Consider the following 122,510-nt stretch of genomic DNA (forward strand, 5'->3'; position numbering starts at 1 on the left):
ACAACGAAGAGATAATGTAGTCTATGAAGTACGGCTCATAGTAACAAATGTGAAAATGTTACCGTCGCTACAACGAAAAGATAATATGATCTATACGCACATGGTGAGATATATAATTAATGACATGAATTTTAAGTTAAGAATTTTGATTATGATTATAAGTACTTGTATGAATAAGAATATGACATTATGATAGAGTCGTGATAGTATTCTAGGTTGAGATTATGAGATCCCTGTAAAAAAAAACTTTGAAATACATGCCTGTAAAAAAAAAAAATGTTTGAAAAAGGTCCCTAGCCCTACTTCATGTCTGACTTGACATGTTATCCGCCACGTGGTAGTTGCTGACTGTGCAACTTTTGCCACGTGGCAGTTCACGTAATTAAAAAAATAAAATACAATTCTGAAAATTATTTTTTTTAATTTAAAAAACCTGAAAATAAATTTAAAAATCATAAAATATTTCCGAAAAAAAAACTTTGAAAATTAAAATTTTCGAAAACTTGATTTTTTTTACATAAAAACTATTAAAATTAAAAAATTTGAAAAAAATGTGAAAATTAAATTTTTGAAAAATAGATTTTTTTTTTTAATTTGAAAATTATATATTACAATTTTTTTCGAAAATAATGCAATTATATTTTAAAAAGTTATAAATTTAAATTTTTTGAAAATAAATTATAATTTAAAAAAAAATCTAATTTCTTGTTCTTTTACGAAAATTTTAATTTTAAAAAATAAATTATCTATTTTTTCAGAAATTTCTGAATATATATCATTTTGAAAATTATACAAAAAAATAAATCAGAAAATTATTTTAATATTTAAAAAAAATCAGATTTTTTAAATTTATTTTATTATTTTTTAATTTTAAAAACAATTTTCAGAATTATTTTTTAAAAAAAAAATTAATATTATGTGGCACGTCACGTGGCCAAAACCATGTCAAATCAGCTGAATAGTGGGGCCGGAGACCTTTTTCAAACAATTTTTTTTACAGGGATGTATTTCAAAGTTTTTTTTTTTACATTTATTGAATAATTTTTTTGGGGTGGGAGTGAGAATTGTAGAAAAATTACTTGGATAGGTTGGGATACATTGTGTTCTAAAACGGAGCATGGAGGTTTGGGGGTTAGGAGATTGAAGGAGTTTAATATTGCTTTACTAGGTAAATGGTGTTGGGTGATGTTAGTTGATAGAGAAGGGTTGTGGTATCAGGTTTTAGTCACCCGTTATGGCAAAGTAGGTGGGAGGTTGGAGGTGGGGGGCCGGAGTGTTTCTTTGTGGTGGCGGGAGGTAGGCAGGATCCGTGATGGTGCTGGTGACTTAGGTGGCGGGTGGTTCGGTGATAGTGTTAGACGGAGGGTGGGTGATGGTACTGCGACGTTGTTCTGGTCGCATAGGTGGATTGGAGGTTCTCCGCTTTGTGTGCGATTTCCCCGCTTGTTTGACTTAGCAGAGAACAAAACCATTACGGTAGCCTCTTTGTTCTCTTTGGGTACGGAGCAGGAGGGGGAGGGGTGGAGATGGAGGTGTAGACTTTGGGCGTGAGAGGAGCTTTTACTAGAGGAGTGTAGGGCGTTACTATTTGATATCTCTTTGGTTCCTAATGTTTCAGATACTTGGGAGTGGCTTCCGGATACTGCAGAGGGATATTCTGTGAGAGGTGCCTATGATTTGTTGACGATAGGGGAGGATTCTCATATGGGATTACCTTTTGAGTTGGTGTGGCATCCTCAGGTTCCTTTGAAGTTTTCAGCTTTTGCGTGGCGGCTTATTCGAGATCGATTACCAACGAAAGCTAACCTGGCGACTCGTGGTGTTATTTCCGCAAATGATATCTTTTGTGTGTCTGGTTGCGGTTATGTGGAGACAGCTGATCATTTATTTTTATCTTGTAATACGTTTGCATCTTTGTGGCAGCAGGTGCGTGATTGGATTGGTATTTTAGGAGTGGACCCTATTATCATTACAAATCATCTGGTGCAGTTTACTCATTTGGCAGGTGTTGGTAAAACTAAAAGATCGTTCTTACAACTTATTTGGCTTTTGTGTTCTTGGGTTTTGTGGAGTGAACGTAACAACCGTCTTTTCAATAATTCCGTTAATCTTGTCCCTCAATTGTTAAATAAGGTTAAATTGTTATCTTTTGGGTGGCTGAAAGCTAAAAATGTTGTGTTTGTTTATGGTACGCAGAGATGGTGGTCATACCATTTTGCTTGTTTAGGCTTGGCTAGCTAGTGTTATCTCTGGTTGTTGTATTCTTTAAACTCTTGTAACTTTTAGTGGTTTCCTAGGCACACCTTGTGCTTGGGAACTGCTGTTTGGTGTGTTATTTAATTCCATTTTGATTTCTTCAACAAAACAAAAAAATTACAGGGACGAAAATCAAAATTGAACCAAATTATAGAGATGATTATCATATTTAAGCCAATATAAAATGACAAAAATACATTAATGCTTTTAGTGTAATATAAAATAAAGGTAAATTTTGAAATGGTAAAAACTATAAAAAATAAAAATATAAAATAAAATAAAATAAAAAAAGCTTTAAGTTTAAACGTTAATTTAATTAGCATCTAGAGAAAAGCTATAAGCTATTAAACGAATTAGTTAGCTTAAACTTATAGCTTTTTTATGTTAGTGAGAAAAGCTTGTTTGTGATACCAACCATAGCTTTAGTGTGTATATCTAGTTTTGATACACTTTTTTTTTTTGGTTAATATGTCTTTACCCCCCTGTAATTTGGGCGAGTTTCGGTTTTTCCCCTGTAAAAAAATAAGTTTAGATTATGTTCCTGAAATATGAAGATTCCTTCGAAAACCTCCCTGATTTTGTCCCCTTCCTCTCTTTTTTCTCCTTTTTTCAAAGCATTTTCCTTACACACAGTCCTTACCCTATAACTCTCATTTTTTTCAAAGCTAATTTCATACCCATTAAGTACATTCCACTCTATCATTGCATCCTTGAACTCTCTTAATGAATTAAATTACATGCCTAACCTAAACTAATAGTTCTTGTTTAATTGCTCCCTTCTAAACTTTTCATACCTAATTCCTCCCTCATGGTCAGACTCCTCTGGATCTGAGCTATCTAACTCCTCACTTAAGTATTCCTCAAATGGTTCCACCATAACAGCCTTTCCCTTTTCCTTACATAAGTTTTGCTTCTTGTCTGCTTCAACCAAAGGAGTCTTGCCCTTTCCCTTATTTAAGTTTTTTTTTTTCTTTTTGTCTGCTTCAACCAAAGGAGCCTTGCCCTGTCCCTTTGACTTACTTCTAGTGCAGAGACTACTACCTGACTTCTTCATATTGCCTATTAACAACTTCTCTGTAGGGACTTCTTCATTTTCAACAACATCAAACCCATCATCTAGTGCAGTAGCTCTCTCATTTTCACTGTCATCTAGTTCCACATCATCACTGTTATAACCACTATCCTCCACATCAGAGTTACACTTCATATCAAAACAAACAGGTTCCCTGAATTCCAAGTCTCTTTCCAAGGCATGTTGTTGATTATGCTCTAAGTATAAATGTCCATCAACTTCATTTCCAATAGCCCTTATAGCAACTTCTGCAGCAAGATGATCAACATAAATTTGAAAAAACTTACCATTTTTATCTTCAACTGCACCCCAAATCCTGTAATGTTGTTTATCATAGCCCCAACCAGTTACAATCTCATCAATTGCATCCATACCCCAAGTCTGCAAGTCTATATCACTTACTATTGTTTGCTTTCCACCTCTATAGAACAAGACATCATCTCTAACAAATTCACCACCGTGATGAAAGATACAATTGAACAACATTTTTTCCTGCAAAAAAATTTGACCAATCAAAGTTAGACACGTGTAAGTGTGGGCCCCACACACAAACCCCCCACAGTCAGCAAAGCAAATTCCTCTCTTAGGAATAAAAAACCGTAAACGACAACACCCTACAAGACAAAAATCTATGCAAAGATATGATTTTTAAATCCATTAATAGGATCACGGCAGCTAAAAACAACCCACTTTGTTTAAATCCATGCAAACATATGTTTATTAAAGCCTTCAAACAATGAAGAAGGATAAAGAGAAAGAAAGAAACTTACTGAAGCTTTTCCACTATCTTTGTTCATTTTCGCATCCGCTACGACCCTCTTTCCTCCGTCTTCTATGCTTATCTTCTTCTTCGCATCGTTCCCGTTCTTCCGATTTTTCTTTTCCGTAACGACCTTCTTCTTCTTCGCGTTCTTCGAGTTCGTCATCTTCTTCTGGGTTTCGATTTCGATTCGATTCTAACTTAGGGTTTCGTTTTTTGGTGAGAGATTTCAGAGATTGAGTATGGGTTTAGAAAATGGGAGATGAAAGTGTGAAGTGTTTGTGTTTTGTTAGGGTTGAAAACGAAAAAAAGGAAGTGACTTTCTATTTTTTCTGATTTTTTTTTAAAAAGTTTTAAAATTTTTAATGTTTTTTTTAATTATTAAAATTATTTTAATTACAAAAAACGAAATAGTGATGTGGTTGTCAAATACACACGTGTCAGGCAAAAAAAAATTAAAACAATAAATAAATACACAGTGGCGTGCCACGTCATCAGCTAGAGTGTGTCAAATGGGATCAGGGGGTTTTCGAAGGAATCTTCATATTTCAGGGACAGAATCTAAACTTATTTTTTTACAGGGGGGAAAACCGGAACTCGCCCAAATTACAGGAAGGTAAAGACATATTAACCCTTTTTTTTTTTTAACGTAGCCTACGAGGTATTACTCTAACATCCCGTCTTTTATCATACATTATTTATAATTAATTGCATAAACCATATCTAATCTAATCAATTAAAAAGTTTGTATTTTAATCAAATTAAACAAGATGAGTTTAAAAACACTCTTTTCATTTTCCAACCTTTTCTTCAATGTAGGTACCCTTATAAATTTTGAAAGGGTTCAACTTTAAATTAGCCGATGATTCGGCTAATAACTCTCAATCGTGATTCCTTTTTTGCTTTAAACAAATAAAGAAGGAATTTTGACTCTCGGTTATGGGTTTCTTAACTTCTCCAAAGAGTGTTGAGTAATATAGTTTGTTATTTTTTATGAGCTACTAAACTAATGAAAACTTAAGTAAATGTAAAACAGAAAGATAAATAATATATTGCGAGAAAATGACAAGTTTGATTAATGTGTGTCGAAAATAAAATGTACAGTGTGTATTTATAGGCAAAATTAATCCTAATGGTCAAAACAGTGTGGCCTAATAACAAATTTAGTTCTGAGTCACCTTAATCGACTATTTTCGTGAGTGGTGCGTGTTTCTGTCCATTACTCAAAATATGTGGCGCCTCATGTTTGACCTGACTTCCTATCTCATGGCATTACCATTCCTCTTATCTACACGTGTGTTACCACCTCTGATCATGCTCCATGAAATAAATAGTCGTTTCGATATGTGGCATTAAAAATATGAAACACAAATCATATTGTTGAAATGTTAAGTCCCCTCGACCTTTGACCAATTTGAGCAAACCAAACAACCTTCGTGAATCTTAATAGATTTAAGAAAGATTCATATAATTTGTATTTGGTTGTTATTAACTCAACTAATCTTCATTCAGTTACTTGACCATCAGTTAAACCTAATTTGGCCGATGGCCGCTCAAATTATTTTCATGTGTAAACAGAAAGTAAGATAAATATTTGTAAGAGAAATTCTAGTAATAGTTTTTTTTACTTGTTGGTTAATTTTTCATTGTTTTGAAAAGTCAGAACATTTTCATTTCTTAAAGAAGTTGATATAAGCATAGGTGATTAAAGGAGTTGAGGAGTCAAAGTTCAAGGTTCAAGTACGGACAATGAAAAAAATAATAACATAACATTTAACGTACTAACATTTGTTATTAACAAAAAAATTATATAAACATGAGTGATCAATCTATGAATCGAGCGTGTAAACTAATTTTTAAAAAATTAGATCATGAACTAAAGAATATATATTGAAGAGCTGGTGTGTAAAAAAAAATGTGTTGTTCTCTCAAAAAAAAAAAATTGTTGTTATTATTTTTATCTTCTAAATTATTACTTAATTTTACTGACACAAATTAAACAAGGAAAAGGTAAGTGTAAGTGCAAATAGAAAGCAAATGATCCATAGAATTCGCATCTTCATGACATGTACGATGTAAACTCTAGCTCACTCAAATGTACTAATGACTCGGGTTTTTGCTATTTTTAGCCATGTCTATTTTTTCACATTAATAGCATCAAGTGTGTCTTATAAATACAAACCAAAAAGAAAACAAAAAACAACACAACACAAAGAAGTTAAAGGGTTTGCTTATACAAATGACTTTTTCAAAAGCATGTTGCAGTTTTCTCTGGCTCTACCTAATTATAGTGTCATTTGTAGCATTTCAATGTAATGCTAATGGTAGCCAAATTTCATCTCTAGTTGTAAATGCTGCTCAGGGAAGGCCAATGCCTAACACCCTTTTTGGAATATTTTATGAGGTAGGGAATTATCTTCAAAATTAAATATAACAAAGCTTTTAAATTAAGGTCATGCAAAATTTAATACTTATGAAACATTTTAATTAAATATCAACATTTTGGGCATTTTTATTTTACAGGAGATCAACCATGCTGGATCTGGAGGAATATGGGCTCAACTTGTGAACAACTCAGGTAACCAATGAGTTACATTAATTGCACCAAATTGATGATTTTCATTATATATAGTATTCAAATATAAGTTTTGTGTTTCAGGGTTTGAAGCTGCAGGAACACGTACGCCATCAAATATTTTCCCTTGGACCATAATTGGAACAGAATCATCTGTTAAGCTACAGACTGAGCTTAGTTCTTGCTTTGAACGCAATAAGGTTGCATTAAGAATGGATGTGTTATGTGACAAGTGCCCTCCTGATGGTGTTGGAGTCTCTAACCCAGGTTTTTGGGGCATGGTGAGAATTAACAAAAAAAAAATTATGCAAACTCCTACTTGCAATAATTAACGTTATATCACATTTGGGACATCATTGTTATTTTTAGTCGGGGCTTGAACCCTCAACTTTTTAACTTATTAATTTCTTTGACACTTGAATCAAACTAGTTGAGGTAACAATTCGTCACATTTGGGACATTGATATTGTGAAAAACTATGCTTAATTATGACATGTTAAGTATTGGCACATCAACAAACATTGTAAATATCAAGAATAGTTTGAACAAATAAAAATGATTGAATGTAACAACACATGTCGGTGTCATGTTTGTGTTGGACACCAATTGTGATATTAGATTTTCAATCATTATTTATTGATGCACTTGGTTTTCAAAATCTAAATGAAAAAGAGAACCTTAATAACAAAGTTTAAAGGGCTTTATCTAGTGTGCACAAATAAAATCAAATTGGCTTCTAGTCATATCATCAAGTGAGCACTATATTCTACCGACACAATTTGGATTGATTTATTTGAGTTTATCTATTAACATAATTTGCACTCTAATTAGCGATGAAATGTTATTTCAGAATATCGTGCAAGGGAAGAAATACAAGGTAGTGTTCTTTTATCGGTCGTTAGGATCACTAGATATGAGAGTAGCATTCAGAGATGCCATTAGTGGAAGAATATTGGCTTCTAGTCATATCATCAGGTGAGCACTATATTCTACTAACATAGTTTGGATTGATTTATTTGAGTTTATCTATTGACATAAATTTTACAAGACTTTTTGGGAGGACTTATGAAAACAGCTTATGACAATTTTCACAAGCTTTTTTTTTGTTTTGTTATTTTTATAAGTTCTTCAATATAGCTTATAACATATACAAAAACAAATTAACTTTAATTTATCTTTTTTTATAAAAATAACTTGTGTAAGCATATGATAAGTGCTTATCATGATAAGGGTTTATGCTATAGGCTGCAAACATGTTGTTTATCCAAAAAGGCCTTATATTCTCAATAATAGCTTATGATAAAGGCCTCTTTTGTTTTAGAGAATATATAATTATAGAAATGATAATTGATTTTGCAGACATAAGGCTTCAAAAAAAAAGGGTTCAAAGTGGCAAAGGGTTCAGACCATATTAGAAGCCAGAGCATCAAGTTCAAATTCAAACCTTACCTTAACAACAACTAAAGAGGGAACAGTATGGTTGGACCAAGTATCTGCTATGCCTACCGACACATTTAAGGTCTATCCTTCTTCAATTAACTGTTACATTTTTCTAACTACTACTATACTCTTTAATTATGTGTAAATTGAATTAATATAAAAAAACTATTGGCAATGCAATGCTCATTTTTGTTTCAAATTTGTAATAGGGACATGGTTTCCGGAAGGACTTGGTTGAGATGTTGATTCAGTTGAAACCAGCCTTTCTTAGATTTCCAGGTATGCATAACATTTTAGGCTTCTCATGTTATAGTAATCCAAGTGAAAACATATTTTTATTAATGCAATATATTTATTTATTTTGTTGCAAAAGGTGGTTGTTTTGTTGAAGGAGTACAATTAAGGAATGCATTTCGGTGGAAAGATAGTGTTGGACCATGGGAACAAAGACCTGGTCACTTGAATGATATTTGGAATTATTGGACAGATGATGGACTTGGTTTTTTTGAGGGTCTTCAAGTACGTCCATCTATTCGCACTTATTTTCTCTGGTCACATTTATAAACAAAAATCAACTTTTTAGGTTCATTATATAACTAATGTATTTGGTTATATATTGGACGAAATACATTAGCAATTCAATATTGAAACACTATTTTTCTTGTGCAGTTAGCTGAGGACATTGGTGCATTGCCAATATGGGTCTTCAACAATGGTATATTTTCATATTTATTGCCATATAATACTACTATGTTTGGTTTTTTTTACCACAAGCTTAAAATAAAGTGATTTTGCTATACAGGCATCAGCCATAGTGATGAAGTTGATACAAGTGTTATCTCACCTTTTGTGAAAGTATATTTTCCTACTCTTGTTTGTTTCACATTCCATGCTTTCTATTCTTTCTTTTATTTATTTTTTAAAATAAAAATGGTACATTCAATTTTTGCATACCTGAATTTTTAGGAAGCACTTGAAGGTATTGAGTTTGCTAGAGGTTCATCCACTTCAAAATGGGGCTCTGTTAGAGCATCTATGGGACACCCAAAACCTTTTAACCTAAAATATGTTGCTATTGGTAACGAAGATTGTTACAAGAAAAATTACTATGGTATTCTTTCTCTTTTCCTCATATCTACACACTATGTCATTTTATTTATTTTTTCCCGATATTTGTTAAGTGATAAATAAATGTCGAAAATTTAATCTAACCTTTTTTTATTTCTTTATTGATTAGGAAATTACATGGCCTTCTACAAAGCAATAAAGAAATTTTATCCAGATATTCAAATTATTTCAAATTGTCCTGCTTTTAAGACACCGTTAAATCACCCGGCGGATCTCTATGATTATCATGTAAATATCATATCCCTTTTATCCTCATAAAACATTATAACCTTGATAATTTCATTTTATCCAGATATTCAAATTTTACATAAATTTTTCTCATACTCTAAATTTCTAACCAGACTTATCCTATTGATGCTCGAGCTATGTTTAATGCTTATCATGATTTTGATAAGTCACCACGCAATGGACCAAAGGTATTGTATTCATTCTCATGTAGCTCTCTTATTTTTGTATCAAAGTATTTTTTTTTATGTTGTGTAAGAATTTAGTAGTTGAGTTAATGCTTGGAAAATTGGAATGTCTTATATATATATATATATATATATATATATATATATATATATATATATATATATAGGCTTTTGTGAGTGAGTATGCTCTAATAGGAGCTCTACAAGCTAAGTATGGAACCCTTTTGGGAGCTGTGTCTGAAGCTGGATTCCTTATTGGATTAGAAAGAAATAGGTCAGTGTACTTTTTTATTGATCTTGCTTTAAAATTTCGAAATTGAGGAAATTTTGAAGCCCAAATTATGATGAAGGGTTGGATGAAAAATAATTTTATAAATTAGTTAAGAAATTTGAATTATATACTCACCATTATATTTTGTCCATTTTTAATGCAGTGATCATGTTGCAATGGCTTCTTATGCACCACTTTTGGTAAATGCAAATGACAGAAAGTATGTCTTTCTATTTCCTTTCAATTAAGTGTCATTTTTATGAATTAAGTAAAATTGTTATTGCATGATGACAACATGAGATGTGCATTTTTTTTGTAGTTGGAATCCAGATGCAATTGTTTTTAACAGCTATCAAGCTTATGGGACTCCTAGCTATTGGGTGACATATATGTTTAAAGAGTCAAATGGAGCAACATTTCTCAACTCACAACTTCAAACACCTGATCCTGGCTCACTGATTGCATCTGCAATTCTTTGCCAAAGTCCTCAAAATAATAGTACTTACTTGAAAATAAAGGTAACAAATACATATTATTTGTTGTCCTAAAGAGTTATGTTATTATATATATATATATATATACTAGCATTCAAATAGGCACGAAGTATCGTCTGTCCACTCTTTTTATGCAATATTGTCTGATGATGTTGCAATGCAATTGACTCTTCAGATTGCAAACATAGGAAGCATCCCAGTGAATCTCAAGATTTCTCTTCAAGGATATGTGAGCAAAAACCTAGCTGGGTCAACGAAGACCGTTCTCACGTCTGGAAATATACTTGATGAGAATACCTTCGCAGCACCAAAAAAGGTTAATATATATATTTCCTTTGTTATAAATTTGTTACATAAATAGAAAGACTGGTGCATGGATCTAATATCAAGTTATGTTTGTTTATGTATGCAGATAGCACCACAAACAAGTCCACTTCAGAATCCTGGCAATGAGATGAATGTCATGATCCCTCCAGTTTCATTAACAGTATTAGATATGTTTAGATAATAGCATTCATAAATTGTGTGAGAAATAATAATAATACTGAGCAGTGCTATTCTTCACGAGAGAAATCCTCCCGAGAGCATCGCGAAAACAAGCACAGCCAATGAAAATGTAGTGCCTAACGGAAAACATGTCAGGATGGCGGAAAACACGGAATCCAAAACCACTAAAACATGCCAAGTGTCTCATGAACTCCTTCGCTGTCCTTTTCTTCGCGAGACATAGCATTATTGATAATAATACCCTTAGATAGAATTCAACAAGGGAAAAGGGTTGAATCTATTAGGAGTATTATTTTCATAGTTTTTAATTGTAGGCTGATGTGTAGTTCCCTTGGTTATTCTTGTTTGGGTTTTGGTATAGTCCCCCCAAATGTCTTTGTACCTTTCTTTTTTTATTTAATAATATTTCTTAAGTGTTGGTGGCTAAGGGGTGTCAACATAGTTGAAATGTTTTAGTTCATTGTCTTTGCACACTCTTTTTTGATTAAAAAAATTGCAAACCCTAATCAAACATGTTTATTGCGACAAACTGTAGATTTTCTCTCAACATTTGTATCTACGTATTAACGTACTCCGAACTTTCATCAATGAATGAATTGAATCATTTACATTAATGGTATCAACCTTCTAATTCGTTTAATCGCATATCAATCTCGCGACTTCCTCAAACTCTGACTATCTCACATGGTACAAGCAGTTTAACTCTTTTCTCATTGCAAGAGATCTGGAACGATATATTAGTGGTGACAAACTTTGCTCATCTCCAAGTATTCCAGATGGTGGCTCCTTAGTTATGAACCCTTCATATTCATTTTGGATTCGTCAAGATAAACCGTTGTATATTGCACTTCTTGGATTGTGTGATGTTAAAGCCAGTGTTGTCATGGCTACAACAGACACCTCTTGTGATGCATGACTTGTACTACAAGTTGTGGCGGAGCCAGGAAATTTATGGAGCCCGGGCAAAAAATTAATCCTAAATTCACATGTGATATAATATATAAACAGTCATAAATTGAAATAAAAGAGGTTTATCATTTTGTCAACAAAAGTACAATTTAAAATAGGGTTATTAATTGAAATTGATCACGTAATATACGTGAAGTCTGAAAATTGACCTTGTAATTAAATAACATGTATTCTGATCATGTAATTCGAGATTTTTATTATTTATAACATGTAATATACGCGAAGTCCAAAAAAGCAACCGATAGATTGAATTTTTTCATGATTTCCTAGAGGCGAGTTAAGAACGTTAAAATATGGCTTTAACAAAAAAATTATAAATTTTCGACAAATAACAAATTAATTATGAATTTTTAAAGTGTCAAAAGCTCAAAAAAACAAAACAATGAAAAGACTTAATACTCTGAAGGAAAGACTTAATACTTCTGTAAGATTAATTAATACTCTGAAGGAAAGACTTAATACTTCTTCCTTACACTCATCCTTGGTCACTACCTATCTTTAATCTATTCGCTAAATTGAAGATGATCTTGTCTTGATTTGTCATCAAATTAATGATCTTGATCTAGTCATTTAGAACTTGAATGGTCTAGGTCCAAATTTGAAGGAGTTCATAACTTCAATTAGAACCGGTGACCCTCCCATCAAATTTCATGAGTTATATAACAACCAACTGTGTTATGTGTCACAATTCTCGTGACAAAAGTAATAGTTTAAAGTCTTCAAAATCATCCAATAATCCCATGAATCAGTTTTTTTTTTACTTGTCAATAGGGGTGTATATGGCAACCCAACCTGTTCAACTTTCAACGGGTAAGGGTCGTCACTCAAACTGCAATTTCACTACCAAAATCGAACTAAACCAACCCGATTGTGAACGGACTGGGGATCAGGATGGATTTGCGAGTTATGTGTCTAAAATAAAAATAAATAACTTTGATAGAAAAAATATTTTTTAATTCTAAAAAAAATGTGATTTCGAATGAGAATCTATTGTAAATGAAATTAGGATTAGGTTGAGTTCATAATTGTTTTTTTTAGAAATTGAGCTCAGATAAAAAAAATTGAAGACTTTGAACTATTATAAGAAGAAGAAAAATTGAAAGTCTTTTTTTGAACATATTATAATAAAATGATTCACGGGATTATAAGAAAATGATTCAAGTAAAAAAAAAAATTTAGTTCAAAGTACACCTAAAAAGACTTTGAACTATAACACTTTGAAAAAATTTCAAATTTACTCCCTACGGTCCTTATTATAAGAAAATTTACTCCAATAATATTATAAGAAAATTTTCAAAAAAAAATTCTTATAATTTTCTTATTTTCTTATAATAAGGACTGTAGGGAGTAAATTTTTTTAAAGTCTTTTTTTTAACATATAAGAAAATGATTCATGGGATTATAAGAAAATGATTCAAGTAAAAAAAAATTCTTATAGTTGAAAGTACACCTAAAAAGACTTTGAACTATTGGATGAATTTTTTTTCTACTTGATAATAGTTCAAAGTCTTTTTCTTATAGTTCAAATTTGTGATAATTTATTATAGTTCAAAGTTTTTTTAGGTGTACTTATATCATTTTGAAGACTTTTAACTACTATAAGAAAGTCTTTTTTTTTAATATATACTCCGGTCCTTATTATAAAAAAAAATTTAATCTTTTTTTGTCATATTTACCTTTTAAGTTGTACTTTTCCCTAAACAAAAAAACAAAACAAAAAAGATGTACTTATTACTTAAAAGAATTTTTTATCCCTCGTTTAATGCTTCTCTTTTTAATATTAGTGAGTGTATTTAATATTTCACAATTTTGTAAGTGTTTATATTTGTAAAAATATTCAAAAAGTTTAATTAATTAATGATTGTATTGATTTTGATATTTTTATTTTATTTCTTATAATAAGGACCATATAGAGTATTTCTTAAGTTTTTTTTACTTTAAATAATAATAATATAATAAATTAATATTATAGGGTCGATCACACAGGTTCAAAAACTTAAACCTAATACCCAAATCAAACTTTGTGGATTATCACAGCTTGGGTCGGATTAGACCTGTAAATGTTCGGGTTTAGGTAATAAGCGGGTTGAATCAAATTGGGTCATCGAATTCGCGGTTAACCTAAATCATAAACACCCTTACTTGCCAAAACTGTTACAATAGAGGTCACAATGATATGCAATGTTACAAGCTCAAAAAGAATCTATGTAACTACGATTGATGCCCAAACCAGTACTCATTTGGAATGGCTCTTCAATTCGGGAGCATCTGACCATATTACCCTTCCTCCTACCCTCTTTCACTATGTTCCTAACACCTTATACCACAAATTGCTCTCATCTACATGCATCCTCCAACTTCATTTGCCTAACAAAGCTAAATTAAACTTTTGAATCCTCTGTATCCTCGAATCTTCCATCTCCTTATCCAAAAAAAATATCCCACTTAATCCAATTTATTTTTCAATAACACCAACATTATAACATGATAAGTGTTGTCAATACACTCTCTAATACACACTCTTTAATTTGGTAAAATTCATGTGAATTTCACACGTTAAAAATGGACCCACAAAAAAACTCACGAGCTGAGCTATATTATGCATTTGTCCATACCAGCTGAGCTAAACTCACGAGTACTATGATTAGCTTGGTTTGTTTTTTTTAGAGGTATTAGCTTGGTTTGTTATAACTTGAAAGCAACAAACATTTACATTTTAGTTTTAATCTAAATCAAAATTTCATAAAAAAAACACCATTAATAATTTTCAAACGTTAGTGAAATAAAAAGAGCGACAAACACGTGAGTGCCCGTCTTTTCGCTGGTATAAAATAGAAATAATGAAAAATCCATGTGTTAAATGTTTTTAGTCCCTACAAAATCACAAGCTTTTAAGTTTAGTCCCTATAAAATTTTAATGGTAATTTTAGTCCTCCAAAATATTGTAGTTTGTAATAATAGACCTTATTTTGATTTTTTTTTTTTACAAAAAATGTATACCTTTAGTCCTTCAAAATAGTCTCTATAAAATGCAAATAGGGACTAAAAGTGAATACATTTTTTGTAGAGATTAAACTTTAAAGCTTATAATTTTGTAAGGACTAGAAACATATTTAACCCAAAATTCATCCCAAAATCCCCGGTATAAATATGTTTTTAAAGGTCTCTGTATAGATACATATGAAGCCCCGATACTCCAAAATAGAGATGTACTGGTATCGGATGCGTATCAGATACCGATACTCACGGAATACTCCACAGATACTCACGAATATGTACCCACGAAGTATCAGAATTAATTATTTTAATTTTAAAAAAATATTTTATCTGATACTTATAGGATACTTCATAGATACACAAGAATACTTATAAGATACTTCACATATACGTATCCTAGGAAATATGAAGTGTAAAAAAGTGACACAATGTTGTAGAAATTCAGTAGAGATGTATATAATTCAATTTTAGATATGCATCTCTAGAACTGTTTCTTGATGAGCCACTTAAATGAAGGTAATAATGATACATAAGTGATTCAATTAATCAACATTTGATAAAATTTGCGTTGAATGCTTCTCTCGATATCCCAACAAATTAAAATATAATATGATTTACAAGAAAACTTTACGTACACATAACAATGAAAGGTAATCAATGCCTATTTTCCTCCTCAAGTATTTTACATTCATGTAAGTTGTGTATCCATGTACCAATATCGTACTCGTATCCGTCTTCGTATTCAGGCTTCATAGATACATAGATATTGTGGCTTTTTATTTCTTTTATTTTTTATTGTTTTATAACGGATGGCTTATTCCGAAAGAAAAGAATAGTTTTTTTTTTTAATATAAAATAAGAATAAGAAAGCTGAGTTTTTATCATTTTTGTTTGCAAACACAAATCACATTGAAAAAATTAGGGTTTATAATTTACAGTATCATTCTCTTCTCCGTGTTATTGCGATCTAACAAACTATGTCGATTTTCGAGTACAACGGAAGTGCCCTAGTAGCCATGGTTGGCAAGAATTGCTTCGCCATTGCCAGCGATCGAAGACTCGGTGTTCAGCTTCAAACCATAGCTACCGATTTTCAAAGAATTTCCAAAATTCATGATAAACTCTTCATCGGTCTTTCTGGACTCGCCACCGATTCTCAAACACTGTAACTAACTTTCTCACCTTTTGTTTTTGTTTTCTGAATCGTTTTTTTGTTTTGGGATTTTCTGATTTTTTTTTTTTTTTTTTTTTTGTGATTGAAGGTATCAGCGTCTTGTGTTTCGGCACAAACTGTATCAGCTTCGTGAAGAACGTGATATGAAGCCGGAGACTTTTGCTAGTTTGGTGTCTTCTATGCAATACGAGAAACGGTATTGTCATTTTCTGATTTAGATCTGGATTTTGTTTTGTGATGTGAATTGAATGATTTGGTTGAATTAGGGAAATTTATGTGATGATTTGTGAATATTTTAGATGTACTAAGATTAGGTTAAATTTAAGAGTGTGATAATCATAATCTGTTAAAAAAAGTGGCTTTATTTGTATTTTGACTTTTTAATGTGACACAGCCCTAACAAGACTTGGTGTGATGCCGATGATAATTTTCATTGTATATTGGTGGTGGAAGTAAAGGGATTGGGTCGTTAGTTAGGTTGCAAAGTGCATGGTTGCAACCACAATATAAAGGTTTTGGAAGCCTCTGCAACCAAGTTGCAATTTTAATTGCGGCTGTATCTGCAATTTTACACAATATTAAGAATCGCTACGTAACTGAGAGTAACCTCTGTTCTTAAATCTTGGAAAAGTGTATCAGGGTGTAGTGTCTTGTAGACTGGCAAAGCTTGTATGTTTGATTCATATTAAGAGTAAAAGAGAACTAGACATAGGGCTGAAAAATAGTACATTTTGGTTCATTTAAGGTGGAATGGAAGAGAGAGTAGAACAAGCTTTCTAGACTGTTCCTTATTTTGTCTTGTTTTCTGCGAAATGGCTTTTTTTTTTTTTTTTTTAAAAGGTTTTCTGCGAAATGCTATGTAAATCTCAACAACTGTGTGGAGTATATATGCATTGGAGTTTGAGGACTAGGGAGACAGTCATTTTAATTGATCATAACATATTTTCTATGTTTTGCTGATGCTCATAGACCAATAACTTGTTGAAATTTAAACCCTCTGAAATTCTATGTTTCTTCCTTTTGGTTGTTTACATACCTGATTACATTACATCATAACAATTTCCAATAAACTATAAAATTGTATACTTTTTAGTTATGTTTACAAATCACGGTGTTGAAACTTTAAAAACAAAATATGCTTTCTTTTTCTTTTTAGGTTCGGTCCATACTTTTGCCAGCCTGTAATTGCTGGGTTAGGGGATGATGACAAGCCATTCATTTGCACAATGGATGCGATTGGAGCAAAGTAAGTTAAATTGTTCTACTGTTCATATATTATCTTAGAGTGGGAGGTTTGCTTGCCTTAAAGTTATAAATGTTTGCATTGCGTAGTTTAAATTTATATTGCTAATTGCTATCTTAGTAAAAAGCATGCTTCTTATACATATGGCTGGGGTCTGTGGCAATTATCATCTGCATATCTGAACAATTTTGCTGATACTAGTTCCAGACTTCCAGCTATTCCAGTTACTTGAAAATTAGATGTGGTGTGTTTCAGCAATGTTTTGTTCTTGAATTTTAATAGTGTAGAAGTTGGAGATTTCTATTATGTGATAGAAAGCAAATAAGTAAATTGAACGGATAACAAATAAAATGTTAGAGCCTGTTAGAGCGACAGAAACAACTTAGATTTCTTTTATAACCCATTTAAGCACTGGACCATATTCATAATTTGTGAAACTGGAAGCTAATGAGTTTTATATGTGTATGTTGGTGAATTTTGTTGGAGCAGAAACTCTGATATGATTAAAAAAAAAATCTTTGCCACAGCACTTGATTTGATATAAGATTAGTCATATTACTTGTATTTTTGTGTATTGCGCGTTGCCTTTATACTAGGTTTCATTGACAGACACAATAAGACTCTTTGAATCGAGCTAATTTATATTATTCCAATCCAACATTTTATTTGTTACAAAAAAAAAACTTTTTGATTTACCTGTAAAAATGGATTGAGCTAATGAGGGTAGCACTCTTGTTTTCCAACCCCACTATTACTGTACTTCGAAAAGTTGTCAAGTCATTTCTCACTTCAATCGCCTAAGTAAAGAGGTTTACTTAAGAATATCCCCTAAACTAAATAGGAAGAGGTCTACTTCACAAAAAGGGGGAAATGACTTTCCTCCTGGCCATGATATCCCTCATGACACTTTATTGGAGCTTTGTTACCAGTGGCGCTTTTAGAGCCTTTTCCCAATACGCAGAGCCCCAACGATGAAGGGCAGCTTTGCTTCATTGATTTTCTTCATTATCTTTGTTTTTCTTCTTTTTCTTAGGAGATGGGTGATTTGTTATACTCCCTTCTTTGCATAAATTTTTCGGTTTGATTTATAATTTTGTTCTTTTATTAAAAAAAGAAATAATGGTATTATACATAGAAATCACATGCTGTTTGAGATGCATAGTTTATAAAAATCTGCTTGTCATTCTTGATCGGGCAAACATTGACATCCGAACTGTTATTAAGATAGCACTCACGCTGAAATACACTCCTAGGATAAGCTCTGAAAAATAATGCTTTTAACAATTTACGCTATATATTTTTTTGGTTTTTTTAAGATGCTATATTTAGCTTTTGATAAAGCTCTGAAACAATTTTTTTGAGAAGTTACTACAATAATGTGTAAATATGCTTTGTGCATCATTATCCAATAATAACCAAGGAAAATAAAATTGACCCGCCCTGTCCACCACACACACATTTATACCTCATGGTAATTCTTTGATCTGAAAATATTTGGGATTGTATGTCGTTTTGAAAGTTCCTTTTATGCAAAATATCATTCCCCTCATTTTTTAGAATAATCTTAATCAGTGTTATTGATGGCGGACAGCCAAAAATATGTAATTTCAAGCCACCGTAAAACTCCGTGATGCCGGCATCCTTTACAAATTGGACGTGGTGGTTGTCAATCTGCCATGGCGCCGATATATGAAAACACTAATCTGAATGTTATATTTTATATACAGAAGCTGCATTTATGAGATTCTAACTTTATTTTTATTTTTGTATATACAGGGAACTTGCAAAAGACTTTGTTGTTGCTGGAACTGCGTCCGAGTCTCTGTATGGTGCTTGTGAATCAATGTTTAAGCCTGACATGGTTTGTCCCAAAGTTTAACTTCTTTTGTCTTTTACTTCAACTTTTCAGCAATTTTTTTGCGTATTAGTGCAGTCATGTCTGTTTTTCACTTGTTTTGGTAGTGTTTTAATAACAAAAAAGCATATATCTAAACAGACATGCCTTTTGACACTAAATGCTTCTTAAATTAGATTGAACATCATCCACGTATTACAAATCTGTCTACACCCTTTGGTATCTGTCGGTGAAGGCATCCCTTCATCATGAGGTGGTTTCCAAGAAATAGGGGATTCAGGATTGTATCTTCATTTTATGGTTTTGATGGAGCATACGTCGGTCCAGGGCATATCTCAGTGGGTAACTAGTAACTACAAAGCTCAACCACTAAGGATCAGCAAGTGCTGAGTACTACCCTATTTCATTCGAGCAGTTTAAGATAGAGTTTGAGCTACATTCTAGGGCCAGATTCAAGTTGTATAGGAAGATTGATGATTGTACTGCTGGGCAAAAGCAACGAGCAGAAAAGATCAGGGTTAATTTAAAAGTTATCGGGTTACAAAAATGTAACAATAGTGTGCAATGTCCGACTTCAGAGTGGAAGTGAGACGTTCTTTAGTGTATAGGGAATCTGAGATTCAAATAGAGGAGGCCATTAGCCTCTCGACAATTTTGAGATTGTTTCTTCTGCAAAATTGTTTCTCCATGTTTGCCAAAAGGGAAGCTTATGATTTTTGTGCTTGGTTTCTTAATACAGGAAGCTGAGGAATTGTTCGAGACCATCTCCCAAGCACTGTTATCATCTGTAGACCGTGACTGTCTTAGTGGCTGGGGTGGACATGTCTATGTTGTGTAAGTTTATAAATTCTCTTCTTCTTTAGTTGTTTGTTATTGGGAATTCTATTTATTGAATTGTCATAAGTTTTTCTTATGACAAAAATAAGTTTTTCTTTTCATCCACTAGTCAATGTGTTCACTTTTTATGCACCAGTTCATCTTTACAAGCCACTAGGTTGGGCAAACGACTTTTGCCTTAGCATGTGGAAAATCATTTTAACAAAACTTCATGATGAAAACAAATTTTGTATATACTCATGTATTTTTCATAAAAATTGTTAGATAAAAAATATTAATGTGTATGGCATCTTTTAAAGTTCAAATGATTTTTTTAAAATAATAATAATAATGCAAACAAAAACTGAATTAAATAATCATAATATTATTTTTATTAATTAGGAAAGTTCAATCTTATAATTTTAAATATAAATAATTTATTTATTTTAATATAAAATCATAATTTTTATCTCTTAAGGCAAGTTTTAAAAATTAAATTGGAAATTACTGATTTGCCTTGATTAATAATAATGTAAATTATGTATTGTAAAATGTTAAACCTAAACTTTTATCATAGTGGCTTATTGGTCCTCAAATTTTGTTTGCTGCAGCACTCCAACAGAAGTAAAGGAAAGGATTTTGAAGGGAAGAATGGATTAAGTTTTAAGCCAGCTGGTCAACTACTCAAGTTCACTATGTTTTCTGTTTAATTCTGAGCTGAATGGCGAACATGTACCGTCTGTTGTTAATGGGTACCTTTGTTATTGTGAACTTAAATTAAATGTACCTAGAAAATTATTTACAAACGAGTTCAGCTGTTCTATATAGAATTTTCAGTGAAAGTAGACTCTGGAATCGGGTATGCTGTGGAATTAAATTATGAGTATATGTATTGGAATGTTTTTAGGATAGACTGGCATTGCAAGACACATATTGTTCACCGAAATTGTTTGTCCCTGAATCCAATTCATCGTTTTTCCCCGTAAGATGTTGATGTTAGTCACATGTGAGTAATTAAGTGACTTTGTTGATTGATTGAGTGAGGAATATAGGGTTTGGAGCAACAAGAAGGTTGTTATTTCAATTTGGCTTAAATGCAATTTTATATCAACATCAACGGTGTATCTATGCAATAATTCTAGGCTAACAAGCATTCCATGACAGCATAGTAAAAAAAATTAACTTATTTGTTGTTCATCAATCATTCCTAAAAAAACACATTACTGTATTTAACAAGCTACCGTATAAAATAAGAACGCATTAAGCTTTGATGAAATATGAATGAGAAGTTGTTGATGAAAATTGAATGAGGATGTTGAAAAAGAAAAGTGAATGGTGAAAGTCAACAAGTGTAGTGTAGTTAGTGAGTCTCTGACGCCGCACTAGCTAGTAGTGAGCTGACCAGTCTTAATTCGATTCATTACACCAAATCATTACCTCTCACTCACTCTTATTTTTACCGTCCAGTTCCTTGTCATTGCTGTACTCCATCTTACATGAAATAATGCATCAAGTGTCATGCTAAAGAAATCGTTTAAGAAATCCACAAAAATATTACTCCCTCCGTCCCTCAATAAATGACCTAGTTGACAATATACATTATTGATTTAACATACTTTGACCATATTTTTCTACTAATTCACAAAGATAAATAATACTATCATGTAAGATGTTGTTGAAATCGTCTCGATGAATATTTTTAAAATATTAAGTTTTCATAATTTTTTTTAGTAGAGAATTGAAGATATCAAAGATAAAACATATGCATTGGTACGTGTGTCGAAGTCAACTAGGTTATTTAATATGGGACGGAGGGAGTAGTATAAGCAAATGACAACTTTTTAGATTCATAATATAGACCAAATACATCATTTAGTAAATGAATCTAAAAAATTAATTTTTGCTTATAATAGTGACCGGATAGAGTAGTGTTTTAAACCAACATTTTTGATTAGTTGAAAAAAAGCATTTTTCATTTCATCTAAATGTTTTTGGGTATTATTTACTTATTGGTTTTATTATTAGTTTTTTAAGAGATGCTTAAGAATATATAAAATAATTAAAGTATTTTGATAAGAGACGATTAGTAGAGTTGAAAATTTGAAAGAGGTGTTGTAGAAAAGATAAAAACAAAATAACAAAATTTATGTGCATTTTTTTACGTGGTTTTTACTTTCATAAGTGTAGTTTAGTTGGTAGAAAAGATAAAAACAAAAGAACAAAATTTATATATAAGAATTGAAATATGTGTGAAATGAGCAAATTGTTTCATTAATATGGGACGGAGGGAGTATATATTATGTGAAAAATTATACAAAATACATCTAAGATTTGTCCAAAATAAAAACTATTATGAGTATTATATTGAAAAACAAAGATAGTAGTATATGCATAAGCATAACATACTACTAGTATTGATTATTAGTCAAAAATCATTAATAAACTACTACTGACATAAGTTAATTTTCTCACTTTACCTTATTTTCTTTTGACTAAATCTATTTTGGGTTATTTATTATAGAAAAAAGAAAAACAACTATATTTTGGGTAAGCCAATCCTATTAGTATACCTCCACTCCACCAATATCACCCTACCACCATCCCCTTCTATCGCCACCACTTCCTATTACTATTTTATTCTAATTTTATGTTTTTATCTATATATTATTTTTAAAACACCAAAAACCAAAACCTCGTTTCTGTCTTAATTCTCTCTCTCTCTCTCTCTCTAAACAAAAAAACATCAGAGCATGGAAGAAAGACAACAAGAACAACAACGCCAGGTCATCACTGTCGGAACTCTCAACTCTCTCCTCCGATCGGAGAACGATGACGACGACGGAGCATGCGTCTATTCAAGGGCGGTGCTGGTGGTCGACATGGTCTGGAACCTCGCTTTTGTGGTGGTTGCCGCCGCCGTCATCCTCTCCACTTTCAACGAGCGTCCTTCCACTCCTCTCAGACTTTGGCTCTGTGGCTATGCCTTTGAGTGTCTTCTTCATGTTGCTTTTGTTTTCTCTGAATTTCGTGTCACTACTCGTGATTCCTTCTCTCACACTCCTTACAGGTCTTTCTCTCTCTTCTTTCTTTTTCTTCATTTCTTAATTGGGTTTGTTTAATTTACTCTATTTTTTTATTTTTTTTTATTTTAAAAAGATTAAGGGATGTTTTTGGTGATTAGACATTTGATTGTTGAAATGATGGTTCAATTATGAGATTAGGGATATACTAGATTTTAATGAATTGTAATAATTATTATACATTATTGATTAATAATTAGTAATAGAAAAATAATAGTATTTCTATTTCTATTTCAATTTTTCATTATTGGACACAATTATTTGTTAGAAGGTTGAGTTGAGCTATGAAATAGTGACACAGACACAATCGCTGGACACGACACTATTGATATGAATAATAATCAAGAAAGAATAATGGTGGCAACAGACTCTCTTCTATCGGTTGAAATTCATGTGGCTCCATGTAAATTTGGCGGGACTCATGAATTTCAACGAATAGGAAAGAGTGTATTGGAATGTGTCTCGCTTTGCTAGTATTCCTCTTTAAGAAAATATATCAGTGATTTAATGTAAGTGATGGATTGGTGAACTGAGTGTTTTATGAGGTAGAGAAATGCGGAGACACTTGACACCTTCACATTTGTTTTTTGTTCTTTTCATGTGTTGAGGTTTGAGTGATTTATGTTCAGGGTGTCGTGCTTATATGAGATGAATGGTGGTTTTCTAGTGTATGGCCGTAGTTTTGTTGATAGAATTCTATATTGGCGGATTATTGAGCCGTGGTTTCACTATAGTCTTTAACTGTTTTCAGCATTGCGAAAAAGTTAGAGCCTATGAACACATTGGCATCATCTGTTTGGTGGGTTTTTGGATTTTATTGGATTGTTGTCGGTGGCCAACCACTTCTTGAAGATTCTCCTCGTCTCTACTGGTAAGATAAGAACCTTAGTTTGGATATGTATGTATTTTTTTCTTTTCATTTCTTTGGGGAATAGTTGGGTGGATAATAAATGTTGTCATGAATGCCAATAAAGACTAGTCAAAGTAGTATAGATTTATGGCACTGATCAACCTTCTTTGTTTTGATGTAAGACAACTGCTTAAAGAAGACGCGAATTTTAACTACTCCAGAGAGTATATTATACTTAAAACGTTAAAATACAGATAATTGTAGAATGTTATGCCATTGTTTCCTTCATATATCGAAGGAGAATGGAAATGAAGTGAAAACTAGTCGTTGTTGATGTGTTACTTTGACAAGCTCTGATTCAGGTTTGACCCTTCCCCAAATATTGCCTTTATGGAAGCTTAAGAGCACTGTGATGTCCTTTTTTTTGTTTCATTACGAAGGATAACTTAATAACTAGAATGCTCTTAGTTTCTGTTTTGTCCTTAATCTCTTTCAATTGTTTTGCCGGAATTGAGAGGAAGGAAGTTGTGCAAGTTCCTCTTTTTCTTCAAGAAATTGTAATTATTTCTCACAAGATGAACACATAATCTACATCTGTTTTGCTTTTAAATAGTTTCCAATAAGACCTGTCCAAATACTTAAGCTTGGCTTGATTTCATATGAATTTGACCACTTGTTGAATGTTGAGCCTGGTTATTCAGAGTCTGAATTTCAGACTAAGGCTCTGTCAAAAGACTGTGCTCGCCTTAACCCAGAATAGATATTATTATTTGTTAGTATTTCACTAATTCATTACTCGTTTACGTCACCCTCTAGCATAAAATGCTCTAATTTAACATAATTATTCACTCTTATGTTATCTATAGCATTTATTGGATGCATCAAACTCTTAATGATGTTTTTATCACATTCTTGCAGGTTAACAGTCGTCTTTCTAGCATTTGACGTATTTTTTATTATCTTTTGTATTGGGATGGCATGTATAGTTTTCTTCGCTCTCTTCTGCATCATCCCAATAATAGCGTTAGCTTATGCTTTAAGAATCAGAGAAGGTGCTTCGGAAGATGATATCAGCTCACTTCCTATGTATAGGTTTAGTCAGTCAAATGTAATGGTTATGGTTGATGACAACAAGAAGCAACATGTTAAAGCAAAAATCGGTTCATACAATCCAAGCCATATCAGTGAACTATCTCTTCATCCAGATGATTCTGTAAGTACAAACTGTGTCTTCTCTTCGCTCTCATTCCATCGTTCTTTAGTTTTAATATCATTGTGTGTCATAACTTGTAAATAACTGTATGTTTGGAAGAGGGTTGAATGCGAACTTGCTACGGCCTGAAAAAATTGCTTGTTGTGATTCTTTGATGATTATCATAGAGTTGAGTTACATTGTGAAGCTACTGAAAGAGAGACTAACTACTTCTGATTATGCTGCAGGAATGTTGTATCTGCCTGTGTCCATATGTTGATGGAACAGAACTGTATCGCCTTCCATGTACCCACCATTTTCATTGTGCATGCATCAGCCGTTGGCTTCGGACAAAAGCAACTTGTCCGCTCTGCAAATATAATATCCGAAGAGCCGATACATTGGTCTAATATTTTGTTGATAAAGACTAGATGGCACTCAAATGAAGTGTATCACTTGAAAGGGACATGAGAATAGAGAACCAAAACATTTGGTAATCTGCTGACTAGTGTTGATATAAGTAGAAAAGAAAAAGGAAATGTCCCACTCTTTCATCCTTGGATTTTAGTTTCTATAAAAGGTAATTTAACTTTTGAATATTCTAAAGTTAGTTTATGATGATGGGGTATATGTATATATTGTAGGCCAGTCGTGAGGGCCTCCCCCTTAATTTGTATTATAAGGCAATTAAAGAAAATTTTCTGTACAGTAATGTTTTTTTCTTTTCTTGAGTATATTCTCCACCTCCACTCAAAGACCGGAAAATAGGGGATTGCCATGGGAAAAATCCAAATTCTTTATTGAAAAGTGTTAAGATTTGAAAAAAGTTGATATCTCTCATTTTACAAGTCAATTTTGTAAAAAAAAACAAGTTAGGTTGAATTCAAAATTTAAGATGGTATCGTAGTGTTGGACTTGAAGAAGTGTATAGTGAAAAACAAAAATATCACATTGAAAAGAAATAAGAGCCAAGACTTCAAAGTAGCTTACAAATTCAATAAAAAATAGCTTGCAAAAGGAAAGAATATTAGATCTTATTTACAAATCAATTTTGTAATAGTATGTTAGACTCATTGTGCGAGACCTAAGATATCTAATATTACAAACATTTGAAGAAATGTTTGATAGAATTTATTTATAAAAATAGTATGATATGTTAGCTTATGTTAATAAGCTCTCCATAATATTGTGTTTATGAGAAGTTTAATTTCAACGTCAATTTATTTTTATTTTTGAGGGAAATTTCAACGTCAATTTGATGAGCAATGCTATATATCAAGAAAGATTTTATTAAGAAAATTTTAAGAATGACATGGCAGAATAATCACCCTTAGATTTTATCAAGAAATAGTCCTGAAATTAATGTTAGCCAATAAAATCTCAGTCTGGCCGGAAATCATGGGTGGTGGGTGTTATGTATTTTTTTTATTTTTATGAAAGATTAATAAATGAGATTGAAATCTAAAGGTGATTATTGTGCCATGTCATTCTTGAATCTTTCTTATAAAATCATTCTTGATATCTAACATTTTCCCAATTTGATTATAGAAATAGTTTATAAACGCCTAATTATTTTTTATTTATTTTATAAACGCTTATATAATAAGCACTTTTGCAGTAAATGCTTAATTGAAATGTTTACTCTAATGCAATCTAATTAGGAATGGTTGTAAATTACTCCCTCCGATCTTGAATGTAAGAAGAAAAAAAAAAATCACACATATTAAGAAAGTGGATTGAGTCATTGTAAAAAATACTATTTTTCCTGTTATGCCCTTGTCTTGGAAACATGACTTTTGAACTCCACCAATGAAAAATCATTGAAATGCGTTAAACATGGGAATGTGAAACAAATTGGATAAAGTAAATGAGGTTAAAATTGGAATAGTAACATTTAATAGAATGACTTTTGTATACTTTTGCTTACATTTGAGACCAACAATTTTTTTATTTTGTTTCTTACATTCGAGACTGGAGGGAGTATATAACTAGCATTTGAACTTTGGGTTTGACAATGCACTCAACCTTTCATTGTAATTTGTGAACCAAAACATAAACAAAATATGCCTTATGCTCATTGTTTTTGGATGCATAGTCTATGCTTTTTACTCTACCAATTCGCAATTGTAAAACTATAATTCCTGATTTCTGATAGGATCCTTTAGGGTAAAGAGAATATTGACTCAACTGGTTTATTCTAGAAGAGATCTTTTATGCATACTCTATTAGTTTCTTTAACAAACACAAAACTGCTACAGATCTTATTGAGATTGACTCTGATACATGGTGTTATCAAAAGCAATCCTAGATATGGTGATTAGAGGAATATGAAATTTTGATACTCATCTATTTTACATAATAGATGCTTTATCTGATTAGATTTTTTTTGAGACATGTGCAGCCTTATGCTTCCTTGGCATGTTACACTTTGTTTTGTTGCTATAGGATAGCCTTAGGCTTCCTTTCTCTCTTTTGTAAATAGGTTCAGACCTTAATTCTGGTTTGCATTTTATTTTTATTGTTTTGAACACAAAAAAATAATAGCGGTTTTATTGTATGGTTTGGTTTATGTAGCTCTCTTACTGTGAGTATGCAATAGCTTGTATAAGCGTTGTATTGTTTCATGATTGGAATAGATGAAAAATATAATCTCATTTATTCTAGTTCTTGCTTTTTCCTTTAAAATTTAAATTATGATGTGTGCTTCTACACAACTTAGGTCGTATTAGATAACAAAATGCAATCCCTTAAAATTGGAATTAGAATTACTCTCACTCCCTTACCACAAGACTTTTATCTTTTTTGTCCGTAAATGGAATGATAAATACCATATGAAACTCTTACACACAAATTAAAGATTTCAGGTTCAAACTTGTGACACCACGAATATTCAAACTAACAATTACGGCATTTTTAAGTTAAACTAGAACTTACGAATATGAGACTTTTTTTTATCTAATATGAACCTTGACTAGATGCCAGAACACAGTAATGGTAATGACAAATGCAAGTTGTGCTGCCAACAATCACAAAATCTTACTAAAACTCATGTTTGTAATATTATATGTTTTACCGGTCACTTGGCCATTAACAACACTACTACCAGAGATAAATTTCAGTGAAATAATCACCAACAGAAAGGTGATTTTGCTTCCAATTGCGTAAATCTCGCTGAAGATCTGAAATGTGAATGCAATCTGCATGAGTGAATTTAGATCTGTCCAAGACTTCGAAGCAAGATTTGTATGCAATGGAAGGTTGACAGGGTTCAAGATCCAAACATGATCTAAGTTATTACAGAGCTCCCATGCTTCATAGCTGAGATTAAATCGATGGCTTCAGCACACTTCCATCAAGGAATCAAATCTTACTCTTCAAATCACGTTCTTCATAGATCTCACCCGAGAATGGTAATTCTTGTCATTGAGCAGTGGATTCACCGCCCAGATTCTAGCATTTCATTTGGATGAATGTAATAGGGATTTTGCGATAGATTGGTAGGGTCAGGAACTGCTGAAATCTGAACAGGAATTTGATTGTTGTGAGGCATGATAAGTAACGCAACTATAAGGATTCAATACCAGAGCAATGATACCATATCAGAGATGAATTTCAGGACAGTGAAGATAGAAATCCATAGGAGAAAAGATGAAAAATCTGAGAAAACTCGGAGAAAGATTTGATTGTTCTTGTTTGATGAATTAGAAATGTACTAGGAAGAGACATTTACAGTTGACACGACACAAATAATTTGAAAAAATGAATAATTGAATATAACCATATGTATCGGACACGGACACACGTGTTGAACACCGGACACACCTATAATGAGAAGTGTCGGTGCTAAACTATATAGATTCCAAATTAAACTCCTATTTCAATGAGAAACACTCATGGTTACGAGCAATGCACCGACGATAACCAACGAAAAGTGTTGACCAGCTAATTCACCCAAATACAGAGTTATATTTGCTCCACTCTTTGCACCTATTCATTTGTTGGTTTTCGTCGCTAAGCTCATCGTACCAAATAACACTCATCTTTCAATATTAACCAAAATGGGACTAAGTAAAAATATCCAAACACATGAATCATATCATTGATTCCAAATCAAACCATATTTAAATATTAACCAAATGTAAGGCATCTACATATAAACTAAAACCCTTGATTGAAAATGAACAAAAATTGTCAAAATACATACATGATACATTGTAGAATGATTAAGAAAATAACAAAAAATAAAAAACTAAATTGTTGAGAATAAGGGAAAGAATCAGAGGTACAATAAGAAGAAATCAGGATTAAACCTGCAAACAGATATAATCTTCAAACACTCTTCAATTTCTTCATCTTGGAAGGTGGCCAATTACCCTTCTTCCTCAACTTCCTCTTTTGAACAAGTCTCTTTCTCCTCAACCTTATCTTCTTATCAAGCTTCATCTTCAACCTCTTCTCCTCCCTCTCCTTCAATTTTGATTCCAAAGGAAGCTTATCTACAGAAACAGCATCACTCTCTTTCTTGCTTTCACTTTCAGACCCATCTGCAACATTGGATTCAGCAGTTGCAGATACAATAGAAATTGCATTTTTCCTTGGTTTCACGACAAAGGGTGTCGAGATTTGAAGCCCCTTCAATGAGTTTGTGGGTAAACCAACGTGCACTCTTGAAACTGATAAACAAAAACATAGTTCGAGAAAACTAAGATAAAAGAAACAACAAGAATAATAAAAACATGAGAATGTATTTTGGAGAAATTAAGGAAGAAGAAGTGATGGTACTTACTTGGGGTTGTGGTGGGAATTGGGAAAATGGAGGAAGAAGAAAGAGGTGTCAGCGTGAAGAGATTGGAGCATAGAAGTGCCATGGTGTTGTGTTTTTTTTTTTTGTTCAATTGAAGAATTTGAGAAAGATGAGAATTGATTTATGGATAAGAAGGCACAACATGTGTGACACACCACTTTTTGAGTTTATTAACTTTTTTGTTACCACTTTATATCACGGTTAAATATTAGGGGTTTTGTTTTTGAATGATAAAATATGGGTTTGAACATGACGAGTAAATAGTCAATTATCTTTCTGAAATTGTAAGTTTCGTCAATTATCCCCTTAAAATTAATAAAATATCAATTACCCTCCTGAAATTGCACAACGTTAATCAATTTACCCCCTCCGTCAAATTCTTCTGTCAGTGAACATAAAATTTTGCACATAAGTGTAAAACTCCAGGGGAGTATTTGCAAAACGTCATGTTTACTAACGAAAAAATTTGACGAAGAGGGTAAATTGATTAACGTTGTGCAATTTCAGGGGGGTAATTGACATTTTGTTAATTTTAGGGGGATAATTGATGAAACTTACAATTTCAGGGGGTAATTGACTATTTACTTGAACATTGATAGATTATCAACAATCAACATGTTTTTGGAAGAGTTTTTTACCCGAGCATTGCTATGCACTACGGGATAATTATTCACTGGATTTGACGAAACTCAAAAAACACTAACTATTCAAGGGTAAGGGTAAAGTGGTCATATAGAAATGGATTGAGGATAAAAATGTAAGGCTTAAATATGAAAATGGTTCCTGCAAATATCTGCCGTTTTGGTTTTAGCTCTTATAAAAATATTTTTTTGGTTTTAGTCTCTGCAAATATAGAATATTTGGTTTTTGTCTTTGGTATTTTGTTTTAATCGTTGTAAAATCATTTCATATTGAAATTGGTCTCTATAATATTCATTTTAGTCCTCATTTTGAGGGACTAAAATCAAATATTCTACATATTACAATGACCAAATCCAATATGAATCAATTTTACAAGGACTAAAACAAAATACCAAGGACCGAAACCAAATTTTTTATATTTGGAGGGACTAAAATCAAAAAAAATATTTTTATAGGGACTAAAACCAAAATATTTTTACAGGAACTAAAACCAAAATGTAATAACAAATTCACAGTAAGTGCATTCGTTGTTTTCCGTTTAACTGATTTCGTACTATTAAGCATTTCCGTTTTTACCCTCCTACAAGAAAATGAATCATTTCGAGAGTTGTTTATTTAAAAAATAGTTCTACATCCGATTTGATGATTAGTCTTATACTTCTATTAATACTAAAGGGTATAAATCTTTGTTGAATTTGGTGGAGAATATCAGGTGCATTCATTTGTGTGCGAGTTTCAATTGTTATTTTTTCACTTTGTTCTACTAAAAACATGTATTTATTTGACAATATTTGATTGATTTCACATGTAAGAAAAAATTACGTCGTGGGTATCTCAAAACTAAATTCTTCAATTTAAGTAAATACTCTTTACAATGTGAATGTGTATAAACTAAATCTTTATTTTTTTTTCGATAAAAACAATCTTGATACGTATCAATGTATGTTTTTGTTAACCAACTACAAGTAGAATATTTGATCTTCATGTCACGACTTAATCTCACGTCATGATCAACATATAGATTAACACTAATTCGTTATATACTTAACCTTATAAGCCTAATAATACACTATATAACACATGCACATTTTGAAAATACAGAGCTACTAAAGTTTGTATAAATCAAAGAAAAGAACAAATCCTATTCCTATGGTTGAATCATACTAAAACCCCAAAATAGAGGTCTACCATGCAAAAAAGAAAAAAACAATTGGAAAAAACTCACCTCCGACTCTCCCTATCTCGTGTTTCCTCTCTTTAGTAGCTCAATATGAGTGGCAAACTTTAACCTCGAACTCTAATTCTAAAAGCTTCCAAATTTTAATAGTCAAACTCCATCACACTACACTCTTCAAACTCTTCGCCAACGCTTCCAAATCACCACAAAGTTCCACAACTTCAAATCCTCTGTTATGAGCAATTTTTAGACCTTCAAACACCCTTGTAATTCTGCAGCAAACGCATTATATGCACCAACGAGTTTCGCAAATCCACAAATTCAGTTACCATCACTATCTCGAATCAAACCACCACAACCTAACCTTAAAACACAAGTAAATCATGAGATAAAACTAACTTTTATAAACTAAAAGAATATGTTCTCTCTTAAAACTCAAATGTAAACTTAAAAATATTATGAAATCAAACACACAAATTACGCGAGTCTCTCACCTCACAATTCTTATAGCTCTAAATACGCTTCTTCATAATAAATCTCAAATCTAGTACATTTTTTTAGTAGAACAAAATGAAAAAAATAACAATACACACAAATGAATGCACTTGAGTTTGAAATCTGACCACATTTGAGTTAAGACTTAGGATTTGTAACTAATCAACTAAATACTTCTTAAGATATCTTAAATTAAAAACTAGTCAGAAAAGGTATCAAATGTGTGTGTAAAAAAGTTTTACACGTTAAATTCTAGTACGTGCATAAACCCCTTCTTCTGTTATCCCACCGCGCCCTTCTCCTTTTCGCACCCCTCTAATCGATCTTCCTTTCATTCTCGTCTCTCTCTATCACAAACCTTTCCCTTCTAAACCTGCAACACATCAATGACATGAATCCATTATCAACCTTCAGATACAGAATCTTCCAAGCAACCACCACAATCTCATCATTCTCACCTTTTTTCCTCTTCAACCAAAAACGATGGAAAAAACCCACCATTTCAGCACAAACCCGTTTAGAAGACCGAATAAGAGACACCCACTTTGACAAATTAACAACCCACTTCAAAAAACTCAGCCTTGTTCTCAAAACCCGCAACCTCATATCAAATCGAAAACGTGGTTCTTTTGTCTCTCTTCAACTCATGTCACGCTGGAAAAACATTACAGGACTTAATGTCACTGTTACTTCCTTTCTTCAAAAATACCCTCATGTTTTTTATCTGTTTGTTCATCCTTTTAGGAGAAACATGTGCTGTAGAATGACGAAAAAGATGAAAGAGTTGATCTTGTTGGAAGAGGTTGTTGTGAGACAACATGAGGTTGAGGTTGTTAAAAGGGTGAAGAAGTTGCTTATGATGTCTGTGAATGGTACTCTTCATTTGCATGCTTTGAGGTTAATTAGAAGAGAATTGGGTCTTCCTTGTGATTTTAGAGAATCCATTCTTGGGAGATATAGTGATGAGTTTAGGTTGGTTGATTTGGAGATTGTGGCATTGGTTGGTTGGGACGATGAATTGGGAATGGCGCGTGTTGAGGAATGGAGGGAAAGAGAGTATAGAGAGAAATGGTTGAGTGAATTTGAGACCAAGTTTGCTTTTCCTATTAATTTTCCAACCGGGTTTAAGATTGAGAGAGGGTTTAGGGAAAAGTTGAAGGGTTGGCAAAGGCTATCATATACGAAGCCTTATGAGAGAAAAAATGTTAAGTGCGGTGGGGTTCAGAGGTATGAGAAGAGGGCTGTTGCTGTTCTTCATGAGCTGTTGAGCTTGACTGTGGAGAAAATGGTTGAGGTTGATCAATTGGCTCATTTTCGAAGGGATTTTGATATCGAAGTTAATGTGCGCGAGCTACTGTTAAGGCATCCGGGGATATTTTACATATCTACAAAGGGAAATGCTCAAACTGTTTTTCTTAGGGAGGCCTATGAGAAAGGCGGGTTGATTGAGCCTAATCCGGTGTATGAAGTTCGTAGGAATATGTTGGAGCTTGTGTTATTAGGACGCAGAAAAACCAAACAATTGTTAGCTTCTTGTGATGAATCCAAGGAAGAGAGCAATGCTGTAGTCTATGAAGTGGATGGGGAAATTAAAAGAGAAGGTGATTGGGTGATTCCATTCTTGGAGGCTAATGAGAAGAATTGATCCTCGTGATATTGTGAAGGTAGCAGAAAAAACATATTTGGAGAGTTTGCTAATTGGTGTTTCAGTTAACATAACGAGTACTCAGCAGCTGGTTCCCATCTCTATAAAATGCATGCTCAGGGGAAATAGTCAAGTGAGAATACAAGCAGGTAGTTTCATACTTTTGTTTTTCAGCTAATTCAACAATTTGCAGTTACATTTGACTGGTTTGTTGATTGTATCTAAATATAATCCTCATGGCACAAAATAATTACTATCATCAATATTTGTTAATGTGCATATGATATGACTCCAAATAGTACGTCATACCTTCCTGCGAACATGAATTTCCAATACAAGCTGGACTTGTCATTAGGTAAAACTAGATTCTTGTGATTGATTGAAATACAAAAGATGTTTATGTAACTGCCAATAATAAAAATCTGTATTTCAGTAGTTTCAAGGTTCTTCATTTTGAATCCTTGACTGGACTCCTACGCATATTTGAAGTGAACTAGTGGTTGCTTTGTGGTATTAAGAACTAGTGAATTATAAAAAAGAGGTGCAGTGTAGTAATGATTTCCTATTGATTGGTTCAAGGTGTAGCCTTATGATGTTGAAAGATTAAAGAATATGTGTTTGAAATTTACAGGTTCTAGATTACCCCCTTTTTTAAAATTAAGCTTGCTTACCTTGTTGTCTCAATTTGCTTGTAGCTATCAGAAAAAGTGTGTTCACTGTTTGTGTAATTGGATCTTCTTATTCTATATGTTAAATGCTCGTATTTCTTAGCCGAGATAAATTTTGGCGAAGCAGGATCTGGTGGATTTGTGGTTACTGTGACTATCTTAAACAGGACCTGTCCAATTGCTTAAGCTTGGCTTGATTTTATTGGAATTTGACCACTTGTTGAGCCTAGTGGTTCAGAATCTGGTTTTCAGATTAAGGCTCTCTAAAAAAGCTGTGGTCAACCCAGAATAGATAATATGATTTGTTAGTACTAATTCATTACTTGTTTACTTCATCCTCTAGCATAAAAAGAAATTGTTTGCCGTAACTATTGACTCTTATGTTATGTAACATTTTTTATGTATAAAAGACTTGATTGTGAATGGGATTTTGTAGATATTGAAGGCCTTAGAGCATGCAAATAATTGTGAACGGGACTTTGTAGATATGGAACCCAAAGTACATAGATGTCGACACATACATTTTTTCGTTGCCTGGTTTGATGTACTTGGTGTATGCTTAGATGAAGAGGTTGTTGTTGTCTTGATGCTTTAATCTGTTGCAAGGAACTTCTGCTTTTCTAGAGCGCGCCATGGTGCTGACTTATACAGAGGCATTGTAAATGCCCATTCTGGAAGCTCTGATCAATGTTATCAATGAGTGAAGGAGACAGTATGTTGTTGTATTTGTTGGAGTTGGAAAATGTGCTAATCTAGCTAAGGTTACTTACTGAATTTGCTAACACAACCTTTAAATCGTGATAGGCTGATAGCTGCTGGTGGGGCATTTTAGTCAGGAGTTATTAAGCAATTGCAGACACATTCATGTAGTCTTCCGTTGGTTATATTAGAGAAGGGCTGTGTGAGAGATCCTTCTGTGGTGACTGGAGACAAATGAAGTCCTGATACTTTGCATTAAGAATGCTTATACTGCAGTGCCGATAGGGGGCAGTTTGAAAAAGAAAATGAAAATGGCATTAGTATTGTATCTGCTCTTCAGTTAGAGATCTCTCTAATGTAAGACCATTACATTGTGGTGTTGTGGTGCTGGGAATTGCAAAAGATACAACATTTGATACTTTTAGCGCTTCAAATGTGCTTGTTCTTTTCTTAGCTCGAGTTGTGATAGATGACGCATTAGTTCCTCTGCATGTAGAAAAAAGTAACGGCGACCTGCCACTCAAATGGAGTAGAGTTGAAATTGTGAGGAAGGTTCAAATGTTTTAAATGGTTCACAACAATGGGATCTTAGGGGCAAAAGCTTGATTTTCAACTACTACTGGACAGGGGGAGTTCTTGGGAGATTTCGTGGTTGGACACTAGAGGTTTTAAACCTTTTGGGGTTTTTATTGCAATGGTGTTCTGACTTGGTCCTTGTTGCTTCCCTACTGTTTGTTGTAGCAGCGGTTGTTTTAATGAAATTTACCTTCAAAATTTTGTGGGTGGAATGTCAAGGCTACTCCAATATCTATTCTAGGAATGATAAAATGTACTCAAGTCAGTTTCCTTATCAGCCTTAGGAACAGGGCTGTTTTCTAGCGGCAGGTAGTGTTAGGATACTGGATTTGCGCCTTAACTTAACAGATGGGCCGAGGTTCCCAGTTAGTTAGAATAGGAAACATGGTTAAAGGCAGGGGGAAGGGCAATCAGTATGGGATTATTGCATATTTTCTGTTAGAACCTTAGAGGTTGGGCAGAGAGAGAACAATATCTATCTGAGGAGCATTAACTCAGGGATTATAGGAAAATTTGCTTCTGTAATACAGTTACTCTTTTCAATAAATAATAGTATTTCTATTTCACTGAAATTTGGGTTCTATCATGAACCGAGTGTTTTATGAAAATGTGAAGTTACTCAACACTTTCATACTTGTTTTTTCTCTTCATGTATTGTGGACTGAGTTATTATGTTTAAGGCGAGTGTTTTATGAAAATGTGAAGTTACTCAACACTTTCATACTTGTTTTTTCTCTTCATGTATTGTGGACCGAGTTATTAATGTTTAACGTGTTATATGAGATGGATGGTGGTTTTCTAATGTCTGGTTGTGGTTTCGTTGCTAGAACTCTATGTTGGAGGATTATTGAGCTTTCGTTTCACTCTAGTCTTTATTGTTTTCAGCATTGTGAAGAAGTTAGAGCCTACGAACACTCTAACATCATATGTTTGGTGGGTTTTTGAGTTTAATTGGATTGTTGTCGAGTGGCCAAGCGCTTCTGGAAGATCCCCTCGTCTCTACTGGTAAGAACCTCAGTTTGGATATATGTGTTTTCCTTTTTTTCTTTTCTTCCTGTCTTTGGGGACAGTTGGGCAGATAATAAACGTTATCATCAATGCCATGAAAGAGTAGTCAAAGTAGTATAGATTTATTATATTGAGTAACCTTCTTTTTCTTAAAGTAAGTAAGACAAAAGTTTAATAAAGAAGAGAATTTTAACTGCTTCAGAGTTCCTTCTCTGAGCAATGCAAACAGAGAGTAGATTATACTTAAAAAGTTAAAAAGGGATTATTACAGAATCGTCTGCCTTTGTTTTGTTCTTATATATCTAATATATACAAGGAGAATGGAAATGAAGAGAAAATATAATGACTAAAAGGTCCACCCATAATTAGCCATTGTTGATGTGTTTATTTAAGGTCTATTTCAGGTTTGACCCTTTCCTGGACAATGCCACAATGGAAGTTTAATAGCACCGTGCTGTCCTTTTTTTGATTCATTAGGAAGGATAAATTAGTAGCTAGAATAGTCAGTTTCTGTTCTGTCCCTAATTTCTTTCAATTGTTCTGCCGGAATTCAGGTGGAGTTGTTCAAGTTTCCTTTTTTCTTCAAGAGATTGTACTCATTTATCGATTCTCACAAGTAGGCTAGATAATTTACATCTGTCTTGCTGTCCTTAGTTTTTGTGCTTATAGGTTATAAGCAGTAATGCTATCAAATGAAAACAAGTGTGGTATTCATCAAACAAAAAAAACGTGGTAGTTATATCAAAATGAAATCTTTTATTTTTTAGATATCAAAATGAAATCTTATTAACCTCTTTAGAAATGTATGCATATTCTCAGTCCAAAATATAGTTCGATTATAAATATCATACTTAAATAAATACATTGGTTGAGTTTTGTTATGACAATATCATTTGGTTTTAGTCATATGAGATGGCTAAAAGATCAGCTAATCCTTGCAATGAGGGTGCATGGAAGATTATTTTGGATGGTAGTTAATTCATTATAGAGGTTCAGATTGGATGTATGTTGGGTTTGCCAATATGTTTAATTCATTATATGCTATTGCTTTATCGTTGCAGTTTTGAGCAATCACTGTCAAAGTTCCTGAAAAAACTTTAATGTAACACGGGCAAGGATCGATGTTGCGGAAGAGCAAAACTTTTGAATCGGCTTAGGCTGTGATTGGGTGAGAATTGGGATGAGTGCAACTAACTATATTATGATAGGAACAAGGCGTTGGGTCAACTTGGTCTTTGCAAAGTAGTTTAGCACAAATTGCACAAATGAAATTGTTAAGAGGATGAAAAGTTTAGCACAAATTGCACAAATGAAATTGTTAGGAGGATGAAAGAAAAATGTATTCAAATATGTTGTTGCACAAGTTTTAAGTTTTTTTCTTCTTCTTGATCATCATTTTAAGATAACCTTCTTACCAATGTGCAGGGTGAATGTGCATGATTTGGTCACTTGTAATCGAAAAGATTCATTGGATTATAGATTTAGAATAATTTCAGGAGTTTTCGTCCTTTGGTTACAAAGGTTTGTCATAGTATTGATTAGCATACATAGTGATAGTACGATGTAAAAATTGGTGATTCTAAAATGACATTTTATAGTAAGTAATTTTTATTTTTTTTTACCAAGTTTAATAATATCTTAATAGCCTTTTTTTCCAGTATGTTTTTAAACTGCATAGTATCTATTGACTTTGCCAAATAACTAATCTTTGTTGAAGAATCACCATTTGATGGATCTTTCCTCCTAACCATATTTTTTATTCATTAACAATGCTCAAACATAAAATCTTTCTTTTAGGGATACAAATCTAATTTCACTCCAAACAACATGTTTGGTATAGCGTTTGATTACCTCCAAATGATTAACTCGTGAAGTTTGGATTAAACACATGAATAATGCTATATATAATACGTGTATTTTATAAAGAAACATAACATATCACGATGAGATACAATTATTAATAGTGTATAATAATAATTAAACTACCCTAAAAAAAAATTAAACTCATTACATATAATTGTATATATTTATAAAAAAGAACAAAAACATTTCAAAAACAAATATTCTGAAAATACCAATGTTAATATAACAACTGCAGAATAATAATAACAATAGGACATTTGATTTACTTAAATTAATTTTATATCTTATTGGTAGAATTATATTTAAACAAATAATAGTGTTAAAAATACTTTTTTTAGTAAAGTGTTTAAAAAGCTTATCAAGTAAATAAAATAAGAAAAATAATAATAATAATTGTGGTTTCCAGTCAAGTAATGAAGAGGGTGTTTCATTTTTTTAATCACGCATGACCTTTTTTTTTAATCGGCTTACTTGTCCTGGTTTCCAAACAAATACATCAATACAAGGCCAAAATTTAAATACACATAAGATAAATCAATTTTACCCCAAAAAATAATTTCAAAACAAGCAACTCATGCTAACATCATCAAAGTTAGCTAGCACCAAATTGTGCCCAACCAGCAAAAATCCGCAGATATTCTCCTTACGGAAGCATATGAGAACGGAATAAGAGTGGGTAAGTGCAACAAAATCCACTGCTCCAACACTGTAGAATAAAAAGAAAGTATATATGAAAAGCTTCAAAATTTGTGTAATAAGAACAGATAACAAGATGGAGCCCCTAAGTTATGTTAGTCGAAACCAGGATTATCAGTGAAAATTCTTCACTAGACCGGTAAATTTTTCTACGTAAAATAAGGATGCTATCACAAGCATACTCACCTATCCACCTCAGGTATTACATATAACTTGTTAAGGGAAAAAAAAATCAGAAATAAAGAAAGCAGAACAAGTGAAACTCATGAGGGACTTACAACAGAGAGTAATGGTCCTTGCTTAAACTTCCCGTGAAATGAAAATGAGATTGGCTTTGGACTGTCTCCAGGCCCTCTTATAAATCCACTAAAACATTGAAAAATAAACCAATGCAAATGACTAGCATGTTCAACAGTAATTGGCAAAGCAAAGAATATTTAAGACAAATAACTTTGAAAATTTAATAATTGAAAAAGAAATGATAGAAACACCAGTGATTGGACAATTTTTAATCAAGAACTCACATTAATGAAGTAGATATCAGAGGAGTCCTTCTTGTATCATATACAGCGATCAGACCACCATATACATCATCTCCACCTTTAAAAGACACAGCCAATCGCTCTCCTGAACTATCCCATGCTATTTTTTCAATTCCCTGACTGAATAAAATGATATTAGATAACAAATAACTCTGTAGTTTCTAACAGAAACATGATAACCTTATGATTTGGGAAAAGGAAGATAAATAACTTAGACACCTAACACAAAAGACACCTTAAATTGCAGAAACAAAATTTTAACCACATCTAGGTGACTACAGAGCATGTGTAAAGTATAGTCAGTCCATCACATGAACATCCAAGAATTTCTATGTAGGATTGAGGGATGTAAAATTATCAGGGCAGGGGCATTCCATAATTGAAATTTGAAACTATACTTGGCAAATCAGTTTGGTTTCAGTCAAAGAGCTTAGCACAAGGTCAATCAAGATAAAGAATCTAGATGTCAATCTATAAGAACAGATAGTATGAAAGAAAAGAAAATGGACTGTCTTGTTTTCACAAAATTAGTATATTTTATTTTATAAAACACTACTATGACCGATTTTTTTTTCTTTCAATTAATTTAGAATATTGTTATCACATTTAAACTTGTCATATCCTGTTTCTGATATTTAGAGAAGATGTGATAATATTTTTAAAATAAAATAGTTGGCACTGCATTTGAACTTCCCGTGTACTGTTTCTGAAATTTAGAGAAGGAAATGATGAAAAAATTGCCATCTTCAGACTTGGCCATGTTTTGCAAAGTAAAAATAAAAAAAAATGATTAGCATCCAACCAAACACACTTTCATTCCTGTTTAGTAAAAATGAGCACATAAAAACATCCCAAAAACAGTTTCATTTTTCATGATCAATATCTTACAAATTAAAATCCAAATATATCAGTAACCCGATTTAATCCAAGTAAAAAAATATATATTATGATAGAACAGGAGAAAGGGCTACAAATCAAAATAGCTGATGATGAAAATTGCAATAATCAGTTATCAGTCTTCCATTCCAGTCCTACGAATTGGTTAATACGGAATTTGTAAAATGATAAGACCTTAGCACCAACTCACAGACATTAAAAAAATTAATGAACCCAAGAACATAAATTCATTCATCTCTACCTGCCTGTCAATGATAATATCTCTGGCAAGTCAACAGGTAACAGATGTGCATCTGGAAAAACCAACAATGAGTAATTATAAATGTATCACATACTTATATTAAAGAAATTAGACGAGACAAACATGAATTGAGGCTAGAACATGAACTACAAACACACAAGAATAACTACTATCGATAAAATCATTGTGCTTCAGTTCAGCTAGCACGACATAAGTATATGCAATAACACAAACTCCTGAATTGGGCCCTTTTAAGAGGTCGACCATGAGCCATTTCAAAAATTCCTGCTCACAAGAAGGGTAGCACTCAACGGTGATATTTTTACCATGTTTTCAATCCTAATACTAGACACCAACAGCCATACAAATTTTATTGTGAATCCACATCTAATATCAACCATCTACTCATTCAATTCGATTAACAAATGGTTTCTGTTGAGAAATATGCATGTGACTGGGAAAGGCCTCTTTAGTAAAGAGATTAAGTTGTAACTGTAGTTCACTCAAAGTAGAGGGCATGTGTTTCTTCAAAGACATTTTTTTGTATGGTTGTCAGTGTTTTATATGACAGTCATTCACTTTATTAGAGAAATATATTTCACCTTGTTCTGTCTCTTTTCCCTTTCCATTCAAATTACAAAATTTACACCATCTGACATGATTACTGTTGTCAGCCTTTTCAGAGTCATTGTTTACAGAAAAGTATATTCAGGACTGATCCCACTTCCTTTCATTTCCCTTTACCATCTCATCCCATACATCTTAATATCATATGTTCCATTTACCAAGTTTTAGTATAGCAAGATACTGAAACAGAAAACAAATCAACACAAAATCCTTGAAAGAAAAGGTACAATACCTAATGAGGGAGGTTTCGATGCAAAGTGAACAGATCCCAAAGTTGATGATTTGGAAAATGCAAGCAGTATCATACGCCCATCTGGATCCCATGTTGCACACTAAGCACACAGCATTGAAAGTAGAAATAACATAAGTCACAACCACCGGACAAGAAAATTTACAAATCTTTGCCAATTGCTTGATACTACGACAGTGTTATTCTACTCAAATGTAAAGCTCTTGTCATTGTATATTCTTAAACACTCGAATTATATTATTTAATTAAATCTAGTCTCATCTTGAAATGAATCTTGTTTTTAGTTTTCCCCCTTAAAAAAGCAAATCCTAAACACACATGCGCAAAGTTTAAGAACAAATGTTGTCTCAAAGTAAATAAGTAACCATAGATCACCAACAGAAGCATGTACACCTCACGTACCTTGACAAAACCACTAGATGATGACCATTGTTCTGATGTCCATGTGTTTGTCTCCCAAAGATAAAATGTTCCGTCACTGTAAGAGAGCGTGATAATAAGGTCATTTTTATGAATGATAAACAGTTCAGGTTCAATAAACACTTAATATTTCCATAAGCCAAATTTAGCATGCTGCGTTACAATTTTGAAGCAAAGAAATAATCTCCAGTGGGTGACCACTTTAGCATTGATATGCCTCCTAATCCTCGTCGAATGGGTGTCCCCACACCTATTGATAACATGTAAAAAAAAATCAGAAAGCAGAGACAAACATCAGTACTAGAGATTTTTTATTTTTCTATTGAAATGAGATGACAGTCGAAATATAGACAGAGTCCTCAGCTTCTCATTTAGACTCTCGAAATTAAAGCTTCAGAATAACACGTCTATCAACCTAGCATAACTAGGGCAACAGAAGTGAGATCACTTGTTTTCTTTTTATTACAAAAAAGTTTAAACGAAAGGAAGGTTGCCCCTATAGGAGATAAGGCATGCCATATGTCTCCACAAAGGCTTACATTGATACTTAAATTTACATATGACCTATCAATTAACGATTACTAGAAATAATCAAATTGAAGACCATTGAGCGGATGCAATGCAATCTTACCAATTAAGCCAGCCTTCATTGGTAATATCAATTTGTCAATTTATTAAATTACAAGATCAAATCTATAAGTTTTTATGCATAACACTCAAGTTTTCAAAATAATATATTTCAATCCAGTCGTAAACTTTTCAAAAGCACTAATACGGAACGTATAAAGACTAGTAATCCAGTTCTTATAACTAACCAACCACAATAAGTTTGAATATAAACAATGTCCTCACTTTCTCTTGACAGTGTAAATTCACTCTGACTATTATGCAAAACACCTAAGAAACATTAAACATTTTTGCTTTACTACTTAACTGGAATCTCTAAAAACATTAAAATAAACCGTTTGGGTCCAAAGGAAAGTGACTGGTACATATGAGGTCACTAGTAGCAATTTAATCAAAAATCAGTAATGAAAGATTTATTTCTCCAAAATCGTAGCAAAAGTTGGATTTGTCTATGATCCGTCGGATCATATCTTCAATACTCTGTTGTCAAAGCGGAAAAGCGGCGCGGCAACCCCAAAAATTGACGCGGCGCGGTATGCGGGCGCGATTTCATAACGCGGACACTAATATATTTAATATTAAAATACCATACTATACAAAAAAAATATACTAAAATACCTTAAATTATTACTCAAAATTTATGAAGTATTCATAATTTGAAATAAAATAATATTAAAATTAAGAAAAATAATTAATAACCAATAGTATTAACTATTAAAATAATTTGTCAGAAAAATAACTATCAAAATATATATGAAGTAATATATTAAATATACGATTTTTTTTTTGAAAGAATATCAAACATAAGAATCATTAAGGCTTCCTTAAAAAAATTATTAAGGCTAAAGACAATCAAATCATTTGAACATTTGAAAAAGAGAGTATAGTTAGGAAATTACCGTTAAAAATAAAATTCTTGGTAAAGATAAGCATTAAAAACATTGTAACCAAAAAAAGCATTAAAAACATTAAAATAATATTAAGAATAGCAAGCAATTAGCTGGCACATTCATTGTATGACTTTTCAGCAAGCAATATGGGTCAACGAAATCATAAATAAGCATTTATTTTAATTTTTATAACCAATAATGAGCTTTTATTATTCCCGGTAAGAAAGGCACGAACCGGGTCGCATGGGTAAAAACGGGTCACATGGCTGAAATGGGTTGAAAACACAGTCGTTTTGCTCTCTTTTCCTTGTTTTGTGCTTCGACCCGAAAAAGCGGCGCTTTGACCCGCTATCGGTCCGCCCCACTCCACCGGATAGCGGCCGCTATTGACCCGCTTTTCCCTGACGCGCGACTCGGTAGCACTCTGACACGGTGGGCTGTTTTTTGCCGCGAGCTGCCGCTATTAACAACAGAGCTTCAACATACTAATGAACTGTTTAAATCATCAGTTTAGGTTGCAAACATATACAGCTAAGGGTACAATCAGTACCTTTTTAACTTTAGCATGAACAATTCAGGTCAGAATGAGTTTTAAGCTTACTCAACATATTAGTGTCATTAGTAGACAGAAAATGGTTATTAAGAGTAAAATTCAATTCAACTACTTAACAAAGCAAGGACTATGCCGTACCTTGAGCAACATCCCACACAGTGAATGAAGACCTTTCATATGAAGCAGAAGCTAGGTATGTGAAAAAAGGTTAAGAAAAAATGGTAAAGTACAAATAATTTGTAATAAAAAAACTGTGCATCAAACTCACAAGTTTGACCCGTACTTAATTGTAATACTTTCTGTATGCATACTGAGGAGAAAAATGCACTGTCATACACAAACATCTCTTGCAAAAAGAAAGAATATGCAGGTGGTATCCACATATGGGAAGCAAGTGGCAAAACAAAAAATAATTTGACATTTATAAGGATATCTTCCATCCGGACTCCATGTAAGGGCGCTAACATGTTCATCATTTTGACTACGAAGAAAATCGACTAGGAGATACCGAATTCCAGAGCCTCTAGATAAACTTCCTACAAAGGAAATAGTGCCAGATCTAGCAGATGCGGCATTTCCAGGATATGAAGCAGACCACAAGCAAATTCCACTCCTGCATCAGTAAACCCAAGTCCAGTTAACAAAAAATCCAATGACCCAACAATTGACATTGTACAACCGAGCACAAAGACAGAAACTCACTTGCTACCAACAGCAAGCATCCTCCCACCATTAGGCCTCCACTCTAACACATTAACATCTCTCTGAGACTCGTTGGTTAAAATAATCGAATCCTTCCCATCTATTTAAAGTGTGAAACTATAAGTGCTAAAATCAAAGCAAACACTATCCATAACTAACAATAACAATAACAAAAGAGCATTGTTATTTGGCACGGAAAAAATCCGCACCGAACATGCACAAAGAGATTAAAAAAACAATCAGACTGATAAACATACATGGTGAGGATGGTTTTGAAACATTTACAGCAATTGGCATAAACCACACATGCTTTTGTTGGATCCAATGCTGTAAATCGCCAATGATAGAAAATAGTAGTTTGTTCAGTTTCTGCTATGCTATAGTGCCGCTAGTTGACAACACTTTGCACTAAATAGCATGTCGAAGAACAATAACGACGTGTTCAAATTGTGCTACACTCTAACAGTAAAGCACCACTATAACTGCTCTTTAAAAATCCTCGTTGGTTTTATGCAAAAGCAATTCAGAAAAATTTTGCATTTTCCAAAACTAATCACAAATATATGTAACTATCACTAATCACCATCATAACAAATTAAGTACCTGAATCTTCATAGTCGTGAACTAAAACCTGTTCGGGCCCAGATATAAAAGCAATAATATGCTTATTAAGGTGCCAACTAACTCCCTGAAGATTAACCTCAGGCAACAAACGAACCTACACACAATCACAAACAACAAAATTACATTCAATCAAGTCATTCTCTCAAATAATTATCAGTGTTGACGTGTCAGTTTCAAAGCAAGCAACATAAGGATTACAATAAAAGCACAATGCAAGCAATAAGATCACAATTAATTAATCATACATCATTAGGGTAAAGGAGGCGTCTGAGAAAATCCCTTACAACGCCTTGAAAGATTGCAACAGGTTCTTTTCTCGGAAGGCGTTCAGAGGCGGTAGCGGTTGTTGTTTCAGTTGTTTTCTGTTCGGAAATGTCGTCGGTCTCGAGAGGCGGTGGTGGTGGCTGAAATGGAACGGGGCTGAACACCAATCCCTAATTAACGAATAAAAGTAATTAATTAATCAATAAATAATAAGATAGGATTGAATTGAATTGAAATGAAGCGATCGATTACGAGAAGCTTTCCGTAGGTTTGGTTGGCTCGATCGTCGGAGAGAGCGTCGACGGTGACTGCAAAGAAACTCAGAATTAGAGAAGCGAATGAAGAGAGAGAGAGAGAGAGAGAGAGAGAGAGAGAGAGAGAGAGGAGAGATTTTAAACTTACTTAACTCGCGATTGAGTTCGCAGAGAGTGAGTGAACCAGGAGGAGGGAAAGAAGCCATGTTTGTTTGTCTGAGTTTTTACAATTCAGATTTCAGAGTAGGGTTTTAGTTTTAGTTTAGCTTTGAAACAAAATTGATGATTCATCACTAATCAGACACGGACAATAATAATATTTTTCCCGCTTCTTTCTTCTCATTTATTAGTACTATTTCTTTTTTTGAGTCCGGTTAACAAATGCTCTATTGTCTAAGAAACCCATAAAAAAAATATGTCTTGAAAATATAAATCAAACACTTGTTGAAATTATAATAGTACAATTTTCAATTCAAAAGTTACCGCTTTTAATGCTTAAACAATGTCTTTATGTCACTTTTTAACATTTTTTTTTGTAGAGAAATATATGATCTTTCTTCTCATAATCAAATTTTACGAAAAATAAACATTTTTAACTCATATCGTTGATATGATAACCTTTTTGATGAATGATGATCTTTGAGGCGGTCAATCTTGACCCTATTAAACTATCGGAGTCCAACTCACCTAATTCAAAAAAAAAAATATCAAATGTTACTCTGGATGGACACAATCAAATTAGAGGCTTTGTTTAAATATTGAAAATGGATCCTTAATAAAAAAAATTAAAAATTAAAAAAGTCATCGTTCATGTTAAAGTAAAAATATTATCAAAAACAAAGTTAAAAAAAACGACATGTATTTTGAATATGGTCGCAATTAATTATGTGAATAATGCACATTGTAAAAATGCGATATGTATTTTAAAATAAATAGAGTATGAATAATAAAAAAAAGGGTATTGATATCATAAAAATAATGTATCTATTAAAAAGAGGGCCTGAGTCCATAAAAGAAACTATAAACATTTGGGAAACAGGCATTAGAAATAAAAGAAAATGATATTTTGACGATGTTATTTTTTTATAAGTGGAAGTGTGTATAAATGTGGTATGCCAACTAAGGGTGTCAATCTATCACCAGTTAGAAATAAAAGATAGAGAAAAATAAAAAATATTAACACGATTGTTCAAAAACAAGTCTTGCTTTGCAAGACGGTCAACAACCTAGCAATCTGGTTAGCCTCTCTAAAAATATGCTTCCAAATCACTTCATCATTGTTAAATGTTTAATTCCTATGTGAATTGAGTATGAAATAATGAGATTTTATATTATATTATCATTGTCTTTGTGTATGTTTAGTCGGTAATTAAGTACTGGTAATATAAACTTTTGAACTGATTCAATAACAACGTACATTTGCATAGTGGACCAAGTGACTAAATGTTTAGTCTTCACTGTTTTTTAACTAGTATTTTCTGAAATTAATTAATGGAGTGTATAAATAATGGATAAGTAAATTAATAGTTCTATGTTGAACTAAATATATATTATTCATTCATTTTCAAAAAATTTACTTGCATACATAATGGAAGAAACCTCTACTTATCAGAACACACTACTTTTAATGTTACAAGTCTTGAACTGAACATCTTCAATAGCCAATTTATCTGTTGGAAAGGGACATTCAATTTTCTTCTCTGACAGCAGATCACATGGTTTAGGAACCACATTACTTGTAACTCCAGAAACATCTGTGCAATTCCATGGAAGTTTCTTCTTCTTCTTAAGCTCGCTTAATTCAATAGTCACATTAGAAATACATATCCCTGTAAAAGGATCATTAGAAATTCCTTCAAGTTGCCCCGCAACGGTCACATTCTTAGCAATAACATCTCTAAAAATAATTCCAGTAATTTTAGGCAATGCTTTTGGATCAAATCCATTATCAGGGTGGTCTCCATAAGACCCTGTCAACCAAAACACATATCTCAATATTGTGTTCAATTTCACTCCTTTGACAAAAATGTCCTTCACATATCCGCCTCTACCGACGGCTGATTTGATTCTAACAGCTGATTCTGTATTGATAGCAGTTACGTCTTCAACTCTTACATTTTCGATTCCACCCGACATTTCACTCCCTAAAGCAATCATAGCACTATCTGGGGATATACATGTTAGCCTTCTTATGATTATTTGTTTTGATGGCTTTCCGAATTTAATTCCATATTGATCCCATCCACTTTTTATCGCAATACAATCATCACCAGAGACAATGTAGTTGTCTTCGATCCTAACGTTCGTAGATGAATCTGTTAAGAAGGCGAAAAATGGAAAAATCAAGCAGTGGTTAGTAATACAGTACATGTAAATTGTAATTGTACAGTTTTTAATATGAATATCATAATTTCAATTACTTAAAGCTAAATAAATACAATCTATAAACATAAAGTACGAAGCAAACAAATTTTATGTCATTGTTAGATACAAATAGAGTATATCTTGTATCTCAATTTTTTTAAATACTCATGTGATTATTATGGAATAAATTATTACCTGGGTCTATTCCATCTGTGTTTGGAGAGTCTACTGGTGCAAGAATGGTAAGACCCTTTATAATTATGTTACTGAAGAAATAAAGCTTGATCAAAAGAATGAAATATTGTATGTATAAAGAAAAATAATAAAGATATTGAGGTTGAGAAAAATTGAAAATGGTGCATTATCAAACCTGCTGTAAGTTGGATGGACAAACCAAGAAGGGGAATTGATCAAAGTGAGATTTGATATTTGGATTTGATCAGAATACAAAATCTCAATCATGTATGGCCTAGTGATTTTCAATTGTTTATTATGAAACTTGTCCCACCAATATGATCCTTGTCCATCAATTGTCCCGTTGTTACCTTATATGAATGAACATGTCCAAATAGGTCAAATTTAAAAACTACTTCTCCATTTTAATATAATACATTCATTTATTGTGAATTTAATAATTACCGGTAATTATAACGTCGGTGAGGTGAGTTCCGAAAATGAGACTACTAAACCTTGGACCAGGTGCATCTCTTCCCCTTCCATAAGATGGTAAAGGAGGAAGCTGAGGCCATTGTGATTCATCCTGTATCATATCAATGACCCTTTATTAACTGATTATAAAATTTTCCAAATGCTACAAAAAATAGTGATCGTATAATACCTGAGATCCAAGAATGACCGCGCCTTTTTGGAGAAAAAGAGTGAAATGGCTTGTGAGATTGAAGCTTCCAGTTAACCATTTACCTGGTGGAACAATAAGTTGTGCACCACCATCATTTGCATACTGGCTAAGTTTGGTTATTGCAGTATTAAAAGCTTTTGTGTTAGAGGTTTTTCCATCACCAACACCACCAAAATCTGTCAAAACTGCACTGTGTTTTCTGCAATTGATTGCAAGGTAATCAAGGTTGCATTCTGCTAGTGATCCAAATATCAAAACTATAGAAATCACACAAATAACCTGCACAAAACAATGATAATATAAGTTTATGGACACAGAAAATAAAAATAACTACATGTAACGTTTATTTTCTTAGACATAAGTAAGGAATATAAAAAACTACTGAAGCATTGACATAGAACAGGTATATGAACAACACATAAAAACTATGCACAATGAAAATTACAAAGGAATTTTCGAATCTTGGACTCTTCATGTTCTGATTAGATATATGACAATTGTAGTAGATATAGATAAATCATAGGCATACGATCGATATTATATATAGAGAGGATCATGACTACAAAATGCATATTAAGTAATAAATAAATGCGAATCAACGCTTATTATTCTTAGTGGTTAATGTTTTACTTGGTTTTTTTCTTTTTGATAAGCATAGTTTACTGAATTGAATTTTATTCAATGTACAGATAAATAAAAAGTAAGTTGTAAGTGTGAATGAAACACATTGATTTCAATTAATGTCCATCTTGGACTTTTGATTTCTTTTTGACTGAAGACCATCTTGGATCAAATTTTAAATATTTGATTTAAAAATTAAATGCTAAGATTTTTGAATGATAAAAGGAAAAAAAATGCTCAAGATATTCAAGATATATGTGTGTACTAGGTACATATATATAATTGAGACTATTTTATAATTCAATTCAAATTTTATAAAAGAGGATGCTATTTATGGCGACAATTTTTTTCGCGAACCTGTCACGAAGGATTTGTGAACATTAGATTAGATTTAGGAGGAGTGGAAAACATGGATGGAGTCAAAGTGAAAACGGACGGATTCACTACAAAAGTAAAAATCAATAGGTCTTGATGTTTTTGAGAAACACGTAGCATTTATGTTTTATAAATGAGAAATGTTATTTGAACATCAATGTGATTGACAACCACATGGACAACTATCTTTTTATAAAAAAAATCATGTATTGACACGAAAATCAAAGCAATAGAGAGAGAAAGTAAAAATATAATGTGAGTATGGGAGATAAGGTTGTCACAAAAGTTGTTAGAAAATTGTTGTATATATATCATTTCTCTTTATAAATGTCTTACATGTATTGATTTTCTTCTCTTATGTATTTGATGCAATTATTATTATTATTATTTTTTTTTAACAAATTGATACAATTATGTATTATCATCCTCACATCTATACTATATATAATTTCGTCAAAAAGTATCTATAGTATATATAATTAAGACCGATTTTCTAATTCAAATTATACAAATAGCTCTCTATGATTGACCGTGTAATAGGTTTTTGAGCAATGAACATAATTTATTGTACTTCTTGTGAGTACAATAGTTCCAACCCTAACAACGATATACTAAACAAGGGTTAGTGTATTTGGTAGTTTTAAAACGTGATGATCTTTTAGAGGAGTCTGACTTATATATATTTATAGCAACCAAGACCCACTGGAAAGAAGGGTTACCTTTCATCCATGTCCCACACCAACTTTCCCCATTGTCTCGCCCTCATTTCCTTTGTTATCGGCTACGTGATGAAAGGGGTGCACGAAGACCAGATAGAAGTATGATGTGGACCTGGGGACTTCTGGCACAAACTACAACATGTCACTAAGTATCCCCCACACGCCTTAGAGACCTTCCTCCTTGTCTCTCCGGAATGTCACTAAGTAAAATTGCATCAAAAAATGATGTAACTATACATTGTCATACTATATATTACCGAGTTAAAAGTAAAAATTTGTAATTTCAAAATAAAATTTACATCGAAGAATTCCTTAATCAATATTTTTAAGAAACTCGTTAACAAGATCTTTAATATTTATCATAATACTAAAATAAAATAGCCACTGATTCCTATTCACTTTACAAGCACTATATTTTGATGATCCAATTTTACTTTACACCAAGTAAAAACTTATTATTATCATGACGAAGCATGAGATCGATCCTTATTTGATTCCTATCATAGTATCATGTTCGTTTTCTTAACATTAGACAAAGCAATTAAAGTACAAACCTCAAAACTTCATCTTACAAATCCATAACAAACCATCTATCTTGAATTCCCTTGCTACGATTTCGTATTGAGCGATGACAAGAATTCAAAGTTTCACACCATCATGTAACATATTATATTTGAATTGATAATTGTATATGAGTTATATCGTGAACTCAACGTATACATGTAAATTTTGGGCATAGCACTTCAACACGAGGTTTAAGCGATTTCAAAATGTAACTTAGAGGTGTACTTAGAACTAAAAATTTAGACAAAATACACCTAAATTTAATTAGCATAAACTTAAATAACGTATAGGTATGTAGTTTTAGTTCACATTATTCATATATGAACAAGAATCACATATGCTTTGGCTGTGTCACACTAGTAATTTACCAAAATGTCCTTTGACAGTTAAACTACCGAGGAAAACGGAAAACTTTGGCAGTTAACTGTCGAGGAAACCTCAAACTTTTTTTTTTTTTTGATAAAAACCATATATTGTCATTAATAATATTTATTGATTTTGAATGTTTCAATCTTTATTTTGTACGTTTCAAACAATTGCAGTATTATACTGCAATTATTTTTCTCGGGAGTTAACTGCAGTTGATTCCCTAATTCGGCAGTTAAATGCCGATGAACTAATGTGATAGAGCTTTATGCAACATGTGAACATCAATTCTCTTTATGGACAATGAACTTAGTTAAAGTAGCAGGTAGATGAAAAAGGAAGGATGATATAAAAATGCATCAGAGGCATTTTTGACAAAAAGGGTGTACTAGAAAAACTCCTCTTTTCACATCCTAACAAAAATGGAGAGTTTGAAATCCTAACATGCAAACCCCTTTTGGAAACGAAAATGATGATCACCGGTGCATATTGTGCGCTAACCCGTAACCCCCTTCTGCTATCCCGCTCCTTCAACATTTTTCCTAAACCCACCCCCCTTCAATTTCCAACTACACCCTCTCCTTCGTTTCCTTCATTTAACCGCTTTCCATCTCTCTTCCCTCAACTGTGCATCCGTCATTCTCGCCTCTCCACCCTCCCTCATAATGACTCCGGCGGATTTGGCGGTGATAGTGGCTCTGGAGGATGGGATCCCGGCGACAATGATTCCGATGACGGAGGCGGAAAATGGTCATTCTTGTCATGGTAAACAAAAAATATTGCTTTGACTTTGTCCATACATTTAGTTAGGGTGTGTTTGGAAGAGTACCTTATAAGATTTAAGCATTTTTATAATAATTATTTAGGAGAAATTGTACAATTTGTTTTTTTGGTAGATTGATGAAATGAAAATAGCCATTAGAAACTCACACACAGTAATGGAGGAGCCGGGGTTCGAACCCTGGAATAAGCATAGTCAGCTCATAATAGCTTAACCTACTCTATCTATAGAAGATCATACCCCTTGTCCTCACTCACCACCAAAATGGGGCGTTGGAGAGGAAACATAGACAAGTTTTTGAACCTGTTTATGTATGAGTGATTGATGTTTAGGGTGTTATATGAGATAAATGATGGTTTTCCAATGTCTTTATTTATTTCAGCATTGCGAAGAAGACCGAGCCTATGAACACACTGGCATCATCTGTTTGGTGGGTTTTTGTATTTAGTTCTATTGTTGTCGGTGGTCAAGCTCTTGTGGAAGCTCCTTTTCTCCTCCTCTGGTAAGAACCATAGCTTTGATGTGTCTTTTCCCTTTTCCCTCAACATCTTAATTGAAGACAACTATTTAAAAAAGAACCAAATTTTAACTACTCCACAGTTCCTTCACTACGCAAAATAACCAGGGAGTAGATATAATCGTAGAGTGTTCTGTCTTTGTTTCAATCGAATATATAAGGAGCGTGAGAATGAAGAGAAAAATGAATGGTTACATTGCACCCACAATTAGTCATTGTTGAAGTGTTATTTTAAGAATTGAGGTGCAGTTGTACAAGGTCCTTCTTTTTCTCCAGGAAATAATAATAATTTCACAATTCTCACAAGATGTCCAGATAATTTACATTTGTCTTGCAGTTATAGTATTTTCAACCGTGATTGATGAACTCTGTTGAATAGTTTGGCCTTTGGTTGGGACTAACATGCTTCAAATTGTTGAGATATTTTAATCTAAAACTTCAACTGAAAATTTGGAGTTGCCTTTTCCATGATATGGTGCATAGGAAAATGCTTGTATTTCTTGGCCAAGATAAATTTTGAAGTAGGCTCTGGTGGAAGTGTGGTTACGGGGACTATTTCAAACAAGACCTGTCCAACGCTTAAGCTTGGCTTGATTTTATTGGAATTTGACCTGTTGTTGAACCTAGTTGTTCAGAGTCTGAAAGACTAAAGCTCTGTCAAAAGGCTGAGCTTAACCCAGAATAGATAATATAATTTGTTGGTATTTCACTAATTCATTACTTGTTTACTTCATCCTCTAACATCAGATGCTCTTATTTGACATAATTATACGCTCTTATTATTAGAGATACTAGTTTGTAGTAGTATATATACTTGTAATAACCCCATTAGTGGGATAACTTCCTCATTTGTAATATTACATTTTACTATCAATAGAACAATTTCATAACCTTTTCTCTCCTTCATCCTGGATATCATGTTTCCTAACATGGTATCAGAGCTAATCTGGTATCCACCTTGAAGGAATTTTCCGCTGCATTTTCTCGAGAAAATTCTATTTTCTCACTTTCAATTTCTTTCTTACTCCAATTTTCCCGTACTCAATTCCTTTCCTTCGTTTTTTTCTCTCTCACTTTCTCTCTACTTCCGTTTTGTTTCCGGTTTGTTTTCTCGATGAATTTCTCATCTTGAATTCCTTTTTTTCTTGATCGTTTCATCGATCTTTATTCTGATTTCAATTGTGATTCACTTGTCCTCTTTTCAATTTGAGATTGCGTTTTGATCGCGAATTTTCGTTCTCACCTTTTCTCCCTCATTTCTAGGGTTCCGTGATTTGTTACTTCATCAATTGCAATTTCCAGTTTCTGAATCTCGCGATTTCGTGATTTGATTTCTTATGTTCTTGCGATTGCAATTCTGTTTCATCGCATTTCTTTACTGTTCGATTTTGTTTTGCGTCTTTCCCCAATTCTTAGGGTTTCAGATTCGTTTTATCTGTACCTTGAGATTTTGGCGTTTTGGTCCTTATCACTTATGGATATTGCTTCCAAGGTGTTTGTTGAAGGTCCTCATTGGGAAGAATGATGGGTACTGTGTTCGGTTTGACCGTGCAGGTTGTTTGTTTTGAGAGATTTATGGAGAATTCTTGATTCTGGAAGTTATAGATGGAGATTCATTTTTGATTATTTTTGAAGATTTGGAGTTATCAATTTGTTAGTGACTTTCAAGTGCAATCTACTTCTTTTTGCGATCGTGCTCTATTGGATTTTGTATTTCACTGTCGTATACGTGAGGATGGGAGTCAATATCTATGTGGCTGATCTTGTTCCTTGCCGCTTTGAAGCTCTAGTTGCTGGCAATATTGTCTCTGCAGTTCAGTCTTTGGTAATCATCTATTCTACTGCCATTGCTCTCTTTTCTCCATATATTCTTTGAAGTTGTTTCGTTTTACAAGAATTAGCTATCTGGTTTGTGTTGCAATTTTCTGCATATATGTTCTTTGTATGTGAGGGATTATAATGCTCACAAGATTCTTGGTTATTGGCATTGATGAGTATTTGGTAGTTGTTGAAGTTATAATGCCTTTGGAACTTTGATCTTTGTTGGTTATTGCTTATGGTGAACCTGACGTGAACTTAGATGCTGAATACATGGATGGATTTATGTAGAAATGTAGTTCTGGCTTATTGCTATTTCAACATATCTTGTTGGCAAGATACATTCTGTTTTAGTCATCCATCATTGTGGACCTATGGCACTTTTTCAAGAGATTTTATGGAAGTGCATGGTGTAATATTAAAAGGCATTGCATCAGTATCTCTCCTATATGATTGAAGTTTATGTAGCTTTGTTAAACAAGACAATTTTCTCATGGCTGTAAGTGCCTCCTTCACAATTGAATTGGATTCTGCTTTGAGTATATGCATTCTCTCTTTGTCCTGGATCGTGTGTGAAGTTTGTTCAACATATGACCTCCTTCCATTGTAGACTTTGGCCCTTCCTTGCACTTCTTTTCTTTTGGATATCATCATTGATTTTGGATATCCTTGTTTTTCTTGTCTTGTGCTTCTGTTCATGATGGTTAAGCTATGTTAATAAGCTTCTGTCATGAATGGTTAAGCGTTGTGCTTCTGTCCAAGGATGGTTAAGCGTCGTTTTTCTTCTTCTTCTTCTTGTGCTTCTGTCTTGAGTTATTGAAAACTCTTGATGGTTAAGCGTTATGCCTTTTATGGCTTTGTGAATATTGGCTTCTACCGGATGGTGGTTAAGCGTTGCTTTGATGCTCCTTCATTCAATTGGTTCAACCTTGAGTTGTGGTTGCTTCTTGTTGGATAAGCACTTGCTTGATGACTATGTTTTTTTTTTAGCCGATGTGTTTCCGGCATCTTTCCTTGTATTTTCTCATTTCAAGTTGAAAGTGTTTTGAACACCTTCCAACTTGAGGGGGACTATTAGAGATACTAGTTTGTAGTAGTATATATACTTGTAATAACCCCATTAGTGGGATAACTTCCTCATTTGTAATATTACATTTTACTATCAATAGAACAATTTCATAACCTTTTCTCTCCTTCATCCTGGATATCATGTTTCCTAACACTTATGTTACCTAACATTTATTGGATATATCAAACTATGTTTTTATCACATTCTTGCAGGTTAACATTCGTCTGTCTAGCTTTTAACGGGTTTTGTGATGGTATCTCTTCCTTTTCGTGTTTGATAGTTTTCGGTGCTCTCTTCTGCATCATCCAAATAATAGTGTTAGCTTATGCTTTAGTGCAACCTTTGAGAATCAGAGAAGGTGCTTCAGAAGATGATATCAAGTCACTTCCTATGTATAGGTTTAGTCAGCCAAATGTAATGATTATGGTTGATAAGAACAAGAAGCAACTTGATGAAGCAAGAATTGGTTCGCACAATCAAAGCCATATCAGTGAACTATCTCTTCATCCAGATGATTCTGTAAGTACAAACTGGGTCTTCTCTTATCTCTCAATCCTTAATTCTTTAGTTTTTCTTTAGTTTTAATATCAATGTATTGTAACTTGTAATTAACTTTATGTATGAATTGGATCTTTTCTCAAAAAAAAAAATGTATGAATTGGATCTATATATGATTGGACTATATGGTTAATGAATTGAAAAATTGTTGCAATCCTCAATGTTATCTTTGATTTGTTCTTAAATATGCTTGTGTTTATAATTGATTTCAATAAAATCCTATCTAGAAAATATTCTCCCCATTCATCTAATGTATTTTAAACTTATTTTTTTTGGAAGAGGGTTCAATGTGAATTTGGTATGACCTGAAAATTGCTTCCCGTGATTCTTTGATGCTTGTCATACAGTTGAGATACATTATGAAACTACAGAAAGAGACTAACCACTTCTGATTATGCTGTAGGAGTGTTGTATATGCCTCTGTTCATATGTTGATGGAACAGAACTGTATCGCCTTCCATGTACCCACCATTTTCATTGCGAATGCATCAGTCGTTGGCTTCGGACAAAAGCAACTTGCCCACTCTGCAAATTTAATATCCGAAGAGGTGATATATTGGTTTGATATTTCGTTGATAAAGACTAGATAGCACTGAGGTGAAGTATCACTTAAATGGGACATGACAGTGGAGAACCAAAATATTTGCTAATCTGCTGACTAGTGTTGGTACATAAGTTGAAAACAAGAAGGAAATGCCCCACCCTCTCATCTTTGTCTTTGAATTCTAGTTTCCTTAGAGGTAATTTAACTTTTTAACCAGTCTTGAGGGTTTACACCATAAGTTGTACTTATAAGGCAAATTTAATTTATTTTTTTATGCAAACTTACAAGGCAATTAAAGAAACAATTTTATGTACAGTAATAATTTTTTTGACCACTTTCTCCATCTCCACTCACAATTAAATTCAAAACTATGTATGAAAGTTACACTTCTCAAATTTTATTTTATTTTTTCAACTGCCATTGGCCGACGACGCTTAACCGCCATTTGGCTCTCCAACGACAGTTAAGTGTCGTTCGACACTTTTAAGATCGGTTTCACCACTTTTTAAGCCGATTCAAAAAGTAGGTTGAACGGCGGTTAGCTATCGTTAGAGGTAAATGGATAATTTCGGGGTGTTTTGGATTTTTTTTGGAAATGAGAAGAGTAATTTTCACTTTATACACACCTTATACTCGGTAAATAGTGGGATCACAATGGAAAATGAAGGACAATTGGGCTACCAATGTGGAAAAGTTTACTTGAGCTTATCATATTGGGAAAAATTCAAATTCTATAGTTAAAATCTGTTTTTTTTTTTTTAAAAGTTAATTAACATTGTGAATACCAACTACCAAGTGTCTCTTTTGTTTTGTTATTTTATTAGACTAAATTTTTTTAGAATCAGCAAATTTTATTCACACAAGCGTGTGCAAGAAACACAACAAAAACTCGCGGGCAGCACAAGAACAATACGACAGACACTGAAATACCAGAAACCCCACAAACAGCAACAAAAAGCTCCCACAACGCATGACAGAAAGCCTGTAAGAAGCAAAAACCAGAAAACAAAAACTGCTAACAGAACAGCAGACCTGAGGCTAACATATACAAAACTGCAGTACACCAAACCGAAGCTCATATATAAAACTTAATTAACTTCTTATGTATGTTGTTTTAGTTCACGCGTGATGCATGTGAACAATGAACTTAGTTAAAGTAGCAGGTAGATGAAAAAGGAAGGATATAATGATTAAAAATATTAAAAGGCATTAGAGGCATTTTTGTCAAAAAGGGTGTACTAGAAAAAGTCCTATTATACTTCTTTGTGGCTCTTATATTATTATTTCTCTCTCTTTTTACCATTTCTTTTCACATCCTAACATAAATGGAGAGTTTGAAATCCTAACATGCAAAACGCTTTTGGAAATGAAAATGATGATCGGTGCAGGTGCATATTGCGCGCTAACCCGTAACCCCCTTCTGCTGCTATCCCGCTCCTTCAACATTTTTCCTAAACTCACCCCCCTTCAATTTCCAACTACACCCTCTCCTTCGTTTCCTTCATTTAACCGCTTTCCATCTCTCTTCCCTCAACTGTGCATCCGTCATTCTCGCCTCTCCACCCTCCCTCATAATGACTCCGGCGGATTTGGCGGTGATAGTGGCTCTGGAGGATGGGATCCCGGCGACAATGATTCCGATGACGGAGGCGGAAAATGGTCATTCTTGTCATGGTAAACAAAAAATATTGCTTTGACTTTGTCCATAAAGTTAGTTAGGGTGTGTTGGAAGAGTACCTTAAGATATACTCCCTCCGTCCTAAAATATAAGCAAAAACAAATTTTGAACAAAATACATTAACTTTTATTGACCAAATTTTGCTTACATGTTAGGACGGAGGACGGAGGGAGTAAGCATTTTTATAATTCAGAGAACTTGTACAATTTGTATTTTTGGTAGATTGAAGAAATGACAATAGCCATTAGAAACTCACACACGTATAAGTGCAGGAGCCGGAGTTCGAACTCTGGAGTCTGGAATGAGCACAGTCAGCTTATAATAGTTTAGCCTACTCTATCTATAGAAGATCAAACCCGTTGTCTCCACGCTCACTACCAAAATGGGGTGGTGGAGAGGAAACTTAGACAAGTTGTTGAACTCGGACTCGTGTTTATGTTTGAGTGATTGATGTTATGGTGTTATATGAGATAAATGATGGTTTTCTAATGTCTTTATTTGTTTCAGCATTGCGAAGAAGACCGAGCCTATGAATACACTGGTATTATCTGCTTTCTTGGTTTTTGGATTTTCTTGTATTGTTGTTGGTGGTCAAGCTCTTGTGGAAGTTCCTTTTCTCCTCTTCGGGTAAGAACCATAGCTTTGATGTGTTGTTTCCTTTTTCATTTCTTTGGAGGGAAGCTGGGCGGATAATAAATTTTTGCGTGAATGCCAAGAGAGAGTAGTCAAAGTAGTATAGATTTGTGATACTGAGTAAGTAACCATCAACATCTTAATTTAATTTATTCAAAAAAATAAAAACATCTTAATTTAAGACAACTGTTTTAAAAAAGAACCGAATTTCAACTATTCCACGGTTCCTTCACTAAGCAAAATAACCAGGGAGTAGATAATTGTAGATTATTCTGTCTTTGTTTAAATCGGATATATAAAGGAGTGTGGAAATGAAGAGAAAAATGAATGGTTACATTGCACCCACAATTAGTCATTGTTGAAGTGTTATTTTAAGAAGCTCCGATTCAGGTCTGACCCTTCCCTGCACCTTGACCTGATGGAAGCTTAATAGCATTGTGGTGTTCTTTTTATTTATTTATTTTCATTAAGAATACTCTTAGCTTTTGTTCTGTCCTTCAATTGTTTTACTGGAATTGAGGTGCAGTTGTACAAGGTCCTTCCTTTTCTTCAGGAAATAATAACAATTTCTCAATTCTCACAAGATGTCCAGATAATTTACATTTGTCTTGCAGTTAAAGTATTTTCAACCGTGATTGATGAACTCTGTTGAATAGTTTGGCTTTTGTTTGGGACTAACAGGCTTCAAATTGTTGAAATATTATAACCTAAAACTTCAACTGAAAATTCGGAGTTGCCTTTTCCATGAAATGGTGCATAGGAAAATGCTTGTATTTCTTGGCCAAGATAAATTTTGAAGTAGGCTCTAGTGGAAGTGTGGTTACCATGACTATTTCAAACAAGACCTGTCCAACGCTTAAGCTTGGCCTGATTTAATTGGAATTTGACCTGTTGTTGAACCTAGTTGTTCAGAGTCTGAAAGACTAAGGCTCTGTCAAAAGGCTGAGCTTAACCCAGAATAGATAATATAATTTTTTTTGGTATTTCACCGATTCATTACTTGTTTACTTCATCCTCTAACATCATATGCTCTTATTTGACATAATTATTCGCTCTTTTGTTACCTAAAATTTATTGGATATATCAAACAATGTTTTTATCACATTCTTGCAGGTTAACAATGGTCTGTCTATCCCTTAACGAGTTTTTTGATGCTGTCTTTTCCTTTTGGATATATTTGATAGTTTTCGGTGCTCTCTTCTGCATTGTCCAAATAATAGCGTTAGCTTATGCTTTAACGCAACCTTTAAGAATCAGAGAAGGTGCTTCAGAAGATGATATCAAGTCACTTCCTATGTATAGGTTTTGTCAGCCAAATGTAATGATTATGGTTGATAAGAACAAGACACAACTGGAAGCAAGAACTGGTTCCCACAATCGTAGCCATATCAGTGAACTATCTCTTCATCCAGACGATTCTGTAAGTACAAACTGGGTCTTTCTCTTATCTCTCAATCCTTAACTCTTTAGTTTTAATATCATTGTGTTGTCACTTGTAATTAACTGTATGTATGGATTGGATCTATATATGATTGGACTAGATGGATTGAAAAATTGTTGCAATCCTCAATGTTATCCTTGATTTGTTCTTAAATATGCTTGTGTTTATAATTGATTTCAATAAAATCCTACCTAGAAAGTATTCTCCCCATTCATCTATTGTATTTTAAACTTATTTATTTTTTGGAAGAGGGTTGAATGTGAATTTGTTACCCCCTGAAAATTGCTTCCCGTGATTCTTTGATGTTTGTCATACAGTTGAGATACATTATGAAACTACAGAAAGAGCGACTAACTACTTCTGATTATGCTGTAGGAGTGCTGTATCTGCCTATGTCCATATGTTGATGGAACAGAACTATATCGCCTTCCATGTACCCACCATTTTCATTGTGAATGCATCGGTCGTTGGCTTCGGACAAAAGCAACTTGTCCACTCTGCAAATTTAATATTCGAATAGGCGATATAATGGTTTGATATTTTGTTGATTAAGACTAAATGGCACTGAGGTGAAGTATCACTTGAAAGGGACATGACAGTGGAGAACCAAAATATTTGGTAATATGCTGACTACTGTTGGTATATAAGTAGAAAAGAAAAAGGAAATTCCCCACCCTTTCATCTTTGGGTTTTTGTTTCCATAGAGGTAATTTAACTTTTTAACCGGTCGTAAGACCATCCACAACAGAGCACCCAAAAGTGGGTGCTTAAATGGGTCATCTGGGTCCCTATCATTAATTTTACCATATGCGGAGATGATTTGGCACAGACAGGTTCCTTTGAAGGTATCCGTCTTTGCTTGGCGGCTTCTTCGTGATCGGTTGCCTACCAAATCGAATCTGATCTATAGAGGTGTAATTCCAACAGAAGCTGGTTTGTGTGTTTCTGGTTGCGGTGCCTTGGAATCGGCACAACATTTGTTTCTCTCTTGTTCGTATTTTGCTTCACTTTGGTCGTTGGTTCGTGATTGGATTGGTTTTGTTGGAGTGGACACTAATGTTTTGTCTGATCACTTTGTTCAGTTTGTTCACTCAACAGGTGGCAATAAGGCTTCTCAGTCTTTTCTCCAGCTTATTTGGCTTCTTTGTGCCTGGGTTTTATGGACTGAACGTAACAATATGTGTTTCAATGATTCTATTACTCCTTTACCCAGGTTGCTTGACAAAGTTAAATATTTGTCTCTAGGTTGGTTGAAAGCTAGAAACGCTTCTTTTTTGTTTGGCACTTTTAGTTGGTGGTCAAACCCGTTACAATGTTTGGGTATTGGCTAACTTGTTTTTGTTGTTGTACTGAACTCTGTAGTAGTCTTTGTGGCACATCTTGTGCTATTGAGACTCTTGTTGTTAATATTATTTCATTTTTGATTGTTCAAATTTTTTTTTTACCATAATAGTTAATAAGCACCAATTTTCTCCAGTCCAGCACCTCAAAAGAAATTATTAAATAGGTCCCACAAATAATTCTATATCATTACATTTTAACAAAATTTATATAGTTTATTAAGATTTATTAAATAGGACTTGTGAAAAATGAAGAGAGAGAGGGTGCTTCCATAGCCACCATTCTCCATAGGCACCCAAATATTTTACTCCATAATGGGAGTGCCTATTTAATGTGGTGCTAAATACGTTAAACACTATTTTTGTATTTTAGACAACTTGTACCTGGGACAAAAAGTTGTGTTGTGGTTTGGCGAGGGACAAAAATTGCAGTTTTTGTCCTGTCCCTTGCCTCCAGCTTGTCATGTCCCTGAAACTGTTTTACAATTCGAACACTGGACAACTGAAGTTGTTCTGTCCTGTCCTTTATTTTTTATTAAATCAAACGCACCCTAATATTTTTTTGAGCACTTTCTCCATCTCCACTCACAATTAAATTTAAGACTTTCTATGAAAGTTACTCTTTTCAAATTTCTCTTTTTTTTTTTCAACTGCATTGGCCGAGCGACACTTAACTGTCGTTTGGCTCTCCAACGACAATTAAATGCGGTTTGACACTTTTAAGATCGGTTCCACCACGTTTTAAATCGATTTAACCGATTTAAAAAGTGTCATGAACGGTAAGTTGGCTGTCGTTGGAGTTGAATGGATAGTTTCAGGTTGTCTTGGACAAATTTTGGAAATGAGGGGTAATTTCCACTGTACATGCACCTTATTTATACTCGGCAAATTGGGATCACAATGGGAAGGACAATTGGGCTAGCGATGTATTTGGAAAAGTTTACTTGAGCTTATCATATTGGGACAAATTCAAATTCTATAGTTAAAATCTTTTTTTTTTTAAAGTTAATATTGTGAATACCAACTAACTAGCATGTGTCTCTTTTGTTTTGTTATTTTATGGACTAATTTGACTAATGAAAATCACATTTTTAGTAACAAAAACATACGATTGGAAAGAACAAAAGACTAACAAAAACTTACCAATTTTGTTTATTTTGTTTTGTTTTACTAATAAGTATGCATGTTTTATATTTAGCTATCCATATAATATATGATCCTTTCCGTCATTATTGTAAGTAAATATTCTTTTCACAAATCAATTGAATTACTGATGTATTTGATCTATATTATAAATTATATAAATCAATTAATCAATAAATTTGAAAAACGAATCTCATTAAAAGAAAAGAATTTGAAAAACGAATCTTTGTTTATGATAGTGAACAGTGAGAATATTTAACTACTCTAAATTAAATTTATTTGTACAAAAATTAGTAAAACCATGAAAGTCAAAAGATTATTACATAATTGATAAATTGTTTTTGGACTTATCTTGACCCTTTGAGTCTTTTCAGCAGTTACAAAAAGAGTTTTGTTAGCAATAGATTTCTTGCATTTTAATTAATGTGAGTAAAAGTTTTGGGATTTTTTTTGCTCATAAGCTAATTTAATATATTAATCATAAAAATATATTTTTTATCTTTGTATATTTTGTCCTCTCGTAATTCTAGCTTCACTGCCGTTAGGGTTGGGAATAGGCCAGGCCGGCCTACAGGGGCCTATGGCCTGGCCTGTTTAAGCCTGGCCTGGCCTGGCCTGTTTATTAAAAAGGCTAGGCTTAGGCTTTTTAAAAAGCCTATTTAAGTAAATAGGCCAGGCTTAGGCTATAAAAAAAGCCTATGAATCCTAATAGGCCGGCCTGTTTATGCATGTTAGGCTTCATAGTGGACTTTTTAAATAGGCTTTAAAGCTTTATAGTGAAATATGTTTTTAAGGCCTTATAGTGATAGACAAATCTTACACTGGAATAGACTTTGAAGCCTATTAAGCCTATTTAAAAGTAGATAAAATGGAATGTTTAGTGACTTTAATAGTAAGTAGGCTTTCAGGTCAGGCCAGGCTTTTAAATAGGTCAGGCCAGGCCAAAATAATAGGCCTATGAAAGGCCATAGGCCAGGCTCAGGCCTGCAAATTTTTTCGTAGGTCAGGCTCAGGCCTATCAAAGCCTGGCCTGACCTGGCCTATTCCCAACCCTAACTGCCGTACTCAAAGATCAAAATAACTAACTAAAGAGACACTTAAAAAATATTTTTAATTTTCATATAATTTATCAAAGATTATAGTGACACTAAAACTGTTGTTTATCACATTTATATTAAATAAACAACATATATGCAGCAAGTTGATACCATTTTTTGTATGAAATGCAGCATGTTGTTACCATTGAAAGGCCTGCAACACGGCCAATGCATTTTTAAAAGAGAAAACTCGTATTTTCTGGTGTAGATTAGTTTAAGCACAAGTGCTAAGTTTAATCTCTAAAAACTAATATTCTCTTTCCCTCAAAAAAAAAACTAACATTTAACGATAAAAAATAATTATATTTAATTTCTTTTTTAAAAATTCAGATACCAAAATTTAGTTTTCAGTGTGAAAACCTAATACTTACGCACACTCAACTTTAAGTTTTAAGTTAAGTGTAAACAAAAACACTTGAGTTAGAGAGAAATCCTCAAAAGAGTTAAATGATGACGAGAACATAAACCTCTTAAAAAACACACATAACACAAAGGTTGTAAAACCCATTTAGAACCGAGAATGATGTCTGGAACTGGAACATGTTGTGCACTAACCCAAAACCCCTTCTGTTATCCCGCTCCGTCACCTTTTCTCCTCAACCGCCCACCCCCCTTCAATTTCCAACAACACCCCCCTTTAACCGCTTTCCACCTCCCTTTGCTCAACTGCGCTTCCGTCATTCTCGTCTCTCTGCCCTCTCCGGTGATGGTTCCGGTGGTACTGGTGGTGACGGTGGCTCTGGAGGATGGAATTCCGGTGACAATGAAGCTGATGATGGAGGAGGAACATGGTCATTCTTGTCATGGTAAACACATTTTTTACTTAATAATTTAGTTTTTTTTTTTTTTTTTTTGGTTAGGGTGTATTTGGTAGAGTATCTTAATCTTATGACATGCACTTGTATAAAGAGAACTTATGGCATGTTTGAATTTATCTACTGACATAAGCACTCTTTCAGAGAACTTCTGAAAACAAATTATCACATGTTTATAAGATGTTTTTAAATTGTTTTCTTAAGCTCTTCGAGCGCTTATCATAATAAGTGTTAATGCTACAAGCTGCAAATTAAGCTTTGTATCTAAACAGGACCTTATTAAAATAGCTTATGAAATCTTCAGCTTATTTAAATAAGCGCATTTGATTATTTTATGCAAATAACTAAAAATTTATATGTAAGCAGTTTAACCACATTGGTTATTTGATTATAAAGTAGCTTATATGTTAGCACTTACTTTTTTTTTTTTTTGGTGAATAAGCACTTGTATGATAAGCATTGAAAAACTTATTGAAATAAGTGTTTAATTTAGTTATTTATCTAACACACTCTTAATTTAAGATAAAGGCTAGTATTTGTGATGTGCAATGATATGTAGTAGACAGACATATAAACAGTGTATCAGCAGTTACCAGTAACAATATGTTTTTTTATGAAGAATATTAATTTTCCCATGTTCATAACTTCATCTTTTTTGTAACACATATATTGCATGGTCTTCCTGATAGTATTAACAATTATGTCAAATGCTAGAATGAATACACATCAAGTAATTGGTTTTCAACTCATTGAACATGATTTTGGAAATGTAACATGACACTTTACTACAGGTACATGGCTCTTCTTGCAAAATACCCTGTTCCCGTAAAGGCTTTAACATCTGCAATTCTTAACCTAATTGGAGATTTAATCTGCCAGGTATTACAATTGTTTTCTGCCTTTTTCTCTTTCAACTTTTTTGTCAAATGTTATGCACTGTGTTGGATCATCTTAGTTAATGTTTCAAGATGTATGAGATACAAGGGATAAATTTCACATGTATTAAATACTTTTTTTCAAGCTGCTTGGGCATGGCTTAACTCTTAAGTGGTCTGCATTGTAATTATTTGCAATCTCATAGTGTGTGGACAACGGTATCCAAATTATGTAAGGGTTCCCGAGAATTTAGAGGTCCCGAGGAAGAATAGTTATGCTTTAGCTCATGGGATCAAACCTTTGGCATGAGGATATTTTTCTATGAATAAGATTACTAATGGATACTTAAAGAATGCTAAGTAGAGTCAGATTATCGTCTCTTATTCAGAACAAGATTCGGGATAATTCCACCAAAAGCTGAAAATGCTAGTTAAAAAGTTTTTGAAACATTGTGTTTAAGCAATAATTAAGAAAAGAAATATATTCATAGCTGATAATTATTTAAAGTCCAATGTCCTTATCGGCAGTCAATTTATTACAAGTCCCTACCAATTCTTTGGAATGAACTTTTTTTCACGGTCTTTTTTTACTTTTTACTTTTATCTCATTGTTGCACAACATATTGGGCTCTGATTTCAACAAGAGCTCGGCTTAACCAGACACCCTCCTTTAAGTCCTGGCCTTATTAATTTTCAGTTCTCTTTGCTATTTATTAGCGGGAAATTGATGCATTTTCTTGTTTCCCTTTCTGAATATTATCTTTCGGCTTATGGGGGGGTTTGGTCGATCTTCTTTGGTTTTGGTATCAACTATCCAGCTTTTTACATCATAACATTTGATTTTCTTCAAGTGAATAAATTTTTATGCCAATATTTAGTTTACTTTTTATACTATTGTACGTCTCTGCATTGATTTGCATAATATAAAGTTTTTAAAGTGCATAACTGCATATATAATATTTAGTTTACTTTTTAAACTATTGTACGCCTCTGCATTCATTTGCATTTATAAAGTTTTTATTCCAATATTTAGTTTACTTTTTAAACTGTTGTACTTTCTGCAGCTTGTAATAGACAAAGTGCAGACACCAGATTTGAAGAGGACATTCCTCTTTTCGTTTCTCGGTCTCGTGCTAGTTGGTCCAACATTGCATTTCTGGTAATACCCTAGAATCTGCATTGGTATTATTTCTGAAAGTTAGAGCCGTTTAAGAGTCTATTAATTTTTTATAATGTTTTAAATAACAGTAATTATAAAGAAATACCAATGCCTATAATAATATGTGGAGTTAAAGTTATAAGTTTTAATCCTTGTGCTGTTTTTTTGTTGCAACAACATTGCAAATATTTATTCTTTTCCCCGGTATTGTTAGAGTCCAATGATTGGTTTATGTATGATATTCTTGGTGCCAAATTAAAACGACTTCCAGCATATACTTGGCATGGTCCCTAGAGTGTTGATGAAGTCGGGCGATTGTTAATCCGTTGTCTTTCTTGACATATACTTTGATTTTATAGGTATTTGTATCTGAGTCAATTGGTTACACTTCCCGGAACATCAGGTGCAATTTTGCGGCTTGTACTTGATCAGGTAGTGCCCTTTTGTTGGTCCCTTGACCCACATACTGTCACTTTATATCAATCATTAGTTATGTGCTTGTTTGATATTCTAATTTTTGAGTGATGAAATATGATTGCAGTTCGTATTTTCTCCCATATTCCTTGGAGTTTTCTTATCTTCATTGGTGACACTAGAGGGAAGGCCATCACAAGCTGTGCCTAAGCTTAAGCAGGTAGCGTTCAGCCGTTAACAGTCTTATTTGATTTACATTTGCTTGTAAGCCGTTAACAGTCTTATTTAATTTCATTTTGCAGGAGTGGTTTTCTGCTGTTCTAGCAAACTGGCAATTATGGATTCCTTTTCAATTTCTCAACTTTAGATTTGTTCCGCAACAATTTCAGGTTAGACTATTTATGCAAAATTAGAAATTTTACTTTACCAGATGCAGAATCTGTTCGTCACTCTGAAACCTGTTGGTGGTTTTAATATATAGCAGATTAATAGAAACTGAAACCGCCATTGATGAACCTTGAAGGTTGAAGTTTGTTACAGAAGTTTGTTAGAGGAGAGAGAAAGAGAAGAGAGAGAGAAAGAAGAGAAAATAGGAAAAATATATTCTTTGTATTAAATGAATCTGAGAGATACAAGAGTTTATATAGATGCAAGAGATAAGCTAGAGATATGTGACACATGTCACAATCTGATAGACTAGAGCTTAAGACTAGTTAGATAGTTACAATGTTTAGCCTCTATCTATACTATATTCTAACAGTCCCCCCTCAAACTCATGGGGTCAGACACCCTTAGTTTGTTTCTTAGTTCCAAGAATCTGGAAGCAGAGAGGGGCTTGGTAAGGATATCTGCCACTTGGTATTGTGCAGGAATGTGAGAGACAATCAAGTCCTTGCTGATGACCTTTTCTCTGACAAAGAAAATGTCAAGCTCCATGTGCTTTGTTCTTGAATGAAGAACAGGATTATGAGCCAGTGATACAGTGCTCAAATTGTCACAAAATATCTGAGGAATAGCAGTTGGAACTTTCAGTTCTTTAAGAAGAGATTGTATCCATAAAACTTCAGCAGAAGCTTGAGCCAGACTTCTGTATTCAGCTTCAGCACTGGACCTTGCAACCAGTGTTTGTTTCTTTGCCCACCAAGATATGAGATTTGGCCCCAGAAGTATACAGGCACCTGAGGTGCTTCTTCTATCATCTGGGTCAGAAGCCCAGTCAGCATCACAGAAGGCAGTTAGAGAAAGAGGTTGATGCATAGGTGCAGGATTGATAAGAAGACCATGATGAATGGTGCCTTTTAAGTATCTGAGGATCCTTTTTACAGCCTTCCAGTGATCCTCTAGAGGTGCTGATAGAAATTGACAGACTTTATTAACTGAGTAGGAGATTTCTGGTCTAGTAACAGTAACATACTGTAGGCCACCCACTATTGACCTAAAAAATGTAGGGTCAGATACATGATTGGAGCCATACTTTGTTAGCTTTGTACTAGAGGCCATAGGGGAAGCAATTCCATTTGCATTTGCCATATTTGCCTTAACTAACAAATCTTGTATGTACTTTTTCTGAGATAGGAGTAGAGACCCATTTTCTGAATAATGCACCTCAATTCCTAAGAAGTAATCAAGCTTGCCTAGATCCTTTAGAGAGAATTCTGCATTTAACTTTTTAACAAGTTGCTGAATTAAGGAGGCAGAGCTGCCTGTGATGAGTATATCATCAACATAAACTAGCATGAAGGTGCTGTGCTGATTTGCATGTAAGATAAACAGAGATGGATCACATTTACTAGAGCAGAAACCCAGCTTAAGCAGAGTGGATTTTAACCTTTCAAACCAGGCTCTTGGGGCCTGTTTTAACCCATATAAGGCTTTATTCAGTTTACACACCAAAGAGGGATCAACAGCTTCAAAACCAGGAGGTTGTGTCATGTACACTTCTTCCTCTAAATAGCCATTTAAAAAGGCATTGTTTACATCCAGTTGTTGAATGCACCACTTGTTTGTGACTGCTAGTGTCAGCACACTTCTCACAGTTACTGGCTTTACCACTGGAGAAAATGTTTCTTTATAGTCAAAGCCAGGCATTTGATGAAACCCTTTGGCAACCAATCTTGCCTTGTACTTATTGATGCTTCCATCAGGGTTTTGTTTAGTTCTGAACACCCATTTGCATCCTACTGCTTGTCTGTCAGCAGGTAGAGGAACAAGAGTCCAAGTGTTGTTTTTCATCAAAGCTTCATGTTCAAGCTGCATAGCTTGCAGCCACTGAGGCTGTTTCATGGCTTGTCTGTACCCAGTAGGCTCAATATGAGTAAGAAGAAGAGTGGGATGCTTTCTTTTCTGAACAATTCCATGTTTTGCTCTTGTTGCCATAGAATGTGTATTATTAGGATGAATACGATGAGGTTCAGCCTGAGTTGAAGGTTGACTAGTGACAGGTTCAACAGATATACTGTGATAAGTATTATGAGAGTGGGAAGAGGGAGAAGGTGAAGGAGGATGAGTAGAAATAGGTGTGGGATTAAAGATAGGTCCAGGTGAGATATTGTGGTGATTTGAATGAGAAGAAGCATGAGTATCTTGGATGCTATGATGATGATTAGACTGGTTGGACTCAGGAAATGAAGAATGAGGACTGGCAGTATGGAGGGTAGTAGTAGGAGTAGATGATGACTGAGTTGTAGGACATTGTTTGTTATTTAAGGGAAACAAAAATGAAGGTAAAGGAGTATGATCAGAACTGGTAGTAGGGGGTGAGGAAGACTGACCAGAAGTGAACAACTCAGAGTAGGGAAACTTATACTCATTGAATATAACATCCTTAGAGATAAACATTCTGCCTGTAGGATCTAAGCATTTGTATCCTTTATGAGAGGGAGAATAACCAAGAAACACACACTCTTTTGAACGTAATTCTAGTTTGTGATTGTTGTAGGGTCTGGTAAAAGGGAAACATGAGCACCCAAAGCTTTTTAAAAATTTATAATCAGGAATTTGAAGATGAAGCAGGAAAAATGGGGATTTGTTGTTGAGAATGGGTGAAGGCAGCCTATTAATGAGGTAGGTTGCAGTCAAGAAAGCATGATCCCAGTAGTGTAGAGGTAGTTTGGCATTGGCAAGGAGAGTTAGGCCAGTTTCTACTATGTGCCTGTGCTTTCTTTCCACAGAGCCATTTTGATGATGGGTGTGGGGACAGGTAAGTCTATGTGTAATCCCTAAAGTTGTTAAAAACTGAGTAAAGGGACGAAATTCTCCACCACCATCAGTTTGAACGGATTTAATTGGGAGGTTATATTGAAGTTCAACCATAGTTTTAAAATTTTGGAATGTGATGAGAGTGTGGGATTTTAGCTTAAGAGGAAATATCCAGGTATATCTAGAGTAAGCATCAACACAGGTTAAGAAATAAGAGTAACCCCCATGTGACTTAACAGAAGCAGGACCCCACAAATCACAAAATATGAGTTCAAAAGGTTTATTATAGACAGTTTTTGATGAAACAGAAGGTAATCTGTGAGATTTACCCAAACAGCAAGCTGAACAAAAATCAGTGAAACTTTTATTAGGCAATTGTTGATTACACAATTTCATAACACTTCTAACCACCTCATGATATGGGTGGCCAAGTCTATTATGCCAGACTTTATACAATGAAAGAGAATTAGAACTATCATTGCTGCTACCGCTAGTATGGATAGGAGTGTACACACTTCCATTATTACATTGGGACCTAGATAGGGAAAGACTAGAAGGAGAAAAACAATTATTTAAGGAAAGAGAAGAAGTGGCAACAGAACTTGAAGAAGCAGTTCTTGACACAGAAGGCACATATGGCTGATCAAATTGGTAGAGACCATCATCTCCCAGATGTCCCTTTAGAAGGATCTTAGTAGAATCCTGAGATTTAACATAGCAAATGTTAGAATGAAACTCAAAGAATACATTATTGTCCTTACAAAATTGACTGACACTAACAAGATTTTTGGTTATTGAAGGGACATGAAGCAAATTGTTAAGAGTAAGAGTAGTGTTAGGAGAGAAGGGAGAAGAGAAACTCATTGAGCCTATGGAGTTGATAGCCAAACCTTGACCGTTTCCAATATACATCTGATCAGAACCTGAGAATGAGGCAGCATCCATGAGGTTATTAGCATCAGGAGTAACGTGATGGGTGGCACCAGAGTCAGGGTACCAACCATTGTTAAATGAGTTAGAACTGGTGGACTCATTTCCAGTTATGTAGGCTTGAGGAGCAGGGGGCCGAGAGTTGCCAAATTGAGGAGGAAAAGGAGCTCTGGGTGCACCATATGAGGGGTTCCTCTGACCAACACCTTGCATCCAAACATTTGAATGAGTACCAAAACCAGTTGCAGGACCATAGCCACTTCCAAGGTTACCTCCAAAATTTCCACCAAGACTACCATATCCTTCATACTGAGGAGGAACAGAGAGCCTGTGATAGCAAATACTGGCATCATGACCAGTCTTATAGCAGATCTGACACTGAATATTTCCTCTGCCAAAATTACGTCCTCCTCTTCCTCTGAAGCGATTACCACGAAAACCTCTGCCTCTAGATCCATTTCTGCCACCAAAATTAGGGTTAAAGTACTGAGATGAATTGTTACCAGTAGGATTACCAGAAATATTGAACTGCTGATCAGGATAAGATCCAGTTTGAGGTTGATTGTGACCATTCTTTTCTCCAGAATTTTCAGCATGTGTCAAATTAACAGAAGCAGTTTCTCCAACTAATGCTTTCTTGAATTTTTCATTGCGTGCTTCTTGAGTAAGAAGCTGAGATTCTAACTCATCCAGAGAAATAACTTCTGTTTGACTATTAACAGTGGCAACGATAGGATTGAATTCCTCAGGTAAAGCCTCAAGAACAGTTTCAATCAGATCACGGTGAGCCACAGGATCCCCTATAGACATGAGAGACTCTGAGATTGAACGAATGCGAGCGATAAACTCAGCAATCGAGCGCGTTCCTTTTGTAATAGTTCTAAGTTCAGAACGAAGTTGTCTTGACCTAGTACGCATCTGAGTGTAGCAGTAATTGTGAATTTCATCCCATACCTGATGCGAAAACCTAAGTCGAACAAAACGCGATAGTAGAGAAGACGAGATCGTGGAAAGAATCCACGTACAGAGCAACGAATCTTGCTCTTCCCATTCAGTATACGCCGGATTCTCAGTTCCAGCCTCACGCGCCGCGTCGTTGAGGAAAACCGGTGGGATCTGCGGTGAAACAACGTGACGCACCATTTTTGTGCCGCGTAACACTCCTTCTACCTGTTGCTTCCATTGAAGATAGTTCGTTTCGTCGAGTTTGACGGAGATGATTTGTTTGAAGTTCTTCGAGGCCGCTGCGGTGACGCGTTGCGTCTCAGAGTTGTTGACTGGTGACGAAGGCGAAGACATGGTTTGGATCGAAGAAAAAGCTCAAGATACCATAATAGAAACTGAAACCGCCATTGATGAACCTTGAAGGTTGAAGTTTGTTACAGAAGTTTGTTAGAGGAGAGAGAAAGAGAAGAGAGAGAGACAGAAGAGAAAATAGGAAAAATATATTCTTTGTATTAAATGAATCTGAGAGATACAAGAGTTTATATAGATGCAAGAGATAAGCTAGAGATATGTGACACATGTCACAATCTGATAGACTAGAGCTTAAGACTAGTTAGATAGTTACAATGTTTAGCCTCTATCTATACTATATTCTAACACAGATAACTGCTTGTTTTCATTTTTCAACTTCATTTGAGCACACTGGATCTCTCAAAATACAACTTCTGTTATCCATAGTCTAATAACAGTAGGAAATAAGGAAGGCATTTTCTGCTAATTCTTCATCTTATGTCATATGGCTCGTATGGATGAAGCTATTTGTTTTTCAATTATTAGCACATGAAATTGAGATGATCATATGTCATTTTTTATGTGGGCGATGGGGCATCACAAGGGTTCTCAGTCAGTTCATCATGCCATTTTTTATATTCATTCAAATTGAACTAGTACATGCAATTTTACTTTGGGTGGACTCAGATAACTGTTCCTGTTTTCCGAAAGTTCGTCGAGAAGATTTTTGGATGCACGAAATGGATTTATATTTATGCTTGCTGACAATTGCAGAGGGATGTTTTTCATTTTACCTTGTGTGTTTTCTTTGTTGACTGTTTACATTTATCCTGCACATGAAATTAAGATGATCACTTGTCATTTTCCAAGCGGTATGGGGCATCACAACAATTCTCAGTTCGTTACTTTTTTTTTTTTTTTTTTTTTCTTTACTCAAATCAAACATACATATGCATCTATACTTCAGGTGGACTTAGATAGTTGTTCCTGATCTTGAAATATTGAATGAGAATTTCTCAAATGCCTGAAATGGAAGTATCTATGGTTATGCTAGGTGACATTTGCAGCAATATTTTTTTCCTTTAACTTGTATGTTTTCTATATTGATTATATTCACCGACCTTATCATCTATAGTTTTCTTTAATGTTCTATGATTTGCCTCCATTTTCTTAATGTTGTAGCCGAGGTTTAAAACGCATGTAAATTATTTCAGGTCCTCGCTGCTAATGTTGTTGCTTTGGTGTGGAATGTTATTCTCTCATTTAAAGCACACAAAGAAGTTCTTCCAAAATAGGTAGGTGTTACTCATTACCAAAAAAAATTAATTCTTAATCACTTAAAAAGAAAAGAAATAATTAGGAGCTAACTTAACCTAACCCTTCCTTCTGGGTGACTTAATCTGTTATGCCATACATGAACCTTGTTTTAATCTGATGTCTAACAGCTATAAGAACACTTATAAGATACCACAGACATTTTCATAGGAGCACCTCAGGACATAGTTGTGTTACATACGACAATAATGTCTTTCCATTTTTTAATAATCTCTCTGTTTTATAGCTTAGTTAATAAATCTCATCATCGTTGGACAATGTTAATGAGGTGTATGTCCATTGATCATTCTTCATAAAATTTTCAGGCTTGGGAGCAGCTGCAGGAGCTGTATTCAAGTACAGTATGCTATTTTTAAATGTTACGGTACTGTAGGTGAACATGAAAACTAGGTGTTGTATAAACTTGCATGTAGAATAATATTACATATGCACTTTCGGGGATAAAATTCTACATCATTTGAGATCAACAAATTCAAAAGCAACATCATTTTTGAGAGTCAAGTTTATATCTGATTAATTTTGGTAAGATTGTGAATTTGAGTTTGCATTTCCAACATCATGACTATGGCTACCACTTTAGTTCCTCACTTCCTCTAGATGAGTAATTCATTTGGCTCTCATTTTATAAAGTAAAGTAAAAAAATAAATCAACTTTTGATGTTATGTGCACTTGCATATAATTCATAAATTTGTTGTAATGTGCAATTCTTTTGCTGGAATGACAAAGTTGCATGATTCTGATTCCACGGCTCTGCACAACGATTGCGTAGCGTCCACCCATCTAATATTTTTAGCCTGCACGGACATGCTCTAGGGCAGCAACATCCCAGAATCGTACGATCCCACGTCTTGGATAACAATTCTGACTACGATGCCAGAATCTATAAATTGAAGCTTTAAAAAAATTCCGGTGAAAGAGCTCTAACCATACTGTGGTGGTTGACCACCAGTCAACCATACACATTTTAAGCACTTTTCGTTCTACAATAATGCAAATTGATTTGAATGAGTTGGTTTTATTAGATTGATTTTGCTTAGAAGTGAGTGGAGTGTAAAATGATTTATGATTGACCATGTTCAAATAAATGTTGGTTAGTGATAAGTTTTATAATCATTTTTTAAAACAATTAATTCTACTCGATAATATCTAAATATGGCAAAATTAATTTGATGCTTCTAGAACAAATTGTCTCATCCAAAAGAGAATCCATACATGTACACACAAAGCGGTGATTCACTTTAGAAGATAAAGTACGTGATAATAATTGAATAGATTTTGGTGGATCACACGCATAACAAGCTATGAGTATGAAATATCCAATGCTTGTACATCATGATCCTTTATATTTTCTATTTTACTATCTACCCAATTTTAGAGGAGTCAAGTTTGAAATTAAATGGTTTGAAAGATCACTTATAAATCATCTCATATTGCTTACTTTAAAAGTCATACTAGTGTCATGAGAGGAAATAAAATAAATAGATTTTGTATTGAAAATAACATTTTTTTTTTTACACTTTTTAGTGTAAATCGAGTATCCTCCACGCGCACAACTGCGTAGACTAATCCCTCAAGTCTTATGAAACCAAAATGAGCGGTAAACTAAAATGTTGATTACACAAATTTCAAAATATGTTTACCATATTTAGTTTTTAACCATTTATTAACACCTTCTTATTAAATTGTAGAAACACATATAAAGTCATAATTATATAATTTTTAATATAAAAATTACCACTAAATGCTTAAACAACGTCTTAAAAATAACATATCATTTTTTTTTTTTTTTTTATGGATCTTACCAACAAATGTTGTTATCGTACATCATTTAACAAAGGCTTAATTGCACTTTTGGACCCCTATCTTTCCAAAAGTTGTGGTTATGAACCCCTAACTAATTTAAATACAAAACAGCCCCCTATGTTTTGATTCTTTGGCAGTTTTGGACCCCTAAGGCAAAAAAAAAAAAAAAATTGACACGTGGCACCTCACTTAGGGTGCCACGTCAGCGTTGACTGAGTCAACAATGGACTGGGGGTCCAAAACTGCCAAAGAATCAAAACATAAGGGACTGTTTTGTATTTAAATTAGTTAGGGGTCCATAACCGCAACTTTTGAAAAGATAGGGGTCCAAAAGTGCAATTAAGCCTTTAACAAATTGTAATAAAGGGGTAAAGCGTGGGGTTTGAAAAACCATGTTGATGTGTTTTTCCTTTTTCTTTTTTGTCCCCTTTAGTATCACAATCATGCATTGGGATACAGCCCAATATGGATAAAGACTTGGTTGGATCAAGGAAGACAACATCATAACCTGATTAATTGCATGGTTTCTAAAGAATCTACCTTTTCTTTCCCTTGCATACGTGTACACGGTCATTGTTTCATTAAAGATTAATGAACATAATTCTTTATAGGCTTAATTACACTTTTGGTCCTCGTGTTTTGGCCTACTCACGAAACTGGTCATGCTCTTTTAAAACAGAATAAAATGGTCATTCAATTATCATTTTTGTTGCATTTTCCGTCCTACCTCCTATTTTCAAACTCCAAAAACGCAGAGAAATGACACTTTTAGGCAGTTTTAGACCTACCCCTATGCTCAACCATAAAATCAACAAGGAATAAAACATGTGGGCACAAAGAATCTATTCTATTCATCACACTAACCAAAAAAACCCTAACTTGAAACATATCTTAGAAATTAGGGTTTTTTTGGTTAGTGTGTTGAATAAAGTGGATTCTTTGTACCCACATGCTTTATTCCTTGTTTATTTCATGGTTGAACATAGGTGGTAGGTCTAAAACTGTCATTTCTCTGTTTTTTTGGAGAATAAAATGGGGGGTAGGACGAAAAATGCAACAAAAATGATAATTGAAGGACCGTTTTGTTCTGTTTTAAATGGGCAGGATCAGTTTCGTGAGTAGGCCAAAACACGAGAACCAAAAGTATAATTAAGCCTACTTTATATTAAAGAAAGAAATATATCATCATAATTGTTTTCTGATATGCACGCAGGAAAAAGGTTGCTTGACATAATTATCCAAGTTTAATCAGTACTATTAGCACTTTGTAATTTTATACTGATAATAGTTTTTTCTGAATTCCTTAGCTTGGCAAACGCATGCAGGAAGAAACATTTTCATCATTTGATGCACCTAAAATTGAAATTTAAAAAGAATAATGATGATAGAAAATGAAAAGAAGCAGGTGAATCTTAGATCATAAATCTTTGTACTTCAATTATTGGAACTCATTCTACAAAACTATAAGGTTCAGTAAAAATATCCTTGTAAGGTGAATCAGGTGAAAAAAATCCTTGTAAGGTGAATGAGGTGAAATGTTTCTCTTCCTTTATAAACTCTTTTATAACTTTTTGAGAAATGTTAACGAGTGTTTCCGAATACTCTAAGCACCCAAAATGATAAAATTTTATAAAAGTTTGTGCATTTATTGCATTGGAAATTGAAGTCTTTACATTTCTAAAGAATGATTTCTTTATTATAAATGTTTAAAGAGTGTCCCAGAGACACACGTTAACAAGATCCTAACCTTTTTAGTGGGTTACATAAATTTTTCTTAACATATTAATTATCTAAAAGCAGTGGCGGATCTTAGTACAGACCCATAGGTGCCATGGCATCCCCTGGGTTTTTAATATATACCATATTATGCATAATATTATGGTCCCCCAGCGGTCGCGAGTTCGACACTCGCGCCATCTTTTTTGACATTTTTCTCTCGAATTTACATTTTTTATTCAAAAAAACCGCTAGCAGGGATTCGAACCTGCATCCCCTTGGTGCTTTCAAACAATATAAACCACTACGGCAGGTGATTATTTTTATCTATTTCTTGAAACTGGTTTACATATATTTCATGGTGGTTTGGCACCCCCAATAAATTTACTCAAGATCCGCCATTGTCTAAAAGTGGTTAGATTCTTATATTGAAACTAACTTATAAAGTAAGAAGAGTCACTTTTAACATACTTATTTTAGATCTTATCTTTATTTTACGTGGGAATTGAGTTTTCCTAATATATATTAAGTTTGGTGCATGAATATAATATTCGATCAAATTTTTAAAAATGACTTATAAAGTTAAAAGAGTCATTTTAAACACCCTGATATCTTATTAAATTTTTATATTGAGTTTAATTTTGTAAGAGCATTAACACATTCAAGTTTGTATTGATCTCACACTCACTCAATTGGATCAATGAGGAAAGTTCTGTTTTGAAATTGAATGTACACACTTACACACTTGCTTGTTCTACAAGTTATTTATACAAACATTGGATGCATATTATTTTGTGGTTAATTGCATGTTTGATCCCTTATGTTTATTTTAGTTTTTAAGTTGGTCTCTGTTTTAAAAGTTTCAAGCTGGTCCCTTACGTTTTAAAAGTTTTAAGTTGGTCCAAAACGTTACTCATATTGGAATAAGTTAGTCCCTTCCGCGACATGATATTGAGTTTAATAAAACAAAAAAAAAAGTTTTAAAACTGATTTTCTAAATAAGTTAAGTTCCATAATCCATATTGTCAACCCGAATCTTCAAACGTTAAGTGACCGAAGGGACTAACTTATTCCAACGTGAGTAACGTTTTTGATCAACTTGAAACTTCTAAAACGTAAGAGACCAACTTAAAACTTTTAAAATGTAAGGGACCAACTTAAAAACTAAGATAAACATAAGGGATCAAACATGCAATTAAACTTTATTTTGTTACAGAGTTAGTTCCATATTCAACTAACTATCCTAAATGAATGAACTGTTTCAATAAATTTATCCTTATAAACAAACTTATAAGTTGTAGGATCTCATTCTTTATAAACTTCATTTGAGACCTTGTCCTTTAATATTGGCCCTAGCTCATTCCTTTCGATTTTCAATTTGATTTTTACAATTTTGTTTTCTTTTTTTTTGAAGGAAGGAATTTTTACAACTTTGTTATTCACCTGATTTGGGCGACAATATACAACAACGGTGTGAATATGTTTTTGCAAAATTTGAACTTGTAACTAGTTAGGCAACTCATGTCAGATGAGTTTTCTAATGTTCTTTATCCTGTCTCGATCAAAGTAAACACATGTAGTATGCTAAAAATACAATGCTCAATATAATTCCCCATCTCCAAATGAAAAACTCCAAAATTAATATTTTATCTGGAATTTGGATGCCCTTAAAGTTGCATGGAAGGAAGCTTGAGAGATAGGGTGATATGTTTACATGTTTTTGTTGTGGTATGCCTAAGGAATGTGCAAAACTTGGTTCTATTTTTAGAGAGGTTAAAATTAATTTTAGAGATACACAATTTATTCTTAAATTAATTTTTAAACTCAAAATTATCATATAACAAGCAAGCATCCTATCTCAACTCACTTTTATTCAAAATTAATTTTATATAATCAATTCATTCAAAATCAATTTTGATGAAACACTAACCTCTTCTTCTTTTTTTCCTTTCTCTAACACGGCCACCACCCTAGAAATTTATTTCTAAAAGCTTGTTTTTGTGATCATTTTTCCGTCCGTAAGTTAATTTTTGTTGTCAAAATAAATTTTCAAAAAGAGAAAGGAGGAGAGGGAAGATATGTTTTCTTTTACGTTAACAAAAATTGAAATAAATTAATTATGTATATTGATTTTGATTTTTATTAAAAGTAAGTTGAAGATAAATTTATTTATGTTTGTATATATTCAAATAAAACTGAGTTCAACAACAAATTAAATTCAACAAAATCAATTATAGAATCAAAAACATCAAATTTAGTTAAGAACCAATTAAAAAACAATTAAAGAATTGTACCCAAGTTTTTTTTTCCGTATTATTTCACTTTTCAGCTTTCACCCCTCTCCAAATTATTTCACTTTTTTTTTGACAAGAAATTATTTCACTTTTAGAATCTATATTTATTTCAGTTTTTTCTTAAACTACATAAAAAACAAGTGGTTAATGTCTTATATTTTTGTAGTTAATAAAATAGTTGAAGTGATTAATGAAATTTATGTTCAAAAATATAATTGATTAATGACGCAACTCAAATGTTGTGTTGAAAATATATTTCAAAAAACAAATAAAATGTGCATACTGTGAGAAAACTTGTGTATGTCACTTTTTTATTTGTGTTTTTTTATGGTCCATTATATGGGTTTACTTGATGACGAAGTGGTGAAGCAAGCATGAGATCAGTGAAAGAGAGAAGGTCATAATTGTCAAAATACATAAACGAAGAGACAAAAGATCTGTTCATGTATCACAGACACCTTTGACAATAATCTTAAAAGTCGTAGGACACGTCAACCATTGCTACCCTACAAAGCTACAACTACTTTGGTCAACAAGTAACAACCTTCTCCACTCTTTCCTATGCTAATTAGATTCTCTCTTTTAATCTAATCTCTCAATCATATCATATCTAATCCCTTCTTTCTTCTTTATTTGAATAATCTCTCTTTCTTTTCTTTTTCCTATATTCAAATTTCTTGTTTTAATGGAAATAATTTGTACTAATTAACTATTTTACTTTTACCAATATAACGTGATATCCTGATAGACACTTAAATCTTTAACTATTTCGTTCAAATTCGATCACTTAAATCTTTAATCATTTTATTCATATTCGTTAGTCAAGCTTTAAACATCTATCACCAATTTACTTTATTTTTTCTTTGAACAATAATTGATGACATATATGAAAATTTCAAATAATGGTTGATAAATTTGGGGTTGATTTGAAATTAAATTATAATTGAATAAGATAGTATTTAAAATCAGACCATTGTGGCTCTGGCTCTGGCTCAGTATATATCTGACTTGTTTTAACAACCAGTCAAGGATAATTAGTTTTGAAAACATTAAGTGATTGATGTTGAAGTTGAATAAAAAATCAACTAGTCTCTAGAAGCAGACCCTACTGAATGTGTTTTGAATTGGTAGCTAGTGATCTTTTCTTTTGACCAAAATTAAGAATAATCAAAACATTCAACTGATCATGTGTCATTTATTAACCATTAGTTGACATAAATTTAAAACAAAGTTGTTCTTTCTAACATGAAAATACATAGGAGTATGTTTAAATCACATTTATCAGTAAAAAATAGTAATTAAATTACAGTTACGTGAAGAAGAATATTCCACAGTTCAAAAAAATGGGTAGGGTTTTGTTTGTTTTATACGTGGACCATGTAATGTAATGTATTATTCTCCAAGCAAACAATTTGTTGTCATGAATGAATGAAGCAGCACCGTCTGTTGACTCCATTGATTAATATCAATGAATGTGGACGGTGTCAGATCGATGCATGGCAGCTCACTGAAAGTGATCCATGTTGTATTTGCCATTGGGTTGAGTTCCTTCAAATTAAGGTGCATATTGATATTAACTACTGCATAAAATTAATTAGGGTACAAATATTCACTTATTGTATGAAAAACTTTAATATGTTCAACCATATTTTTGGTCGTATAAAATATTTTCATGGTTTAATATTTTTTACACTATCAATCTCATGCCTTAATAAAATCTTTTTTTTTTTAAGAAATCTCATGCCTTAAAATCTTACAAATATTTAACATTGTAATAATTATATTGTATAATTTATTTTATACATGGATATGTGAGACAAAATAAATCATCGTTGTTTTCAATTAGATATTTTTTTATGAGTTTGATAGTCGTAGGTTGACAGTCCAAAACAACTTTGCATACACAATCAATGAAAATATTCTGAATGATTGTAATATGTGCAAAATTATTTTGGAACATCAACCTAATATTATTAAACTCATTTTTTTTAAACCCTTACTCTGTACATCCCCTAAAATTTGGTTAATTCACATAACTAATGAATAACAATGATTATAACAATGTGTCTTAGCTCATTAATTCTTTTATTAACGTGATTAACCACAACTTTGACGAAATATCATTCATATATATTTTGTGTATGAGTAAGCCAAAGTACATATTGAACGAGTGACTATAAGTCTATAAGCCAACTTTCAGTTTCTGTTTTCTTTTGATGATGATCATTATGTTTTCAATCCTACAACTAATTAAACATGCATCATTACAAATTGCAAATAGGATCTAATTTGTCGTACTTTATAATAAAAATAAAAATAAAAATAGTAGTACTCATCAAAAAGAATAATAAAGAAAAGTAGCTTAAGCCAAATTACTTGTTTAACATAATAACCTTTCCATATCTTATCTTATCTACCCTAAACCTACTAATGAAATTGATCTTAAACTAAAAAAATTGGCTTGATTAGTGCAAATAATTTGGGGAAAGAAAGGAATAACGTATAAGATGGTGTTTCCTACCTTCATACACGACTTTACTTCTTTCCCTTTCCAATCTTCTCTACTCCCACATTCGATGAAAATCAATTTTATTTATTATTATTATTATTTTTTATTTTTTATTTTTGTAATAAAGTGATCTAAATTGTGGGGTACAAAGGCATCTATATCTTCTTTTTCATCCAAACGTAGCTTTCAATTGCTCACGTTATTGCATTCGTCACCTCTTTTTCTTATATTATTGGTAGTTGTTTCCTTCCCTCCTTCTCAATTATTATTGGACTCCTTTGAAGGGTTTATTTGAAATTAAGTACGTAACTCATAAAGTGTTCTATGCATACGTGGAGCTTTTTTGGCTTTAAATAATCAACCATTTATTTTAAATTTCATTTATTTATATAAATTAAATTTATTTAAAATTGTGTTTACATGAATAAAAAGGAAATGAGTCTACCCTAATTAGAATGATGATATATTTATTATCTCTTTGTGTAAATTGGGAAAAAAGTGATTGAGGAATATTCCAAAGGCTGATCGAGATGCTGAAAAGAAATATATTTAACCATTTATTTGATTTAAGTTCTTTTTTAAAATAAAAAAAATCTGGCCATACACCTTTTTTCTTTATTTTCTCCCTTTCTAGAACCCCACTTATTCAATCTTTCTCTTTCAAGTTTCATCTAGCTAGATATATATATATTCTTAGTGGATCGACACTTGGCATTCTGCTTAAATGAAACTATCTAAGTGTCCGTATTAAATTAATAGCAAATAGGTTTAGATACATGTCATCAAGACCCACATTAGACTATCCTTTTACCTAACACAATTACATGATTTGTTGTTTTTGAATTTACATTATTAATCCTTTTAATTTGACTTGGGTAAAACCCTACATGCTTGAGATATTTAAACTAATACTAGTGGATAATAATAAATTAAGTATAATTAAAATAGAAAGCACACCCACGCATTGCAGAGACTTGGTCGTTTTTAGATTCCTATGTAAAGCAAATTATAAAATATCAACATGTAATAGATAAATAAATGTTTTATAACCTAATAACAAGCTCACATGGTCACATGGGTATGTTTGTTGAAGAAAATTGCACAACTAGTCAAATAAACTACAGTGACTTGATTCCCAAGCTGCTTCATTTCATTCTCTTCATATCATATATATTAAAAATAGATTTTTCATTTCTTGCAAAAAAAAGTATAGAAGAAGATAAGAAACAGTCAAAGCTTGCTGATTTTAGTGGTTTAATTAGTGGATGAGCAATGTCATTTACAATTAGTGACCACAAAAGAGTAACATTATTATTTTAAAAAATATATATTATCTAGAAACTTTGGTTATGTAAATTAATTTTGACTAAAAATTTCGGTGACATGAAAGCAATAGAAATATTGTTTAAGCAGAAATGGATACGGCTGTCAAATATATAAGCACAGATAAATGGCAAAATTCCTAAAACAAATCTTGCTTAACAGTTACGCTTATGTTTTTCTTCTTCTTTGGATTACAGCTACACTTTGTTTAGTTTAGGCACTTATTAAATGAAGAACAAAATTTATGTAAAAAAAATTAAAAACAAATGAGAAAAATAATTTTAAGTTAAGAATCGTACACAAAACACCTATAAAATTCATAAAATGTATGCATATGTTTATATCTAAAAAAGTTTAATGAGAACATTGAACCAAAAATAAACTCAATTTTTTTATTTAAAACTCATTATTTTTATTTACATTAGTATTTTTAAAGAGCTAATAAAAATAAACTGAAATTTAATGTAAACATGTTATAAACTATATATATTCATTAAATTTTTTGACAAAGAATCAAATAATTGTGTACCCATAATCTTTTCCTTAAAAAAAGAAAAATGTACCCATAATTGTGTACTGTCATCTAATATGACTTTCCCTATTTTGTCATTACAAATCACTACTTTTAAAATGTAATTACAGTATATAACAACGAAGTGATGTGATTAGAGAGAGGAAGTATCTAAAAAAAAATAAAAATCTAAAGCGCGTCCCATTGCTTTTTTGCACTCTAGGGACCCCCCATTCCACAGCATTTTCTGTGGATATTAGATTAAAGAGACTGGTCATAGAATGGCAAAAATAAATGCAGCTGAAACTGAAATTACAACAAAATAATATCAATATCAATACCACCACCCAAATTAAGGCAAACCCACAGAAATGGAAATGGAAAGAAAACAAAGTTAGATTTCAAACTTACACACCAAGCCTCCTTTCAACAACAAAGACCAAGTCTTCTCTCTTTGACCAAATACTTGCTACTTTGACTTAGTAATAAATATAACAATTTTTTACATGCACATAGATCAAACATATAAACCCTTGCATTTATCGAACTGAATAATATTAGGGAATTCATTAATTAGGTTAATTAAACTAAACAAATACAACAACATTGTTTGGAGTACTAGTTCATAATGATAATAAAGGAACTATGTAACATAAATTACACAGAAAAAGGAAATTCTACATTCATTTCCATATCCATTCCCATCCCTTTTCCCAAAATTTACAATGATATCCTCCTAAAACTACTTACCCAAAATTCAATCCCAAACCCACGAGGGGCAAAAAAGGAAAAGTGAAGGACATTGTCGTCATTTCAATTTGTCACATAACTTTCCATGAAGATTCAAGAGTGGGAAAACAACTCGAGAAAGTTTCAAAATCATAACCTGCAGCATCTTCACCAATGGGCTGGCCGAAAGAGAGTGGGCCCAGCCCAGTCATTTCAGGCCCATCAGAATTAGGACCCACCATTGTTTGTTGCTGCTGTTGGTGGTGTTGTAGTAAAAAAGCTGACGTATCAAGCGTCGGTAAACACCCTCCACCAGTCGTAAACCTCCCTCCTCCGTTAACTCCCACCGCCCTATGCGGCTCCGGTTTCACCAACGGCGCCATTGAAACATTTGACCCTGAACCAAATCTCACACCAGTAACCTGCTGCACCATCTGCCGAAAATTCGCTGGGTCCGCCGTTATGAAAGTCGTCTGCGACCGCTTCGAGGCACGTGATTTTCGCTTCGAGATTTTCCCAGCGGCAACACGTTGACGTTTTGGAGCGGAATCATCAGATGCGGAGAGACTGGAAACTGTCGGAGTGGTGGTGGTGGTTGTAGTGGCGGAGTCGGTTTTGATAAGGTTTAAAAACGGTGAAAGAGCGTCTTCCGGTGAAGAAGAAGAAGAGAGTGATTTGTGTAGAGCTTTGGTTAGGGTTTCAGCATCACGAGATATGTAATCAGATAGCCACGTGTCAGTCATAGCTGGACGGTACATCCATGATTCAATGCTAGCTGCTAAATTCTCTGATGATGCCATAGCAATGAAAGTGTTTTTGGTTACACTACACTTGCAGTGTAACAGTTATGGTAGTGTGTTGTTGTAAATGGAAGATGAAAGTGTAAAGAAGAAAAGAGAGAGTGTGAGGTGAAATAGAAATGGGGGGAAGAAGAAGGGAAAGGGAGAGAAGGAGATAAATAAGGGCGGTGGAGGGTATTTTGGGGAAAAGAAAGGAAGAGAGAGAAAGAAACCGCGTTGTTCGGGGGACGAGAAGACACGCGTAAGATTGTCCGTACATGTGTATGAGGTAAGCTTGATGTTGATGCTGAACTTGGTTTGGCGGACTCTTGCCTTTGCTTACCATCAATTTTATTTAAAAAAAATCAATTTTATTTAATTTAACCATGGAATTTAATTATAAAACTACACACAAATATCACAGAACAATCTAGATGATTAACATTAATTATTATTTTATTCGTATCATAGTGTTTAGAGAATAATGATTCCATGCACAAAGATCTATTTAAGAGGTTGATTTCTTCAAATAAATAAACTTTTTTTATAGAAAACAATTTTAGATCAAATTTGAATTATATGCTTAAGAGAAACAATATCTATCAATTGTGACACATTATATTGATCGATGATTAACATTTTTAAATATATTGTTGATTAAGTTTGGTTGGTAAATGATTTTCTTGACAAGTGTTTAAAGACATTGTTAAGAGATTTTAATTTTTAATAGAAAAAATATAATTAATAGTTCCATTTCGTGGACAGAATAGCATCAAGGATAATGGATAAATAAAATAACTTGCGGAAGGGTTTGCAGGTCGTCATTGGATCATGAAGTGGCTTATTATTCATTTGAATTATGTAATTATCTTTCAATTTCTATGATTTTTTGTTTGTTCAATTTTTGGTGAAAAATACCTAGTTACGAGTTTAACCTCCATTGGTAGCCTCCGCTTGCTCCTCCACCTTCACTAACATCATCCATCAACGCGTCTATATTTTTCTTAGAGATATGTTGTTCAAATTATCTCGCATTCAGCTTCTCAGTTGCTCATCTCAAATCCGTGTTTAGTTTTTTTTTCTTTTTCTTTTGGATTCTAGATTTGTTTATTTCGATTTTGTATTAGTTGGTCATCTCATATTCATCTATATGACCAACTCATATTTGTTTCAATTCATTTCTAGGTTTCGTTCTTTTTATTCGATTCCTAGGTTTGCGCTACTCTTCCGCTTGGGTTTATGCTCATCACTGGTTTGTTTTATTATGTGTGCCCTGAAGGTGAGAAAATCGTAAAAAAGGGGAAGGGTGTGTGTATGTGTGGGTGGGGGTGGAAGGAGGGGGGTTATCAAATTGTGATCTACTTGAAAAATTATTTTTTATATTCAACTATAGTGAGTATAAGGAGTATAATAACAACAAAGAAAATGACACAAATAATTTGACATTGGTCATCAAACATCATATAAGAAATAGCCAACAATCATTTATAAAGTTAACTTAGCACAAACCATCATTTATCAAAGTCCGTCTATTTTTCTTCAAAGTTTGTCCATTTTTCATTTTCACATAAAAATCAAGTTACATGATCATATCAATCCTACTTGGTTATTCTATGTCCATTATTACATAAAATAAGTCTTAGCCTCATCATTTCATTCAAGAAAAATTATTATTCGATTATTTCAAGTTCATGTTCATTTCTCATTCAAAGTTCGTCTCAAATTGATAAAACCATTTTAAATCCAAGTAAAAAAATGTTCCAACAACTTTATTAGTCAAAACAACACAAAAGGAACACTCAGGGATGTTCAGAAACAACCCCCAAAGGCCCAGAACGTGTAGAATTATGCACGCAGTTTTGCGTCGCTCGCCATGACACAGATAGGCTCGCCCAGCGAGCTCCATAGGACAGGAAAATGGGTTCCTCTCGGGAACTCACACCAAAAGCACCCTAAAATCCAATTTTTTTTTTATCCCAATTGACCCAAATTCGTTTCACAAACTTCATCAACAAATAACACAGGTAAAAGGAACAATTTAAACACATTAAACATGGATTCATATCATGAATTAATTAAATTTTTCTAATCATGATCATTTTTCACAAAAATTCCAAAACCTCACAACCAACACGAACAATTCATAACCCAACAATATTCAAAAATATTCAACGATTCAACAAGTGATTTAAGACATCTTTAAGCAATAATCATCAACAAATTATTGGTTTTCACACAAATAAGCAAAATTTCATAAATTAAGCAAATCAAACATGACCCAAAAGCTAGAAAAGTGATTATAGCTTATTATGAGAATGAAACCTATCCCCCTCACCTCAATCTCCTAAAACTTCAATCTTCTCTTCTATCTTGCCTCCTACCTTTGCTCCTCTTCTAAGATCTCTCTCTCCCCCCCTCTCTCTCTCCCTCTCCCTCTCTCTCCCCACTACTAAACAACTCACCACACCAAAATTATTAAAATATCCTTTATTTTAAAATGACCAAAACACTCTTAGTCCTAAAATAACTAAAATACCATCCTTAACTAAAAATTCACTAATCATAAATCAAACACACAAACAAGTAATTAAACACGATTAAAAAAAACTTATGCTCCAAACATACAAAAGTACTCAACAAATAACATACTTAAGGAATAAATATAGAAAATGGATAAATCAAAGAAATCGTATAAAAGACAAAACACACTAAGAGTCAAAATAAAATAAATAACAAGACAACACACAAGAAATATTACCCACACAGTAGTTAAAGACACAAAACAAAAATAGTTATAAAAAATGTACACCCATATTAATAATGTATCAGACAAAATCTTATGTTTTTGATGTAATTCATTTGAACAAAATTGTTTATGCCGTAAATTTTAATGTATTTAGTACTAAATTAATACTTAGCTAAATACTTTAGACAATTTAGTACGGGCTTTACATTTCGTTCACTGATTTTTATATTCTACATAGTAAAATACTTAGATATACACAACATAACTTTGTGAAACGAAGAATCAGAAGTTTCAACAAACATAAAAATAAAAATACTTCAGATAGTTTCCTATATGATTAAAACTATTTCCAGTCTTTCAAATGTATGTCAAAATCTAATCCCACCCCAAGATGAACTTGATTTTGATTAGAATTTTTTTCTTCCTTTGATGACCTCGAAAGTTTTAAAAAGAAAAAACTTTAAATAAAACAAAATTAAATGACCATGACACACATAAAATGTCATTGAATTTTAATAGAACTTCTACGTTTAGATTTTTGAAAAGGATCCTGCTAACCGGTGCCTCTGGGGCACTGATTAAGTATACCATAAAAGTAAACTGTTTTTGACTTTACTATAAATTAATTACACAATTTCAATGCATTAACTACTATATAATTTCCTTTTTCATATCCTTAACCGGTACCTCGGGGGCATCGGTTAGCATTTCCCTTTTGAAAATAACCTGAAATAATTTCTCATGATTACCATGATCAATCTTTCAACATTTCTGATGTATTTCAAAACTTGTTTTGCATCCTCATATTAAAATTGAGTTTTAGCTTTTAACGTCTTTATTTTTTTGGTAATAAATTACTTAACACAAAAGAGACAAACTCAATTGATCATGGACTGAGCTTCTAACTATATTTGAGAGATCATATGCTATAATACTTTATCACTCTTTGTGAATTTGTTGAGAAAACCACACCAATAAAACTTGATGCGTGGAACAAATTAATATCAAGTAATCAAATTAAGCGGGTAGCAAATAATCCAAACAAAAATAAACAGCAAGAGGTAAAAGGAAGAAGAAGAAGAACACAAGAATTTGTTTACCCAGTTCGGTCTAATGATGACCTAGTCTGGGGGAGAGAGCAGCTCTCCGTTCCACTATAATGATATGAGTTTCTTTACAAAGAGATATTGAGTTAACCTAATTTTACCCAAGTCCCAGCCTCTTCCCGTGACCAAGAGACTCAATCCTAATAGTGCTCTGTTCAAGGTGAATCAAAACAATCCCAACCCTAGTGTTGTTGCCAAGAGAAATTCTCTATAAACCCTAGTTTGTATGTTGGTTTCTAAACCCTGTTTTTCTACACACTTTATCATCTGATACAAGACTTATATTTATAGTGGAAAGTAAACCCTTAAAAAACTGAAACAAATCTAACTGAAAATACGTTTTATTTTTATCTTCAACGATGCCATCGTGGCACGAAAATTCCAGTAGCTTCCTCAGAATCTTGCTTCAACAATCGTGGCGCGATGCTTCTCCATCGTGACACGATTCTCCAGATTTCTGATTTTAAGTTAACTCTCACACTCTATACAAGATAATATTTTAATATCAAAAACTGAATTTGAACATTTCAAGGAACACAACTTAAGTATTTTATTTTATTTTTGCTCTTCTCTTAAGTATTTTACAAGAGCTCAATTCTGAGATTCTTGACGGTGCAAAGGGTGTGAACTGGATCACAGTAATAGTATCTGTTTATGAATCTTGAGTAGAAGAAGTAACTAGTGAATGAGTGAGTGAAAAAAAGAATATAATATGAGAGGTTGGTGAGGTGGTATGGTATGGTACCGTACTGAGTGTTGACTATTGAGATTGTTTCATCTTTGACAGTCAAGCGCGTCCTCATCCTTCACGCGTTAACTCTCTTCCCAATTCCCTTTTTTCTTACTTACTTCTTTACTATTTTATTTAAGTTCAAGTACTACTACTACATCTTATTGTTTCATTTTCACATATAAGTATTACCTTTTGACTATATGATTTTTTAATATCTAAAAGAGACTTATAAACTGTTTTAGATTGGGCTAATGCTCATCGGTCTTATGGGTTGGATCGCCTCTCATCACTAACACATAAACGAATTATATCATGAGGACTTGTGCTCAAAAGGGTACCTCCAAAACCTCTTTGGCCGATACAGAATAGTTGGTTCAAGTGCAACAGAATATCTGAGAATACCAATACTTTTGTGCAAATTTTCATAGAGAGAGTAGTCTTTTAGTCGTTGTTAGGCCAAGAATGGTCATACTTTTGACTAATTTTTATGTTATTGGTTATCTTTGACACCTTGTTCCTTAGGACATTCCCTTTCTTGGGATAGATCCGATTTCTCTTTTCATAGATTTTTCACTAAGTGACTCTGATGTATTGGTTCAGACCTCTCCTACTTTTATATTTTACTGCTTTGATCAATAAAAGTTTGAGAGTTAGAACCCTAATCCTTGACTATAAATAAAGACTAACTAATAACCTCTCTTTACACACAATTCGATAGCCTTCTTAAAAGTAAAAAACAAATAAAAATTCTATGTGGTATCAATAGAGAATTCATCGCTTTTACTTTGACCTCTGTATTTTTAACTAATCTATCCCTCAAAAATCTAAGCGGCTAATTATTTGATTAATACAACATTCATAAATTGACAAAAATCATGCAAGATTTATGTGGGTCACGCATTGACATAGCAGCCAGAGAACAAATTAACATAGAAAGAAACCGATATAAAGGGAGCACTAGTTTTGGAGCCACGTATACTTTGATGATATCTATCTTATTGTTTGGATGTTACCAATCTTGTCATCTTCATTGTAAATATTGATTAAGATAGGATAAGATGTATTTCACATCCTTAATATCAATCAATTCATTCTAGCTAGCTAGTTGTTTTAACGTGGATATGCCTTGGCTTGACCTATTGATGGATGTATATATGTCTTATTCTTACCAAAGATTGGAATTACTCAACTAGACAAGAAAGGGTTGGTTTTAATTTCTTAATTGTGTTTGAATCAATACTATCAAGTAAGTACTTTTGCTTAACCTTATCTGTGTGTTTGTTTGATTGGAAAAAAGTATATCAACCTTTTCATCAATGTTAATTGTAATCTTATCAATTTACTTACTATATACTTTAGCAAATGATTCTTCCTTATTTAAACATATATATATAAAAAAAATCCTTGAATTTGACAATAATCTCTACTTAAGAGTCACAAATATTCTGAATGGATAAAAGTCTTCCAGATTCAATGCCTCAACATATTGCTTATGGCTGAAGCTAGTTCTTGTTCTCTGAGATTTTCATTTTCCATCTATAACACCTTTTTATGAAAATCGTCATAATATAGGGATAATGCAATGCAACCTTGGAGTTGAAAAGATGAGGTATCAAATGAGTTTGTAGTTCTTTAATTTAAGCAGAAAAGAAATCACTCATATCAATTAAAGTGTGGAGAAAAGGATTTTAAGAATGTTTATTGCCATACGGCTTAAAGGGGTATGGCAATATGATAGAAGAAAAGTAGTAAATGTAATTCCAAGTTCTTAGAAATATAATAAGTGACGCAAATCACACTTCTTACAAGTTTCTTGCAAAGACGGCAAGAGTAAAAGATCAGCATGAATGAATTAGTCCAAATGGAATGTTGGACATTTTGTATCCCTCCTAATTGATAAAGTTGTACACAAAATCTTAGTTCCTTTATGTGAAATTATTTTCGAAACTTCAATGAGAAATTCATGCATTAAAGAAGATGGGTTCTTCTCTAAACCAGAGATTATAAACGAGTGAGGAAAGAGACATAGGTAGGAGGGACAAAAGGAGATAGTTGTAATAATTCATACCTCACACCAAACACTCAATCATTTATTCTGTCGTTGTATCACTTCATTAACATCTTCATCTTTGTCAAATTTAGTATTTTCTACATAAATCTCTTCAAGACCTGGAGTGTATAAGATTCCTTCGTACCAAAAGGTCTTCATCTCTGGGCAGTCATTAATTACTATCAACTCACATTTTGGCATCTCAACATAGCAAGGGAAATAGCTTTCACTGAAACATTTGAGGCTAGGAAGCTTCTCTAGTAATATTTCCTCCAATATTGGAAATTTAATCTTAGCTTTCTGTTGTGAACAATTATTCCTAATGATCTCCTTCATCTTCTCGCATTCAGACACACGAATCGACACCAAACTTGGAAGGCTTGTGACCACGGAAACATCCGGAATCACATATTCCAAATCATTGCACTTCTTGATCCTTATCTCTTCTAAACACCCGAACCTTAAAGTTTGACCATGATTTTTCCATATGTGCTTCAGTTTTGGAAGAGAAAACAATTCTATTTCTAAGACCTCTAGTTCACACTGCAAGATGCTATCATTTGATTCAAATATCTCTACTAAGCACTCACATTCTTTCACTGTTAGAGACTTCACATGTGAGAATAATTGCATCATGTTGGATGGAATGCAATTCAATAGCTTGTTAAACTTTACAATGTCAAGATTTGTTACTCTTTTGATGTAGCCAACAAGCTCTTCATCTATATCTCTAAATGTCTCTAATTTTTGTAATTCCACCTGCATAACACCCAACATAAAATTGATTTAATCTAAATTTAAAGTTAATTGAGTAGTTTCATATAATGTTCAAATTGGGAGACGTCATGTATGTGTGTACCTTGTATTTCTTTGAATTTTGAAGATAATATATTGTCAAATTAAGGTCTTCGAGTGCATCTATATAAATTCGATTCCAGTCTAGTTTACGAAGGATGGGTGTGTTTACAACAACGTTTCCATGGGGAAAGGTTGTCGTATTTGGATACTCATTAGTTGACGACACCATGATATCATAGTCGTACGCTCCTGAACAAAAACACTTGAGCTCTGGTACTTCACGAAGCACTAAATCCTTTAATTGTGGAAATGAAATCAGAACCTTATCATTATTATTGAATTCCTTGTCCACTTCAACAGTGCATAAAGGGATATCATAGTCATAATCTCCTGAACAAACACATTTCAACATAGGAAGATTTAAAAGTGTCAATTCCTCCAACTAAGGAAATAAAGTCTTGACTTTGTTGCCTCCTTCTATAGATTCCCCTTCTATTGTTATTATCTCCTCCATGATTCCACATCTAACAACTACTATTTTTTGAAGTTGCACAAGGCTTCTAGCCATAGAATGGGAGAGCAAACTCCTCAAATTGCGGCAATCAGAAACTTCAATTTCTGTTAGATTCTGAAAGCTTACAAACTCTGTGATATTGTGTTTCCATATGCGACTCAATCTTGGCAAATATTCCAGTGTCATCTTTTGTAGATGATAATGTGTAGCGACACCCCTTTTTGTAAATTCTCCTTCTGATTCAAACACCTCAACCAATGAATCACAGTCACCTACACCGAGTATCCTTACATGTTGAAGCATTTGTATCTCACTGAATGGTACAAGCATTGATAATCTACGAAATTCTCTGATGTATATTGCCCCTTCTTTGGAAAAGTATCCAAACATGTCTTTATCAATTAGCTCCTTCCAGTTCAACATCTCAGAACTTTTCAATTCCACCTACAAAATATTGATTTAAATATCCAAACATGTCATAATTGCATTGACAGATTTGTATTCTAAAAATAGCATATTATTGGCTTGCTCCTAATCAATTATTAAAATTATTAAGTCGAAATTATTTAAGTGTACTATAAGTGATATGTAATTAAGATACATTAAGACGAGGCTTACACATGCTTTAGATCTTTGTATAGTGGCATTCATGTCATTCTTATTTATGTAGCTGGTGATGCATAATTCATTCTGACATATGTTGATATCCTCAAGATTCTGTGCACTACAAAGTCCTCGTGAAAACAATTCCATATTAGGGCAATCTGTGATGTCCACTTTTTGTAGTGATGGAAAATCAAGATTACAGGGTCCTTTGAAGAAAGCCTTAAGGTTTGGAAGGTTTTCAAGAAGCAGATCTTGCAATGCTGGGAACACAATCTTTTCTTCACTTGATTCTGATTCTTCTTGAGATACTATCTCATTTAAGTTTCTGCAATTCAATACGTGTAGCTTCTCTAGACGCTCAAGATATCTCATAGACGAAAAAGATAACAAGACACTTATTTTGTTACAGCTCTCCATGATTAGTGATTTTAAGTATGGGAACAAGTGTCCGTCTATAACTGGCGCGCTTCTTATCCTTGTTTTATCCATCCCTTGCAAACCACAATAGTTTACATAAAGATCTTCAAGAAGAGGTGCACCACCCAACTCTATCTCGAGTTTTGTTTCAGAAACAGAAGGAGCCTAATCATGTAATAAAAGTCGTGTACAATTTATATTATTAAGAAATGATAATCAACAAGTGAACATATGGATAAGTAAATTATACCAAGGAAATATAAAAATAAATGGATAATTAAAAATATATGTGTGAGCTTTTACCTTGTTGATTTTGTTATTTTTTTTGCTTTGTCGAATCAATTTAGAACACAGCGGCGTACAACCAGAATGAAAATTAGAAGATCTTGGGTTGTTTTCTTCAAAATGGCTAACACCAGTGCCATCAAGATTTAAATATGATGCAGTGGAATGATTTGTGTGCTTTGTATATGCACATAGCAAAAGCAATGTATCTAGCTTTGGACAATCATCAATTACCAACTTTCTTAAGGATGGAAATTCTATCTTGTAAGAATTTGCAGAAACATGTGCTATACTTGGGAGTCTTGAAAGTGTTAAGGAATCTAATTTTTCAAACGAGATAATATTTACTTCCTCTTTATTAATATGGTCACCTTCATCACCATCTTCATCATCTGTCACTAAATACTCCATCAACTTACAAGATTGTATCTCCAATTCCTCAATATTGGTGATTGCTCCAATAATAGCTGGAGTAAATACTTGTCTCAGAGAGTCACAATTTGATATTGTCAAAGTTTTCAAATTTTGAAAACCTTGAACACAATGCATAGCTTTACTCCAGACATGTGTTAGTTGATTAAGGTGAGATATCTCCAGTTCTTTCAATTGTGGAAATACTTGGCCATCTAAATATCTTTCAGTGTCAAAGACCACATTAATGGAAGAACAATTTTGTAGCAAGATTGTTTCCAATTTTGGGAAATGTTGCATCCAATCAGATGAAAACAACTTGCCACTCATTGATAGCACACCTTCCTCGACCCTTGTTAGTTCAGATTTATCACAACTAATTCTTTTTACCTGTGCAAAACAATTGACTATATGATGATAGTGTAAATAAAAATGTTAATAATAATAATAATAATCTATAACCACAAAAAAACATAAATTGCTTACTTGATTGAGCTCTTTCAAATCCATAGCATTGTTAAAGCCAAACAAGTTTGGGAGGTCTATTAATTCCAATTTCACAAAATATGAGAAGTCAATTATCATTCCCTTGACCTCATGGTTATTATGTGTATAACACATCTCTTTCAAATTCTGAAGTTTTTTCAAAGACAATGAATGGATTTGTGGAAAGTCATTGCAACGAACACTACAATCTATCAGATGTTGGAGATCAGGACATGAATCAACCCTTAAATCTTTCAAGTATGGAATTGGACAATCAGGTGACATTTGTGGCATAACATTTTTCAAGCTTTTCACCTTTCTTATTGCAAGGATTTCACATTTCTTAATCAATTGTGAGACCATCAATATGCTATTAATAGATTGATAATCTATAGCACCGACTTGCAATAAATTTGACTCCAAATATGCAGAGCGCTGAAAATCACTATAAAGATCCACATAAATCCAAAACTTTTGTAGGTTGTATAAGTTCAAGTCCTTGACTGAAATTTCAGTCCCTCTGACTTTCATCTCAACAACCTTTAGCTGATGAGATATCTTTTTCAACTCATTGATCGCAATTTCATTTTTTTCCCAAGGAAAATTGTCCATCCTTAAATAAAGTTCTTCCAATCGAGACAATCTTATCAAGACATTAGTAGAAATGACTTTAAGATCATTGCAATTTGTCAAATCCAATAATCTTAGAATGCTCAAGTTTCCTATTTCAACTGGAAGTTCTTTAATTTTAGAGTGTGCAAAACTTAAGACTTCTAGGTGTATAAGTTCCTTACCAATTATAGATATATCTCCAACATCACAATATTCTAATAGCAGCATATGGAGGCTAACTGAGACTTGAGATAGAGATGGAAGTTTTGGAATGTACACATTTTGCATAGACAAAACTTTGAGTGATTTCATGCATTGGAAGAAATGTTCCGGCCAATGGTTTGGTTTCTTTTCTTTTGATCTAACTTGTAGAAGCTGAAGGGTAGGACACTCTAAGTTGTCTTCTAACCCTACCGTCTCATTCAAGATAAGTGATAATGCACTGATGTCATTTAATTTCTCTTCTTTCAAACTCTTCATGTCATATCTCACCATAAACCCATGTTCTATTTTAAATGCAACTAATATGACAACATCACGTACAATATCATGTATCTTCACACACCCTGGGACATTGCTATCCAACAACAAGAAGCATCTCTTTAGATCGTCCACAAAACTATTCACTCGGTTTCTTGCTTTCCATGGCTCACCGATAGCTTTGAACAATCCCAAGCCCATTGCGTGACATAATAAACTTTCAATAGGTATGTCAAAGTCTTCCGGAAACAATCCACAAAGCATAAGGAATTTCTTGTGTTCTGTGCTACCCCAAAATTTGAAACTAAGTTCGATGCGTGAGTAAACAAAATTGTGAACATCTGAGAAGGAAGATGATTGTGAATTTTGTAATTGTTCAAATGCATCCTCCCATGCACTAAGCTTTTTCTCATTTTCAAGTGCTTTTCCAACAATTACAATAGCAAGAGGCAAGCCTCCACATTCCTTTGCAACTTGTTTTGCTATTGGATAAATACGAGGTTCATATACAACATCACCTGCCATTGATTGAAACAGATACCAGGCTTCATCCTTAAGCAAAATAGAAACATGAAAATTCACTTGGCTTCCCATCTTTTGACATTCCTTTTCATTTCGTGATGTGAATATTATTTTGCTACATTTTTGATTATCTCGAGATGGAAGTCCCACCCAATCAAAATTAAGCTCACTCCACACATCATCGAGCACAACTAGGACTTTAATCTTTCCATCATCATCGATTTCCTTCAACCTATGAATTAATTCCCTGCCTCTTCCATCCACACTTTCACTTTTCAAACTCAAGCCTAAACAATCAGCAATTTGACTTTGGATATACTTGTAATCAGGATTTTGGGATATCACTGCCATCACAACTTTATCAAATAACTTATTTTCTACAGATTTGATGATTTCTTTTACCAGAGTGGTTTTTCCCACTCCACCCATTCCACATATGCTTATTCTTTTGAACTTATCATCCTTCAGTTTCTCTATGACTCCTTTTATGATTATCTTCCTAGACTCCAAGCTCTTAATATCTTCAGTGAAGGTGGATCCAAGAGTTGGTGGAGCTTTATGGTAGGATATGAGCTGGAATTCATTTTTTTCCTCCTTCAACCTTATAATATATTCAATGCTTTTAGAGGCTTGCTTTCCCAATGAGTAATTATATGTCAAATTTGGACACTTTCCACCAAAACATTTCTTGTTCATCTTAACTTTTTCTTCGTAGAAACTTTGTAACACATTTTCAAATGCTGCAACGTCATTGAGCCACTTTTCTATGTTAGGTTCAGTTCCTTCTCTATTCATTCTTTTTGTGTCAACCCATGCTTGTAGAGCTTCTTTGACACCCTTCAACTTATTGTGTTCTTCCTTCAAGTCGGCAATAATTTGTTTGTGCTGGATCACATATTCAAACTGCTTCACTGTAGACTGCACTGCCAATTCTCCAAGTTTTGAGACAGCTTCTTTTGATAGTTCAGTAAGAAACTCCATCTTTCTTTGCTTTAAGTGGAAGTTCTCTGAATTATGATAGGCAAAACAAACAAGGAACAGAAAAATGTGTTAGATCTAATATATTTTTAGATAATTACAAAGATAAAAATAATACTATTATAAATAGGCAATTTGCTTGCTAGCAAAATGTATAAATATATAGGATAAGAAATACAATAATTATAAGTCACCAATTTGTTCTTCTACCTAGCATATCAACTCTATGTTGTTGGGTTATAAATAGGAGAGAAGTAAACTCTAATATCTTTTTCATGATCCATAGTTGTTTATTAAGATTAAAAAGCCAGCATAAAACATTGAAACTGCAGCTAAATACTTTGCAAAATAGTAGATAAGAATTTGTTTATTTGGCAAAATATATAAGAAACGGAGAAGAGCCATTAACACCTAAAGATAGCTGCCAAACTAAGAAGGCAAGACTATTGGTTGACGCAGAGATATAGATGATGAGCAAAATAAAGCCCTAATCATTTTCACCAAAATCAGTGGTGTTCTTGAAGGAATTGTTTCTACAATTTTATACATGTGATGAGACCAGGAAGTAAATATAATTAGCAAAGATATGGAAGTTGTCATGTTAATTAGGAAAAATTGTTGATGTAAGGAACTAAATGAAGGTGCAGGCAATATGGTTTCACCACCATATTTCAATATCATAACAGGATTAGAGTGATCCATTAATCCCAATCCTAACCTCAGCATAAAAAATGTTCCGACCAAGGAGGAGCTGACAGTGGCGATTGTGCTCTAAGTGGCTCCGCCGGTGGGGGCAGAACCATTTTGTTATTAACATAAAAAAAAAAACCTCCAATTAAGTGAGCATCTTATTGTGTTCCTTGACATGTATTACGATTTATATGTTACCAAGGGAACTAAGATCATGTTTCTATGCCTGTGTTTTGAAATTAAATTTTCGTTATGTTTAACTACTTTGTGCCAATGCGAATACGAATATGTGATGTGAGAAAGATATAATATATGAGATTATAATTTTTGTTATGCAAGAAATATGTGAAGACTAATTAATTGATGTTTTGAATACTTTTCATGATATCATTACTTGATTTTCCTAATTAAAATTAGGGTCATGCTAACCGGTGCCCCGGGCACTGGTTAAGCATACAAAAAAAGGAAATTCTTACCCTAAAAGAAAGTTTTGTTGACTTATTTATGGATTAATTAAACAATTTTCAATGCAATAATTAACATATAATTTCCCTTTTTATTATCCTTAACCAATGCCCCGGGGCACCAGTTAGCATTTCCCTTAAAATTATTTGTTTTATGTTGGGATCTTTTTACCCTCGTTTTGAGAGGTGACACCGGATATTTTTTTTTTTGAAAAAAAAAAGATCATCAATACTTTTTTTTTTTTGGGTAGATAAGATCATCAATACTTCATGATAGTCGTAAGTGACTGAAGGACTCGTTTTGTTAGTATCATATTTTGAGTAAGAGGACTATGACGGCTATCACTAAATTCAACTTTTTCTTAGCCTCCCAACTGACTCTTATCAACATGTGATTGAATTTGTCATGTAAGAGATTCACCTATAGTCGATACAAGTAAACACTTTTTTTTGGCTTAATACATGCTTTGGTTCCTTAACTTATTTTCGGATTTTATTTTGGTCCCCTAACTATAAAGTGTCTCAATTTGGTCCCTTATGTCTTTTGCCGTTTATTCTTTTGGTCATATCCGTTACATTTTAACTGTTTGATCTATTTTTCAAATAGAAACCGTTGGATCATGTAGGTTTATTGTAGCCTACGGTGAATGATTAACACCTGATTTTTTTGAAGTCAAAACTATATAAAAAAATTCATGAAAAAAAATATATTCCTGATTTTTTTTCTTCAAAATTTTATAAAATCATTTTCAAAATTAAAAAAATTTCTTTTTTTACGAAATTTTTAAAAAAGGTCAGATTTTTTTTCGAAAAAAAAGGTTTTTTTAATTTTTAAAATTTATATATTTCTAAAAATATAAATTTAAAATCACCATCAATCTTCATCTCTTTATATATTTTTAAAATAATTTGTATCCAGATTTCTAAAAATTAAAATATTTTTCAGAATTTTAAAAAAAAATCTGACCTTTTTTTGAAATTTCGTAAAAAAAAAAAAAATTCAAATTTTTAAATTTTGGAAAAGATTTTAAAAAGTTCTGGAATATATTTTTTTTTTGTAATTTTAAAATCTGAATTTTTTATATATTTTTCCAGAATTTTGTAGGAAAAAAAAACTGTTTTTTTTTGAAAAAAAAAAAAAATATGACCTTTTTTAAAAATTTCGTAAAAAAATAAAATTTTTCAATTTTTTTAATTTAGAAAATGATTTTATAAAAAATTCTGAAAAAAAATCAGGAATATTTTTTTTATATAGTTTTGACTTCAAAAAAATCAGGTGTTAATCATTCACCGTAGGCTACAATAAACCTACATGATCCAACGGTTTCTATTTGAAAAATAGATCAAACAGTTAAAATGTAACGGATAGGACCAAAAGAGGTAACGGCAAAAGACATAAGGGACCAAATTGAGATACTTTATAGTTAGGGGACCAAAATGAAATCCGAAAATAAGTTAAGGGACCAAAGCATGTATTAAGTCTTTTTTTTTTAAAGATGGATGACTTAAAGACTGTAAATTTATTTATGTATTCTTAAAATTACTACACACATTTAAATATAAACCAAAAAAAAAAATCGAAAGTAAATATAAACACTATAAAAGGCATGGTGAGATGTTAAAAAAAAAAAAAAAAAAAAAAAAAAAAAGATAAAAAGATAAAAAACAGAGAAAAGCAAATAGCAAAAATATTTGGAAATACTCACCAGACCCTCGCAAGAAAGCAAAACTATGTTGTAACTTTTGATTGAATAAGAGATGTTGATAAGCGTTCCCAAGAGAAAAATAATATAGTTTATAATGTAACTATATCGTTTTTTTTCCTCAATAAATTGGGTATGTTTACAAGGAAAAATATTTGAATAGTTTGGAGGTAAACAATGAAATGGAAAAGTGAGGTGAAGACTAAGAAATTGGAATGTAATTATTATATGGTAGAAGAAAGAATTTGGCTTTACCAAAGAGAATCAACAAAAAATAAAGAAAGGAATCTGTTCTCCTCACATCGGAGGGTAAAAAAGATTCTTAATTCTCAGAATGAATTATCAGTTTCTACAAATATAATTTGTGAGATGTATGGATAAGAAAAAAAATTATGAAAACATCCTTAAAATGTTACACTTAAGGTATATCTTAACGTCAAGAAAAGTATGTATAAAAAAAAAAGTAACCAAATTTATTGATTCTCTATAGCCATAAAAAATGATATATGCATAAGGAAAGAAAAGAATACAATTCTTTTCCCTGAAAAACCAAAAAGGGACAAAGAAAAAATGAGACAATTATAGTAGCAGAAGCTATCAAACATTTTCTCTTTTTACTTTATCAGTTGGTTTTTATGTCGACTCATTGATGTTAACACCATATGCAAGGCTGGTAGAACAACACATGAGTTTCTTAGAACAAACCATGTCATGAAAACATGTTAACTTAAACGTAATCCATATAGATATTTGATGATTGACAATTATGACTTTCATTATTGGCATTGCCATTAAACATCAAAAGTTAAGGGATTCTCTCACTATGTGTGGGACTCTCCCTTTGTACTTGTGTTGAGCAATACTAGATGATTCTAGTCCTTTTAGTTGGACTCTCCCTTTAGGCTTCTAATAGTAGTGTTTTTATGAGAAGGTTGATTTCTGGTAAAGGTTTACCGACGAAAGATTATGACTGGAAGAGGATTCAGACCAAAGATGAAGTTGAGTGAAGTTTCACAAAGCGAATTGTCGTAGCCAAGGATGTCGGCTCTAGAATGGATGTGCATTGTTAGGAGTCTCACCTAAAAACTAGCTTCCACAAATATAATATAAACTTCACTGCCACATTATGTTTTGAGATGACAAACAAGATTTGAACCGACAGAAAACCAAAAATTCAATTTTTAGACAAGCTGATGGACTAGTATTGTTCAGGGAAGTCAATGTTAAACAGGTTACTTATAATCCTGTGTACGGTGGCTTTTCACAAAGTTAATTGATATTACAACGATTGGTGTGCTTCTAATAATGTAAATTAATATAATTTACATTGAAGTATATAAGTTCAATAGAATGTATTACTTTCTCCACATTACTTAATCACAAAATTTATCTATTCTCATTAATAATTTAGATTGTGATACAACACTTGGAAGCACTCAAACTTCAACAATTCGATTAGGTCGGTACGCATAGTTCAAAGGTTAATGATGAAGTTATGATAGCCTAATTTGGGAACATAGAATACAATAACATGCATACAAAAAGTAGACTTTATATAATTGTTACAGCCTTGGTACAAAGGACAACTATTGTGCCTCAGAAGTTATTACAGATTCTTAAGACATAATCAAACTTTTGCTTAACCTTATCTTTGTTTTTGATTGGAAAAAAGTATATCAACCTTTTCATCAATACTTAGTTTGGTTTATTCATAGAGATCAATTTTGAATTGTAATCTCATAAATTTACTATAAACTATATCAAAATAAACTTCAGCGATGCTTCTTTTCTTATTTAAATTATAGTCAGAAACATTTCTCTATAAAAAAATAAAAAAAAAATCCTTAAATTTGTCAATAATCTCTACATAAGTGTCACAAACATTCTTTGAGTGGATAAATTGAATGAAGTCCTCCAGTTGCAATGCTTTAGCGAAATCTTCAACACGAGGCATTTGGCATAAGCTAGTTCTTGTGTCTTAGAATCTCATTTTCTATCTATAAGAGTAATGATAAAGGAAGTTAGAATCAGAGACGTACACCTTTTATGAAAATCATAATATAGGGATAATGCAATGCAATGCAACCTTACAGTTGAAAAGATCAGGTATCAAAGAGAACTACATCAAAGAAAAATGAGTTTGTAGTTCTTTAATTTAAGCAGAAGAGATTTTCATTCATATCAACTAAAATGTGTTGAAAATCATTCAAAGAATGTTTATTGTCATAGTTCTTAAAGGGTGAGTTTCTTCGTCAATTAATGGAATTCCAATTATTAATGCTCCCTGAATCCGGAGGTTTACCTGATTTCCCATGAATTCGCTGCAATAACCATCTTAGAAATATAATAGCGACGCAAATCACAATTAGTAAATGACTAGTTTGAATACATACCAGAAAAGAAAAGAAAAAAGATGTGGATTGAGGAGAGGGAATTGTATGAACTCAGTTCTGTTAGCGCAGCTTACAATGCTTGTTCCACAAGGTAGGGTTTTTAGGGTTTTGATTTTATTGGAATTGAGAGAATAAGAAGAATAGAAGAATGAGGAAAATAGAGTTTATGAAATTATGAATTCATTAATTGGTGAATCACACTTACAGAAGCTTATAAACATGCTAAATGTTAGGTGGCTTAAGGAACAAGTAATCACTTATCCCTAACTATCTTATGCTACAAACAAGTAAAAAAAAACGTAACAAACTTGTAACCAACTAAAAACTAACTTGACTGACATATGATTTAATAAAACAAACTTGATTAAAATCACTAATCACTAACTTGAATTAACAAACTAACAAGTTCCATGGTCACAGACTAAAATATTGCTAGTTTAGGATACAGAGAATTTAAAACCATTCAGTTTCATGATGGAAGATTGCAATAGCAATTGAAAACATAACATCAAATTTGTCAGTACTTGTCACAAAATAAAGCCAAATCAATGTACCTTGACAATTGACATGTACTGTTGTTTTCAAGAGAAAAGATTTGTTTGTAGCAGCTCCTTTCAAATTCTTAAATTGCATCTTCAAGAAAGAAAGACAAAAAATACTTACTTCCAAATGTTCAGGATAAGTATATGGATTGAATGACTGCAAAAAGGAGATCCAAACGCAGTCATAACAATGGATATATGGTGATTTCAAGATAACAAACTATATGTGTCTCGTACATCAAAAAAAGTATCAGTGATAAATATGTGTCCCGTGATTTTTTTAATTTATTAATGTCAAATATTTGTCCCGTGTTTTTTTATATGTCAATGACAAATACTTGTCTTGTGTTTTTATACTCTTCATTAATAAATATTTGTACCGTATTTTATTTGATTGTTAGTTACACTTTGTTACTTTAATATATCATAAATGTTTGTCATTTAAAAAAAAGTTTGTCATAAATGATGATTGGGTTATGATTGTTAGCCATCCTTACATTTAAAATCAAATACATTTTGTTATGCCATGTGTACTTGTTTCATTTTATTTATTTATTCTCAAAGAAGATAGAGGATAGAGGATGTGAAATGATCTTCATATCTACATTTATTGTGTCGTTGTATCACCTCGTCTACATTTTGAGGTGGAAGACCTCGTGCATGTATGTGTTTGTACCTTGTATTTCTCTGAATTATGAAGATAATATATTGTCAAATTTAGGTCTCCGAGTGTTTGAATATCATCCCAATTCCATTCCCACCATAGATTATGAAGGTTGGGTGTGTTTACAATAACATTTCCATGGAGTAAGTTTGTCATATTTGGACACTCATTAGTTGACGACACCATGATATCGTAGTCGTACGCTCCTGAACAAAAACACTTGAGCTCTGGTACTTCACAAAGCACTAATTCCTTTAGTTGCGGAAATGAAATCTGAACCTTATCATTATTATTGAATTCCTTGTCCACTTCAACAGTGCATAAAGAGATATCATAGTCATAATCTCCTGAACAGATACATTTCAGCTTAGGAAGAGATTCAAGTGTCAATAACTCCAACTTAGGAAATAATGTCTTGACTTTGTTGCCTCCTTTTATAGATTCCCCTTCCATTGTTATTATATCCTCCATCATTTCACAATCCTCAACTACTATTTTTTGAAGTTGCACAAGGCTTCTAGCCATTGAGTGGGAGAGCAAACTCCTCAAATTGGGGCAATCAGAAACATTAATTTTTGCAAGATTTTGAAAACTTGTGATATTGTGTTTCCATATGTCACTCAATCTGGCCAAGTCTTCCAATCTCATCTTTTGTAGATGATAATGTGTAGCAACATCATTTTTTTTTGTAAATTCTCCTACTGATCCAAACACCTCAACCAATGAATCACAGTCACTTGCATTGAGTTCCCTCACATGTTGAAGTATTTGTATCTCACTGAATGGTACAAGCATTGATAATCTATGAAATCTTGTGATGTTGATTGTCCCTTCTTCGAAAAAGTATCCAAACATGTCTTTATCAATTAGCTCCGTCCAGTTCAACATCTCAGAACTTTGTAATTCCACCTACAAAATATTCATTTAATTATCTCAATTATCTCCTAATTGTATCAACAGACTTGTATTCTAAATATAACAAATTAATGGCTTGCTCCTAATCAACTAATAAAATTATTAAGTTGAAATTATTTAAGTGTACTATAAGTGATAAGTAATTTAGAAACATTAAGACGAGGCTTACACATGCTTTAAATCTTTGTATAGTGGCATTCATGTCATTCTTCTGTATGTAGCCGCTGCTGAATGATTCAATCTCCATGCTGATACCCTCAAGCTGAGGTGTACTACTAAATCCTCGTGAAAAAAGTTCCATATTGGGACAATCTTCGATGTCCACTTTTTGCAGTGATGGAAAATCAAGATTACAGGGTCCTTGGAAGAAAGCCTTAAGGTTTGGAAGGTTTCTAAGACATAGATGTTGCAATGCAGGGAACACAATCTTTTCTCCATTTGACTCTGACTCTTCTTGAGAAACTACCTCATTTAAGTCATCGCATTCCAATATGTGTAGCTTCTCTAGATGCTTAAGACATCTCATGGACGAAGAAGATAACAATACACTTATTTTTTCACATCTTTTCATGATTAGTGATTTTAAGTATGGCAACAAGTGTCCGTCTATAACTGGTGTGCATCTTATCCTTGTTTTATCCATCCCTTGCAAACAACAATTGTTTACATAAAAATCTTCAAGAAGAGGTGCACCACCCAACTCTATCTTGGGTTTTGTTTCAGAAACAGAAGGAGCCTAATCAATTCAATAAAAGTTGTGTACAGTTTAGTTAGAAATATTATTAAGAAATGATAATTAACAAGTGAAAATATGGATAAGTAAAATATACCAAGGAAATATAAAAATAAATGGATAATTAAAAATATATGTGTGAGCTGTTACCTTGTTGATTTTGTTATTTTTTATGCTTTGTCGAATCAATTTAGAACACAATGGCGTACAACCAAATTGAAAATTAGAAGGTCTTGGGTTATTTTCTTCAAAATCGCTAACACCATTGCCATCGAGATTTGAATATGACGCAACGAAATGATTGTTTTGCTTTGTATATGCGGTTAGCAAAAACAATGTATCTAGCTTTGGACAATCATCAATTACCAACTTTCTTAAGGATGGAAATTCTATCTCGTAAGAATTTGCAGAAACACGTGCTATACTTGGGAGTCCTGAAAGTGTTAAGGAATCTAATTTTTCAAACGAGATGATATTTACTTCCTCTTTATTAATATGGCCACCTTCATCATCTTCTTCAGTGGTCACTAAATACTCCATCAACTTACAAGATCTTATCTCCAATTTCTCAATATTGGTGATTGCTCTAATAATAGCTGGAGTAAATACATGTCTCAAAGAGTCACAATTTGATATTGTCAAGGTTTTCAAATTTTGAAAACCTTGAACACAATGCATAGCTTTACTCCAGACATGTGTTAGTTGATTAAGGTAAGATATCTTCAGTTCTTTCAATTGAGGAAATACTTGGCCATTTAAAATATATGAATATCTTTGAGTGTCAGAGACCACATTAATGGAAGAACAATTTTGTAGCAAGATTGTTTCCAATTTTTGCATCCAATCAGATGAAAACAACTTGTCATTCATTGATAGCTCACCTTCCTCTACCTGAGTTAGTTCAGATTGATCACAGTTCATTCTTTTTACTTGTGCAAAACAATTGACTATTTGATGACTGTGTAAATAAAAATTTAGTTAAATTAAAATTTAAAACTGGTTAGTGTACGATCCATTAATACATACTCCCTCCGGTCATTATCTATTATAAGTAAAAAAAAACTATTTTTTTGATTCATAGAATAAATGGTGCATTTGGTCTATAATATAGACCACATACATCACTTATTCAATTAACCTAAAAAGTGGTTTTTTTTTTCTTTCTTTTCTTATAATAGTGAGTGAAGGGAGTATTTAGATCTGGACATGAATCAACCCTTAAATCTTTCAAGCATGGAATTGGACAATCAGGTGACATTTGTGGCATAACATTTTTCAAGGCTTTCACATTTCTTATTACGAGGATTTCACATTTCTTAATCAATTGTGAGATCATCAATATGCTACCAATAGATTGATAGCCTATACCACTAACTTGCAATAAAGTTGAGTCCAAATATAAAGATCGTTGAAAATCAGTGTATGGATCCACATAAACCCAAAACTTTTGCAAGTTTTTGAAGTCCAAATCCTTGACTAAACTTTCAGCCCCCCTAAATTTTATCTCAACAACCTTTAGCTGATGAGATATTTTTTTCAATTCGTTGAGCGCAACTTCATTTCTTTTCCAAGGAAAATTGTCTATTCTATAGTAAAGTTCTTCCAACCGAGACAATCTTATCAAGATATTATCAGAAATGATGTCAAGATCATTGCAATTTGACAAATCTAATAATCTTACACTGCCCAGATTTCCTATTTCAATTGGGAGTTCTTTAATATTAGAATGTGCAAAACTTAGGACTTCTAGGTGTTTAAGTTCCTTACCGATTATAGATATATCTCCAACATCACAGTGTTCTACTTGCAATGTGTGGAGATTGACTGAAGCTTGGGATAAATATGGCAGTTTTGGAATGCATAAATTTTTCATGGATAAAACTTTAAGTGTGCTCATGCTTTGGAAGAAAAGTTCAGGCCAAAACATTGGTTCCTTGCTTTTTGAACTTACTTGTAAAATTTTAAGTGTCGGACAGTGTAAGCCATTTTCTAACTCTTTAGTATCATCCAAAATAAGTGATATTGCATTGATCTCGTTCAATTTCTCTTCTTTTAGACTCTTAAAGGTGTACTTTACCATGAATTTATCTTCTGCATTTTTAAATGCTACTGATATAACAACATTACGCACAATATCATGCATCTTCACACACCCTGGCACACTGCTATCCAACAATAAAAACTTTCTCCTTAGATCTTCCACCAATGTATGCACTCGATTTCTTGCTTCCCATGATGCACTGATGTCTTTGAACGGACCCAAGCCAAAACCATGACACAATAAACTTTCAATGGGAATGTCAAAGTCTTCTGGATACAATCCACAAAGCATAAGGAAGAGCTTATGTTCTCTGCTGTCCAAAAACTTTAAACTAAGCTCAATGCTGGGGTAGACAAATTTTCCAACGTCTGAGAAGGGAGATGATTGAAAATTTCTTAAATGTCTAAGTGCATCCTCCCATGCCGACTTCCCTTCATTACTTAGTGCTCTTCCAACTGTCACAATTGCAAGAGGCAAGCCACCACATTCCTTTGCAACCTCACTTGCTATTGGGTTGATATCATATGTATCTACAATTCCACCTGACATCTCTCGAAATAGATACCAAGCCTCATCCTCCGACAACACAGAAACTTGAAAATTCACATTGCATCCCAAGTTTTTGCACACTTTTTCATCCCGTGATGTGAGCAATATTTTGCAATATTTCTCATGTTCTAGATAAGGAAGTCCAATACACTCAAAGTCTAGAATATCCCACACATCATCAAGGACAATTAGAACCTTTTTATCTTTTCTCATCAGTCTCTCATGTAATTAATATTACATGGCTCTTCCTTTCTCGCTGACCTTTTTCAATTCCATGCCCAAAACCTCTGCAATTTGAATTTGGACCTTCTCATAATTTTATATCTTGGGAGACATTGCCATTGCAACTTCTTCAAATAGCTTACTTTTTTCTATTATTTTGATGACTTCTTTCACCATTGTGGTTTTTCCCACTCCGCCCATCCCACAGATGCTAATCATATTGACTTGATCATCCTTGAGTTTCTCTATGACCTCTTTATAATCTTCTCCCTAGACAATAAGCTCTTGATATTTTTTGTATAGGTAGATCCAAGTGTTAATGGAGGTTTGGGGTATGAAATAACTTGAAATTTGTTTTCTTCTTCCTTCATGCTTGTAATATTTTCAAGGCTTTTAGTGGCTTCCTTTCCCAATGAATAATTAAATGCTAAATTTGAGCATTGTCATCAGAGAGCCACTTTTGCAACTCATTTTCAATTGTTGTGACATCATAGAGCCATTTTTGCACATTAGGTGCAATTTCATATCCTTTCCTTCTTTCAGTTTCAACCCTTGTTTGCAATGCTTGTTTTATCATTTTCAACCTCTCAAGTTCTTCCTCCAAATTTGTTGTGATTTTTTTGTGTTGTGTCAAATATTTGAAATGCTTCATGGTTGACTCCACAACCAATTCTCCCAATTTTGTGACAGTTTCCTTTCCCAATTCAGTAAGACAATCCATCTTCCTTTATGTGAAATAATAAATGTTTATATATCTAAAGGAAAAATAGTTTATTAGAAATCATATTAGAGCTAACAAAATGTATACAGGTAAAAACTATAACTATAAAGAGGAGGGATACCATAGAATGCACATTTTTCTAAATTAACAATTCCAAAGATAAAACATAACCAATTAAAATATCAAATACAAAATCATCATATGTGTAGAAATTCCATGCTTGTATCACAAAATAGGAAATTTGATGGAGTATTGAATGAACATTTTTCTTATTTTAATTAGTTGACTTATTTATCACTTTAATTAAGGTTAAACAAGGGGGATATGTTCATTTATTACTCCTTAATCAGTGCTCCGGGTACACCGGATAATATTACCTTTTTATATTATATATCCACAAGGGTCGCCACAACCATTAGGCATGTAAAACCCTTGTTTTATACTCCAAATTTTTTTTAGTAGTATACTGTATACATCTATACATTATTGTTGCTAATATTGAGATGGTAGGAACTTTTTTAGCGTTTGCATTGAGAAAATCATATTCAAAGCAAAAATGTCCAAGATTTCAAACTTCATAAGTAAGAGATGCTTTATGAAAATTAGGTAAAGTTAGCTACAAACATAAAATAAAAAGCGAAATTTGAATGTTTAGCTAATTGTATGTATGAAAATTTTGAGATTTTGTTAGGATGACTATTTGGTATGAGATATTGTTTGCAATAAATTCAATTAGTAAAAAGGAAATTGATATAAGAATACGCGTATTAATATTGTTATAGAACAATTGAATGGCCTAGTGACATTTATTGAAAAATATAGGGAAAATTGTTTTTAAACTACTCTAATTTCTACTAAAGAAATTGCTTTTGAAGTGGATATAGAACCCAAATTTTATTTTTTTTTCCGGGATTCGAACTCCAACCTTGCATATATTATGCATTATCCTTATCAACTGAGCTAAGTTTGATTTTTTTTTTTATATAGAATTTGGGTTCTATATCTTCTCCTAAAAAGAACTAATTTGATGAGATAATTATAATGGAGCTGTAAAACATTTCGAAAAATCATTTAAAATTGATTATTTCGATAATGCAGTTACTACTTCATTTTAAAATAGGTTTAACCAATTTAAAATATTTATCGATAATTTTGGATTTCTAAATTGTATTTTTTGTCCTTTAACTATTTAGGTAGTATCGCTTTGGTCCCTTAATTAAAATTCGATTTATTTTGATCCCTTAACTTCTCTTCGTTACACATTTTGGTCCTTTTCGTTAGTTTTAATTCAAAAATGTTAGGTTTTCTTCATTTTCTTCTGGAATTTTCCTGGGATTCTTGTTGTTGAAGGTTGATGGAGATGATATGAAAATGAAAAAGAGGAGAAGAAGATGAAGAAAAACCTAACGTTTTTGAATTAAAACTAACGGAAATGACCAAAATGTATAACAGAGAGAAGTTAAGGGACAAAAATAAATCAAATTTTAATTAAGGGATCAAAGTGATACTACATAAATAAATAGTAAAGAGACCAAAAATATAATTTAGCCTAAAAAAATACTTGGATATTGATGGATTAGATTTATTTACAGAACTAAACATTTTAAGAGAAATTATACATCACAAAATAATACACCAATTGACATGTCAAATGAAATGACCATTCTTGTAACTGTTTTTCTTTTCTTTTCTGCTTTACATAGTAGTATTTCAAAATTAAAATTTTTAAAATCTTATCTTAAATTGGCAATGTCTCAACAAAAATTAAATTGATTGACTTTATCATCAATTAAAAAAGAAAAATTAATAAAATTCATTATGATAATTTAATAAACAATTTTGCATCTTAAAAAGACCAAAAAATGAATTTACATTAAAAAAAAAAAAAAAAACATTAATTTTAAAAGAGAATTGTTAACTGGTGCACCGGGCACCGGTATGCTAAAAAGGGAAATAATACAGTAGTTATTGTATTGAAAATTGTGTAATTAATACTAAAAAAGTCAAAATATTTCTTTTTATTATAATACTTACCTTTTTTGGCATACTTAACCAGTACCCTAAGACACCAGTTAGCATTACTCAATTTAAAAAGGTCTTACTCTTCAAGTTTGCTTTGGCCCTATTAATGGTTGAGACGGCTGAGCTATGCACGTCTTTATATATTAACAAGATTCGTATAAATGCCCTTAAAAAAAACGGTTTTCCTACATTTATGTTATAATATATTGTTTTTACTTATTATTTACATAAAATTCATTATGATATTAGTGAGATTATCAGAGACATTTTAGGCAATTTGGTGGATATTAGGTTTAATATAATTAGTAATTAGTAATAGATTGTCAATATATTAGTTTTCCTAAAATCATTAGAACTTATATTGACGAGTCGTTTTCCTAAAATCATCAGCTAAAAGGTATCGATTGAGAGAGTAGTCTAAGTAGATCAATCAATTATATAGTACTTAAAATTTCATGTAAATTCATTTTAAAAATAAAAATAATAGCAAAAATAGTTGGAAATACTTACCACTTACCAGGGCCTCGGAGAAAATACAATTGCAACTGAATAAGAGATATTGATAAGCTTTTCCAAGAACAAAAGTAATACAGTTTATTTAGATTTGAGACTATAATTTCACAGTAATAGAATGGTAATATAATGGTTCTAGGATTCCTGAACCAAGAAAGAATTTAAGTTTATCAACAAAAAAAGGTAAAATAGCATTCAATCAATACCATACACAAGCATGTAATCTAAATGAATACAAAAACGTTGGTTTCCAGTTTTTACAAATTGATGAAAGCATCCTTATTAGTTGAAGTCAAAGTCAAGAAAAGAATATAAAATATCAAAAAGAAAGGAATACAATTCTTTTCCCTGGAAAAACAGAGTGATAGCTGGGGAAAAAACCACCATCTGGGACAAAGCAAACATCTTTTTGGCCAACGGATTTGAAAACAGGTTTTACCTTTAAAAATTTCTTAATTAAACCAACCTTGAGTGCTAAAGAACAATTTTCACAAATTCACAAGACATAGCCACGCAATGAAGGTAATATAGAACATAGCAAAGGTCTAGTTTATGATCAACTACGATCAACAGTCATTCTCGGCATTGGATTAAAGATGAACTTTTAAAACAAAAGTCTAGTTTCTTTTCTTTTTGCAAGTGCAATTACACAGAAAATAGAACAAAACAAAGGTAATTGGCAAACCACTATTTCAAACCGAACAAGAGCAAAAAAAAAAATGACCAGCAAAGAAAAATAGCTCCACATTCCAAAATCTAAAGTACTACCAATTCTGATCATTAATTTGTTAGCTCCATAATGGCAGCAACAATGTCTCCATTGGCAGCTTTGAGAGCTTTAACAGCTCTTGATCTTGGCACACCAGCTTGAGTCACCACCAACTCAATATCCTTGGGATCTACACCAGTCTCGTCTACATCCTCATCTTCCGGAGCAATACCAGAGGATTCTGGCTTCGCACCAGCATTGGTCAAATTAGGAGCCTTGAACTGCTCTGCAGCCTGAGTTTGCAGCTGTGAACTCAAGTCTTCAATCTTAGCTTCCCCAAATATAATGTAGGTGTCAGAAGTTGGACTCTTGAAAACATCTGGTTTTGAGATGACGAACAAGATCTGATGAACAGTATAAAGCAAATTTTAAAGTTAGACACATTCCAATATTGATACAACAGAAAAAACACTCGACATAAATAAAAGCCGCATCAATTCTAACATTCTTGCTCTTCTTGATAGTCACACGACTGACTCCAGTAACAGCTTTCATTCCGAGTTTAAGCATTGCCTTGCGACTCTTCTTTTCACTTCTGGTCTGTTTGGACCTACCAGATGCATCACCTTCAAATCCTGCAATAGAAAAAAAATATGGCATCCATCATTGTAGAGCCTTCAGTTCATACAAAAAAAAAAAACAGCAGAATTGAGAGACATGCAGAACAGTGGATCCTGATTCCTGACAATGTACATGTATTTTGGATGTATTCTGGTACAGACTAATCTGGTCTACAAAGCTCACACACAATACTTATGACAGTACCATGATTTGTTGCCGTGATTATGTTAAACCCACTACATACACTAAATACTAAATAAAGAATTTCAGTTTGACTTCCAACTTGTACTATCAAACCATGCAAAACATCACAGTTGTACTGACAGTGATCTCTGAATCTAAACAATAAAAAAAAATACCAGTGTTGAACTTTTAAATATAGATTAATACATCACAACTTTGTGAACCATGATTGTCACTATTTAAATGAAGACCTCAAATGAAATAAAGGAATTAAAAATACTGGAAAATATCTGTTAGCGTCCATTTGTACTAATTCCTACCAAATTATTCAAGGAATGCTATTAAACCTTAACCAAATGCAAAATGAGGCAAGTTACAAGCACAGCATTAGTTAATCTTATTTGCAAGTTTACCTTCAGCATTGTCATCGTCCTCATCATCGTCGTCTTCGTCATCCTCATCGTCCTCATCATCGTCATCCTCAACTACAGGCTCATCATGCTGCAAAAAGAAAATACAGTCAAAGACAGCAAATTAAAAATGCAGCAAAAAAATTCTTCAGCCACTACACTTATAAGTTTACAATCAATACTTAGTAATCATAAGAGCAAACTTAACTGTAAAAACCAGCAAACTATTTGCTAAATAAATAACCAGTTACAATTTACTACAAGAACAGTGATTAAATTCCTCTATAGATACACAGATACACATGTTCATTTGTTTCTAACAATCAAGTTATCCCATTGATTCAATGTAACATTTAATTACAAATTAACCTTTCAATTTATTCATTCAATCATGACATGGTCATTCAAATCCAAAAACCCTGATTTCAAAAATATGTAAATAAAAGAAAAAAATTAACATCTAAAACCCTAAATCATTTCATAGAGTACTCAATAGCCCAAAAGATAAATAAAAAAATAAAAAAACCCACAAAAGGGTCAGCAGATAAATAAAGACAAATCCCAAAAACTAAACCAATGACTTTGACATCAAACTATAATCAACCAAAAACTGAACTAAAAAAAAATTAAAAAAATGAAGGATGAAGAAGAGAAAAAGAATTACATGAATCTTCTGTTGTTCGAGATGAGCAGCCAGAAGCTCTTCTTGGGTTTGGGCAGTCATGGTGATTCTGAAAGAAGTTGATTATTGGGAGCGGTGATAGATCCAAACACAACACACAAACAACAACCTCAAAAACCCTAGATGTTTTTATACTATGTTTTCGGGTTGCCCCGGTTTTTAACCCGCTTCTTTCTTCTCCCCCGGTCCTTTTTTTTCAATGCGATTCTTACGGTAAAGTTCGTTCTAAAACAAAAAAAAATATTACACTTTTTATGGGAACAATTTTTACACTTGTGTATTTTCAATAAAAGAGTCAAAACTAAAATAACCAAATAATTTGGCTCAAGTGATTAAAGAACCCACTAAAAATAAATTATATAGGAGAACTTAATTCGATTTTTAGTGAAACAATCCTTCCAAACAAACATCAAATTATCACGGCCCTTTCACTCCCAAAAAAAGCGTGCTAAAAAGTGGGTGTTAGGACTAATACAAACCAATTTTATGTAGTAAATACAAAAGGAATGCAGTAAAAAGTTATTGTTATGACTAATACAAGTTAAAGTAATGATGTTTGGTGACAATTTTTGTGATAACATTTTTTCTCTCTCGTCATTGGTCAAAACAATAGAAGAAGAAGAAAATAGTAAGAACATAATATGAATATCAGACAGAATTGTTTAAAAGTTGTCACAAAATATTGTACGACTATAATTTTGTATTAAGTAAATACAAAATGTGGTTTTCAAGTATAACTTTAACATTAAATATTTGAAAAATGATATATAATAGACAATATTATGTCTTATGTCTTTTGAATTTGACTATTTTTTTATTGGTTATTTAAATTTCATTATTTTTAGTTGATCTTTTACGTTGTATTTTGTTGAATTGTTAAGTCATGGTTTTATTTCCCTAAAAAAAAAAAATTATGGTTTTATTGTATTATTTTTTTTGGGAGGTTTTATTCAATTATTGTCATCTATGTTACATTTTATGATCATGAGAATCACAATTACATATAAGCAAAATTTAGTTATTCATCATGTCGCGTGTTAGATATTAATGAGTAAATGGTTTGGGTTCATGAATTTAAACCTTTGCTCCAACGGTAGACAATTCCGTGAAAAGTATGGTACACTAGTTTTATGGTTTTTGGTTTATGTTAACTATTAATTGATTTTAAGATAGTGTATCAACAATGACAATTTGTATTATTATATATATATATTCCCAAAATTAACTGATAAAAAAGATTGTATACGAAATTAAAAGTGAAGAATGAATAAAAATCTTTAAGGATATAAGACTATTTTCAATCATAAATCTTCTTATGTTGTAACTACGGTTAAAGGATACATTTAAAGCGTTTAAAATTCACTAAACTCAACACCAAACCGAGAAAAATTGCTTGTAACAACATAATCCACATTTTAAGTGGGTTCGGATTACATAAACCAATTCATTATCAAAATATTTCGGATTGTATAATTTGAATCATTTTCAGACTATGTTAAAACTTAAAGTTTGTAGGATTTAACACGGTTCAGACACAAAATTTAATGTCAACAATATGCATTAAAAATAACAATTTTAACAACATAATAAATGAAACAATGTAATTCAACAGTGTAAAACAACATAATAAAACACACACAAAAGATCATAGATCGACCAAACTTAAATATTTATCTGGTTATCCATGCATGTCTTGATTTCTCATGTCGTCGTCGTTCATGAGCTTCATTTAGATGAGCTAAACGCTTCCATCAAAGTTGGTCGATGGACGGCGATACTCAACATTGTTCACCCTCCTCATGGCTTAGTGGTTCAGACGAACAGTTGATTTGGTCCAGCTGATCCATCAACCCAGACAGGGTGACATCAATCCGAGCCCAGAAAAGATTGGGTTTTTCCCCGTTGTAGTAAAATGCGGCTAACTTGGTGTTCAGATTAAGTGTTCATGGTTATTTGTTGTGTTTTACAGTAAATGAACCAAACACATCAATTTATAGAAGTTTTTGTGTGATGTGGACCACACAAAAATCGTGTACTTGAGAGGTTCAAATTAAATAATCTGAAATGTCCCAAACCATACAAAGTATGAGTTTTAACACAGTTTTGGACCAGTTTGGATTATATGATGTGAACAATTATGGGGATGTTCCAAGTTATATAATCTAAACTAGTTCGGAATGTGGACGGTGGCTTGGTCAGCAAGACTGGCTCATTGAACGTGTTTTTTGGGTTGGTTAGCAAGACTTGACACCTTTTTATTACCTTCCATTGACTAACCGTTACACTCTATATTGTATTTTCCTTCTATAAATACCCATCAATTCTTCACAAAGTCTCATTCCCATGCTATCTCACATTATCTCCTTATTTTTTATAGTAGTGTAAAAGTGTTCATGATGCCAATGTTTCAATGTTGGCCTTTCATACAAAAGGCTCCTCTCGTATTTTAAGGATAATATGAATGGTCAAAGGACAATGTCTTAGATTTAGTTTTACCCATCCTCGCCCGTTTGAGGGATGTGTGAGAGGATTGGCGGAGCCACATTAGGGCTCGGGCGTGGCCCACCCAGCCCAAAAAAAATATAAAAATAATGATAAAAATTACTAAAATATCCTTGAATTTTAAATAAAATTACCCTTGTGGCGCACTCTCTTCTCCATCCCAGTACACATTACTATCACACTATCAAGTCACTCTATCTGTGTAAATAATTATTTTGAATTTTTAAGTATGTCATTTTATATTTTGATGGTCAAGTATAAGTTTAATCCTTATTAAAACATAACTTTTATGTACTTATAATATAGTTTATTTTAGTGGTTCACCCAAACTTTTTTTCCAACTCTGCCACTATGCAAGAGGGTTGACAAATTCTTCCCTTATTCCCCATCCATCTTCTTCTACCACAGATTTTGTTTTATCCCTCCTTTCCCTAATGAGAATGTGTCTAATAATTTAGTGTAATAAGCATTATTATAATGTAAATGTTTTATGAAGCTATTGATCAATTAATAAAAGTGTTAAATTACTGAGAATCATTATTATCTAATCCTAACCTACAATGCACACAACATTTGCAAAACCCTAATCCTTGCATTTGAGCGGGAAAATGTGATTAAACCACATTTAATTGCATTTTTGAATTTCAAATCCTGTACCCTTAATGACATAGCGCGGTAAACTATCCCTCACGGCCATTAAATGCACTCTTTAGTTTTTCCAGACTATTTGCATGGAATCTGTACATGACTATGAAGAGTCTCTACGTTGGTAATCAATATGTTTCCAACTTTCCAATGTAACAGTTACCATTTCCATGCACCATATGATTGTATAAATATGATTGATTTTGGCATGCGTTCCCATCACTTCCAATCGTCCCATTTTGCCATGGAAAATAATATCCAGAATTTTTTGTCACACCAGATGTTAATAGGCATGTATTACCTTAATTCTGACATCATTTTGTTTTTTGAATAATCGTTTTTTATTGACTATCTATGTATTTATGAATAACACGTTTCTTATGTTGGTATATTTTTGTTGCAGCGCCCTTGGATCCCAATCCATTAACTGATATAGGCACGATGATCAATGAGTTGAGGTTGAAATACAGAACATTCATGATTGAGAATTCCGTTGAATGGGTGAGTAGACTATTGCTGTTTTAAACGTGTCATTGCTTTTAATTATATACCGAATCAAATCCTTATTATGTTGGTTTCTTTTGCACAAGCTTCTGTTATGCTTCCTATGATGTTTGCCCATGATTTTGGTGACCAGATAGGGCAATATGTCACCATGGTTGATCCTAGAAACAACAAATTCGAAGCTATGGTTGAGAGGAACAACATAGGTATTTACTTGACTAGGGGATGGGGTGCGCTGTGTGATTTCTATGGACTGAAACTTGGTGCTTGGATCAGCATTGTATTTGTTGGTAATGGAAGATTCAATATAAAGGTTAGAAATAGACTTGGCAAGAAGATCCGTGTTCCTATGTTTTCACCTCCAATGGAGTTTTATGTTTTCAAGAAAGAAAGGATTTTAGTGAGTGGGTGCTTGCAATTGGAGATGGCAGCATTGGTGAAGAAAATGATGAGGATATTGAAGTTCAGATTCCTGAAGATTTGCTTATACACTGTTTTGGTGATCCTATTGCTGCAATGATTCAATGCATTTATCCATCTCTTTTAATGAATATGCATGATATATCTTTCTTCCAAGATAGAGCAATATTGACACCTAAAAATGTAACTGTTGAAGAGATAAATGAATATGTTATGTCTCTTATTCCTTGGGAAGAGATAACATATTTAAGCTACGATTCCCCGTTGGCAAATTCATCCATGATTAATAGGTCGGATGATGTGCACACACAAGAATATCTTAACACCATCACTGCATCCGGTCTTCCCAATCACAAAATAAAGTTAAAAGTTGGAGTACCTATTATGTTGTTGAGAAATCTAGACCAATCAGTAGGACTATGCAATGGTACTAGGTTGATAATTACCAAAATGGGTAGATATGTTCTTGAAGGAAAGGTGATAACAGGTAGCAACATTGGTGACAAGGTATATATACCTCGGTTGACACTAGAACCGTCTGATACTAGAATACCGTTCAAATTCCAACGTAGGCAGTTTCCTATATCTGTTTATTTTGCAATGACAATCAACAAGAGTCAAGGACAATCATTAAAAGAAGTTGATGTCTACCTTCCTCAACTCGTGTTCTCTCATGGTCAACTTTATGTTGCAATATCCAGAGTGACATCCAGGAGTGGTTTGAAAATTTTAATGACTGATGAAGATGGTCGAAGCATGAGTAGCACTTCTAATGTAGTTTACAAGGAGGTTTTTCGAAACCTACCCAATTGAGGGCTTTCTTAGTTGTAATTTTGTTTTAAGCTTTTTAATTTGCTGCACAAGAATTCTATTTTCGTAGATTTAACATGATTTAGTTCCAAGATATATTCATGAAATGGAAAGCACTTATAATGTAGTAAGTAGTATGGGAAACACTATCTACCCAAATGAATGACTTTTTAATCTTATTTTGTTTTCTTGCACTTAAACAGTTATAATTCTGCACAACAAGAACTTTAATGTGGGCTGTTTTGCATTATTTTTTTCCAATCGATATGACCCGTGCTCCGCACGGGTGGATGGTCTAGTTTGTATCATGCCTATTTATATTTATATCATCTTTTTTTTTTTTTTAATTATGTCATCTTAATATATTTCATTTTGTAAATGTATTACGAGTGATGTTTTATTTTATTTTTTTAATCATCTTATGTGATGAATTAATAAAAGCAGCGGGTCTCACTCACACACAAGAGAGATATATTTTCCCAAACCAATAATTATCAGCCCTAATCTATAAATTGAATTATATGTAGGTTAGAATATGGATGTCGTGTCAGACTTTCCTGACATTGTGAAATAAACTACAATGCTGATGGATGTGTAAATTGAGAGTGTAACTTGAAATGTTAAGACCATAGGTTCATTGGTTCATGTCTATAACATTTTAAAATAATTATAGACATATTTATACAGTATTTGCTAACATGGATTTCAATGTATTCATCAATTTATGTCAAACTAACTAATTGTATTGTGTACACAATTTCTTATGATCTTTACACTTTGACATGTATATATTGATCGATGCTCACAGTTGAGGGATGCTATTGATCCAAAGCAGCACTACAAAAAGAGTGGTTCAACATCCTTTAACCTTTTTGTTGTGATTTGAATATGAGCAGGTGGGAACAGTTGTAGGTTCTCCACTGGACAACTACTCAGACAGATTAGCAAAGAATGAGAGGAAAGAATCAATTGCAGATGAGTTGCTTCTGATCAAAAACTGTCATATTTGCTCGTTGTCATTTCGTCTGAGCCCGAATAAATTGCCCACGGGAATTTCGAACACAACACGCAAAAGATGTAATATGTTAACGGTCACAAAACGAGGTCATTGATTTTGGTTTATATAAAGTGATCTGGTCAATTTTAGAGTCTTATTTATTGTATTATGGAAATTCATTTTCATATTTTCTTGTGATATCCATTTGTCATCAACCATAAAAGCGAGCAGAATATAACCTTTTATAAGTAGCAACTAACTATTGGTTCTTCATAATTTCACTACATGTGTGTATAATTTAACTTCATGCTCTCCTTTACTGGGAACAGTACTTAGACTAAAACATTATGTTTCCAAAACCCTTGAAATCATCATTACAAAACCACCATCAATATTTTGTTAAAAATTTTGATAGCACTTTGTGCATGCACACAACTGGGAATGTCAGTCAAAATCCATTCAATCTTTATGGATTCATTTTTATGTGAAAAAAGGTAAAATAAACAAACTATTAGCCCCTTATGGATGCTCTAATTAGTTTAAATTTATTGATGACAAAAATAGTTTTTCTTCACAAGGGATTGAAGGCAAAAATCATCAAAGATTCATATGACCTCTTCAACCCCTTCCCTCCTCACCCCATTCACATAAGATACAATTTTGTTTAGGCTTCTTCTTGACCTATGCTACTTGCCTATTTAGGAAATAATTTAGGTTGATATATTTCTTAAAATTTGTGTT

General features: G+C 32.9%; 14 protein-coding genes across 21 annotated transcripts; 6 read left to right on the plus strand and 8 right to left on the minus strand.

The window, feature by feature from the left end:
• Positions 1-6,009: 6,009 nt before the first annotated feature.
• LOC11418098 (alpha-L-arabinofuranosidase 1) lies at positions 6,010-11,343 on the plus strand. The gene is made up of 17 exons (XM_024770601.2): positions 6,010-6,492; positions 6,612-6,666; positions 6,748-6,944; positions 7,514-7,638; positions 8,023-8,182; positions 8,313-8,382; positions 8,477-8,622; positions 8,773-8,818; positions 8,906-8,958; positions 9,070-9,214; positions 9,341-9,459; positions 9,573-9,647; positions 9,812-9,918; positions 10,079-10,135; positions 10,235-10,433; positions 10,585-10,725; positions 10,822-11,343. The coding sequence occupies exons 1-17, from the start codon at positions 6,328-6,330 to the stop codon at positions 10,915-10,917; spliced, it is 1,956 nt and encodes a 651-aa protein (XP_024626369.1). The 5' UTR covers positions 6,010-6,327; the 3' UTR covers positions 10,918-11,343.
• A 4,410-nt stretch (positions 11,344-15,753) lies between these two features.
• Positions 15,754-20,956, plus strand: LOC11417396 (proteasome subunit beta type-3-A). Its single transcript, XM_003624820.4, has 6 exons — positions 15,754-16,047; positions 16,145-16,252; positions 17,213-17,302; positions 19,076-19,160; positions 19,894-19,988; positions 20,582-20,956. The coding sequence occupies exons 1-6, from the start codon at positions 15,860-15,862 to the stop codon at positions 20,628-20,630; spliced, it is 615 nt and encodes a 204-aa protein (XP_003624868.1). The 5' UTR covers positions 15,754-15,859; the 3' UTR covers positions 20,631-20,956.
• A 1,605-nt stretch (positions 20,957-22,561) lies between these two features.
• Positions 22,562-25,823, plus strand: LOC11422685 (E3 ubiquitin-protein ligase At4g11680). Its single transcript, XM_003624821.4, has 4 exons — positions 22,562-23,037; positions 23,802-23,921; positions 24,819-25,113; positions 25,341-25,823. Exons 1-4 carry the CDS (start codon positions 22,721-22,723, stop codon positions 25,500-25,502), a joined length of 894 nt encoding a protein of 297 aa, XP_003624869.1. The 5' UTR covers positions 22,562-22,720; the 3' UTR covers positions 25,503-25,823.
• Positions 25,824-29,220: 3,397 nt separating this feature from the next.
• On the minus strand, positions 29,221-30,044 carry LOC11422686 (50S ribosomal protein 5, chloroplastic). Its single transcript, XM_003624823.4, has 2 exons — positions 29,879-30,044; positions 29,221-29,765 (listed from the first exon to the last, which is right to left on the minus strand). The coding sequence occupies exons 1-2, from the start codon at positions 29,958-29,960 to the stop codon at positions 29,422-29,424; spliced, it is 426 nt and encodes a 141-aa protein (XP_003624871.1). The 5' UTR covers positions 29,961-30,044; the 3' UTR covers positions 29,221-29,421.
• A 2,400-nt stretch (positions 30,045-32,444) lies between these two features.
• LOC25499000 (protein ROOT PRIMORDIUM DEFECTIVE 1) lies at positions 32,445-38,427 on the plus strand. Of its 5 annotated transcripts, none has more exons than XM_039828088.1 (4): positions 32,445-34,004; positions 34,960-36,319; positions 36,684-36,803; positions 38,232-38,427. In XM_039828088.1, the coding sequence occupies exon 1, from the start codon at positions 32,602-32,604 to the stop codon at positions 33,853-33,855; it is 1,254 nt and encodes a 417-aa protein (XP_039684022.1). In that variant the 5' UTR covers positions 32,445-32,601; the 3' UTR covers positions 33,856-34,004; positions 34,960-36,319; positions 36,684-36,803; positions 38,232-38,427. The 5 variants fall into 5 exon arrangements, with proteins under 5 accessions (XP_039684022.1, XP_039684020.1, XP_039684021.1 ...); XM_039828086.1 differs by lacking the exon at positions 38,232-38,427 and adding an exon at positions 37,868-38,224; XM_039828087.1 differs by lacking the exon at positions 38,232-38,427 and adding an exon at positions 37,868-38,224 and having other exon boundaries at positions 34,960-36,107.
• Positions 38,428-39,068: 641 nt separating this feature from the next.
• LOC11420140 (aladin) lies at positions 39,069-46,559 on the minus strand. 2 transcript variants are annotated; one of them, XM_013594079.3, is made up of 14 exons: positions 46,405-46,559; positions 46,255-46,310; positions 45,984-46,172; positions 45,718-45,832; positions 45,115-45,214; positions 44,846-45,025; positions 44,551-44,609; positions 42,505-42,592; positions 42,325-42,400; positions 41,905-42,004; positions 41,046-41,097; positions 39,890-40,027; positions 39,644-39,731; positions 39,069-39,375 (listed from the first exon to the last, which is right to left on the minus strand). In XM_013594079.3, exons 1-14 carry the CDS (start codon positions 46,460-46,462, stop codon positions 39,313-39,315), a joined length of 1,362 nt encoding a protein of 453 aa, XP_013449533.1. In that variant the 5' UTR covers positions 46,463-46,559; the 3' UTR covers positions 39,069-39,312. The 2 variants fall into 2 exon arrangements, with proteins under 2 accessions (XP_013449533.1, XP_024625163.1); XM_024769395.2 differs by having other exon boundaries at positions 46,023-46,172; positions 46,405-46,550.
• A 1,279-nt stretch (positions 46,560-47,838) lies between these two features.
• LOC11408934 (probable polygalacturonase) lies at positions 47,839-50,052 on the minus strand. Its single transcript, XM_039828085.1, has 6 exons — positions 49,925-50,052; positions 49,459-49,758; positions 49,260-49,380; positions 48,991-49,165; positions 48,816-48,886; positions 47,839-48,571 (listed from the first exon to the last, which is right to left on the minus strand). The coding sequence occupies exons 1-6, from the start codon at positions 49,952-49,954 to the stop codon at positions 47,865-47,867; spliced, it is 1,404 nt and encodes a 467-aa protein (XP_039684019.1). The 5' UTR covers positions 49,955-50,052; the 3' UTR covers positions 47,839-47,864.
• A 2,378-nt stretch (positions 50,053-52,430) lies between these two features.
• Positions 52,431-62,596, plus strand: LOC11420142 (E3 ubiquitin-protein ligase At4g11680). 3 transcript variants are annotated; one of them, XR_005643134.1, is made up of 7 exons: positions 52,431-52,889; positions 53,288-53,407; positions 56,708-56,828; positions 57,271-57,607; positions 59,597-59,716; positions 60,836-61,142; positions 61,539-62,596. XR_005643134.1 is itself a non-coding variant. In XM_039828089.1 (4 exons), exons 1-4 carry the CDS (start codon positions 52,594-52,596, stop codon positions 57,430-57,432), a joined length of 885 nt encoding a protein of 294 aa, XP_039684023.1. In that variant the 5' UTR covers positions 52,433-52,593; the 3' UTR covers positions 57,433-57,745. The 3 variants fall into 3 exon arrangements, 2 of the variants coding, with proteins under 2 accessions (XP_039684023.1, XP_003624876.3); XM_039828089.1 differs by lacking the exons at positions 59,597-59,716; positions 60,836-61,142; positions 61,539-62,596 and having other exon boundaries at positions 52,433-52,889; positions 56,522-56,828; positions 57,271-57,745; XM_003624828.4 differs by lacking the exons at positions 52,431-52,889; positions 53,288-53,407; positions 56,708-56,828; positions 57,271-57,607 and adding an exon at positions 58,664-59,085.
• Positions 62,597-65,159: 2,563 nt separating this feature from the next.
• LOC11415018 (protein sym-1) lies at positions 65,160-75,231 on the plus strand. The gene is made up of 8 exons (XM_024771559.2): positions 65,160-65,549; positions 66,350-66,437; positions 67,498-67,592; positions 67,952-68,024; positions 68,134-68,226; positions 68,309-68,395; positions 74,585-74,665; positions 75,011-75,231. Exons 1-7 carry the CDS (start codon positions 65,284-65,286, stop codon positions 74,663-74,665), a joined length of 783 nt encoding a protein of 260 aa, XP_024627327.2. The 5' UTR covers positions 65,160-65,283; the 3' UTR covers positions 75,011-75,231.
• A 10,169-nt stretch (positions 75,232-85,400) lies between these two features.
• LOC11415019 (calmodulin-binding protein 25) lies at positions 85,401-86,539 on the minus strand. The gene has a single exon (XM_003624831.4). The coding sequence runs from the start codon at positions 86,389-86,391 to the stop codon at positions 85,684-85,686; it is 708 nt and encodes a 235-aa protein (XP_003624879.1). The 5' UTR covers positions 86,392-86,539; the 3' UTR covers positions 85,401-85,683.
• A 6,186-nt stretch (positions 86,540-92,725) lies between these two features.
• LOC120576870 (uncharacterized) lies at positions 92,726-95,501 on the minus strand. The gene is made up of 3 exons (XM_039827464.1): positions 94,936-95,501; positions 93,865-94,761; positions 92,726-93,764 (listed from the first exon to the last, which is right to left on the minus strand). The coding sequence occupies exons 2-3, from the start codon at positions 94,213-94,215 to the stop codon at positions 93,042-93,044; spliced, it is 1,074 nt and encodes a 357-aa protein (XP_039683398.1). The 5' UTR covers positions 94,216-94,761; positions 94,936-95,501; the 3' UTR covers positions 92,726-93,041.
• LOC11422687 (probable disease resistance protein At4g27220) lies at positions 94,246-99,137 on the minus strand. Its single transcript, XM_024769983.2, has 4 exons — positions 96,523-99,137; positions 95,644-96,426; positions 94,936-95,505; positions 94,246-94,761 (listed from the first exon to the last, which is right to left on the minus strand). Exons 1-4 carry the CDS (start codon positions 99,115-99,117, stop codon positions 94,246-94,248), a joined length of 4,464 nt encoding a protein of 1,487 aa, XP_024625751.1. The 5' UTR covers positions 99,118-99,137.
• Positions 99,138-104,817: 5,680 nt separating this feature from the next.
• Positions 104,818-110,465, minus strand: LOC11417617 (disease resistance protein At4g27190). The gene is made up of 5 exons (XM_024769555.2): positions 108,425-110,465; positions 107,585-107,814; positions 106,655-107,221; positions 105,583-106,479; positions 104,818-105,063 (listed from the first exon to the last, which is right to left on the minus strand). Exons 1-5 carry the CDS (start codon positions 110,019-110,021, stop codon positions 104,818-104,820), a joined length of 3,537 nt encoding a protein of 1,178 aa, XP_024625323.2. The 5' UTR covers positions 110,022-110,465.
• A 3,349-nt stretch (positions 110,466-113,814) lies between these two features.
• On the minus strand, positions 113,815-116,031 carry LOC11417397 (nascent polypeptide-associated complex subunit alpha-like protein 1). The gene is made up of 4 exons (XM_003624835.4): positions 115,874-116,031; positions 115,213-115,300; positions 114,500-114,630; positions 113,815-114,399 (listed from the first exon to the last, which is right to left on the minus strand). The coding sequence occupies exons 1-4, from the start codon at positions 115,931-115,933 to the stop codon at positions 114,067-114,069; spliced, it is 612 nt and encodes a 203-aa protein (XP_003624883.1). The 5' UTR covers positions 115,934-116,031; the 3' UTR covers positions 113,815-114,066.
• Positions 116,032-122,510: the final 6,479 nt, after the last annotated feature.

The sequence above is a fragment of the Medicago truncatula genome, chromosome 7 (genome assembly GCF_003473485.1).
Source record: "Medicago truncatula cultivar Jemalong A17 chromosome 7, MtrunA17r5.0-ANR, whole genome shotgun sequence".
NCBI lineage: Eukaryota > Viridiplantae > Streptophyta > Magnoliopsida > Fabales > Fabaceae > Medicago > Medicago truncatula.

Bases quoted from the DNA above. Each gene is read 5' to 3' on its own strand.
- LOC11418098 (XM_024770601.2), top strand. From the start codon at position 6,328: ATGACTTTTTCAAAAGCATGTTGCAGTTTTCTCTGGCTCTACCTAATT. The intron at 8,383-8,476 runs GTATGCATAACA...TTGTTGCAAAAG, and splicing joins AGCCTTTCTTAGATTTCCAG to GTGGTTGTTTTGTTGAAGGA. The intron at 10,136-10,234 runs GTATGTCTTTCT...TTTTTTTTGTAG, and splicing joins GTAAATGCAAATGACAGAAA to TTGGAATCCAGATGCAATTG.
- LOC11417396 (XM_003624820.4), top strand. From the start codon at position 15,860: ATGTCGATTTTCGAGTACAACGGAAGTGCCCTAGTAGCCATGGTTGGC. The intron at 16,048-16,144 runs GTAACTAACTTT...TTGTGATTGAAG, and splicing joins GCCACCGATTCTCAAACACT to GTATCAGCGTCTTGTGTTTC. The intron at 17,303-19,075 runs GTAAGTTAAATT...TTGTATATACAG, and splicing joins ATGGATGCGATTGGAGCAAA to GGAACTTGCAAAAGACTTTG.
- LOC11422685 (XM_003624821.4), top strand. From the start codon at position 22,721: ATGGAAGAAAGACAACAAGAACAACAACGCCAGGTCATCACTGTCGGA. The intron at 23,922-24,818 runs GTAAGATAAGAA...ACATTCTTGCAG, and splicing joins GATTCTCCTCGTCTCTACTG to GTTAACAGTCGTCTTTCTAG. The intron at 25,114-25,340 runs GTAAGTACAAAC...ATTATGCTGCAG, and splicing joins CTCTTCATCCAGATGATTCT to GAATGTTGTATCTGCCTGTG.
- LOC11422686 (XM_003624823.4), bottom strand. From the start codon at position 29,960: ATGGCACTTCTATGCTCCAATCTCTTCACGCTGACACCTCTTTCTTCT. The intron at 29,766-29,878 runs GTAAGTACCATC...TTTGTTTATCAG, and splicing joins AATTCCCACCACAACCCCAA to TTTCAAGAGTGCACGTTGGT.
- LOC25499000 (XM_039828088.1), top strand. From the start codon at position 32,602: ATGAATCCATTATCAACCTTCAGATACAGAATCTTCCAAGCAACCACC.
- LOC11420140 (XM_013594079.3), bottom strand. From the start codon at position 46,462: ATGGCTTCTTTCCCTCCTCCTGGTTCACTCACTCTCTGCGAACTCAAT. The intron at 42,401-42,504 runs GTAACGCAGCAT...GCTCTCTTACAG, and splicing joins TATTTCTTTGCTTCAAAATT to TGACGGAACATTTTATCTTT. The intron at 41,098-41,904 runs GTATTGTACCTT...TGGTTTTTCCAG, and splicing joins ATCGAAACCTCCCTCATTAG to ATGCACATCTGTTACCTGTT.
- LOC11408934 (XM_039828085.1), bottom strand. From the start codon at position 49,954: ATGAAGAGTCCAAGATTCGAAAATTCCTTT. The intron at 49,759-49,924 runs GTAATTTTCATT...TGTTTTGTGCAG, and splicing joins CAAGATTCGAAAATTCCTTT to GTTATTTGTGTGATTTCTAT. The intron at 48,887-48,990 runs GTTTGATAATGC...TTATTTCTTCAG, and splicing joins GTCCATCCAACTTACAGCAG to TAACATAATTATAAAGGGTC.
- LOC11420142 (XM_003624828.4), top strand. From the start codon at position 58,778: ATGAAAATGATGATCGGTGCAGGTGCATATTGCGCGCTAACCCGTAAC. The intron at 59,717-60,835 runs GTAAGAACCATA...ACATTCTTGCAG, and splicing joins GTTCCTTTTCTCCTCTTCGG to GTTAACAATGGTCTGTCTAT. The intron at 61,143-61,538 runs GTAAGTACAAAC...ATTATGCTGTAG, and splicing joins CTCTTCATCCAGACGATTCT to GAGTGCTGTATCTGCCTATG.
- LOC11415018 (XM_024771559.2), top strand. From the start codon at position 65,284: ATGTTGTGCACTAACCCAAAACCCCTTCTGTTATCCCGCTCCGTCACC. The intron at 65,550-66,349 runs GTAAACACATTT...ACTTTACTACAG, and splicing joins ACATGGTCATTCTTGTCATG to GTACATGGCTCTTCTTGCAA. The intron at 68,396-74,584 runs GTTAGACTATTT...AAATTATTTCAG, and splicing joins TTGTTCCGCAACAATTTCAG to GTCCTCGCTGCTAATGTTGT.
- LOC11415019 (XM_003624831.4), bottom strand. From the start codon at position 86,391: ATGGCATCATCAGAGAATTTAGCAGCTAGCATTGAATCATGGATGTAC.
- LOC120576870 (XM_039827464.1), bottom strand. From the start codon at position 94,215: ATGTTGAAATGTGTTTGTTCAGGAGATTATGACTATGATATCCCTTTA. The intron at 93,765-93,864 runs GTACACACATAC...GGTGTTATGCAG, and splicing joins AAAATTCAAAGAAATACAAG to GTGGAATTACAAAAATTAGA.
- LOC11422687 (XM_024769983.2), bottom strand. From the start codon at position 99,117: ATGGAGTTTCTTACTGAACTATCAAAAGAAGCTGTCTCAAAACTTGGA. The intron at 96,427-96,522 runs GTAAGCAATTTA...TGTTTTGCACAG, and splicing joins ATTTGAAAGAGCTCAATCAA to GTAAAAAGAATTAGTTGTGA. The intron at 95,506-95,643 runs GTAAAAGCTCAC...TTACATGATTAG, and splicing joins AAAATAACAAAATCAACAAG to GCTCCTTCTGTTTCTGAAAC.
- LOC11417617 (XM_024769555.2), bottom strand. From the start codon at position 110,021: ATGAGAAAAGATAAAAAGGTTCTAATTGTCCTTGATGATGTGTGGGAT. The intron at 107,222-107,584 runs GTAATTGATGAT...TGAATTGATTAG, and splicing joins TTCCATCCTTAAGAAAGTTG to GCTCCTTCTGTTTCTGAAAC. The intron at 106,480-106,654 runs GTAAGCCTCGTC...AATATTTTGTAG, and splicing joins TACAAAGATTTAAAGCATGT to GTGGAATTACAAAGTTCTGA.
- LOC11417397 (XM_003624835.4), bottom strand. From the start codon at position 115,933: ATGACTGCCCAAACCCAAGAAGAGCTTCTGGCTGCTCATCTCGAACAA. The intron at 115,301-115,873 runs GTAATTCTTTTT...TTCTTTTTGCAG, and splicing joins TCGAACAACAGAAGATTCAT to CATGATGAGCCTGTAGTTGA. The intron at 114,631-115,212 runs GTAAACTTGCAA...TTTCTATTGCAG, and splicing joins GGACGATGACAATGCTGAAG to GATTTGAAGGTGATGCATCT.